The 121896-nt window shown below is 50.5% G+C and overlaps 2 protein-coding genes and 1 long non-coding RNA gene across 6 annotated transcripts; 2 read left to right on the top strand and 1 right to left on the bottom strand.

The window, feature by feature from the left end:
- The first annotated feature begins 466 nt into the window (after nucleotides 1-466).
- On the top strand, nucleotides 467-102222 carry CDC14A (cell division cycle 14A). 3 transcript variants are annotated; one of them, XM_037152957.2, is made up of 16 exons: nucleotides 467-991; nucleotides 1837-1927; nucleotides 16611-16686; nucleotides 27901-27993; nucleotides 44427-44506; nucleotides 57223-57289; nucleotides 59260-59322; nucleotides 65819-65906; nucleotides 71790-72020; nucleotides 75321-75459; nucleotides 83239-83398; nucleotides 87126-87241; nucleotides 89062-89109; nucleotides 90888-91010; nucleotides 92061-92391; nucleotides 100316-102222. In XM_037152957.2, the coding sequence occupies exons 1-16, from the start codon at nucleotides 943-945 to the stop codon at nucleotides 100370-100372; spliced, it is 1812 nt and encodes a 603-aa protein (XP_037008852.2). In that variant the 5' UTR covers nucleotides 467-942; the 3' UTR covers nucleotides 100373-102222. The 3 variants fall into 3 exon arrangements, with proteins under 3 accessions (XP_037008852.2, XP_037008853.2, XP_037008851.2); XM_037152958.2 differs by having other exon boundaries at nucleotides 100433-102221; XM_037152956.2 differs by lacking the exon at nucleotides 100316-102222 and having other exon boundaries at nucleotides 92061-96045.
- A 72-nt stretch (nucleotides 102223-102294) lies between these two features.
- Nucleotides 102295-108941, bottom strand: LOC119054908 (uncharacterized). Its single transcript, XR_008389834.1, has 4 exons — nucleotides 107569-108941; nucleotides 105242-105479; nucleotides 103043-103403; nucleotides 102295-102505 (listed from the first exon to the last, which is right to left on the bottom strand). It is a non-coding gene; the product is annotated as an uncharacterized LOC119054908 (long non-coding RNA).
- A 3522-nt stretch (nucleotides 108942-112463) lies between these two features.
- Nucleotides 112464-116043, top strand: GPR88 (G protein-coupled receptor 88). 2 transcript variants are annotated; one of them, XM_053655857.1, is made up of 3 exons: nucleotides 112464-112619; nucleotides 112979-114115; nucleotides 114421-116043. In XM_053655857.1, exons 2-3 carry the CDS (start codon nucleotides 113048-113050, stop codon nucleotides 114475-114477), a joined length of 1125 nt encoding a protein of 374 aa, XP_053511832.1. In that variant the 5' UTR covers nucleotides 112464-112619; nucleotides 112979-113047; the 3' UTR covers nucleotides 114478-116043. The 2 variants fall into 2 exon arrangements, with proteins under 2 accessions (XP_053511832.1, XP_037008979.2); XM_037153084.2 differs by having other exon boundaries at nucleotides 112979-116043.
- Nucleotides 116044-121896: the final 5853 nt, after the last annotated feature.

Genomic DNA, 121896 nt, shown 5'->3' with positions numbered 1-121896 from the left:
GTGTACACAGACGGAGATCCGTCGGAGGTGGGGATGGGGGTTGGTTGGAAGATGCGCCAGAGGTGAGGCAGGGCACGGGGAGCTGAGGTCTCTGTGTGTGGGGGTGTGTGAAAGAGTTTAGAAGAAAGTGGGTGCGTGGGTGCAGAGAGGGGGGGACGCAGCGCATTTCTGCCGCCCGCTCCCCGAGCCACCCTTTCATTCATAAGTTTTAGGACTGGAGGCCGTGCGGGGCTCCACTGGGCCCAGGGCCCCGCTTCGCTCACAGCAATTGGCGGAAGGTAACAAAGCCTTAGCAACCGGCTCTTGATGACCTGCGGGGCGCTTGGTGACGGGAGCCAGCCGCGCAGAGCCGGGAGCCGGCTGTCCCTTTAAGGGATGGCCGCGGAGCCTTGAAAGTGGAGGGGCAGAGGGAGGGCGGGGAGGAAGGTCTGGGGGCGGGCCCGGGGGGAGGAGGAGGAAGAGTTGCTGGTGAAAGGAGGCGGCGAAGGAGGAGCCCGGGCGGCCGCTGCCAGCCCCGGGCACCGGAGTCCTGCCCGCTGCCGCGCGAGTAGCCACGGGCGCGACTGGGGCCAGAAGTCGGCTGCTCCATGATCACTCTGGGAGCCGGGAGGAGACTTTGCCCGGCCGTGCGAGCGGCTCTGCGTTTCCCAGGCGAGGCAGCGGCGGAGCAGAGGCGGCAGCCGGGTCCGGGTCGGAGCGACCATAGCCCGGGGCGTGTGCACCCCGCGTGGAGAAGGCTCGGGTTCCCCACGGAATGTCCCCGGGGCGCCCGGCGCGCTGACCCCCCAGCCGCCTCCGCCTTCGGCGCTCGCCGCCTCTCGCGGTCCGGCTCACTGTTCGGGACTGCAGGCTCCGGGGCTTCTGGGCAGGGGGGAAGCCCCCGGGGGCGGGTGTCCTCAGCGGGCCACGACCCAGCCCTCCCCCGAGCGTATCTCGCTTAAGATGGCAGCGGAGTCAGGGGAACTAATCGGGGCTTGCGAGTTCATGAAAGGTGAGGAGCAGCCGCCCCGCCTTCTCCGATCCCCCTGGCCCCCACTCCTCACTTGCCACCCCTAAGTCCCAACCGCTGCCCCCGGCTTCTCCGGGGCCCCAGGGTCCTGCAGCCGACGCGCGCGCGCTCAGCCTCCCTCGCTACTGTCCTCTCCCCCAGGACCCCCTGCTTCCGGCTTCTCTGTCTTTCTTGCGTCCCTCGTTCCCTCCGCAGCTCCCTCGGATGGCTTCCCCGCGGGTCACGGGACAGCGCCGGCTTCTGCCCGGTTCCCGCACGCAGTTGTGCGGAGGCCCGGGTGGGGTCCGGTGAATGCTTTAGGTCGTCTTTATCTCAGTCTGGCTGGCCTCGGAGTTCGGGACACCCCCGCCCTCCATCACACCCCGCTGTCTCTCCTCCCTTCCTCTTCTTAAGTCCCGGGGCTGTAGGGGAAAGCTCGCCTTTCTTCCCCTTCCGCAGCGGCTGGAGATTTCTGAACCCAATTTGCATCTCCAGTTCTACTGATACCCCGGTCTCCAGACGCCCCCCCCCCGCCGACTTCCAGGCGCTCCCCCGGCTTCTTTGCGCTCCTGCTGGCTGGAACTGGGGGCGCGGGGGCGCTCTGCCCGCTGCCTAGTCAAGTCCCTCCTCACCCAGGTCCTCCGCATGCCTCTCTCACTGCTGTGCTCTCCCAGTGTCTCCGTCCCTTTCTGGATGAGATCAGGTTTCTGCAGGAATCCCACGTGTTAATGGTCTTTAAATAATGGGTAGCCCTGGTTATTTTGATCTTCTGTATATTGTCCCCACCCCCACGTCCAGCTTCCCCACTTCTCACGTGTTTTCTCCCATCTTTTAAACTTGTCTTTCAGATCGGTTATATTTTGCTACTTTAAGGAATAGACCAAAAAGCACAGTAAATACCCACTATTTCTCCATCGATGAGGAGCTGGTCTATGAAAAGTAAGTTTCTGGTTTTTTTTTTCTCTCTCTCTCAACTCTTCAGCTTGTTGACTCTTTGATGAAGAAACACTATGCACCGTTATGGCCGTTTTACCCCGTTTCCCCAAGTGGTGCAAGTAAAAGTACCAGTTCTGCAGGGCTCAGGTGCTTGGCGAGAGGTTCGGGGAACAGGACTGGAGCCTGCCCACACCTCGGACCCTCTGGACCTCTGTGTGTGTGTTCTTCCCACCACCCAGAGCAGGACCAGGCAGGGAGCCTTCTGCCCTTGCTGGACTCGGAAATGACCTGGGAATGAGTCCCCTGGTGTTTGTGGATCAGCCTCAGCATCCAGGCAGCAGGGGCCTCAGCCTCTCGGTTCACAGGTTGCTGTTGTCTTCCGGCCTGTTTTTGTCTGTGCTGCGTGTTGTTTCAGAAAGTGGGACACATGAAGCTGGGTTCAAGGGTGGCGTGTTTTTTTTTTTCCTGTAAGAAGATTTTACCTTCAAATCAATGAGGGACAGATGAGGGAACTCCAAGCCTCATGGTCTTATTTCTCTTGCCTGTGAAGAGTGGTGCAGGAATGTGGTGTCCTTTCTTTAGTTACTTTGATTCTCTGGAATTTGGATTTGAGAGAGTAAGATAAGAGTGTGGAACAGTTTTTGGCAGAGGACGCTTAGTCTGCAGGAAAAAGGTATCTTAATACTTCATAGTAAGTGTAGTACAAGTTGAGTTGGAGGCAAATCTCTATTCAATAAAAGCAACAGATAATAAGGAATAAGAAGGCTGAATTGACTTGATTATGGCCTTTTACTGAAAGAGCTGGTGCTCCAGAGTAGTCTAATGTAGTCTAACAAACATTTAATTTTACTTCCTTGTTCTGTCTAAACGTGCAATTAGATGGACATAATTAAATGAACCACAGCTTCCTAGCTTCCTAGGACCTGTCCTGTCCAAAGGGATTTGGGGAGTCCTGCCAGGCATCCCAAGGGTGCATACCCTTGACCTTCAAGAGCGTATCTTTTATTTGATGGAAAACCAACTTTGAGTGTTACTTCACCGTAGGGATTCTTGAAGCTGACGTCTCCACCCTTCCAGGTGCGGGAGCAGGGCGCCCCTGGAGTGGCTGAAGTGAAAGTGGGGATGAAAGGGCCCTTTGCTGCCGCTCTGATGCCCAGCTCTGCCCCGGGGAAGGTCTGGAGCCCAGGTGTCAGATTACAGCTCTGCCCCAGACGGAGACAGAGGGAGTAATCTGTGGCCTGTCGCCTGACCCGGTGTACCTGGATGATGTCACTGCTTGCCTGCAGTGTTGACTGCCTGCCCGCTCTCTCCGTGGTCGGGAGTGGGCCTTGCTGTGGCTTTCTTTTCTTTCAGTGGGTTCAGGGCTTGGCGAGCTCTCCTGAGTCAGAGGGGAGAGATGGTGGGTGTACCAGAGGGTGTTCACAGGAGCAAGCTCCAGCCCTTGAGGTCTGCCTGGCTGCCTTTGGATGGTGGATCCAGCAGAAAATTACTGTTAGCCTGCTGAGCACGGTGCTCACGGGGTTTTGGTTGCTTCTCGTACACGCTCCAACCTCACAACCCAGGCACATGCCCCGACTGGGAGTCGAACCGGCAGCTTTTCTCCTTGTGCAATGACAAGTGAGCTGCGTGGGTCAGGACGATGAGGACCATTTTTGGTGTGATTTTTATGTTGGCATTCAAGGACAGGGCTATAGATCACATGCCTCAAATATTTATTTCTGGTGTCTTATAAAGAAAGACCAGCTAGGAGAGTGTCAGTTTCTACTGTGAGTTTGGATGTCACTGGAATCGAGGATGAGGCCTCCGGCCTGGCAGGGCCTTTCCTTTGGCCTCGATGTGCCCAGCAGCCAAGGCACAGAAGTGGCTCTGGTCCCCCATGTTCCTGTCTTACCCAGCTACCCAGCACATTATGCCGGGCTGGGTGGTGTCAATGCAGCGATGACAAATGCGCTTGTCCCTCCAAGGAGCTCCGAGCCTGGAGGGAGAATGGCAGGACCGTGGTGAGCCCTGGGCTCCGAGGGCTTCCCGGGCCGGTGGGCGCAGGTCTGGGTGAGGGCTTCCCGGGGCAGTGAGGTTGGCTTGCAGGTGGATGCAGTCTCCCCAGGCCGAGATGTGAGAGGAGAGATCCCAGACGGGAGAGCCAGGGTGCAGAGGGTGCCCCTCGGGGTGCTCGGGGCCTGCGAAGTCCTGCAGTTCGCCTGGCGTGGGTGCAGGTCAAGTGGGGATGTGCGGTCTGAAGCTGGAGGGTCAGCTGCAGACAGATCGGGTGTCAGGGCGAGGAGACGCTGCGTCCTGGAACACCGTGGGACTCTCCCGAGGGCTCTGCGGACACGGGAAGCCTGGCTCTGTGCTCTGAATAATAGCAGACCTGTATGGGGCGTGTAGGTGCGTGCCAGAGGCTGTCTGCCCCAGGTTCATCATGGCTCTTAGTTCATTTTAGTTCCATGAGGCAGGTTACAATGATCATCCTTCATGTGCACGGGAGGAGAGGAAGGGACAGAGAGGTTAGGGGACTTGGCCAGAGCCACAGAAGAGGTAGCAAGCAGGACTGGAATGTGAAACCAAGCCCTCTGGTGCTGGGGGACTTACACCCTCTCTCAAAACATTACTACGCTAGCATCACTGAAGATGGATTCGAAGGGAGGCAGAAGCCCACTGAGAAAAATTTTAGGATGTTCGGGGTGAAGAAATCCAGGCCTGGGTTAGGACTGTGTGGCAGTGGTGGTGGCAAGGAGGGGCCTGAATCCATGGCTTGGTGGCAGATCAGCTGGGGAGGGTGAGGGGCTGAGGAAGAGGAGGGTGGAAGAAGTCCTCAAGGCTCGGGTCCTGGGGCGCCGCTGGAGCCGCTTCCTGAGCCAGGACGTTGGGCGTAAGCGTCGGCCTCTGTGCGAGGATCGGCGACATTGAATGTCGGGCAGTTCAGGGCTGTCACATAAATGTGAACTCCAGTCTGGGAGTTTTCCACAAAGTCACGACCATGCAGTGAGAGAGACGTGAAGCCTGGCGAGAGAGAGAGAGAGAGAGAGAGAGAGAGAGAGAGAGAGAAGCCACTGAGGTCTGAGTGGCACCAGGGTGACCCAGGGAAGAGGAGAGAGGGCTGAGGACAGAATCGCTGGAGTCCTTGTCATAGGCGCCACTTCTTGGGAGCAGAAAAAGAGCGAGATCGAAAAGCCCCTAGAAGGACCCGTGTCGTGGTGACCTGGGTTCTGCCGATGGAGGGTGGCGTGCGGCGAGAAAAGTCTCCACCTTCCTGTCATAGTGCCTGTCTCCCAGGAGAGGGGACACATGGTCCCACAGCCCCCGGACAGCCCCGGGCCCGTGTTCTTATCTGCCCAATGTTGAATGCAGGGCTGCCTGTCCCGATCCCGCCTGTCTGGCCTGTCCTTCTCACCCTGGAAATGCAGCTGTTATCTTTGAACCTGGAAGTAGATGCCTTAAATATTAGGCTGCGAGGATTCTGGACATAGCTGTGACTTGTGCAAATTGTCATTTAGGGTGACAGCACCCGTGATGGAGGTGGCGACCTCCTGAGAAGCTGGTGGAGAAAATTTCGCCTATGGCCTCGCGCGGGTGGGAAGGCTATTTTATTAAGCGTGACAGTTTGAATTTTCTGCCTCTTTATAAATAGAACTTACCATGTCACTATAAAGGCCTGAGCAGCTTTAGTGAAATGTGGCTGGTAAGAAAGCGTGCATTATATCTCTGGGTTATGATTTCACCGATCAGAATGAAAACTGGAGTATAGTCTAAGCCACCTGTGGGACAAACAGCCCCATGAAAAGGGAGCCTTTCAGAGGTTTATCTGTGTCTGGATCCGCTGCTGTTAAGGCTCCACTCTCCAGAAAGGCTAGTTCTGGGGTTTGGGCAAGTGGGCCCTGCAACCCACGTGAAGGCTTATTTACTCTTTATAACTTGGCTCCTGGGTTTTTGGCCGCAAAGTTAGCAAAATCCAATATGTGAATTGTCATAACCTTTGCGTACCCCTCTATGGCAATGCTGTTGATGCCCAGAATGCGGGTTTGCCGCGGAGGGGAGGGGAGGGTTGTTCGAGTCCAGTCTTGTCCCTTTTTGTTTGTCCCCTAGTCACGTGTGAGGAGGACAGGGCTGCCAAGGCGGGAGGGAGCACCCCACGGTCACGCTCGGGGGACCGATGGGACGCAGGTGCTGAAGAGGCTCGGAGAATGTCACCGATGCCGTGGCACCTGAGGAAGGACCCACCTCTGTGAGGACTCAGTAGCTCACGTGCAGAGTTAAATCATTTAAAACGTTCAGTTTTCATTTATACTTTATTAAAGCAGCCCCACACGAATGCCAGCAGGGACTTTGGATAAATAATTTATAGAAGAATGATTTCTTTTATGGAGTCCGTCGCGTAGGTTTGAGTCAACATGTGAATCTGAGCCATGCTGGGAAGGCAGAGGAATGTTCTTGCCTGGAGATTATATGTGGGAACGGAGGTAAAAGTGAGAAGAGACCTCTTTTGCTTTTTAATTTTATTTCGTTTTTATTTTTATCTATTCTATTCTATATATATTCTTTATTTAAATATATTCTATATTTTATATTCTATGTATATTCTATGTTTTTTAATTTTTTTAAAGTTGATTTTAGGGAGGGAAAGAGAGAAAGAAACATTGATTTGTTGTTCCACTTACTGCTGTGTTCATTGGCTGCTGCTTCTGTGTGCCCTGACTGGGATCGAACCTGCAACTTCGGTGCCCCAGGACCACGCTCTAAGCAACTGAGCTGATTTGACCAGGGCTTAATTGGTATTTCAAATTGAATATGTAGCAAGTAGGTTAATTTAATGGAAAGTCGACACATACACCTGTGCATGGTCTCAGGGTCCTCTTTGGCCAGCTCACCCCCTGCAGGTCGCTGTGATGTGGACAGAAGAGGTTTGGTTGAATTCACAGACACGTCGCACCTGTTAAGCCCTGTGCTAGGTGGTGTTCTCCGTGTTTTGTGCCCATGAAGTTGGTTCATCTTCAGAACAACCCTTGGAGTTGGCGGCTATTATTGTGACCGCTTTACAGATGAGGAAACTGAGGCTAGAGAGAGTGGGTAGAGCCTACAGTCATCGAGCTGGTGAGTGGCTGCGCTGGGATTCAAACCGCAGGCAGCGGGCCCGGGAGTCCACACTCTTAGGCTTCTGGCAAATTCCCAGTTGTCCCGAGCGGGAGGCCCTGCCCCTCCCTGTGCACGGGGACCTTCCCACTTGGGTCGTAATAGCTTTGCTAGCGATGTGGCCCTGACTGTGTGTCCAGGTGTATCTGGGAATGTGTGGTGGTCACTCAAGTGTCTTTTTTAAGTAGTTACACTTCTGTGGGTGTAATTTTATTTTTTCTCCTTGCAGTGGACTGCCGAGAGAGAGAATGAGAATTGAGTTAATTATCATTATATATTAATATAGGATGCATGAAAAAGAAAGAAGCCAGTTTTCTTAAGCCTCCGGAAACTGCTTTTGCAGTTTGTCTGGAGAAATGTTCGTGCTGCTTAGCTGGTATAAGATGTAATGGTTTCTGCCTAGAATTCCCCTAAAAAACTCAGAAAATTCTTTAGGTTTTTAAAGGATGCTAAGTTTCTATACTCTTTTCCCTTTCTCCTTCCTTCCACCTTAACCTTGCAAAATAGCCCAGGATTATTCAGGGCGACTTTTTCCATGCTGTTGGGAATGCCTGAGGTTCAGACATGTGCTTGTGTATGCATGTGTGTGTCCCCGTGAACCTGACTACGTGCTAGTCTAGGTGACGGGGAGGTCGCCCTATCTGTACACATTCACCAGTCACAGCTGCATTTTGTGACCCCCTGGAGTCAGATGCTTACCGTCCGGATCTTGACTTATTTAAATACTTGCTGCTTCAGCCTCTTTGGCATTGGAGGTGGGTCTCGCATCTTTGTTATCAGCTCTTAAACTTCGCTTGAGATAAACCCGGTGAAAATGCAAATTTTATCCTCCGAGGACTCAGTTCAAGAGGGTGAGTCTTTATCAGGCAGCTTGACAGAAGTCCAACTGGGCCACTGTTGGGGAGTCCAGCAGGAGCCGTCCCCGCCCATCCCTGCAGGGCCGGTCACCATCACAGGGCAGTTTGTTTTGTTTGAAGTAGGCTCCCAGGACTGGAGATGTTCTCCTTCGTAAGTTCATAAACACATTCCATAGCTAGCAGTCAGTGGCTTTTTCTCGGCCACAGCTTAATACACCTTTGTGGCAAACAAACAAACACATTGACGCTTGTATGGGAAATGAGGAAAGCATCACTGAACCCTCCTGTGTGGCTGCAAGATGCTGTAGGAGAAACGAACACTCGGTTGGGGTAGATGTCGGTCCAGAGCTCCAGGCCAGCGCTGCGGGGAGACCCAGGACAGGAGGAGGAAGCGGACGCAAATACAGGGCAATAAATAATGACCAAAGCTGCAAATGTGTTGTTAGGGGCCCGGGAAAGGAAGCGGTTATTACCGCCGGGGTGATGAAGGCTTCACAGTGACGTCTGACCAGCCTTGCGAGGGTGTGAAAGAGCAGAGAATGGACTTTAGGGTCTCGGTGAGGACAGGGGCTACCTGATTTTGCTTACTGTTAGTAGGGGCCTCCCGCCAGCCCAGTGCCGGGCAGGCGGATTTTAGCTGAATGAATGCGTGAACCAGGAAGGACCGAAGGAAAGAAAGACTCTGCAGTGTTTGGGACCAGCAGGGTTCCGTGGGGTCAGGCGAAATGTTTGAATGCCGGGAGGGCTCCGGTGAGGATGGATGCGTAATTGGGGACTGGGTTATGGGGAGGCATTTGGATTCCTGTTCTGCTGGTTTGTGGGTGGTAGAGAGACCCACCAGGGCTGTGCTTTCGGATGGTCATCCTGGGCCTGCAGGTGGGGCGTGCTGGGTGGGTCGTGGCAACGGATCAGAAAGGCCAGATGGGGGAGGAGATAGAGAAGATGGGTTGACCAGATGAACAGAGAGGAGGAGGAGGAGGAGGAGGAGGAGGAGGAGGAGGAGGAGGAATTGAAGGTAAAGTCAAGGTTTCTGGCTTAAAGTGAGAAGGACAGCCTGCCCTCTGTTGCTTTGTTTATTTGCGGAGGGGGAGACAAAATAAAAAGGGGGGTCTATTTTGAAAATAAAAGAAGATCCTCGTCCTTTGTGATCTTTACGCAGAAAATAGACAATGCCCATCCTGGATATTTAGGTATTTCCTTGTTTAAAGTCTGGGGAGAGGGAGGGACACCTGATGTCCCTCTGGCCATCCCCACACTGTTGCCTGTGTCCACGGGATACGCATCTACATTCTTTGGTGAGTCCCTTCACCTTCTTATTCTGTACCTTTCCCTTCTATACACTTCTTCTGCTATACATTTCCTTTTAAGAGAGTATGGAATTAAGAGAGCATTTTCATTAGTCCTAGTGGTCCTGTATTATTGATTGTCTGCAGCTGAATCAACCTGAAATGTTAGAGACATTATTTTTCTGCATGTGAGACAAAAAAAAAACGAGCAAGGTCTCATCTTGAAGCCGTGAATGGCGGGTTTGTAAAATAGCCCCTTTCACTGGAGCCTGAGGTGGTGCTGTTCTGTGTGTTTCACGAGCCTCCAGCTCTACAAAAAATGCACTCACACAGAGAGAAGGGGCTCCTAAGACAAAGGGGGTCGGGGGACGCATGCAGTTGGGGGCAGGCTCTTTAGATTGGGGGCTGCGTCCAGATCCGGCCTCATTTGGAGAAAGCCAGTCATCAAGGTGCAGGCTGCAGGGGGCACCATGGGTGGGTGCTCCTCCCTTCCCCTGCACGAGAGGTGGCTGATCCCGCCTGGCTCCGCAGCGTTGAGTCCAGTGCGGGGTGGAAGGCCATTAATCCAACATTCAGATGGTGGAGTATTTATTGTAAGTGCTCGGAAGGGAAGACCTAACAGTTGTTTGTAAAACTTGACAATGGAGCCTGGCCTGCGAGCTGGGGTGGGCTGGGCGGGGGTGGGAGGGGGGCAGCGGACTTAGGGGTGGGATCTGGGGGGCATCCCTGTGTGACTAGATCTGAGACCTAAGCCTAAGTGGGTGTTTTCTAGGCCAGGGAGGAGGAGGTGCAACAGGCCGGAGGCAGGAACGAAAACAAATCGCTGGGCTGGAGTGACTAGTACAAAATGCTGGAGAGGGTGCACAGGGGGGCCCCCGAGAGGTGGGTGGGGGCTGTTCCTCCCTGGGCCTCACGGGCACGTTTTAGGGTCTTGGTTTTAATTCCAGGAGCTTCAAGAGGCGGGGGGATCGTCTCCGTGGTTTAGAGCCCTTGTTTTCCGTTTCAGAGCCACAGTGGCTCTACCAGGTGCGAGGTGGGCGCATCCGTTATGTACTGGGGACATCACCCCATTGTCTTTCAGGGACACGTGGAGGTAGTGCTCCTGCCTCCCACCCCTGCCATCTACGGGTTAGTTTACTCAGCTGGAGGGTGCTTCTGTGGGAGTGGATTTAATCTCGCCAGTGCATTCCTGGAGCTCTCTTTTGTTTTCTTTAATCTGAGTCTCCAAGGCGGTTGTCATGAATTGGCTTGCTGCAAAGAGGGACGTCGCCGAGTTCCAGGCTTGATGCGGGGGGGGGGGGGGGGGGCTTCCCTGACACCCTCTAGTTGGTCGTTCAGCTTTTAAGGCCAAACCCATCTTCCAGGAGCAGCAGCTGAAGCAGTCAGTCTGTGGCCCCGGGTGACGAAACGCCCAGACCTGCAGGGATTTTTTAATAAGAATTTATTTGGGCCAAACCGAGGCCAGTTGCTGGGAAGTAAGATCTTCAGCGCCGCAGAGAAAGATGGTTCTGCGTTTGGAATGAAGGCGGGAAAAGAGTCTGAGAGGGCGGGAGGACGCAGGATAGGTCTTAAGATCATGTGCTGGCTTGAGGGTGGTTTTGCTTGTTTCAAAGGTGGGGTCCCCTAGATGCACAAAAACAGTGGGACAGGGCTGGCTTAAAACCTTTCACGAAAGGAGTCATGGGCCTGAGGGGTGACTACGCACCTTGACCTGCTCAGCTAAGAATTTACGATCAGACGGCCACCCTGCTGGGTTACCGTTCTTGGGCAGGGGTGTGCAACCTTTCGGCGTCTCTGGGCCGCACTGGAAGAGGAAGTGTTTTCTTGGACCGCACATTAAATACACAAACACTAACAAAAACTGATGGGCCAAGAAAAAAGATTTTAAGTAAATTTACGTACGATTCTGTGTTGGGCCGCATTCATAGCCATTTCTGGGCGGCAGGCGACCCGTGGGCTGCAGGTTGGACTCCCCTGCTAGAACCTTTCTCATCCACATACATTATCTCTGATAAGATATAATGGTCTATAACAGAAACAATGGCCAGAAATGGGATGCGCTATAATAATATAAGTGGCACAGACAATAAGATACAGTGTCAGAGGAGAACTTTAGACGCTGTTTAGTTGAGCAGCTTTGTTTGGTGGACGAGGACACTGAGACACCGGTCCAGCGAGGCACAGAGCGTTCCCCAGCATCTTTAGTTTTCCATCAGATTCTCTGTGGCGGATGAGAAGGTGGGAGCTGCCTACATGGCCAGTGCTCACCCTCTGTCCCCAGGAAGCCAGCGTCAGGGCAACTGACCTCCTGCCCTGTAAGGGTTTGAGCGAAAACATGGACTATACTTTGGTCTTGGATTAGTGTTTGCTGAGCAAGTTTGGACTCTTTGGAACTTAACTGTTAGGAGTTTCTGTCCCGTGTAGGAGTTTTTATCATCTGCACAGCCGGTTCCTGATAGGGAAAGTATTCGATGGCACACACACCCATCATCTCACTGTGCATTGGAGGCTCCTGCTTCTTAGCATTTATCACACTGGGTTAATATATTTTCTTGTCATCTCACTGGCTGGATGCGTTGCTGGTGGGCAAGACAGTGGCTCTCAGCAGGCTTTCAGGAAAGGACGAGTGAATGAATGAATGGACAAAAATATCAGCAGTGCTGGTAAAATGTGAAGAGGTGGTGTGCCTTAGTTTTCGTCCTGGTCCTGTTTATAATGCAATTAAACATTTGTTTTGGGCCCTGGCTGGGGTGGCTCAGTGGATTGAGTGCTGGTCTGTGAACCAAAGGGTCTCTGGTTCGATTCCCAGTCAGGACACATGCGTGGGTTGCAGGCCAGGTTCCCAGTAGGGGGCGTGTGAGAGGCAACCACACACGGATGTTTCTCTCCCTCTCTTTCTCCCTCCCTTCCTCTCTCTCTAAAAATAAGTAAAATCTTTAAAAAAACATTTGTTTTATACTGTTGGCATGCTTAGATTCATCTGTTCCCTGGCCCCCAAAACCTATGTACTTTTATTAAGCAATGTCCCCCCAATAAATTCAACTGAAAAATGTGTTAGTTGGTACTGCCTTGCTCAGAGTCAGTGGCCATCATGTTGTTGAATGAATGAATATTCCTGGGATGGAGCTTATCTTTTGGCTGAGGAGTTGGAAATTTTCAGATGCCCTTCTGATCTGTAAAGTAAGGTACCCCAGCGCTTTAAGCAATGCTTCCCCCGGGAATGGACCCTCTTAAACTAGGGTGGGTTCAAAAAAACCTACACAAACTCCAATAGGTAAGGGATGCTTGCTCATTGACTCATTCGTCTGGAGGAGCAGTGGAGGGGACTCTGAAATAAAGAAACAATGATAGAGCCATGGTTTTCTTGCTCAGATGAGATTGAATTGCCCCTCTTGGCTTCACCCAAGAAAAAGCAGAGGGTCCTTGTATGGCCGTAACCCTGGAGGCCTCTCCTGGGAATTGCTGGATGGAGGAGACACTGTCCAGTCTGGTTAATGTCACTCTGTGTCCCTCCGGGCTTTACATCGGCCATTTCTCCTCCCCTGCGCACTGTCCCCAGGTTGATGACCTTCCATTCTTCCTCTTCGTCCCTGACTGGGCCCAATCCTTTCCTTCTCCTGCCTTGGATCTGAGGACACATGTTATACTTCCTAGCTCATGTGACTGACTTCAACTGAGAGCCGTCAATTTCTGTATTTTAATATTTCTCTAACGTATAGAGGTGACCATTCCCCGTCCCCACCTCTGATGGGAAAGAGTCTTACAAAGGAGTACGTTGGTTGGAAGGCGTCTTTTACATGATATTCAGGGCGTTTTATTATGCTGGTTAGTGATGGCCCAGGGTCGGATGAGCGGGGAGGGCCATTTTTCCCCTCACGGTCTTGACACGTTCAGAAGTGTGTTTAGCTAGTTAGAAAACAGTGTAAATATGTAGTGTTCCCTCTTTTCTTCCCTCTCAATGTGCACCTTTGCTTGCTGTCTCTCTTCTGAGCTCCGAGGGCCTGTCTCCGGAACTCGTTTCCTGAGCCCCCACAGCCCAGCCCGCTCACTTCCCGCACCTCTGTGACTCTTCCACTTGTATTTGAGAAAAATAAAGGAAAAAATCATGAAAACTATATTTTTGTAAACACATACATATTCTTAGAACTATAAACGTTGTAGGAAAGGGTCTATAAAGTCACACTAAGGTAGAATTTGCTGCTTTGTATATGTGGCAATTCTAGCTTTTGAAGGCCTGTCCTGAGTAGCTCTTGGCCGTACTGAATTTCTTAGTGCAGCTCGAAGCCCGCCCGTCCTTTTGTGAAATGTAAAGGCTGGCCAGCTGAGCTTCAAGGCATCTCGAGGTGGGGAGCTCTCTGGGTTAGGGATGCTTGTGAGTCCTCTGCCCTTAACCTGGAGCCGTGGCCAAGGTGCAGGTCCAGCTTCCTCACTGTGGGGCTGTCCCATGCTCTTGGAGCAACCTGTTGCTTTGAGGGACACAAAGGAGACTCGGGGCTAGACCCTCTTCTACTTTTCTATCTATCCTCCACCCCTTCCCCCAGACTGGCTTATTGGAAATATGGCCCCCCGAACAGAAGGGGGTTAGAATTGGCAGGGCCTGATGCCCTGTGTGAGCCCCCAAGGGGGAAGGGCTTTGCCCTAAAACATTTCATCTCTACTCCCCTCGTGCTGCTTGGCAACTTCTCCAGGGTTTTTAATTTATTTTTGTTCCCATCTCATCTTTTCGTCTTGATCTGTGTTGTCTATTGGGATAGACATGTCCTGCCAGGTGGACATGGTCTATATTTATTTGTGTTGTCCAATTTGGTAGCCATTAGCCACAGGTAGCTCTTGAAGACTTGACATGGACTTAGTATGATGGGAGAAGTGACTTTTAAATTCACTTAACTTCAATTTACATTTAACTAGCCATAAGTGGCTAGTGGCTACCATATTGGAGACCGCCAACGGACGTGAGGACGAGGCCTGTATTTGGTTTACTTTTTCCTGTGTTGTTTCCGAAGGTACATGGGGCCGAGCTGACAAGATTGTCAGAAACTGTACAGCTTTGAGCTTGACATTGAATTTGGCTTGTCATGGTTATAGGAAACTGGAATTAGATGACCTTGATTCTGTCTGCTCTCCTGAAATTTGTTCAGAGCGAGTTTAAAAACCTGAGATGACCAGAACTAAAAATGCCAGATTCGCCTTAAAATTCCGCATGTCAATATTCATGTTCAAGTAGAAAAAACAAGCCCTATCAGTCCAAGCACATTGATTCCAACAACCTGAAGACGCGGAGATCTCTGCAGTCACCCTGGGTGGCCTTCGTCAGTGCCGGCAGGTGCTTACTGATGCGCTCGTTTTCACTTCGCTTCTTCCGAGTGGATTCTCGTTGACAGGTCTCGGACCCTTTAGTGGTTAGGTGTGGTTGGCACAGGGCATTTGGGATTCATGAGTCTTTTGTTCATAGTTAAAGCACAACACCACACTGGGAACTTAAGAAATAAAAAATCTTTGCTCCAAATCATCGAAAGTTTCCTTCCTTCTCTTTCTCTCTTTCTCTTCCTTTCCCTCCCTCCTTCCTTCCCTCCCTCCCTCTTCTTTCTTTCTTTCTCTTTCTTTCTTTCTTTCTTTCTTTCTTTCTTTCTTTCTTTCTTTCTTTCTTTCTTTCTTTCTTTCTTTCTTTCTTCTCTTTCTCTTTCTCTTTCTCTTTCTCTTTCTCTTTCTCTTTCTCTTTTTTTCCCCTTTTGCACCTCTGTGTTCTTACTCTCAAGAAGACTGTGGACAGGGACAGCTAATTTTAATGTTACCTGGAACATAAGTTCTAAAATATCACCAACCTGACTAACACGAGTTTCCATCCTCATGTAAGTTTGGTGTTCTTATGTAAGGCAGGTGTGTATTGGCTGATTTGATGTAGTGCAGTGACTTGTCCTTGGTGGTGTAACTTGGTTAGCAGAGAAAAAAATGAAATCAAATGACTCCCTCAGAATAAGGGTTTTTGAGAAGGGTTTTTTTTTGTTTAAGCTGGATATTTAGTAAATATATAGCGTAGGCCAGATTGAAATGGAGCATCAAAATATTCTTCATGAAAAGTAATTTATTGAAGTTTTCTGTTATGATCTGGCTGTTCTCTAAGCAGATAAGATGTGAGAACACAGCCCCTGAGTGAGGGGCTTGCTCTGTCGTTGGGCAGGTGAGATCTCACTTTAAAACATAGTTCACAGTGTGGGGTCATGCGCATAGTGGGTCGGCAGAGTGGCTTGGAAGGTGAATTCTGGGAACTCAGAGAGGAGGTCTGTCCGTGCCTTCTAAGGTTGGACTGTAGGGTAATTGGGCAGCCGGGAGAGCAAATTCAAAAAATAAGGGCGTGAGAGGAGGAGGGTCTGGACTTTTGTGGTTGAAGTAGGAATGGCAGAGGGAGGGGTAACTTAGAGCTCATCTGATGCATGAAAGTGAGGTCAACCCTGACTTGTCACCCTCCTGTGGCTGAGGGTGTCATGCCTGAGGGACGAGGAGAAGCACAGTGCCTTCATTGTGGAGGGTCTTGGGAAGGGAAGGTAGGTGGGTTTTTGGTGTTCTGAGTTCCCGGTGGCAGGAGGCCAGGACATTGTGACGCCGAGCGGGTGGTCGAAGGTGGAAAAGACGGAGGTGGGGTCTCAGGTCAGGAGCTGTCTGTTTTCCTCAGGGCTAAGGGCTGAAGTCATGGCTGGTGTCGACATACTCTGGAAGTGCCTCTGAGAGAGAGACCTGCCCATGTGTCCTGCGTGACAAAGGGTTCAAGGAGAATGACACAGAAGCCACTGGGTTTAGGACACTTGAGAACTGAGAACAAAGTTCGAGGGGAATAGTTGGAATGGGAACCCAGAGTCCACGAGCTTTATGATTCAGTAGGTGATAAAGAAATGAAACCAAAGATGGGGAGGGCGGAGGAGGGTGCAGGGAGGAGAGATAGTGATGGACGGGGACTCGACTTGGGTGGGGAACACATAACACGGTGTACGGATGATGTGTCGTGGAATTGTGCACCCGAAACCTGTGTGACTTTGTTAACCAGGGTCATCCCCGTCAGTTCAATAAAAAGGAAAAGAAAAAAACCAGGAAGTGCAGGTCACATACATGTTCTGTTCGTTTGGTTCTTCCAGTGCCTGCTTTGCAGCCCTTTCACTTAACTAAGGTCCTGGCAGGGAGGTAAAAGGAGGTGCGACTGAAAACTGTCCAGTCAGGTCCCGGTTGAGAGACTAGTTATAGTAACGGGAGGGCATGGGTAGGGGGTGAAACCATTAGTTATTTGGGTTCCTATGAATCAGTGTTAAACTGGCCCTTATTCCTGAAGATGGCTGAAGTTTGATGGCAACTTTAATGAAAAGAAAATGAGCACAGATGTTACTAAAAACGACATCTTTACTAACTACTGTTTTTTTAAACTCTCAGTTTCTATGCAGATTTCGGACCTCTGAACTTGGCAATGCTGTACAGATACTGCTGTAAACTAAACAAGAAACTGAAAGTGAGTACCGGGGCGATGTCTGTGTTCTAGCGTCCAGAACCTGACTGGGAGACCGACCAGCGGGAGTGTTGTGTGCACCCCATTTAGTTGGGTAATTCTGATCGTGGGAAATTCATGTGAGTCGTTCCCGCAGGCGTTGAAATTGATCCTCCTGGGTCCCCCACAAAGGGCATGTTAACCTCTTTCATTTTTCAGGATGAACTGACATACGAGCTGAATGAAGTCATTGCAGTAGGGATCTAAGAAAGAAAGGACAAAACCTTCCTGGTGGTCATTAATGAGTCTATCAAATTCCCTCCCAGGATGGCTTTCCTGGAACCTGCGACCTGCCTCCGGGCAGGGTTACTGGGTGGGGAAGGGCTCCCGGCCTCGCGGTGGGAGCCCCAGCTCAGACGGTTTTCTGCCCGATCAAGATTTAAAGTTGTCGCGTGTTTCTTGAATGACTTCTCTGTCGAGTTCACAGCCGAGTGAGAGGGAGGAACTGGTAGAGGCAGGGAGTGTGGACTTTACAGATTACAGCAGCATTTGGATCATACATTCAATGTTCGTCTAGATTTTTTATTTTACATGTGCTTTTTTGTTTGTTTTTCACTCTTAATTTCTAAGCATACACAAGGAAAAGTGACATCTATACTCCTAACGTTGGTAAACTTCGTTCATCGCATACAAAGAAATATTTATTTTTTTCTCCCAACTTTCTAAATGAGGATCTTAAGTAGAACGTTTCAGTTTGGAAGGTGAAATGCTACATGGCATCATCCTCGTAAGGATAGAGGCTAAATTGTACCGCTTGTATAGTTTATCCTGTCTGCTGGGTAAGACATTCCTGGTGGGGCTGTGCCTCATCCCTGAACCTGCTGATCCCCTTTCACTTTGATTTTTACTGAACTTACATATAACAGACAGTCTGTGGTGGAGAATTTCCCGTCAGATAGGTTGTGTATTTATGAATTCATGCATTTTTGCCATTGAGGTCAAAATGCCAAATGGCCATGAAACGCCACCAAAGAGATTTTCGAAGTCAGCAATTATATAACGTAAGATCTGTTGCAGTGAACTTTTTAAGGAGTTAGTTGGCAAAGTCTTGTGTGACTTGAAAAATGTGTGTAAATTCCTTTCTCTATACCGATCTTCATTTTTCAGAAAAGAAGCGGCCACCCACCGTTTAGGAAGTTGACATTTTTGTCATCACTGAAGAAGCACATGACACCCTAACACGGGTGTCCTATAAAAATATAAAATGGACTTTTAGTGGATGAATTAACGAGAAAAGGATGGTTCACAAATAATTGTTCATGATTATACCCAGTTCATTTCTTCTTTGGGGGACCCAGGGATTCCGTTGCTTTCTTGGTTAGTCCTGTTCGGATGTGCGCAGTTGGTATGAACTGGGTATTAGAAGGAATGGTTTGGGATGCTGCAGCCATGTGGAGTGACCAAAGAGAAAGGAGTCATTATCAGGAAAATAACATCCCTATCTGACTCAGTGGGCTACTTACAGCAACCACACACAGGTAGACAGACTGGATAAGCCTTTTTCTACCGCGTTCGCTCCTGAACAGTGTGGGTAAGTGGATACGGGGGCTCGTTTTGTTCTGCTTTCATTTACAGAGTTTTCTTTCAACATTATGAAAGTTTAATAAAGCCCGGAGAGTCCCCTTGGTTCATTTCGGTGCTCAGGTGATCTACTGGACGCCCGGAAGGACACTTCTGGCTTTAGTACAATTTGGGGCCACTCTGTCACTTGTTGAAGGGATGTGTTTTTCAAAACCCAAATGTCAACGAGTCATTCCTGGGTTATGGTGGTGCACACCTATCTCTGTATTAGGAGAAAAAGACGGATTTTACCAGTTAAACCTGTGATTGCTTCTACCTTGTAGAAACTGTCTCTTCCTCTAAAGAGGGATTGTAGAGCTCTCATGGAGAGAATTAGAGTAGAAAATATATGCAAGAGAGCTTTATAAATTTTAAAGTCCTACAGAAGGAAGTGACCCGTGGAGCCTTTGTGACTGCCAATGGGAAGTCCAGTAAAGGCAGTTCTTCAGCGGATGCAGAGACGCCGCTGCCGCCTCTCCGCTGCTGTGTGCACATGAGAAGGCTGTTCGATGTGACTTCAGGAATTGAAGTGACCACCTGGTCCAGGCCCCTGAGTTCGCAAGTGCAGAGGGCGGCCCAAGAGGCACGTGACGTGCCGGGGGCTGCAGGGAAGAGTCGGGGCTGGAACTCAAGGCTCTTGACTGTATTTCTCATTTGTGCCCCTTCTCTCTGCTATTGGTGGTCTGTTGCCTTCCTCGCTGTTCCATGGCGCTGCCCGGCTGACTTCACCTTGTCCCATCGTGGCCTCAAGGCTCTTCTGCCTTCTCTGCACCAGCGACTGTTGCCCCAGCCTCTTTGCTACACAGAACCCAGGCTCTGGGCTTTGCTCTTCTGAATGTGTCTTCTTGTTACACGGCCACATTCCATTTCTCAGTCCCATGACACCTGCAGACGTCAGCTCCCTGCTGATGTCCTTGCCTGCAGCCCATGGTTACCCACTGTGGTTATCTTTGGACGCCTTGCTTCTGTACCTTCCGTCATGCTCACCTTGACCACTCCCACCCAGCCTTGGCGTCTTTCCCAGTGGGTGAGGTTGTGCCCGCATCTCACTGATTCACTGACCACGGCGGTCCCTCTGCCCTGCCCTGCCCCGCCCTGCACTTTGTCCCAGACGATGGCTTGTGATGCCCGGTTGGACTGGAAGGCCCTGCTCTCTGGTGTAATAACTCTTGTTCCTTCAGACCTTGTTCGGGCCCCACTCGTTCTGGGAAGCGTCTCCTTGTCCCTTTGGACGCGGGTGGAGGCGCCTCCCTTGTTTGTGCAGGCACCGTCACTAGTCAGTCATGCCTACTGCCGGTGTGCTTCTGTGAGCGCCTCGACTAGGGAGTGGAGACGTGCCTTAGAATTTCGTGTCCCTGGTGCCTGCCCAGGGTCACCAAAGCCATGGAGACGCCTGTGGACCTTGCCTCACCTGGCCTCTCTTATCCTTTCCCCCGGGGCTGCCCTCCGCCTGCGGGCACCCTGGCTCCACAGTGATTTCTTCATGCACTGCTATCACACCTCTGTCGTCCTTACCTACTGGGACCGCTCCAGTGTCCTCCAAACACCCGAGCTGGTGGCAGCCGCTTGGTCCTCAGACCCCCCTCTTCTTCTCTGAGTAACTTGGCACTATTTTAACAACGTCTCTGAATTCTCCCGTGTGGCTTCCCAGATCCTCGGGCACATCTGATTTTCCACTTGGGAAATTTTTATTTTTCCTAGTAAACCTTTGATGACTTGCTCTCCCTTTAGAGGATGCCTTGTGTTGGCAGGTAATATTTGGCAGTGAATTCTCTTCCAAACCCAAATTTCTTATTGTTCACCTGTGCAAAGGTACTTTTCGAGCTGATGATTCGAGATGGGGACTCATGCTTTTTGTGTGTGTACCTGTCAGTAGGTATTTTCTTGCTAATAGCCTTCATTTTAATGATGCTGATTAGAATGAAAAATTCTCCATCAAACATCTGCTTAGATTTTAAAAAGCCAGAAAAATAGAATCTACCGTCACCAACTGAAAACCTGTGTCTTATTTTGAACTATTCATTAAAAAGTGTAAGTACAAGAGTTAAGGAGTAAGGGTTGTTGTTTGCTATTTTGGGTCCAAAGTTGCTGTAATGAGAGGCATAGAAGGGCAATCTGTGAAATGAGAACAATCTGTAAAACTGTAACTACTTAATGTAAGGTGTCATTAGTGATGGATAGACTAGACCAGCAGCGATTACTCTGCCATTTCAGGGGAGTCATAAACTTCTGAAATTATAAGTGGAATTCCGTGTGTTTTACATTTTTCTTCAGAGAGGATTTTTACCTTTTTAGCAGGTTATATATTTTTAAGATTTTACTTATTTATTAACAGAGAAAAAGGGAGGGGAGGGAGAGAAACATCTATGTGTGGTTGCCTTTTGTGTGCCCCCTACTGGGAACCTGGCCTGCAACCCAGGCATGTGCCCTGACTGGGAATCGAACTGGCAATTCTTTGATTCGCAGCCTGGCACTTAGTCCACTGAGCCACACCAGCCAGGGCATTAGCAGGTCCTGAAAGGGATTCTTTGGCACACCATAGAGAATGAGTTAGACTCTCAGGGCTTCTGAAAGAGAAGACTGCACTCACCAAGGACAGAGAAATAGCGCTTTAAAAAACAACACCTTCTTCTGACTCAGTCATTTAAGAAAACCTTTGCCACTAATTCAATAATCTGAAAGTTTTATAAACATATATGATTCAACCAGCTTTTTCTAAGATAGTCAATACAGTTTTTAACTGTTGATTTCACTGCCCCTCAGAGAAAAATAAAACCCTAGCCTGGGGCTGGGGCTGGGGGTGGGGGTGGTGAATCTAAGAGTTTTATTGAAAATAGGGGACATTTTCCAGGGCAATGATTTTTTTAAAATCATACCTTCTCTGATGAATCAACAGGCCAATTACAGTCCTCCTGAGGATTATTTTTAAAGGTCTGAAAGCATATTGACAGAAATGCAATTTTCAGTGTACAAAGGAGCCCATGTGGGCCTGTTCAGGGTAGAACGGGAAGGGGTGGGCCCGGTGAAACGGACGATTGTATGTGAGCACCAAGCGCCGGGCAGGCGGTGGGGGCTCGGGGGACGGCCCTGCCGCTGAGTGATCGGCGCAGTAATCCTACCCGGTAACCGGGCACCGTCCCCGGCATCGGGTCGTTGTACACAAGAACTCTTTTGATACAATGATCAGACCACTCTCTCGTTAGGACCACAACAACATGTTGAGGTTCCTGCGTGAGGTTATCTTCTGTTTGAGGGTCAGGGGCTCGGGGGGGAAACGAGGCCAGCCACCCTCTGCAGGCAGTTCCTGTCGCGTAAAGGGGTGGAATGGGTCCGAGGCAGCAATAAGTCGCGTGGGAGGGAGCGTCCACGGGGCGTGCGGGGCCTGGGGCCCTGGCGGCTCTTCAGAAATCCCCAGCTGAGAAGGACCCCCTTGGTAGAAAACCCCCTAAAGCCTGGGGTGGTAGTATCTGTGTGATCCAATGATGTTCACCAACCACTTTTCTGTGACACGTGGACTTCGATGTTAATCAAACGCGTCATTTCATGAACGCAACACGCTGTGTTTGAAACAGAATGGGCTGCACAGAGCGTCCTCCGCCCCCTTTTCATAAACGAAACTATCCCACCTGTTTCGTGGGAGCTCTGAATGAAAACGTAAACCGTATTTTGTTTTGTGTGCAGCCAAAGACAATGTTCAAGAATGTCCCTTTCCTGGGAAAGTTGGAGGTAAAAGCACGTAGAGGTCATGGCCACTCCCAGGAAGACCTGCTCGTTTTAGCGCTTTTGCACAGAGAGGGACCACTGTTGCTATGGAGACGCTGGTTGCCGCGGCCATTGCTGGGCTAGCCTGGGCACCTGTTGGAGAATGATGCTTTGGTCCCCACGGACCGCGGGCTGTAGGCTGCTTTGTGTGACCCCGTCACCCGCAGAACCTGCTGTGTTACAGTAGGGCGGGGCCCGGGCTGTGTACGTCACTAACGATCACGTGACCCAGCCCGACCTACTCCGCTTAATGGGACTCCCGGTTCTCACCCAGCTGCGGGAGAGGGCCCCGTTCAGCCCCGCACACGGAGGGCTGTGGGAACATCTCTGCCTTTACACTGGCCGTTAACTCATTTCTGGCTCTGCGCTTTACTGGGTTCAGTGGTGTGTGGTCTCCCGTCCCGAGCATGATTCGTGCATGTCACCGTGGTCCCAGGGCATCCTGGGCCCTTTGTCGTCGGCCAGCCTGTCCCCTGTTCTTCCTCCCTTCCTGGGTCACCCTGGCTTTGCCTCACAAGGAGTGAGCCCACTGGAATGCAGCCCTTCACCCAGCTGTCCCTTCCCAGACAGAAAATGGGGCCAGTTCCTTCTTCTGAATCGACGCTGTTCTGTCGGAGCAGCCTTGGTGCTTTAGTGTACAGGGACCAGTCACTGTTTCTGTGCTCCCTGCCGCACCGGTCACGGTTTACACGAGAGTGCTAAACCTGTGACTCTCACTCAGGTAAGCAATACAGACCTGGGCATTTCTCTAGGTTTGCTCATGCTAATTGATAGGTATTCAATATTAAATCTCACCTTTATCAGCTTTTTTTTAACCTTGTTTAGCAATTATCGTACCTGTAATTAAGATTATTCCATTGGTCCTTGCTGAGCTATGAATATAAGCCTGGGTTGTGAGTCTCTTTGGTGCGTAATGAGTCTTGGCCAATATTTCCCACAGGTTGAGTATCAAATATTCATTCGACTCTGAGCAGTTAGAGACCACAGACTGGGGTCCCAGGCCCCTTGTTACCATGTTGCGCAGCCCTGTGCAGGACTCACAACTGCCGCTCAGTTCGTGCTGGCGGAACCAACACCTAGAATGTTCTTCAGCCACGGTGTCCGGGCCCCCAGCTTCAGCAGCAGCCGGTCCACAGGCCTGCTTTGGGAGGTGTGAATGCTGTTGAAAGTATTTGAATTCACAGTCAACTTGGGCAATTTATAAAAGTTTCCATTAGATTCTGGGCGTCTGACTCACAGATGTTGCAGTATCCAGGTCTGAGTCCGGATCCCTGGCCGGGAACAGCAGGTTGGAGCTCGGTCTGCTGGTGCAGAGCACGCTGGTCCCCTTTGCCGCTGACTTTGGAACCTGAGGAGTGATGTGAATTCGGGCAGCTTAGTTACTGAGTTATCAGAGGAACATGTTCCAAAGGTGTCGTCACACAAGGATTTACAAATTGTAATAACGTTTTCTGAGGCATCTGGGGAAATTTTTTAAAAAAAATAGCATGCTCTTAAAAGGCATGTGGCATGATTTGGAGTTCCTCAGAGAATTTAAGTGTCTTTTGAGGCTACTCGACCAGAGGGACAGAGTTTTAGGTCCACATAGAACATTTTCAGGGGTGGGACCAGTCACATTTTCATGCCCGTTCCTCTAAAATTTAGTACTGTCTTAGCAGAGTGGATTTCAGTTTGTGGTCCTTGGGCCAGTGGCTGGCCGGCATTGCTGGGAAAATTGTTAGAGATGCTAATTCTCAGGCCCTGCCTGGCCCACTGAGTCAGAACCTCTGGGGGTGGGGCCCAGCACCCCCCCCAGGTGTCTCTGAACCAGCCTGTTAGGAGGATGAACTACAATACAAAATGTAATAATAAAATATAATTTAGATGGCCATTTAGTTTATCTTTTACTTCTGAAAAGTTTCAGAAACATTGACCAATTCAACCCAAGGGTCATGTAAATTTTGAATGCTAAAACTAGGCATGGCCTTAAAATTGACATTCACCTGATTGTCCAGCTCAGTGAGCGCGTTCAGGATTTCTCCCATCCGCCTTCCTTGCTGAGAGAGCTGGACTCTGTGACCTGCTGCGGGAGACCCTGGCCGAGGTGGTGAGCCAGGCCGTGTCTGGTTCCAGGCTTATGTTCTCTTGATAAAGAGAGAAACAGCCTGCTCATTGTATTTCAGCTGCACCCCAGCCCCTGGTTTATGAGTCACGCCGTGTCTGGTCAAACGGGACACACCTGGCCCTGGACCTACTGCCTCGGGCAATGGCTCGGACTGCAGCAGTGGCCGAGAAGTGTGGGCTGGCACTGTTCCCGCTGTTATTGCCAGGCTGCTGCTGGCTGTGTTGACACAAGTTGCTTCCGAAGGCTGCGTACTCTGGGCGCCCAGGGAAATCTGAAATGCAGCGAGGAGGTGGCTGTGGGTTCTCCTCCTCGTGAGTCATGTGCTGGCTTGTGGCAGAGCAGGCGCAATAGTCCAGAGATCTTGCTGTTCCTTCTGTTACATCCTTGTCTTTATGTGTGTTTCATGAGTTCTGAATCTGCTTGGCTGTAGTGCACAGGGTTGTCGTAATCGCTGAGCTTCTCATGGAAAGTAAAACTGTCCTCTAAGAGACCAGGTGGTTCCCTGAAAGCCGGGGTGATGGTGTAAGTTTGCAGGTGGTCTCCTTGGGGGCCTGGTTGGTGTACAAACCGCAGAGGAGACGGGGAAGAGGCTGCTGACCATTTGGGAGGTGTGAGGTCCCCTGGGGTTGGGGCAGGTTCGGAGGAAATACCTGCTGGACTCATTCATACACACGAGGACTCATCTGTAGCCTGTGCCTTTCTTTGCCTGCACGGTCAAGTTCTGTGAATGAGCTCAGAGGATGCGATGGATGTTCCTCTCAAGGCACTTGAGTTGTTGGTGGACAGTGTTATTTTTCTCACGGTGCTTTGTTTTGTAATAAGGCTTTTTCTTAAATCCTCACCTGAGGATATGTTTATGGATTAGGGGGGCAGAGAGAGAGAGAGAGAAACATTGATCTGTTGCCTCTCATACTCATCCTTACCTGGGATTGAACCTGCAACCCAGGTGTGTGCCCTGACCAGGAATCAAACCTGTAACCCTTTGGTGTGTGGGATGATGCTCCAAGCAACTGAGCCACCCAGCCAGGGCAGGGTTTTTCTTCTTTTTAAAGAGAGGGACACGTTTCATTAATATTTGAAAGGAGAAAGCAGGAACGAGTTTGTGTACATCAGCCCAATCATAGAAAGCATCAGCTAAACAATAGGCAAAAGGTCTTGTCAACCTGATATTTTTCTGCCCAGTACCAGAACGTCTTCTGCTGCCCAGCATGGCCGGTGTAAGCCTGGGGCAGGCCAGTCCACGAGGGGGAGGCTGGCTGTGGCAAGGAGGGAAATTGAGACAACCCCCTCTGTGTTGTCATTCACCTGGAACTAGTTTACGTTCAGGCTGCGCTCTGTGACCTGACCTAGGAGAGAGTGGCTAACCTTCACGGAGCAGGTCGTTTCTCAGCTGCAGTGCTACTGAGAGACACAGTTGAATTCCAGAAACAGGTACGCAAGGTAAATGCCGTGAGTTTTAAAACCGACTCCTAAAAGTCAGATGGGAAACTCTCATTAAAAAGGCCTGTTATTGTGACGTCAGCCTGGTGGCTGCAGGCGAAAGTTGCTAAGAGAGGAAGTCTGCAAAGTGTTCATCACAGGAAAGACAATTTTGTAAATACACGTGGTGACTGATGGTTGTTAGGGAAAGTCACTTATGTTTCTACCCTGAGGGCAGCTTCCAGTAGGAGGTATTTTAAGGGAGTCAAAATTTCTAGGTAGATTTTTGTGAGGATGTTTTTTAATCTGATGTAATTGCTGAAAGCTTTTGAAGTTTAAAAAATTCTTCTATGGAGTTCTTACCAGTTTAATTTGCATTATATTTACTTGAAAAAATTTTGTAGGTATACAGTGAAAAGAAAGTTTTTTTCCAGAATTCTGTCCTCCAGCTTCCTGGCTTTTGCCTGAGAAGGTCTCTGTGGTCCATATACTTCAGAATAAGAGAAAAATTAGAAACGAGCCAATGCAGGAAGTTCCAAAGCAAACAAAAAAAAGGACCGTGGATGATGGAAGGCGAGTGGTATGAGCTCGTCCCCTTTGGGGAGTGGATTCATGAAATAAATTCAATGCCATGTTGTTAAAAGATGGCCGTAGTTTTGTTGTGAAACCTAAATTCTCAGCGGAAAAGAGCATCCAAACACATGAGCCGATCTTCCAGGTGTCTGCCACCCCTAAGACCACTGTGGCCTCATGTTCGGGTTGACTTACATTTCGGGGGCCCGGCCTGTGGAAGGCAGTCTCTGGGGGGCTGGGATTCAGAGACCCGGGGAGATGCTTAGGTTTTAAGAACCTCAAGTCCCTTTCTGTAAATCACACGTAACATACTGATGGAGAACAGTAAGTGGCAAAGACGCACGAACAAATAATAGAATAAGATAAAAAAAAAACGGTCCAGTAGACAGTATTTCAGATCGGGAAGGTCAGGAGGGCAGTGACCGCCCAGTGACAGTGAGTGACTCTGAAGTCGTTAGGTAAGTTCAGGGTACTCGCCCGACTGAACTGGATCGAGTACAGTGTGCTGGTAACATTTTTATTTCATGGGGGTAATTTAATCAGCCTGTCGGGAAATAAGGGTTTCGGTAAGAATAAGCCTGCTTTGAGGCAAACGCTCGTTTTGCAAAGGTCAGCGGCAGAGAGCAGGGCTGTTTTCCAGAAATGCCCGCCCTGGGTGGTGAGGGTTTGTTTCCAGGCTGCGTTTCCCGGGGCGACACGTGAGAGCCAGGGAGTTCCCTCCGAATCCACCTCCGGGTGCACGTAAGAGCCCGGAGAGTTTCTTCCGCTCGTAGGAAGGAACAGGATGAAGAAAGGCGGGTGGTTGGTTGCGCTCTGCTGCGCTTTGCCAGGCTCTCTGAACGCAGACTCACAGACACTAGGGACATGTGCTTCTGGGCCGCATTGTGAAAGCCACTTGCCCAAATACTGTCACTTCGGGGATATGAGGAAATCGGGTTTTTTTTTTGTTGAGTTGCATCAGTGTCCTCCTTGTTTTGTGTGCCTTTGAGTTTTGATTAATAATTTGATTTCGTCTTAACAGATCTTTTTATTTGGGCCGTTCTTTTCCTGTTTAGCTTGCATACCACGCACCATGTTGCTTATTTTGGATTGAGCTGACTACTTGAGCATGTATCTATTGCCTGGCATACAGCAGGTGCTTAATAACTCTCTGAATCCACGAACTTAACCTATGGCTGTTGCATTGAGATGTTTGCTGATATAATCCTTTGGCTGGTCCATCTTTTTTCCAGGAACCATTTATTTCCAGATATTTAAGAGGGGCTTTTTATAGGACATTTTAGAAAGAAAATATTAATGTGCTCTAGTTACTATGGGCATTTAAACCTTGTAAAGAGGAAAATGGAGGATGGACACACAAAAACAAAGTCTATAAAAGAAAATAGCTTTTCTGGGCGTGCACATGGTGTGAGAATGAAAAAGGACTTGACCTACCAGATCAAGAGTATGTCTTCAAAATGGTTTAAGCTAATACAGACGCTAATTAATAACTTAATTATTTCCAATGGGTCAGCCTCCTTTCTTGGAGAGAAGGCATATTGGTTTAAATGTCGCTTCTTACATCATGACTGAGCTGCAGACGGCCGAGCTAGTGGCCCTCCACGCCCTCGGACGCTTACGTACAAGTGCCAAAGACGTCACAGTTGTTCACCTTCACTGCCTGCGACCCGTCTTGGAGAGTTGAGAGAGGGTGTTTGTCTTCTATGCTGGTCAGTATGGTCTCCGTGGCCACGCTAACGCTGTCCATTCTCTCTTTCTAGTCATACAGTTTATCAAGGAAGAAAATAGTGCACTACACCTGTTTCGATCAGCGGAAAAGAGCGAACGCAGCGTTTCTGATAGGTGCTTATGCTGTAAGTACTGTTGCCGGGGCTGTTTGCTGTGAAGGGCGCGAGCAGGACCACGCGAAATCCAGGCCAAGTTTTCAGTGGCCTTGGGCGCTTGTGGGAGAGTCTTAGCAGCATAGGGACAGCTCTGGAATGGAAAAACGTAGACATGGCACCCAGGGGCTGTCTCCTCTTGGATTTTATTTTCTGGGGCTAATGACAGAATTTTGGAACCGTGGTGCGTAGCTTTGAGTCCACGGTTGTACAAGCGTCGTAATAAAGAGAATGCCCAGAGGGGATATTTCCAGGCGGGAATATATTTATGAATGAAGATTTTGGGGGGGGGATGGAAGGAAATTCTAGATTTAATGGGAAAGATGGTTATTGTTATTTTTACCAACCCATTTATTCATGTATCAAGTGTTTGTCGTAGACAAACCAAATGGAAATCCGGCATATGTTACCACTTTCCTAATAATTAGACGAGACTTCCCCAAACTCACTTCCATTAGAAATTTTGTTCTCTGTAAGCACTAAAAGGTAGATGGGAGTTCCATGAGAATGGGCTACTGAGTTGTGACCAGTTCTAGAATTTTCTGTATATGCTGGGATGGGGCAAAATCTTGGAAGACAGAAGCTGTCAAGGCTGAAGTTCATGTGCAACCTATGATAGCTTTTTAGGAAGATGCTGGGTGAAAGGCAGGGGATGGGCGTGTTGTGTCCTCTTGTCCTTGGGGAGGTCATAGCTGCTGGAAGCAGACTGCCGAGTGACCTGCCAAGGGTCTCCGTCTGAAACCTCGACGGGGGGAGGGTCTGGCTCCTGGACAGCCCCCCGGCCACTTGGAGCCACACTGTGTGGGGAAGCTCGGTGGTGGCGTTCGAAAGACTGTCAGCCACTGCAGGTGCAGGCTGGGCGCAGTGACCAGGCGACATCCAGACTGCAGCCCAGGCCTCGTTTCCGGGACCAAGCTGCCCGACTCTGCCCCTGATGTGGCTACCGTGAAGCCCCGGGCTGTCCCCGTGGTCCCCTGCCCCTTGATCTCTGTGTGCAGCACGGTCATAGGGCACAGGGTTGAGCCTGTGAACTGGCGAGACACTGTTCCCCTGAAGTGGCTCTGGGGTCACAGGTCAGCCCCGCTATCTGCCCCAGCTTCATTCAGGTCCTGTATCTGTGAAATGAGGGGGTTGGATATGATATCTCTATGTTGGCTGCCCCCCCCCCCCAATTCGGAGGAGACAAGGATTATTTGCAGGCCCCCTAGGCTGCTGCTTTGGCTTTAAGAGCAGACCGCCCAGCAGGCTGTGGGCGGAGGGTCCAGGGAAGCGTGGGGGCTGCTTGCAGCCAGCATCCCTCCTTTTCGCATCCCCTTGCTAATCACCACTGCTCTGAAACTGGTGGTGACACTGTGCTCAAACTCTGAGCCTGGAGTACCCGCTGGACCAGGCCTCCTGGATGAGCGTGCCTTCCCAGGGTGTTTTCCCGATGCTGCACGGGCGTGTCCTCTGTCATAAGGGGCGTGTCCTCTGTCATAAGGGGCGGCCATCGGGAAGAGGCCCCCTTCAGCTCCCTCCTTTCTTCCCTCCCCGCCCTAGCCTCTTCTCTTCTCTCTCATCCTTCCTGTTCTTAGCACGGTCCTGCACGTCCACAGAACACCTCTAGCATTTGAGAGGAAGTTTAGTTGCGATGGATGCGTTGAGCTCGGGATAAAAATACGTCTTCCGATATAGAAGCTCCCCCTGCTTGGAAGCAGCCTGAGCCTGGAGAAGCAGCCCGGGTTCGGTCGCAGCACTGAGGGCATCTGTCCCAGGCTCCCTGCAGCCCCGACCCACTCTGTCCCGTCCTTATTCTTGTGTTGGTCCCTTCCCGATTGGTTTTCTTTTCTAATTTGGAACTGTGTTCCCCAGAAAGCTTTTTGACACAACGCTTAATAAACATGAAAAACAAGAATTGTAGTCTCTCCTTCCGGAGGAGGTCCTGCCTCACTTCCTGTTGTGTGTGTGCGCACTCAGTTGACACGTTTTCTCCGAAGACGGTCCACGCTGTGCACTATTTGGTCCTGCATATGCGCATGTCAAATGCGCATGTTTGATGCGTCTTAATTTCCTGGGACATCTTCTTGGATACGAAGGACCTTGATCTCCGGAGCAGCTTGTAGCCTCTGTGGGGTGAGCTGTGCGGTGTGTTTCTCCAGAGTGGAGCCCTCCCCAGTGAGGGTGTTCTTCTTTTTGCAAATGTGGAACCAGCCCTCTGCCGAGGGGCGTCAACTGATAAATATTCTGTGCTGAGACAAGCCTTTTTCTCAGAGCTTTAGTTTTCCCGTTTGTAAAATTAGGGTAACCCCAGGGTTTTCGGGTCTCCTTTATTATGAAGCTCACACGTACAGCTGCCTGCTGGGTTAGATTAGATTTCTCAGTGGCATCTCACCCTGATTGTGGCATAACAGGACTTCTCACTCCGTGTCTCCGCAAACCCGTTAGTCCCCCAGTCCTTTTCTTTTCAGTAAATCAGTGAGCGACCATCAGTGACTTGCTGAACGCTTGTCCGGGTTCCTCCGGCTTCCTCTTCCCACATCATACTCGTCAGTGCGTTGGGGCAGCTGTACCTCTGAAACAGGTGTGCAGCCGGAGTACCTGTCCGTCTCTCTTGCTCCCAGCCGGCCCGGCTGCTGGGAGACGCCGCTGGGTGACACCGCAGCTTCATAGTGTCTCCTCCTCACATTCTCCTTAATCCAGTGGTCAGCTGTCAGAGCAACCCTGTAAAAGTATAAATTAAGTCACGTCATTGGCCTGTTTCGCATCCGTCTGATGAGGCCCACTGCTCTCGGCCTAGAGTTCCACCTCTGTCCCAAAGCCCTAAGGGTCCTCCCTGCCAGGCCCGTCTGCCTCCGGGACCTCTCTGCTCAGATGGCCCTTCACACTGGCCTGGAGATCACGGGACTCCCAAGCTGGTTTCCAGCAGGAGGCCTTGATGCTTCTGGTCACTCTTCCCTCTACCTGGAAGGTTCCGACCTCAGACCTCTGCACTCCTGCCTGGTTGCTTCTCAGTTACCCCCTCAGAGAGACTTTCCCAGTTTCCACGCTCCTGCATCTCCAGCTGCCCTCGAGTCCTTTGCGGTTTTCTTTTCTCTCCTGCACTGTTTGAAGTTACCCGACTCATTTATGTAGTTACTGGGTTATCATCTCTTCCCCGGACTAGAGGGTAGGGACCTGCGTGTTTCACTCATTGCTGTGTGGAGTAGTTGATAAAATATCTAACAAAAGGTTAGGCCCTGGCATTCACGACTGGCAGCCAGCCACAAGGGAGCCTTCCTGCGGGCTGAATCCCGGGGAGGCGGAGGGTAGGGGGTGTCCCAGGAAAGAGATGGAGTGAGCCAGGGCGCAGGGGGTGAGGTGCTGCCGGCTGTGGAACTACCGCAGGATTTCAGCCTCCGAACAGTGAGCATCGGCTGAGAGCTGTGCCTGGCGTACAGCAGGCTCTGTGTAAATGCCTATTGAGCGAATGGATGATGGAATGCTAAAATAGGAAAGGAAGAAGGAAGGTTTCAGAGGAAAACTCTGAAAATGGTCAAATTGGACAGAAAGTCTAGCTAACACCCGTCACCGCTCATAGTTCCATCGTGTTTTTTCTTGTGATGCGTCCTGACCATTTCCCAGTGTACAGTTCAGTGGTGCTCGGTACATTCCTGATGCCAGACCTTGCTTTTGAGAGTGACGTCTTGTGGCAAACACTCGCCTGCAGAGTCAGGGCTTTTCTTGTGGTGCCTCCTGTTGGGTCGTGAGTTTATGTGTCACCCAAGCTTCTGTGTGTCCGTTTCCTTGTCTCAGGGCTGTTCTGAGGGTAAGTAAAAAGGAGATAAGATAGAGGACAGCCAGCTCAGCAGGAAATCCACCATCGCTTCTCTGTGGGGCAGCTGCAGAGACTGAGCACCGACCAGCGATCCGTGACACTGGGCAGATGACGGGCACATTTCAGGGGGAAGCTGGGGCGGGTGCCCCACGAGCTGGAGGGCCGAGAGGTTGAGCAGAGAGCAGCTCTGGGGGAAGGAAGGTCTTGCTCCTCAGGGATTCCGATGTCCACGGCCTCCCGAAACTCTCAGAGCGGTTCGAACAGGATGGTTGTGAAAACTCCTAAGCGTGACTTAATGAGGTCCTTGCCTGTGTTTAAAGATGAAACCCTCACTTGTGGCCGTGGTGTTTTCAGTGCACAGAACTGTGATGAAGGGGGCAAGGGGAGTGTGGGCCAGGTCGTGAGGACCGAAGGGTGGAAGATGCTGTGTTTGAGGAGCAGTTACCTGAAGTGCATTGGTTTGGCTTGAAGAATGAAGTTGAGGGTTCCAGAGCTAGGAGTTTTTCCAGATAGGCGGAGGCCGCTTAAACGGAGGTGGCAACCACGTAGGACTTTCCTTGACCCGCTTGTTCAGCCTTAAGTCCACATTGCGGAGTCAGAGGTGTGATTGTGCAGGGGCTGGGCCTGGCCTGAGCCAGGTGTCATGTCTGCATTCGGGGGACAAGGCTAGGTTTGCAGACTTTCTGAGCATGTCCGCTGAAGATACTGTAGACTAGCCGGGGGGCCTTGGTAGTTCCGTTCTACCTCTGAGTCTACTGCTAATTTTGAGGACACTGCTCCCACCGGATGTAGGGGATGGTGGGGGGCATGACTTGAGCAGAACCGTAGGCTCAACCTGGAACCCTCTGCTTAGTTGTATGTTTTGAGCAAGTCGTTTAACTCATCTGAACTCCTGTTTTGTGCCGTTTTACCCTAAAACAGAGATAACGACAGCCCGTTACCAGCTGTGGTGAGGCTGAGGGAGAGGCTGTGTTATACTGCGTCAGGCTGGCGGCTCTGGGCGGGCAGCTTGCGTGGCCTTTGGCCCCCCCCAAATGTGTTTTCAGCCATTGTCTTCTCCTGGGTCACTGAAGACTGTCCCCTGCTGTTGGTCTGCTTGTCTTTCCTCCTTCCCACGCCTTTTTACACTTGAGTCCTGCCTGGCTCAGCAGCACTCAGGTGGGTGTTGATCCCACGATTGCTCAGGACAGTTCACTAGAAGGTGTTGGGTGTGAGTTCTCCCCATTCCCCACCCCTCCTTGTATGTTATTTGCATTTAGAGGGATGATCTCGAATCCAGATGAACTTGTTTTTGAGATGCGTCTTCTGGCACTCATCAATCCAGTAAATAGTTGTTTAGCTCAGGTGAGCTCTACCTAGCACTGTAGAAAATATAAAGATAATGTCGAATTGGTGATATCTCATTGTTTTACGAGTCATTTTTTATTATCATTGAGGTTTATTATTCCTGTAAATTTACTTACTTACTTATTAACTTTTCAATTAGTTTGTGTTGTTTTAATTTGTTTCCTGTGTTCCGATCATTAAAAGTTGGAAAGTGACTATCAGTCTCTTTTTAAAGAAAATTTTCTGTGTTTAATTTGTACCAATAGATGTAAAGCCCTAGAAATCATGCCCATCAGTCCCAGTTTCTGTAAGAAATTAGGAAGTTCATGTACCTTAAACTCTGTTCCTTATTAAAATGCCATATTAATAAGTACTTCCATACACCTGAATACCAGAAGGGTTAATTGGAATTGCTGGTAGGGGACCAGCTGATTATTCACCCTGAGTGGCCTACTGAGTATGTAGAAAATTAGAGTCAGAACAGTATTTCTTAAAAGTGGTTTGTGTGTACGTGTTTAAACCATTGGAAAATGGTAAACAGCGCAACTAACCCTGAGCTTGTTTTTTTGTTTTCATTGTTTGGATCAAGCATGTCACCTTCCTCAATCTCCAACTCATCTGTCAATAGTGTCAGACTCCTTGAAAATGCCATTGTCAAACTATGGGTTAAACGACAGTTATTTAAAATGACAGAATTATCAAGTAAAGTGTTGGTTCAAGATAACAAAGGCATTTACCTCACATATTTGTGGAGACAGGGACCAAGCGGGCGTCAGCTGCCAGCGTGCTCAGAGCCTCTCAGGCCCCAGGGTACCTTCTGCCTGTGGTCGGGGAGGGGCACCTGGCCGGGCAGGCGACTTCTGGTTTCCGGTTCCTTCCTTTGATGGCTTCATGGGCAAGAAGGCTTTCCTGGTAATTGTCTGCACCTGGGCCAGACGGGCCCTGATCCTGGTCTGCTTGTACTTTCGGTGTCTTTGAAATAAGTCAGGCTCCCTAAAATTACAGAGCAGTTTAATTTCAAACTCTGTGAATTAGGAAGTTCTCTCGGTCTCCTGCAGATGGGTGGACTGATACTGTCTTATTCAGTGTAGCTGTGGGCTAGGAAAACCAGCTGTTTGCTCTTCATCTGGGGGAGGGTTGCTTCTCAAGTTTAACTGACTATCTTTTCAGGATTTTTTAAAATTTTCCTTTTGGCATCCAGATAACAAGCTTCCTCTGTGCTGTAAATAAACCCTCAGATTTGCACGCACACACAGACACACGCACTGTATTCAGTACTATACATATAGTTAAGTGTGAGGCACGTAAGTGTTTCTATAGCCACTTACACATTCTCTGAGTCTTATTAGACAGTTACTTGCTGTGTGAAAAAGCTTCTGTCCACTTGTTTTATTGATACACGGAATTGAGAAGAATGTACTTTTTGCACGTGCTCTGGAGGTCATGATGGGAATTCCCGGCGGCCACGGGGCAGCCGGATGGACTTCCCGTCCCTCCCACGTAGTGGGTCTGTGTGCGGGACCCCTGAGGCTTGCATCTAAGTCACGTCTACTTAAGTTGAAGTCGCCTTTACTTGTTTCAGTTCTACTGTGTGTGACATCAGTAAACTACTGAGGGGACATGGTTGTTGCTTAAGAAATGAACAGACCCCGCAGAACGATGAATTCTGCTGTGTTCTTGAAGGGCACTTCAGGCCCGCGGCCATGTGTGAGCGGGCGGGGCTGGTGCCCGGCACAACGGCTGCAGAGGCCTTTCCGCAGACACCGACTGATGCCCGAAGCTCCTGTTTCTCCTGCTTTCTCTAAGCAACGACTCTGTAAATGCTCGAGGAGAACAACCAGTTCCTTGTTTCGTGTTCATTGTTAGTGTTCCATTCTTCAGTTGACTCAGAGACTAGTAGCCTGCAAGCTACAATGAGATTCAGGATCTGAGATTTTAGTCCCCAAGCTTTGTCTTAGAAGTTTGGATAACATCTCACTTACCCAACTTCTTCAGTTTGAAAAGAATAAGGTGGCCCTTTTTTCTTTTTGGGTCCCTTAGGTCCATGCTCTAGTTAGTGAGAAGAATACAATGGATTGTCGGGCCCACCTCCTCCCCCTCTGGGAGATGTTCATAGGCCGTGAGTTGTCCTAGGTCGTGGGGCACCAGCCACACTTTGGTCTCACTGTGGTCCTTGCGCTTGGGGTCCTGCTGGGCGAGTCTGGAGGTCTTCCTCCTGGGTCCCTCCAGACCGTTTTTGATTTTCTCCTCCACTGTTCTTTCCAATTATTTTCCTCTGGTTACATCAGGAAACTCTTGCTCCTCTCACATTTCAGGCCTCAGATGCGGGATCAGCCCTAAACATTTTGAAGGGGTTGGAGATACCGGAAAGTATCAGTCCAAACATTTGAAGTAAGTCAGGGTTCACTTTAGAGGCATTATTAAATGTTCAATGATATCTTTTAAAAAATTAGCTTCATTGGGGTGGCTGGTTAATAAAATTATACAGGTTTCAGGTGTACAGTTCTGTATATTGTGTTGTGTGTTCACCACCCAAAGTTAAATCTTATTCCACCCAACTCATGTTTTTTTTTTTAAGATTTTATTTATTTATTTTTAGAGAGAGGGGAAGGGAAGGAGAAAGAGAGGGAGAGAAACATCAATGTGTGGTTGCCTCTCAACGTGTCCCCTACAGGGGACCTGGTCTGCAACCCAGGCCTGTGTCTTAACTGGGACCTGAACTGGCAACCCTTTAGTTCACAGGCCTGTGCTCAATCCTCTGAGCTGCACCAGCCAGATCCCAACCCATGTTTTTTTTTAATCTAGCCTTTCCTCAGATATTAACATTAAGGGAAGATGGTTTTGTTTGGAAGGTCGGGTGGAGCTGTGCTTATATTTTCTTTTCTCAATTAAATTCATTGGGTGACGCAGGTAAGTAATATTCCGTAAGTTTCAAGTGTAGAATTCTCTAATACATCGTCTGTATGTTGCATTATGTGCCCACCACCCCAGGTCTGGACTCCTTCTGTGATCATATATTTGACCCCCCTTATTCTCTTCATCCTTCCTCAACCCTCTTCAGATAAGATAAGGTGCAAACGCTTATTGAATTACTTCATTTTAGGTTTTTGAAGTGTTTTCTACTACATTTTGTATTAAATATATGATAATGTAGAATGTAGGATCAATTTTGGACTGCTCTAGGAAACTAACCGCTATACACTTTTACCTTTGGGAAATTATTTCCAGAGATCTAGATGTTAGCCTTTACAAAATAAGCTTTTGGGATACGATTACTTTGCAAGTTAAGGACTGTCTGTAATTGGTTGCAGGTGTTAAGGAGATTTAAACACCGATTCCTTGGTCTATGACGGTTGGCTATATCGTCTACATCTTTGTCATAAGTGAAGCTTGTCATAAGTGAAGGTTCTTTGCTTCCTAAGCTTGGTCAAATTCGGTCCTTGGTTTAAAGAACCCACTCTTTTCTTTTCCCCCCACTTGTCTTTCCTCATTTGAAAGGTTTTCTACAATAAAACTCCTACTATGACCATAAGTGGGCAGTGAAACTCAGCCCAAGAGGTTTGTAGCTGAAACCATGCCGTTGGAGAGTAGTATCATTCCAGCAATGTTCCGGAGCGAGTCCGGTTTTGGGTTTTGTCTGGGGTCTGCTTTCTGACCGTGACACGCAGGGCCTTGTCTACCTGGGTATTGCAACGCAACAGCCTTGGACTTGGTGTCTGTGAGACCAGAGACTCGGGCTTTCTCGGGATCACATATTTCTCCTTTTCCTTATTCACGGGGCCCTTTTAGACTTTGTGTGTGGGGAACATGGGCTCAGCCCTGGGTAAGGGGCTGGGCCGGTTCCTTGAGATGCGCCCAGCTCAGGGGTGCCTGTGATGGAACCCGAGCCCTGTTCAGCCAGGACAAGCCCATGTCCCGAAAACCCTGCTAGCAAGCAATGTGTGTCTGTCCCTCTGGTAGCTGTCAGCTCTGGAGGGACGTCTCTTCAGGCTGATGATAGGAATGCTGATCCCGCCAAATTAGATAGGAACACACCCATGGCAGAGGCTGCCTGTAGGTCTCCACTGTGGGCGTCCGAGGGCTCCCAGGGCTTGGCTGGAATTCCGCCCACGGGAGTGGTGGGGAGAGCACTTCTATTCTAAACCAACCCTCCAACACATAGAACCCCGTCCACTGTGTATCCAGTCCCAAATTCAAGTTAATATGGAAAGAGACGTCACCTGAGAGTATTTGGGAGCAGACGTCCCATTTCCAGACCTTGTTCTTGTAGGGACGCCAGGTGACGGTTAAGTATTTTTAGGGCAGAAATAAGCCAGGGGGAGGAGGGTGGGCACCAGGCCCGCCTCACTCTGTAATGAGCGTGGCCTCCATATTTATTAAGCAGAGGCACTGTTGTGGACTTCGCAGGCCTGGTAACCTGTGATTTACAATAGACTCCAAACTTGAAGAGCAGGAAGAATGACTTGCCTTCTTTGACAGTGAGTTACGGACTCCCGGAGACAGGATGCATTCATTCTTGTTCTAGTTTAATTAATTAGTCTGTTTAGTACAAGCGATTTAAAATAGACCGAATAAAATATAGGCTGTTTTCAACATTCGTTGCCTTTCTGGTTTGTAATGTGACTTAGCTCTCCAAGTCGCAAGTGATTGCTTAACATTGCACATTTTATTTTATTTCCACAAGCAATTGGAACAAAAGTAGACTCATTTGAAGAAACGTGGGCTTGGAAATTGTTTGCCTTTTTCCAAAAAAATTTTTAAAGCTTTTAAGTTGAATACAGAATTGTTTTTGCAGTCACTGGTTATAATGGGAGGGAATGATTAAGAGGGAAAATGTTGCTAAAAATAATAAAGTTAAACGTTTTGTTGGTGCTTGTGCATGACAATGGAGACTTAATGCTGCCTTCAGGAAAAAGCGGTTTATAAATTAAGTGCCCTGACATTTAAGAAGTCTGAGAACCAAAGTCTTGGGAGCTACGGAAGAGACTTTAAATTTTTTTGTTTTAATTCTTGGCGGAGTATCTTATCTCATAGTGTTTTTTTATAGATGGTTGTTGTGCGGGCTTCTGTGGCTCACTGTCCTGTCCTGAAGGCAGACCCGGCCAGGTCACCTTTCTCTTCTGTTTATGAGACGTTCATGGAAGGAAAAATGGGCAGGGCGTCGGCTGTCTGCTGAGTACACGTGCTTTGTTGCAGGGAGACCCGGGCCTCTTCCCCCGGCTGGTATCTGCACAATCAATGTGACAAATGGGCCTGAGCCTGGATTTTATGGTTGTTGAGGCTCGGGCACCAGGCAACTCAGGGGACTGTTTGAAGAGGCAGAGTGGAGAGTAAGATCGGCATCTGTACTTTAAAATGAGAAGGTTGGGGAGAAGGGGAGGGAGGAAGACAGTATGAGGGGGACAAATGGAAATGGAAAAACACAATAAAAACGAAGGTAAAGGAATAAAGTAAAAAATAAATAAAAAGAAGGTTGCCAGAGAATGGGTGGAGAGGTCGATATTTCCCTCTCTTCCTCTCTCTCCCCTCCTTCCTCCCTCTCCCTAAAAATCATTGTAAAAAATAGAATGAGAAGGCTGAGCTACATGATGGTCCATGAGTTGGCAGGTAAGCATAGGGATGTTTACCATCTCGTGTTTTGATGTTTGTACACACAGCCAGTGTTGAGGGCTAAGGCGTCAGAAATACTGACAGGGTCCAGACTCACAATGACACAGGGTGACAAGGAGGCAGAAACATGTGGGGACCCAAGTTTATTTCCTTTCTGTGGTCCCTGGCTGTAGAAGAGTAATGTGCTAGGTACAAGTCTGAGCACTTTACGTATATTGTTAACTATTTTAATCTCCCTGACAGGCGGCCTTAGGAGCCGGTTAGAAATATCGTCCCCTCTTCACAGTAAGGAAGTGGAAACAGAGTTAATGTCATTCAGCCCATACATAAAAGGAGGAGGCTGGACTTGAACCTGGGCATCTTGGCTGTGGACTCTGGTGTTCCCTACAGATAGGTGGTCCCTGTCAAGCTTGTCACACATGATGCTCCTCTTTTCTCCCTGTTCACACAACCGTCCGTTTTGGGGGTATATGCTATGGCCCCGGCACAGTGCAGAGTCCCGTGACACAGAAGACAGAAGTCCTGCGCTCAGACTTGCAGCCTAGTCGGGCAGACTGACCGCAGTAGCCACAGAAACGTGGCGACAGACCCAGGGAAGAGTTGCAAAAAGAGCAGGAGGAGCCTGGTCTCAGCAGGTTGCCAAAGAGGGCTGGCCTGCCAGAGTGACGGAGGGAGGTGGCCCTCTAACGCTACCAGGGTTCCAGGAAGGCTCGGGTCCCGTCTGGTCCTTCATGGCCCATCCAGTCTCCAGCCCCCGTAGGAGACCTGGCTGGCACTGAGTGTAAGCTTCCTGTCGAGGCTGCAGACTTTGCCCTCGTTAAGTACTTGCCCGGTGATCTTTAGGGACTTTTGCTCCACCTCCAGCTTCCTGCCTCTTAGCAGGGGCTGGGAGTGGCCGAGTGCAGCTGCAGGACAGGCCTGGGGAGGTGGGCGGGTGAGAGTCTGGGCCAGCCGCGCACCTGCGCTGGGAACCCTTGCTATCGGAGGATGCAGATCTCTTGCTTACAGCCTTTCAGCACATCATGGAAGAATCGACTACGCCCAGTGATGTGCTCAGACCACTGGCTCAGGAAGTTGATTTCATTAGCTGCCCCGGGCATTTTCACTACGGCTGGGACAGGATTTAAAAATAATGAAACGGAATTCACCCTCCAGGGTGGACGCACACTTGGTCCCCTGCAAGTGTCCGCAGTCACTTGTGACGCCTCTGTGTCCCGAGCGTCTCCCTGGCTGGAGGCCTTGGGAAACGCATGAGGGTTTGCAGGTCTCGGTCGCTGCCCTCCCAGGAGCTTTCTGCCTGAGGGTGAAGGAAGATAATCCCAGGAGGGCTGTGTGGCCCGGTCAGGAAGTGGCTGGGGGTGTGTCTGGGAGCCAGGCTGCCTGACTCCGGGTGACCTTGAGCAACTGATTTGAACATTTGGTGTGTCAGACGGAAACTGGGAGAATAATGGAAACTCAGGGTGGCCCTGAGGACATCCGAGCCAGATTATGTGAAGTGCTTAGAATAGTCCCTGGCACCTGGTGTGTGCTATGTCCCTTTTTGTTTTTTTACTGTCATTGTCATGGTCATGGTCACTCCTAAAGTCAATGAGTGAGGGGAGGGGTTTCTGAGCTGGAGAAGAAAGGCATTATGGGGGCAATGCTTGGGTTAGGGCAAATGAAGTAGGAAGGATTTTCACAGTGGCGGTAACAGTATGGAGAATGGTCCAGAAGGGCCCTCAGATGCCAGAAGGCGTTGAGCACTTACAGGGAATGGTGAGGAGTCCAGGCTAGTGGCTGGGGTTTACTTAAGGCACAAGGACAAACTCACTGGAAATTAGGCTGGCGCCTTGTCTTGGTGAAGGGTTGGCCCCCTGGCCGGGCTTTCTGGGGAGGATTTGATTGGAAAGAGTTTGCCCATTAATTCTAAGAGGATGGCATTTAGTTTACCAGATCGATCTGCTGTCTGGAAAACCAGTCCACACTTGGTCACATGGCTTCACCGTGTGTGGTGAGCACAAACATTTTTGCATTTTGAAGAGTTATGTAGTTCTCTTAAAAATTGTAACACTCACTTATGTGTGGACACTATGATACTGGCAAGTGATACTGGTTTCCCAGTGATTGCAATGATATGAAACACTTCAGAATACACGAAATTAAGAGAGATTGTCTATTTAAAGAGAAATGTCAGCAGACGGTCCTCCATGGGGCTGACGTGGGAGCTGATAGATGGTGAATTCAGTGAAGGGAACATACATTCTGCTGGCTGGTTAGCTTGTAGTACTGTAATTTTATTATGCTATCAAAGAAAACATTCGTAATTGCCATATGTGTGTATGAGGATGCTGGCCCTTTAAGAGTTATTTGGGTCCTTGGTAGCTGGCATCAAAGTTGAGCAAAAAGGACTCACTTTGATTGGTTGACTCCCAGTCGGTTAAACATATGACAGTGTATGCCAAGTGCTGTTCTCTGGGGAGAGTATCTAGGACTCCCTGTGGGCGAGAAGTTAAAGGGGTGCCTATGCTCACTGTCTCGGGGACCAGTTGGCCTGGCACCACCCAGCCCTGTGCAAAGGGCCATGGTTATGTCCATTAGTTATGAGTCCGGGAAGATTCTACCCGTTTGGGTTTGTTGATGCTAATCTCGGGACCAGGGAAGACGGCACATCACTCCTTTTTTTCCTTCTGAGAAGCAGAGAAGGAAAATTGGGATATTTAAAAGATGCTTTGAAATCAATGTTCTTGAGAAAATATTCTTTGAAATATTAGACTGGTAACAATTTTTTAAAAGAGTAGTTCTTTCTAAAGATTTTATTTATTTATCTTTAGAGAGGAAAGGAAGGAGAGAGGGAGAGAAACATCAATGTGTAGTTGCCTCTCATGCGTCCCCTGCTGGGAATTGGCCTGCAACTCAGACATGTGTCCTGACTGGGAATTGAACCTCAATCCTTTGGTTTGCAGGCCCGCACTCAATCCCCTGAGCTACAGCAGCCAGGGCTCTGGTAATACATTTTTGAGTGTTAAGTAAATATAGATTTTATGTTTAGAAAGAGTATACATTAACATTTCATAACAGATTCAGTTCCTCCACATGTAAAAAACAAATTACTCTGCATCTGTACAGAATCCAAGGAATGTGGGGATGATGGAAATGGGAAGAAGAGACTCTTCCTCCCCCTCCGGCCCCTCCTCCCCACCAGCCCCTGTTGCTCAGACATGGCTGCTGTCGACAGTTGGAAGTCACCTAATTTTCAAAGTCAGGTGGCACATAGGGGTTTGGAAGAGTGGGGTTCTTTATTTCCAGGTTTGGTGCTTCTAATGTCTCTGAATCTTCAAGCCGACGTGACGCGGGGGATTTCCGTGGCTTCGGAGTCACATGTGTGTTGGGGTTCTGATGCCCTCCTAGTGCAGCAGGGCGGCCTGGAAGGTCCCTTACCTTCCTGAGCTGCAGATTCTGCTGCAGCGAGGCTTCAGGGTGGCCTTCCTTCTGAGCGCTCACCTGGCCTCATCGGCCTCGTCCCTTCCTCTTTTCAATAGCAGACAGATCTAAGAAGGTCTGGCCCAAGCCTCCACGAGGCATTTCTCCTGGACGCGTGGGGTCTGGTGCTTCGAAGACCCCGGTGTGCATGCCCTCAGCCGTGTCCTCATTTACGGGGGCACATCCCCAGCCTTCGCCCACGCGCCCGTCCTCAGGTTGTGAAAGGTCGTTGCACTCACCTGCCCCCTGGAGTCCTCCTGGAATCTGCATGGCCTCTGTGGGGTTTCACTTTGCACCTATGAATCATTTAGCACCGGGATAAAAATAAAAACAAAGGCTCTCCTCTTACAGTGTGAGAACACGGGTCATGCGTGCTCAGTCATGCAGGTAAGCACAGGAGCGGAGCCCCGTGGGGAGCCCCTGGGAAGCAGCATTTCACCTGGGCGGCCGCCCGCCTCCCTGCAGGAGGGCTTCCTCCTGACACACGGGTGTCCGTGCCGTTGCTCCCGAGGTGGGAAGTGACCTTCCGCTTCGCAGACTTTGGGGTGTAAGCTTTAATGATGCAAACCAAGCACAGAAGCTTTCTCCATGCCGCTGTCCCTGTAGCAGGCGCCGCCAGCTTCCCGACACTGCACATCTGTAGCCTGGAAATACGACTGCGTGACAACCAGCTGCACTTACGTTATGTAACCTGCCCATTGGGGCCCAACGAAACCCTCTTTCAATGTTGGGCCCTGAAAATGATGTTCGCAGCTAGGGTTGGTGTAACGGATCTTGGGGAATTATCTGAGCTGCAGCTCCAGCTAGGAGGTTGCCTCTGCTGAGTCTGGGCCTCTTCTGTGCTGTCTCTGCTTCCTGTGACAGTCGCCTGGGTGGCGTTTCCTTGATCAGACCTTCATGGTTATGTGTCAGACAGAGGTGGAGCAGTCGCGGGCAAGGCAGATGCATTTTTCACATGTTCCATTTAGTTTTCTCTCTTTAGAGAATTCAAAATTGAGGTGTTTGCTAGTCCCGACGTTACTAATCATTAAATACGTGTAACACGTTGCTAGTGGAGTAGCTTGAAGCTCAGAGGAACTGGATGCAGGGAAGCCCTGCCTCGTAAGGACTGGTCTCTGCCATTCTCGCCGTGGAAACTCGCGTGGCTCTGTGGTCGGGCCTGAGAGGGAAGGAATGCTGAGAAGTCTCGGGGCAGGCGGTTCTGGGAGTCATGTTTGATTCAGACTGGAGAGGAGAAGGACTGATGGCCGGGGCCAGAATTAAGCAGGAAATGGCACTGGCGATGACAGCAGGGTCTCCCACCATTGCTGTTGCTCGTCACCGTGGGCAGCCAACCGTCTCCCCCCGCCCTGCGCATTTTACCCCCGTGTCTCAAAGAGACCCTCCCAACTCCCAACCTCAAGCAGCTCCTTCCGACTCTCATTTCAGGACGCTGTTTGCTTCCTTCTCAGCACTTAACGCAGACTGTTGATCTTTGTGAATCGCTGTTTTTGCCCCGCAAGAACGTAAATTCCGTTGAGGGGTGCCAGGCCCCGAGACAGCCCGAGAGCCAGCGTGCTGATCCCATGGAAGCCACAGGCCGGTGGGGCGGGCCCCTTCTGTTGACTCCAGGATTGGCGTGTCCCGCTGGACCCTGGGGATTCGAGTCTCCTTGCTGTCAAGAGCTGAGGGAATCTGTCCGGCGGTGCCCTCCGCTGTGTGCCTTTGCACCGTTTCATTGTGATTTTATTGAGCGTTCAGAGAGCAGCCGGGCAGTCCTCAGCGCAGGTGGAGAACTCAGGAGGCCTCCCGTGGCGGCTGTGCCCACCCCCAGACAGACGTCTTCCAGTGCTCACCGAGCCCTGCCTTGCCTCACGGTGGGCTGCCTGTGAAGGACAGGGTGGCGGGACCACGTTGGTCTTCAGCGAGCACACAGGGCCACCGTGGGGGTGCAGCCGTGCAGTCCCCAGATGGGAAGGCCCTGCAGGGGCGCCTGCGCCTGCGCCTGGAACACAGCCCTGGGCGGCCTCTGTGTGCCTGCCTTCGGTCTCAGAGCTCTCACCTGTCCAAAGGCCAAGAGGGAAGCTTGGGCAGCGTGGTCGCCGTCTTAAAGATTCACATTTATCGCCGGTGACAGTTGCCCCTCAGAGAGGAAGGGGTGACATGCAAATTTGGTGAGTCGTACAGCCTCCTGTCTTTCACTGGTGGTGTTCTAAGTGTTGCTGTTTATCTGTCGCAGGTCATCTATTTGAAGAAGACGCCAGAAGAAGCCTACCGAGCTCTGCTGTCTGGCTCCAACCCCCCCTACCTTCCATTCAGGTACAGCTGGCTGCTCTCGAGCCGGGGCTGCAGCTCCTGGCCAGATGGCGGGCTGCTTTACAGTGGGGCCATTGTGTTTTTTCATTGTTTTATGTTCTATGGCGTGAAATGAGGTGGAAGTTTTTATTATTTCCTTTTTTTTTTTTGCAGAGTTTTTTTCCTCTCCCTATCCAGTAAGAGTAAAACAACTTTTCTCTTTTTAGGAATTAATTTCTCCCTTGAGTCCTCTCTATATCTTGACAGCTGAAGCACAAAGGGTGCCTGAAGTAGGAGCTAATAACCATGTCCGGATTTGTTAGCTTTTTGTAATCTACATCGCTGATTTGTCCATTCATTCCCTCCTCTCCGGAGCTGTGGGTGGGCTCTGACCGAATGTCAGGGGCTGGGGATGTAGAACAAGACCCTCTGAGTGTCTTCCCAGAAGCAGACACTGGGTGGGAGCCCCGAGTCCCCTGTTTGGCCCACACATCTAGCTTTCGTCTTGAGGGAGGAAGGCTGTCTTTTCATTCCTCTCTTGGGAAAGAAGGTGTTGTAAATGTCACCTGAAGATCTTTTAAAACTTTGGGTAAATTTGAGGCTGTTTAAAAAGTAGAAGGGAACATAATACATTGAAGCCTGCATGATAGTCATCTCTGATAGAGCTGTGAAGGATCACAGTGTTTTTGCCTTTTTGGCTTATTTGTGCGTCCAGACGGACACGCACATGGACTGCTAATTGTTTCCGATGGTCATAGTTCCCAGCAACAGTGGAAGGAGGGAGCAGAGGGATCCAGGGGCCCCTTTGCTGGTCCGTCCCCCTTACTGTCCTGCCAGCTCAGAGCGTGCACCTCAGTGCCTGCCACTTAAAAGTGTTTTTAGTAAATATTTCAATGAATGAATTAAGATGGAACCCCTCAGGGTTCCAGGGATTCTTACCTCTGTTTCTCAGACCACAGGAGGGGGTATTATTAGGCATGGGGTGGGGGATGGTACCAGGGTGGGGAGGGGGGATGGATGTGACTGCACCCCCTTTACTTGATCTCTGCAAAATCAGGGGGTAAAGCAATGAGAGGAAGTATCCCCCCAAAATCTGGAGTATGAGCTAATTAGCTATTGAAGGGCAGGCAAAAAAAAATGACAGGTTATTAAGCAAGATTATATTTTTAGCTTATCTATGCTAAGTAATTTGTTTCCTGAGTTTCTGGATAATTAAGAAAATCAGAATGAAAAGAAGATAGTACAAAAGTTATTACTACTTAATATAGAATTAAATCATAATTATTACAGGTGTAGTCTGTGTTTCCAAATTGTTTTTATGTAGATGTTTGAAAGTGTAAACGCATTAACAAAGTTTAAAAATTTCAAGAAGTATAAGAAGGTTTGCAGTGAACATGCTTCCTCTCACCCTTGATTCTCGCCTGTCCAGTCCTTCCTTGAACTTCTGCGTTGGTTTATTTCCTCTCTGGTCTCTGGAGTTTCTGTATGTGCATATAAGCAAATAAAGCCATGCATTCTTAGTCTCCCCATTTGTACCACAGAATGCAGCACACCGCGTATACTGTTCTGCACCCTGATTTTTCTCACATAACTCCTCTTGGCTGTCTTTTTGTATTCGTGAATAGACAGCTTCCTTCCTCATTCCGTCTTATTTCTGTACCGTGTTCAGGAATACATGTAACCCGTCTCTGACAGGTAGAGCTTCAGGTAGTTTGCTATCGTTTTAATTGTCGTTGTTTAATTCCCATGGTCTCAGGTGTATTTTAGAAGAAAGACACTCAGACAGTATTATAAAGAAAATGACAGGATTGTTGTTAGACATAAGGAGAGTTTTGTAATCTGTTTGGTAAAGCTACTCATATGAAAAAAGCATGTCCAATGTAAATATGAGGCGTTTGTGCTTGGCGTATGCACCTATTTCCTGTTGATAGGTTGACCTTGAACATAGCTCTGTGTCTTTCAAGACCCCAGGAGTTGTGTCTATATTTAGCTGCATTTCTACATCTAGACTCTTCACAAGCCACACGTGGGAGGCAGAATATACGGCAATGTGTTTATGATTTAGTGGGAAAGATAATACTGCGAGTTTGCCGGGATTTGATGAAAGAAACTTAAGTTTCTCTAGTATTAAGATGTGAGTTGGTGTTAGTTAGTCTGTGGCTCAGGCCAGGGCAGTGGCCTCAGGAATCATCTTCAGAAAAAGGTGAGGGACTTGAGCAAAAACGAAGACACAACAACCTCATAGACACAGACAACAGTGTGGTGACGACCAGAGGGAGAGGGGCTGGGGGGGTAGGGGAGGGAAAAGGAGAGATGACACCTGTCACATGTGCTCCTTCTGCCACCGAAGCAAATGTCTGTGTTGCGATGACTCGTTGGAGTGGCTGACTCTCCACCACGCATGGCTAACTCTTCTCTTGAGGGCCGCATCGGGCTCTTCTCATCGTGTGCCAGAGAATAGTGTGTGTGTTCATTTATTTATTGCTTCCTCTGCGCCAGTCACTGTGACAGTCTCCTGGGTCCCGAGATGAGTAGGATGACGAGGTGGCCGCCCCAGGGAGCTCAGTGCATGGTTTGTAAGTGTGTAGGTTGGTGAGTGATCATGGTGCTTGATTAGAGCGAGGAGGTAAATGCGACGGGAACATGGAGGGTGGAGGTTTCGCCCTGGAACTGGGGACTGGAGGATATGTTAGGGCTGAGATCCCGAATGCTTTCCCTGTGAGGATGAAGCGGGAGAAGCCGTGCAGGTGCCAGTTTTGGGTGCTGCGGTTTTTTATTTGCACAGCACAGGTCGTCTGCCTGAAGGCAGCAGGCCAGGTAGAGGCACACGAGGGCACCATGACGTTTGCGGTGTAGGTGCATCGTTAGAACCGAAAGGACTCTCTGGTTGAGTTTTTCTATTTAGATTTATCCTTAAAAATTTTAAATTAGAGAAAGCAAGCCGGACTTCCAGCCAAGGTGGAGGCGTAGGTAGACACACTGTGCCTCCTCACACAACCAAAAGAAGGATGACAACAAATGTAAAAACAAAAAAACAACGAGAATTCGAGCCGTATGGAAATCTGACAACCAAGGAATTAAAGAAGAAGAACCCAGACCAGCAGGAGGGGCGGAGATGGGCAGCCAGGTGGAGAGATGCGTGGTGAGGCTGTGGCTGGAGGACCAGGTGGTCCCACATTCATGTGCAGATGAACCAGGAGGAACAACCAGGGAGCGAGACAGACCCACAAGCCAGGGTTCCAGGGGGGAAATAAAGCCTCAAACCTCTGACAGAAAACACCTGTGGGGGGTTGCGGCGGTCGGAGAAACTCCCAGCCTCACAGGAGAGTTCGTTGGAGATACCCGCAGGGTCCTAGAACGTACACAAGCCCACCGTCCAGGAATCAGCACCAGAAAGGCCCGGTTTAATTGTGGGAAGTGGGTGAAGTGACTGAAAGTCCGAGGAGAGCGGAGCAAGAGGCACTGTTCCCTCTGGGACCCTCCCCCACATACTGGGTCACAACACAGCCACGAGATTGCCCCGTCCTGATGAACACCTATGGCTCCGCCCCTTATATATAACAGGTGCGCCAAGACAAAAAAAAATGGCCCAAATGAAAGAACAGATCAAAGCTCCAGAAGAAATACAACTAAGCGATGAAGAGAGAGCTAACCTATCAGATGCACAGTTCAAAACACTGGTAATCAGGATACTCACAGAAATGGTTGAATATGGTCACAAAATAGAGGAAAAAATGAAGGCTATGCTAAGTGAAATAAAGGAAAATGTACAGGGAACCCAACAGTGATGGGAAGGAAACTGGGACTCAAATCACCAGTGTGGACCAGAAAGAAGAAAGAAACATTCAACCAGAACAGAATGAAAAAACAAGAATTCAAAAAAATGAGGAGAGGCTTAGGAACCTCCAGGACATCTTTAAATGTTCCAAGATCTGAATCATAGGGGTACCAGAAGGAGAAGAGGAAGAGCAAGAAATTGAAAACTTATTTCAACAAATAATGAAGGAGAACTTCCCCAATCTGGCAAAGGAAATAGACTTCCTAGAAGTTCAGGAAGCTCAGAGAGTCCCAAAGAAGTTGGACCCAAGGAAGCACACACCAAGACACATCGTAATTACATTAGGCAAGATTAAAGATGAGGAGAGAATCTTAAAAGCAGCAAGAGAAGAGACAATTACCTACAAAGGAGTTCCTGTAAGACTCAGCTGATTTCTCAAAAGAAACCTTGCAGGCGATAGGGGTTATAAAGAAGTGTTCGAAGTCATGAAAGGCAAGGACCTCCATCCAAGATGACTCTATCCAGCAAAGCTATCATTTACGATGGAAGGGCAGATAAAGTGCTTCCTAGATAAGGTCAAATGAAAGGAGTTCATCATCACCAAGCCCTTATTATATGAAATGTTAAAGGGACCTATCTAAGGAAAAGAAGATAAAAAAATATGAACAGTAAAATGACAACAAACAGTTATTAACAACCACACCTAAAGCAAAAACAAAAACAAAGCAAACAACTAGAACAGAAACAGAATCACAGAAATGGAGATCACGTGGAGGGTTATCAGTGGAGAGGAGGTGGGCGGAGAGAGGGGAAAAGGTACAGGGAATAAGTAGCATAAATGGTAGGTACAAAATAGATGGGGAGGTTGAGAATATTATAGAAAATGGAGAAGCCAAAGAACTTACATGTATGACCCATGGACATGAACTAAAGGGGGGGAATGCGGGTGGGAGGGGTATGCAGGGTGGAGGGGAATAAAGGGGGAGAAATGGGACAACTGTAATAGCATAATCAATCAATAAAATATATTTTAAAAAAGTAAACTATAGCTTTCTGTGAACTTAGTTAAAAAGCACTTCAAAATGGGGCGAATTAAAGAAAAGATTTGGGTGACTCGACTGCCTATTCTTTCCCAGTTTTCCTGAGATAGAATCGATATAGGATGCTGTATACGTTTCAGGTGTACACACAGGGTGTCTGGCCTTTTGGCATCTCTGGGCCACACATTAAATACACAAACACTAATGAAAGCCGACGAGCTAAAGAAAAAGGTTTTAAGTACGTTTTCGATTCTGTGTCGGGCTGCATGCATAGCCTTCCAGGGCGGAGACCCTGGGGAGAGCATAGCTAGTTGTCATACCTGCATAGATCACCACCACAAGGTTCACAAACACCCGCCACCTCATAGAGCGGCAAACAGCGGTCTCCCTTCTGATGAGTGCTTTGGGGGGCTAGTCCCTCAGCAGCTGTCGGGTGTCCCAGATGGCAGCGTTCACTGCGGCCACCATGCTGTGTTTTGTGCCTCTAGTCCTTGTTTATCTTGTAACTGGAAGTTTGTGCCTTTTAACCCCTTTTGCCCATCCCCCCCATTTATTGTGTACTTGTGATTCCATTAAGTACTGTGGGCTTCAGAGAAGGTTTAAGTTCTGGCTCGGTGTGACACCCAGTAGGGTGTGGTTCCATGTCAGTATCAGGGTGTCCCATTTAATTATAAAGTAGTTGTGTTGACAACTGTACTAAGCTAGACAATGTACTTATCAAGAGTCACTTCAGCTGAAAACGAGAGGAACTGGGCGCTGTTCACCTCTTTGCTTCTTTGACTCCCTCTATCTCTAGCACGGACTTGGCAGTTGACCTTCGAGGGAACGTGGGCCTCTCAGTCCTGGGGTCCGAGCCAGCAGAGTCTGGATGGGCGGGCCCGGCAGGCATCACGTCAGGTCCTCTCCCTTTGATGCACGCCCAACTTCTAGCCTTCCGCAAGGCCACGCGAACCGCAGCCTGTCTGACGTCCCCAGAGACCAGGTGGCTGTCCTGGCCGCTGCTGGCAGTGGTGTTCACATCTGCATTCTTGGGTGTTTATAAAACGGTGTTTGTGAAAATGCTTCCGTCGCACAAGAACGTGGGCGAGGTAGCTGGTCTAAACCACACCGGTTTTCTTTTAGGTCTTGTGGTGCTTTTGAATTCATTAGCACTCTCGGTTTATTGGCCCCTATGTGGCAGCTTGGTACATTGTTTTGGGATCGATGGTGATTCATCAATGTGCCGAAACCCAATATCCCTGTGATGTATAAAATTAAATGGGAACTAAAGCTCCGCAGACAAGAAATAACCCAGGCTCCTAGGTGTGCATACAAAGGCGGAGAGGGTGGTAGGAAGCGTAGTGGCTGGGGGCCGAGGCGCGGTGGACAGGGGGGCGGCTCCGGCATCGAGTGGAAGAAGCCTGGTTGAAGGTTGGCTGTTGTCTCTCCAATTGTTAGTTTAGTGGTTCGGTTTTTATTGGGTCGCTGGAGCAGGGTGGGGTGAGGGGCCGACCTCTTCCTGGGTGGGCCCAGGAATGCATTTTTGTTCTGGCTGTTTTATTTTGGCTGGGAGAAGATGGCAGAATTTACATAGGCCCATGTTTCCCCAAAGATCTGTTAGTTCCCGTCCTTGGTTTTCAAAAGTCTGGGAAGCTTTAAAAAAATGTCATTGCCTGGGTTCTCTTCCCAGAAATTCTGATAGAATTGGGTGTTGTGAAAACCGTCTACGTGAGTGCAGTTTGTCACCAGGGCTGAGCATGGCAGCTCTCTATGATCTATTGTGCTCCGCTTCCCCAACAGTCAGGGATCAAATAAGTTGGGAGCTCTGTCTTGGAGATGTACAAAACACACTCCTATTTTTAAGATTCTGAGTGTTTTTGACTGGTAAAGCGACCAGTCTAATTTTGCTCGACTTGGAATTTTCCAAAGTGCTTCATCCTGAGCCCCCCCCCATCCCCCGAGTTTCTGTTAAACACCTGGCAGAACTCTGCCTCCGAAACACCCTAGAACACCTGTCCACATCGCTTGGGATTAGAGTAAACATGCTGGCGTTTGTGGAACTGTTTCTGTGCTTTTTCCTGAGAGCCTTGGAAATGGATGGTTGATCAAGGGGTGGTATTTTATTTGCCATGAGCCGGGCGACCTCCAACAGACCCCCCGCCAGCAGCCCCTTCCTGGCATTTGCCACCGAAATGGACCCAGACCTTTGTGTGAGGGAGGGTTTGTTGTGTGTACGGACAACCCTTGGTGACCTTTGTTGCCGAGCTCCGTCTCACACCGGGGCTGACTCTCAGCCGGGAAGTCTCCTCCTCGGTGACCTTGGTCCTCTGGGCAAGCCTGAACTTGTGAGTCCCTGACAAAGGCACAGAGGGGTCTACCACTCACAGCTCGGCTTCGAGCTGCTCCCTGATTCTTCCACAGCGGAGTAAACATGGGCTGGTAGATGTCACAAGAAGACAGATCTCTTTCCGGAAAGCGCTGAACAAGGTGTTTGTTCGCTGACATGTGATGCTATGAATTTTGGCAGTTTATTTAGCAAATAACTTTGCACTTCAGAGGGAAGGTTCTCCTTGCCACGTTTTTCTCTTGAGTATCAAAAATGCAGAAGTGAAATTTATGTTATGCCCTCTGAAGGCTTTCCTTTCCTTCCCAACTTCTCTCTGTGACGGTCGGCTGCCTCTCGGCTTCTTGGTGTTCATCTTTGGGGTCCTGTGCCTGTGAATCTTCCCTAAATCTTTGCTTTTAATGCTCGTTACATTGGGGGGGGGAAAGTCTGCATGAGTTTTGAATAGTGGGAGGTGCCAGGTTCCTGAGGGGTGGCCACAGGTGGCTTATCCAGTCCAAACTGTTGAGCCCATTCTCAATGGTGGGTCGGATTGGCTAACTTGAATCACCGGGAAGAGCAGACTCTTCATCAGAATTTGCTTGTGAAACTGGTGAGCAAGCAGCTGCTCACCACCTTATATAAAATTTCATAACAGGAACAACTGTTCCGGTCCCCATGACCCAGTAAATCCACGTAGCTTGAGTTGTGAAAACTGGCTCAGATTGTTCTCTCTGGTCCTGTGTTCACGGTCCCTGTGTCACCGAGCCCTCTGGGGAGGCCGGTGCCAGGCTGTTTGTGCTTGTTAGGGTGAGTGCAGGAGCCGGCCTCGGTGGGAAAGGCGGTTTGGAGCAAGACTGTACTCATTGACATTAATGAACGTAGGCATTTCATTGAATGCCTCTTATTCGATGCTCTTAAGTATGACTTTTATCTTTGCAAAGGATTTGGCCAGAGCCTGGGAGCCAGTTGTACTTCGGACAATTGGGGAAAGTACTTTGGGGCAGGGCTCGGTCCCCAGTGTCCATACAGTATACACAGTCCCGGGCTTAACTGTCTAGTACTAGTGAAATGGCTATTGAGCCCCTTGGAGTTGGTTTAGCCAAAACTCAAACAGACTGCAACTTTAAATGCACATTGGATTTTAAAGACTCAATATAAAAATTTTATTTATAATTATGTTGATTACATGCTGAAGTGGTACTATTACAGATATATTGGACTATATGAAACACATTACAGTGAATATAATTGGTTTCTTTTTATTTTAACATGGTTATGAAAATATTTTAAAATGACGTGCAGCTTTCTGTTGCGGCTGACATTCTAGTTCCTTTGGTCAGCAGTTATTCAGATTATGTTTTTGTTGTTATTCACTGTTTATGATGAAAGATTGTTTTATGTAATTTTGGCTTTGAAAGGTCACTGGTTCCCAGCCACCAGAGTTGTTCAGGCGTAAATTGAATGATCTCCTGGTGATGACCATTCATTCATTTATCCATTTGTTCATTCATTCATTCAGCATCTACAGACTAGAAGTGTGCCCAGCTCTGTACTAGCCTCTGGGCACCCAGACTTCAAGGTCACGTTCCTTGTCCTTCAGAAGCTCATGGTGCCGTGGTGGTGGGGTGGATGGGATTTAGCTCACTGCTTGGGAGGATGCTAAAGATGCCTTCTGAGACCCTTCCCACCCTGTGGCTGTGCAGGTGTTTGCAAATATCCTAACAGTTGCCACCCAGATAAGTTACAGAGAATCACAGCATCAGGACCACTGTGGACCACTGTCACCCCCGCTCTCTGTCATTGGCTCTTTTGGACTCTTCAGTGTGGTCTTCACATTGTAAGCACCTTGCCTCTGTTCTTCTTTCCAAACAGGCTCATTACCAGCAATGTTTTCTTACTGTTTTGTGTAAACATGTCCTTTCCTCTCTGGTTTCATCTCCTTATTACCACGGACAAGGTTGCTAGGTGCCGAGTGGCCTCTTAGGCTCTTAGCAGCGGCGTGTTGGTCACCCGGCGAGGGAAAGAAAGAGCGTTTGCTGGCGCCCATGGCGTGAGCACCGTCCTGCCGGTGCTGCTGTGGACTCGGGATTTCTGAAGATTCCGCCGTCGACTCTCACTCAGCTCTGGGGCAAGATGACTCGAACCCTTTCCCTTTGTTCCTTAAGTGTAATTTCTCTTTGACGTCTTTGCAGCAAAATATATGCAAAACATAAAACTAAACGTAAAATTCCAGCGACCTCATCTGCCCAAGTCGTCCTGCGTGCCGTTGCTCCCTCAACGGCGTTAGCGACAGCCCCGCCCGTCGCCACAGTCACGTCCCGCTTCCGGAGGAGCCCAGCGCGGCCCTTCCTGAGCCTTCGGAGAATTATCTCGTGTTAATTGGGTCGATTCTGCGGTTTTCACCTTGGGTTTCAGTTTCTTGGCCTTCTTAGGCCACTCACCTGGTTTCTGGGCTTCAGACTTTTATCACTATGGTATACACTCTCATTCTCTCTGACCTTGTTGAATTCCATTAAAAAAAAGCTTTTAAAAATATTTTATTTATTTTTTTGGAGAAAGAGTGGGAGAGAAACATCAATGTGTGGTTGTTTCTCATGGGTCCCCTACCAGGAACCTGGCCTGCAAGCCAGGCATGTGCCCTGACTGGGAACCGAACTGGTGACCCTTTGCTTCACAGGCCTGTGCTCAATCCATTGAGCTACATCAGCTAGGGCAAAAAAAGAAAGGCTTTTAAAAACAAAATATTTTATTTATTTATTTTTAGAGAGGAGGGAAGAGAGGGAGAAAGAGAGGGAGAGAAACATCAATGTGTGGTTGCCTCTCACTTGCCCCCTACTGGGAACATGGCCTGCAACCCAGGCGTGTGTCCTGACTGAGAATCGAACCGGCGACCCCTTAATTTGCAGCCCGTGCTCAATCCACTGAGCTATACCAGCCAGGGCAAAGAAAGGCTTTTTAAAATTATTTTTTTAAGTGAGGTTCTGGTAAATACCTGGGTTCATCTGCCACCTGTACTTTCTCTTCCCCCCAAAAGTATGTCACAGGTGTTTGCGGCCCTTCACTTTCCAGTTCCTGTCCTTTGACGATGTTGAGCCGGAGGCCACCAGTGAGCCATTTCTCTCTCCCCTGCCCAGCCTGGGGCAGGTGTCGGGACCTGCTGGCCTCACGACTGTCTTGAGGATTAAATGTGTTGACGCCTCTGAATGACCCAGCAGTGCAGGTGTTTGAAAAAGGTGTCTCACCTTTTTTCCTGGTCCCGAGAGTGTGACTGAATGGGTTTCGCTCGCCTTACCACATATTCCGGTCTGTGAGCGTGGGCCCATCTGACCAGCCGGCCTGACTGCGTCAGGGCCCCAGTTCAGCCAGGTGCCATATTAACTCCCAGATCTGCTCCCTCGGGCCACCAGCTCCCTTTTTAGTCCCTAGTGAGTGTGTGGCTTTGCTTGGACAAGAGATAGCGCGCAGTCTTCCCGTGCTTTGCAGACAGTCTGAAGGCTGGGCCTGGGGTTTTCTGACAACTGCCATCTGTGAGTTTGTGTAGCTGCGTCTGGGCGTGGGGAGGTAGGCTGGGGGAAATGGAGAACACCTGCTAATCTTAGAGTATTTTCTTTTTAAATGCAAAAGTTTTATTCCCTTTTCTTTCCTGAAGGAGTAGTTTTTAATCTAGTGTCTGTGGAGCTAATATAAGCGAGTTAGTCATTTGGGGTGACAAAATAGGATTATCTTTATTTTCACAAACCTTGTGGGATGACAGTCAGTCGTAAATGTTGGACATGAACTACAGCAGCATTAGCAGCACCCACGACTTTGTCCCGGCAGAACACTGTGACTTTGTCGTAGACACTTGTAATTCCACCACAGCTGTTGCTTGTATCTTTAGATACTATTTACGTTTCTTTCTTCTTTGTGGCCCTTGTCAGACCTATCCCTACGCCTTGCTGTGTAGCACAGTAATACAAAAGTACATATTGTTGTAGCACAAGCTTTTTCTTAATACTTTCTTAACTTTAAATTTAATCGAGTGAATCTTCTGCTATTCCTTTGTATTTTATTTCGTGCATTTGAAACTTATGCTGAGAAAAGGGTCCCTCAGATTGCTGACGGGTCCTTGGTACAGATAAGACCTTGACCCTGAACCCCCACCCCACGGGAGCAAGTGCCCACAAGCGACTGTGCAGTGATTCACACACACTGGTGTCTTGTCTTAGGCCCTCAGATACTCTCTCTTTGGTGTGGTCCATTCGTATTTGCTTCTTGATAGATGTTTAATGTCTTTACAAGGTATATGAAGAAGGGGTTATTTTGCTTTTCACTGACTCATGCATCCCAATGGCTTTAAACGGATGAATTCTGGCCATCGGACAGGGGTCTAGAGCAACCCTGCTGTTTATCTGGGTTAACTTTGAAGTTTCAGGGCTTAGGAGACATTTCTGTCAAGCTGCTTTGCGGACTTAATGTTTGCACACGAGGCCATCGATCGGGATGCTGAAACTCGAGGATGCTGAAGTTGCGTTTTAATTCATGGCTTAGCAGCCCTGGGTTCAAGTTACCTGGGCTGGTTGTGATGTAACACTCAGTTTTATATTATTATGTTAAAGCCCTCAGAGGTCATTTCCTCCCCGCGGGACACCGCCAGCCCCACCCCCCTGCTGCCCTGGGACCGGCTTGTCATCTCTGGTCCCTGACAGCTCTGTCCCTTCGGGTCAGCAGTGGGGGCTGGGCAGGGAGACTGAGAGCTTCGAGGTCAAGTTTCTTGCTGTGGACACCTTGGCACGGTGCTAGTGTTAAAGCTCCGGTGCCAGTTCTTGCTTAACTGACCTGAACTTGATACTTCAGTGTTACGTTGCCCAAAGCAGGTCTGCTGAGTTGCTCTGAAAACTTAAATAAAGGATGAAGCCCTGGGCTTTGGGGGCAGCAGGTCCCCACCCCTTTGGAGAGAACCCCTCATGGTGCGCTGGGAACTCTCGGGTGGGAGGGGTCCCAGGGGAGGCCGTCCGGAAGCACAACCACTGTGTCCTTGTTTTGGGGGGGGGAGGGTTGGGGAGATGCCCTTTAATCCATGAAAATAGCTGCGAGGTTCTGTTGACCTGCACCCCCTTCGAATTTTCAGAGTTGTATTTGGCACCTCTGTCTTACTTAATCAAAGAGTCCAGTGCTGTTGGTTACGAGGAACAATAATAATAGTGGCCATCGTGCTCATTGAGTGCTTCCTCTGCTGGGCACTGCGTGAAGGACGTCCTACTTCATAAATGCGAGCGGCACCGGTCCCGTGAACGGCTGCTGCTCTCTGTGTCTTCATGTCACAGAGGACGACACTGGGACTCAGAGGTCACGTCACTTGCCCGAGGCCCCAGCCGGTCGGACTTGCAACAGAGACAGTCTGGCCCCAGAGTGTGAGCTCTTCCACGTGCTTCCTGATGAATTCCGCCCACCGGGGCACAGCCGCTGCAGGGGAGTTCGGTGCACTTAGCTCGCAGGTCCTCATGTGTCCCATGGTCTACCGTGTCCCTGGCTGAGAGGCCACACGAGCATTTGTGCAGCCGACTTGGGTATTTGCGTCTTTTAATGTGGAAATACCCGTGTTTAACCGTAACCTTCTGTGTGTGTGTGTTTGCAGGGATGCTTCCTTCGGAAACTGCACTTACAACCTCACCATCCTCGACTGCCTGCAGGGAATCAGAAAGGTAATGAGTGACAACTGTCCCTGCTGTGGGTGACGCGGGGTGTTACAAACAGGAAAAGGAATGACGCCACTGTCTTTGCGTGCTGCTGGTGGGACTTCAGTGCTATTGTCTCAGCTTTCAAAAAGTGAATTTGAACTTTGTAAAGCTATAAAGTACTTCTCAAACACTTTTCTTCCAATTTAAAAACTATTAAGGCCCTCTGGTCCACCCCTTGCAAATAATACCACCAACACATGCTTCCTGAAACATCAGTTAAGAGGCTTTATGGAGATAGTACCCAACACATAACCCACAATCATAGCATTTAAAAATATGCCTGGGGGAACAGGTAATTCTGTTTTTATCATCATCATCGTCGTCATCATTGTTGTCATCGTTGTTTTGCCTCTCCCGCCATCTGGCCCAGCCCATTTCTCGTATGACACCTGTGAAATTTAGAAAGTGCTCCCCCTGTGGTCATGGTAACTGCCGACTTGACGTGGAAATCCGTGGCATCCGTCCTGCTGTAGAGGGAAGGCACTTGGTCTTGGGTAAATTTCTTGTTTCATCGGCCGTTGGGGTTTATTTTGCCTGAGTGTAGATGAGGTTTCAGAGGACCCTCTAGGTCGCCCAACCTGTCTCTAAGCAGCTGACGCACAATTCCCTCAAATGCCTCTTCTGTGGGGTGCGCGCCCCGTGATCTTTGTGGCAGGGAGCGCCAAACCTCCTGAGGACTGAGACGGGCGCGGCCGCTGCTCTGCATCTCCAGGAAGCTCGTCTTTCTGGTCGCTCTGCACTGGCGGCGTCAGAAGCGTGGTCACGTGTGTGCGGGGCCTACCCACAGAGACCTGCACAAGCGCAGACTCTGAAAGCGGTCGCCCAGCAGTCGCCCATTCCTCACCGATGTCTCTGGAATGGGACGGACGGAGGAGTGGAGTCGTTCCGCCTGTTCTGGGAGAGTTGTCTGCACCCGTCTGGCAGCGGTTAGCACTCAGGAGAACCCCCCTAAGACAGCAGGTTAAAAATGCCGGTCTGCTGCCCCCACCCTCCCCACCTGCGGCCTCTGGTGCAGGGATGAGGCCTAGACACCTGTATGCTGCTTATAACCGTCAGTGCTTCTGCTGCAGCTGGTCCGTGATCGGCACTTTGGAGAACGCTGGTCTCTAAAGTATTTCAAAGACGGCTGTCTGGGAGCCTGGCTTAACAGTTTCTTCCATTTTTAGTGACTTTCTCATGTCGCTTTTCAAAGTAACTGTGCTTTTTGCATTCTTTGTAACCTGTATGATTTATAAAGGACCCTGCTTCTTTTAGAAATAGCATATCTGAGTAGGCCAGGTAGTTTTTAAAAGTTCTAAGTCATTCGTTACAAAAAGGAGTGTCAACTTTCTCTTTGCATTGTTGGGCGTATCGGTTCTTCCCTCTAAACCGTGAGACCATCAAGTACAGCTTTACTCTGTTGGAAGCTCTCACCTTACGTCTTTCCACGTAGAGTTTTAGGGACAAATAAGGGCCTGTTAAGTAAAAAAAAAAAGCCTTTTTTTCTAAATATCTCATTAATGACAAAAGGAAGATGAACCATCCTAAGAATTTTTGATTTTCTTCTATCTGAAAAGCAAATCGCTATTATGTATTCTGTTATGGTCAGGTATGAATTAATTAATTGTATGGCCTCAAGAGGTCTGAACTATAAATTTGCTAGTATGTTGCACTTTGTAGACATAAATTAATTTTACACAAAATAATGTAAATTAATTCGAGATGTATTTTGTGGGGCATATTTTCATAGTTTGCTAAGTGTTTCGTCCCCCCTGTAAGAAAGCCACAAAGCAAAACAACTGATGTTAGAAGCTGATTTTTAGAAACATTTACAAACCGAAGGTCCCCCATGTTCTCCATGCAGTCAGTGAGCACCATTTACGAGTGGGAGTTTGGGGAATGGCAGAACCCTTGCCAGTTGAGTGTGCAAACACTAACTCAAACTCTGCTTTCAGGGATTACAGCATGGGTTTTTCGACTTTGAGACGTTTGATGTGGATGAATACGAACACTATGAGGTTTGTACAATTTAATTTTTTATAAGAGATAATCATATGTTGATTAAATTGTTCCCCCCCCCCCACTGTCTGCTAACACTCAGGTGTTGCACCTGAGCAGCTGGTAGAAGCGATCATTCTGGAATTTTCTATATTCGTTTTTCTGCTTTGACCAGGAGCCTTCATTTGAGTTTCGGAAAATGCTGTATATCTGTGTATATTCTTTCATCAAATCTTTATGGACAGTTACCTTCCACTGTCATGAGAAAAACAATTTTAAAGTGCAGTTTGGCAGTGCAATTGTAAGTTACTCTTGCTTTCAAGTTCGGGTTCCGTTGAAGACAAAAGCGGACTCGCGCCTTGTAATATTTTGGCGGCGCGAAGTTTATTGGAAACTTGGCTGCGTTTGCCGAGCTGTAAGAGGTGGCCCGGCTTTTTCCCACAACGCCGTCCCACAGCTTCTGTGCGGCATCTCGCCCGTGTGGCTGTGCAGGGTTTCGGCAAAGGCCATCCGGTACGGGGATGTTGCGGACCTCCGAGGCCCTGCTCTGTGTGGAAGGCTTGGGCTAAGGTCTCCCAGGCCGGTGCTCGGTGTTCAGGTGACTCACCAAGGGCACATTGTGTTACGAATTGATAACCAAAGGCATCTTCCCGAGTTCGGTCTCAGTCTCCATGTTTGCACTGATCTCATTCTGGCCAATAGGCTGGGGAGGACCCGGAAACTGTTTCCTAGGTGATGGTCCAGAAGACTCTGCAAAGAGTCCGTATCTAAACAGTCATACATTTCCAACAGGTTTTTTTAAGGGATTCTCAAAGAACTTGAGAACTAAGAGCAGCCATTCCTGTGAAATCTAACTGCTGATGCGTTCACTTAAAAAAATAAAAATGGACCTTTTGCTCCAGGGAAAACCAGGGAAGATTTTGGTTGTTCACAAAACAACACAACACAGAATGAGGCTTTCCGCTGTTCCCCAGAAGGCTTGCCTTTTTGGAGCCGCTCCTGGGTTGGCTGTACACAGGCGAGCTCACAGCAGAACCTGGAGGCCAGCCGTCCTGTCTGGGCCAGCGCCCCACTCCTGGCGGGGGCGGGAGCCGGAGAGGAAGGCAAAGAAGCGGCTCCGGGGCAGCACGTGGGGGGGGCGTTGCCTGCTCACGGCGGCTTCCAGGTGTGGACCGTCATCCATGGAAGGATGACGAATACGAGAGACAACAACGACTAATTGAGGACGATAGCCCATTTTCAGATATTTATGTAATGTGTTAAAAGTAACTACTTTTCAACAGAAAGAGGCCGAGGCGTGTTAATTAAGAACCTGTTCTGATTTTGCGCTGACACCCCAGGGAAAAACCGACTGCGGTGGACAACTTTTTGAAATGACATTTCTTTCATTACCACCCATACATCTCTGTGAGGGTGAGGCGTTTTTCTTCTTCTTTCCTAAACCAGCGATTGGCAACCTGGATGGCTAGATACTGTCACCTTCAACCGGGGCTTGCCCGCGACGCCAGTTTAGTTTAACGTATGGACAGAGTCTGTCTCCAGGTGGACGAGCCATCCTGGGGACATCGGCGACGCAGTCAGTCAGCGCGTTGTCAGCCTGACCAGGTGGGGTGGACTCCACAGGTTGCCCCTTCACAGGGACCTTGAGAACGACAAGGTCTCCTCTCAGTGTGCTGCCCGAGGCCAGCACCAGGGGCCATTGGCGTTGAACCCCAGGGCATGGCATTTCAAGGCTTCGCTTTGGATCAGGGCTTGTACAGCAAACTGGAATGTAATCTGGATGCTGTTCGGTCGGCTCTCTCATTTGTTCAGGGACTGCGGAATTAGAAAAATGCGAGTTTCTGCCCCAGGACTGGGGTCAAGCACCTTCTAGAAGGCAGGCATGTGGCCTTGCCCGAGCACCTGGAGGGCCTGTGGAGGTGTGTCTCCCGTGTGACTTGACTCTTCTGGGAACTATTAGAAGCGTGTCCCTGGGGCGATCCTGTGCCGTGGGCCCCACCACTGCAAGGCCCCGCAGGGGAGGAAGCCGGGTTCCTTCCGGGCTGCAGCTGCCATGTGGACAGACGGACCGCGCTCCCACAGCCGTTGCTGGGGCAGCAGTCACATCGGTTCAACCCGGGGAATGTTTCCTGAGAAGTGTCCCACGGGGCTTTCTTCCTCCTGAAGTGTCGTTGGGTCTCTGGCCCTCCAGACGTCTTCAGACCAGCAGCCTCGCCTCTGTCCTCTGACCCTGGTGGGGCGTTCCCCTTGGCGACTCTCCTGAAACTGTTCTTGCTGATACAGGAGCTCCCAGCCAGCCAACCGGGTGTCTCCGGTCTCCCCCTCCTTGATCGGCACCGTGGGCGCTGGCTGAGTCTAGAAACTCTGCCCCACCGGCCAGCTCCTATGGCTCGGTCTTGGTCTCTCTGCTCCTCCTGTCCTCTTGCTTCCTCCACCAGCCTGCAAAGTGACTGCTGGCTGGGGCCCCGGGACGTTGGGTCAACTACATGCTCCTGAGTGGGGGCCCTGCTTCCGAGTTTCAGCCTCTGTGGGAGCGCTAATGGCCACAGGTCTGTACGTCTTGAGCCCTGGAGCAGCCCCTGCAAACGGGGCAGCAGCCGCACCCGGGCAGAGCTGGCCGCGCCCTCCCTCCCAGTCCCCAGCCACCAGCGCCTCCCTGTCCCCACTGCTGCCAGCAGAGGTGTGGCCGCCACCCCTCCTCCTCCCCTCTGCCACACTGTCTCTCTGCAAGTCAAGCCGAATTTAATAATCTAGAGTGTACTGTTTAAAGCCAAATGTGCGGTGACTTCATTTAACCCCAAAGCTCAAATGTTTACTTTGCTTTAAACCAAATCAGTGCCAATTCTTCGGCATATTTGCGTTTAGGTAACCCAGCAGTGCCACGAACCCTGTTCTATTGTTCCAGACATTAGGGGACTGTGAAGAAGGCGCCCCCCCATTATTTTATTTGATTTAAAGTGCATTTTCCAATGATAGTTGACGTTCAGTATCGCTTTGTCTTAGGGTCAGGTGCACAGCCCAATGGTTAGACCTCCGTACGGGTTACAAAGTGTGCCCTGTAATAAAGGGCACTTTTTCATGAATGAAAAAGGACTTTGTAGGTCTTCCTGTCTTTCAGATTTCCAGCACAGCCCGGGTGCCGCAGTTAACCCCTTGTGCACGTCAGCCACAGCTCTCAAAGTTCAACCCAGCATTCTCTTCGGCACGTGCCCTAGTTTGCACTCCAGTGACAGAAATGCCACAGATTGAGGGGCTTGACCAGCAGACACTTACTGTCTCTGGTCTGCAGGCTGCAAGGCCGAGATGAGGCCCCGGAGGAGTGGGTTCTGAGACGCAGTCTTCTCCCCAGTCCTCACTGGTGGGAGGGGCAAGGCCGCTCTCGAGGCCTCTCTGGGAAGGGCACTAACCCCATTCATGGGGGCTCTGTCCTCACCACCTAATCTCCGCCTAAGGGCCCCGCCTCCTAACCCAATCACGCTGGGGATTAGGTTCTCACACGTGAGCTCCAGAGACACAACCTTCAGCCTGTGGCTCCGCCTAGAACAGCGAGAACCACAGCACCTGCCTGCCAGGGTCGCGCAGGGTTAGATTGGCCGTGAGACCCAACAGTGCCTCTCGCTGGGTCGAGTCAGGTGTGTGTTGCTGTGATTGTCACTGAGACTTGTTATCCCCACTAGCTCTCAGACTCCTTCAGACCACAAAAGGAACACTCTGTCTTATCTCACGGTGACACCGAGTTAGAGTCCTTGATGCGTAATAAAGGCTCGGCCAGTGTTGGAATGAAGGTGGAATCATGCGTGAACACTGATTCCCCAAAATGTTGCCTGAGAGAAGACATCGTTCATTAAAGGAGCCCATCCTGGTGTCAAGGTCAAGGCCTCCCTTCTCTGTCTCACCGTCTGTTACGATCATGTAGAGGCCGAATGTTTCTCAGAGTTACAGCTGAGCCGTTATTTGTGGCCATTACAGCCAGTGCCTCACGGGCACAGATGCTGTTTTTAAAAGTTGTAACAATTCAGGTTTTCACACCCAGTGTTATGGCCAATGAAACCAGAAGAGTTAGCTATTCCAAAGAACCCTGGTGAATCTTTTGTAGTCCAAGAATTCTATAGTCAAGTGAATTAGTAACACCTGAATGCATCAGTTTTAGCAATTCAAACTTTTTTATTTCATTTTTTTAAATAGTAAGAACATCTGTGATTTTTCTATATAGTGCCAGCAGGTGGTAGGCTTGGGGTGGGAAGAAATAGCATCCCCCCTCTTGCCTCATCTTGGGGAGCTGCTGGTTTGCAGAGTGTGGTTGGCTGGGAATGCATCTCACCTCCAGTTCCTGCCCGAGCCAGATCTCTCTGAAGTGTGTGTGTCTGTTTCATTAGAAACACCAGTGTGTGTTATTGGACATTGGTGTAATAATTCACTATGAAGAAGGCACAGGCATTAATGTCGGAGGCTTATCAAAGTCAGCTTAAGTTATAGCAGTCAGTTAAAAGCCGTAACTTTCTTATTACTGTATTTTTTTGACTTGGATCTAAGACCTCAATCTCTTTGTTTACTCTGTGCGCCTCTCCAGGCTACGGAGCACGGTTCCCTGTTCTCTCCTCCCGTGGGCGGGTTTGCAAACACTCGGTTCTGTGGGCGAATGCATCTCACTGAGCCCATTGTCTCTGCCCCCGTGATTGATTATGAAAGGTTACTATTTAACCAACGGGCGCCTGCAACCCAGACAAACAGAGGGGGTGCAGCACATCTGTCGAGGCCGCTTAGTGCCCACAGAGACCGGAAGATGGAGCACGGAAAGCTATTTGCTTCCACGCTTCAGTCAAAGAATTGGTTTCTGCCGCTGGAGCGTCAGAGCATATCTTTATTTTTGAATTTTTAAATAACGTTTTAAGCTTAACACTTACTCGAGAGGGGTAGCAGACCATGAATTGGGGTCTGTTTTATTGAAGAAAGAAAATGAAAGTTTATCCTGAAGAGCTGTATGTTAGAGGCTCCGTTCGAGTGGCTGCAAATAGGTAGCTGTGCTCGAGAATGAATGTGGTGTGCGCACTCACAGGGACCCTGAGATCTACTCGGGGCGTTGGAGAGACACTCTGTTACAATTACATTAACGCAGTGCAGACATTTATAAGGCCGCGCGTAGCGTTTCTCTTCTCACTGGAGAGACACATCTGCGTCTGAATCAGGAGAACTGTGCAGCCCAGGGGGGATTTTCATGGGAATGGCCAGGGGCGGTGCAAGGAGTTACCGTCTGGGTTCCCTATTTCCTTGAGGTCCGCATGCAATGTAACATTTAACAAACAAGCTCCTACGAGCCCTGTCGGGTGTGGGAGGTGTTTGACCCAGCGCCCAGGTCTGCTCCGTCCGCCGGGAAGGAGAGAAGCTCTTCTGTGGGGGCGTGGGGACTTGGGGGCTTGGGGACCCACTGACTGGCAGTGGGGCTGGGGCTGAGGCTGGGGTGGAGTGGGCTGGGGGGCTCAGGATGCTCACGTGAAGAGGCAATGAATGACCGGCCTTAGGATGCCTGGAGCAAGCCTGTCCAGTCACCTGCCGGATATCAACCGCCAGCCCCGCCCCAGTCAGTGACCCCTGGTTCACCGGCACCCGGGGAAGGCGCGGAGGTGGAGGGAGGGTGGGGCGGTGGGGGGATTCTGGGCCCTTCCCTGCTCTCCCGGCCTCTGCTCGGGCTCCCTCTGCAGACGTAGGCTGGAGGCTGACACCTGCTGATCCAAGCTGGCCCACAGGTGTGTTTTATTTGGCCGCGTGGTATCAGTATGGAAAGATGTCACCCAAAATGGCAAATTCCAAACGCAGAGAGATTTCCCGTGAAAATCCAAATGGAAGACGGGCCACGTTGCTAAGGAGCACCTGCCTTTATTTCTCTCCTGCGGACCTTGAACTGAGTGGTTTATGGCCTTGGCCGACTCTAGACTGTGGTATAACCTTGGACGAGGGTCTGTCCCTCACTCCCGCCTCCGTCCATTTCCAAGTCTATAATCAGTGCTGGCAACAGACTTCTACCAGTAAAAACAGGGAAAAAAAGCCCAAGAAAGTGTGTTCATCATAACCCTGATGTATAGAGGTTTTTATTGTTTAATGTATGTACCCTGTGTTCGTGGAAAGTGCTTATATTTTCTCTCAATTTTCCTTTATTGCTGGGACAAGTAATGCTCATTTGCATTTCCAGGGCTGAGTGGCCCGGAGACGAGCTGGAGACAAAGTTTGCCGGAGACAAACTTGTTTCAAGCAAAGTACCTCCACTTAGAGTTCTGAAGAATTTTTATAGTCCAGATAAAAACTTGTCCGGAGTGGATCGAACTCATAAATACCCTTTTGAGCATCGACGCCGTTGTTAATTGGAGCCGAGTCACTTCGCCTCCCTGGGTGCCCGGTCTGTCTTGGACCCACAGGGCACCCACAGGACGGAAGCAGCTTTGTCTGTAAGGGGGTCCTAAGTGGTATAAGAATCACGAAATCTTTTTCTTCTCTTTCCACACGTCACTGTCACTCCGCCAGCGAGTTGAGAACGGCGACTTCAACTGGATTGTCCCCGGGAAATTTTTAGCATTCAGTGGACCACATTCAAAAAGCAAGATTGAAAATGGTAGGTTTTCCTTTCTTTTCTTTGACCCCCCCCCAAATTTATCACACTTCATTTTCAATGTCTTTCTTTCCTCAGAAAATTCAAAGAATATTCACAAGTTGAAAATCGGAATGATAGTAATCGGTGTGTTCAATATTGTACTTTAGTGAGTGGAGGTGAGATCACTGTGTTAGAAGTAGCCAATTTTTAGGCTGTCTAGAACAGGACTCCCTCTTTACCTGGCCCAGGTGTCACAGAAGAATCTGAGAATCTAGTCAGACCTCATAAGAAGATGACCGAGTTCCTGTGGCGGTTCTGATTTGTCAGGGGGTTGGGGGCGTGGAGTGCTGAGCATCAGAGTGTTCTTTGGGGAACACCATGTTGAATAATGATGATGAGGGCGACAACCGTAGTCCTTTACTGAGCACATACTACGTTCTAGATGCTAGCTCACGAAAGCATTGTCTCATTCAGCGCGCGCACAACCTCCAGGAGGAGTGGGTACTGTTATCTTCATTTCCTGCAGGAGGAAATTCTGGGTGGGAATTTGCCCGAGGTCACTGGCAGTCACTCCGTTACTTATTTGCTGTCCGTGTGTGGCTGGGACGTTCCTCTTCAGGGAAAGAAAGACAAACAAAAATAATAATAATAAACCTCTCGAAATGAAATGATCAGCTAGTTGAGTTTTCCCTTTAGTACGTAGTGTCTACTTTCTTTTTTCATCTGCTAACATTCCCTAGAAGAAATGAGAGTCTCCAAAGGTTGAAGAGTAATTTAGGGGAGAAGTACATAAAATTTACGAAGTCACCTGTGAACATGACAGCCCCTTCCCTTCGCTCTCCGTCTGCTCGGAGACCTGGACCGCCTGTCTGTCCTGCGAGGGGACAGGACTTGAAACCTGGTCTAGATTTAGTCTTACTTTATCGTTATTATAAGTGTTTATTCTAAAATCTACTTTCGTCACACGTTGTTATTCACACATTTAGATTTGACCATTTCTTGGCGTTTCCACACACGTGCCCATCATTTCATACCCGTGACATCACGCAACGGAGAAACTCTGCCTGGGACAGTTTCCCTGTGGGGACGGGACCCCGGAGGGTTCAGCCCACGGGCCTCCAGGAGGCCAGAACCACACCCTTTGGAGGGGTTCGCTCACCAGCCTCCTCTGCCCCAGACGTTGATGCGCGGACGCCTGTTCTGCGAGGTTGTTAGGAATAACAGGCTGAGTGCCTGACAAACTGCTCTCTGACCGGTGGCCTCTCGAGGCAGCGCCGATGAGCCTGCCCTTGGCCTTGTGTGCGAAAGGGTCTGACTCAGCCCAGAACACCTGTGCAGGCCTGTGGTTTGGTGGCGCCTCTGTTTGGCATTTACCGGTGAAGCGGAAGGAAATTTGTCACTTAGGATTCACGTGTCTTATGAAATTAGAGAGGAGATGAGGTATCATTTAAAAAATCATTTAAAATATTTTTACAGAGATACTCCTTGCTTATTTTTTTTAGAGGAAGCAAGTGCAGGAGAACCAATAAAAAGAGCATAGAAATGACTTCTGATTCTACCCAGGTTTTTCTAGGGTTACTAGTTAGTGGTGGGATTATTTGGGGATTTTAATTTTCCTTCCATGTGCTTCTCTTTATTTTTTACCTGTGCACATTTTCTCTCTCTCAATGAACACACACAGATCCTTATAAAAATATTCCTTTTTTTTACAAGCGTGGAATCACGATGTAATTATGGTCTTTTAGTATCTTTTTTCACGTAACATGCACAGATGTCTTCCCGTGGGCAGGAAATGTGCGCCTTCGTTATACGTTTCCATGGCTGCCTTCTCTGTCATTCAGTGACTATCAGTCAATCGACCAATCAATCGTTTTTGGACGAGGACTAACTTTTTAAAAGCTTGTGGTGGGCAGACACGTTCATGCATCTTTTTTGAAGCTCTATTTTCTTCTCTAAAGTCGTGAAAGTAGACTCACTAGCTAAAAGGATACAAACGTTTTGTGTGCTCATTCTCAATTGTCAGAAATCTTTCAGACATTCTTTTTGGTCCCGAATTGCGAGGTAGGGGTATAATCACAGCCACCGTTTGCTTCCACGGCAGGGATGAAGCCCAGCCTTTTGTGCACTGCCTACTCCACAGTCGGAACCTCCTCCGGAGCAGGCGGGACCTACTTTAGGGGGAGCATTGCAGGCTCAGGGGGCCGGCCTGACTGGGGGGTCCCACAGCTGGATAGCAGCTGCATGTGGATTCAAACACAGGTCTATCCGAGTCCAAATTCCAGGTTGTTGTAAATTTTATTACGGAGGAAGAACATGTCCACGATAGGAAATGTAAGCAGGGTAGTTAGAAAGTCACCTGTGATATATAAAATGCTGCTCTGCACACACCTCCCCCACGCATTTATTCTGCCCTCTCACTGGGAGAGGGAGAGAAAGGCCCAGCAGAGCTGCTTTCCTCGGGTTTGTCCTTTTTACGTCTGGGACGACTGCACTAAAGCTGCCATTGCTAAAGTGTCGCCCTGTTACCGGAATGCTCTTCTTTAAAAAAAATTTTTTCTTTTAAAAAATTTATTTAATTATTGTTCAAGTACAGTTTTCTGTCTTTTACTCCCAGCCCACCCCCCAGTGCTCCCCTTTCCACCCCCCTTAGCTGTTGTCCATGTGTCCTTTATACTAGTTCCTGTAATGGAATGCCCTTTTTAACACCTGGCAGTCACTAGATGCTTCATCCTGCTTTTTGTAAAGGGCTTCCCCTTTTAGACATCCTTTTTGAACTTAATGTTGTGATGGAATTAATAAACTCGATCCAGTTACAGTGAAATCTTGCCACTTTTTTTGTTGTTTTTCCGCATTGAGAAACCCTGGTTTCCTTGGGAGGCTGACAGTCATGTTGGGGGTTTGATAGTGGAGAAGGTGGGTCATCAGGGAGTTCACACTCGGAGAGCTGTTGCCAGGACGCAGCCGAGGCAGGCAGGCAGGACACACTGCGAGAGGCTTGTGTGTGTGTTGTATCGACAGACAGTCGCTTTTGACCACGGGCAAGAGGAGAGCCCCGCTGGGTTTTGGTTAAACATATTTTGGATTTCAAGTTTTCTAAAAAAAAAACCACCCCAAATAACCCCCACAGGACTCTCAGGTGCAATGTCCTTCCTATCTTGATTTAAAAGGAAAGGAAAAGGAAAGGAAAATGAGAGAGAAAGAGAAAACAGCACAGAGAAAGACAGCTGGAGGTGGGGAATCCCGACATTTGAGGCCAGCCTGCTCTTCCTGTGGGAGACCCCTTCCCCCGTGGGCAGAGCCTGGGCAGGTGGAGGCCAGGCTCCTCTCCCGCCCATCCCGCCCCGTGAACTGGCATGAGCCCTGCACCCTCTCTGAGCTCTGGTTTCCTCCCCTATCGAAGGGCGGAGCAGAGTGCACCTGGCGGGCATTAGTGCGGGTTGGTGGTGTTGTGTAAAGTGCTTTGCACGCTGTCTGGCCCATCAGAGGTGCTCATCCGGTAGCAGGTATTCTGACGACATTTTTACCATGAATGAGCCCGATATTTCATTTGCTCCATTTGCCTGCCTCTCTTGCAGGGGGATGAGTCCTCCCACTGCTGTTTGTTCCGATTCCTGACCTCGAAGGGGCTGGGAGGAGATGGGTTTTTAAAGGGCCCTCTGCTGTGGGATTTTGTTTCGGGGCTTGGTTGGCGTCTGGCCCTGCCGGTGCTTTTTACTGAGGTCAGGGCACCACCTAGTGGCGGGACGGAGAAGGGCTGGGCGAGCGCCCCGTCAGCCACAGGGCCCAGTGCACGGACAACCCCCGCAAACAACTGTTCCAAATCCCTAGGATATTGGCATTGTTTTTGGCTGTAACTCAGTTGAAGCACTTTTGGGGGTCTTGAAGAAACCTGCTCACCAACGCTATTCATGTGATGTCCCCAGTTTTTTCGGAGACCTAGCGGTTAGCCCCCGGTGGCTGTTCCTGAAATCAGCCCCAGCCCAGGCCCTGGACTCTGGGCTCCAGGCTCCAAAGGGGTCCTGCCTCTCCCAGCAGCAGAGTGCGCGCCTGGGCCAGCTCCCTCTCTGGGCACCCGCACCGGTGAATGCAGGGTTGAGAGTCTGGTGCATAGTAAGTGCTCAGTAAACGCTAGGTGGCGTTATTATCATTATTGCTCTTATCTCAGAGTCCTGCTGCCATACTTGGTAACTGCTCAGTGTGCAGTTATTGTTAAAAGAACAATAATTTGGGCAACGAACCAACTAGGAGTGCAGATGGGATTTTTCCAAGTTGAAAAGCATTCGTTTTCCCTGTTTCTATGCGTCAGTGTTTCTAATGCGGAAGATTGTGAACACGCTCTATCACCCGTGTGCCTGAAGTGGAAATCGTGGATCTGGCCTGTGGGTTAGCCAGCCCTGCCTTCCAGTTCCACCGTGTTCGTGGCATGACCTTGGCCGAGTGTACCCTTCTCGGACTCTCAGTTGCAGGCAGAACCAGCTCAGGGAAATGAAGTCCAGGAGGCACTGGTTGGAGTCAGGCTGGGGAGTCGCAGCCTCCAGGCGACAGTTGGAGAACGAGGCTTAGACTATGAGCAGCACCGAAGGGAGACAGTGGGCCAGTGGGGTCTGGGCAGGGATGAAACTGCCCTGTTTCGACAGAGGGGCTTCGGCGGGGGGCAGCTGTTCCCTAGAAGGTCAAAGAGCCAGAGGGCAGCACTGAAGAAACCAGAATATTCTGGAGGAAAGAGCTACTACTGCCTTTCAGGCCAGGGGACAGAGAGGGGGGTGGGGTCACCAGGAGGCGGGAGCTCGGAGGAGGAGCCAGGCTGGTGCCAGGGTCCTGGAGGGCCTGCCCCGGGGTGGAGGCCTGCATTTGGGGGCCGAGGAGCGGAGGGCACGAGGCTGGGCTGCAGGCTGGCGCCGGGGAAGCCGAGCTGCCCTCAGCTCCATGCAGGCCGGACCACTGTGCTCGTCCCCTCCCCTGGCTCTGGCCTCCAGTCACCTTTGGGTGCCTCCCGGTTGCAGAACTGACAGGAAGTCAGCTCAGAGCAAGTTGTGAGAGAGCGGGCTTGCTGCTGAGACAGAGGAAGAAGTGGCCGCTTGTGCAGGGTTGGAGGCGGCAGGAAATGTCCCCACGGTCCCCTCGACCAGCCGTGTGTGGAGTCCAGTATAACGGACGGGCTCTGAGTGAGGGCGTCTCACCTGGTGCGCCTGCCGAGAGCCAGTAATGGGGTTCAGCGGCGCTGAGCAAGGTGCTGGGAGCCCAGGCCCCTCACCCCTGGGGCTGCTGGGTGAGGCCTGCCAAGCCCCCAGGGGTCCCCTCAGTTGACTGTAGCTCCCCGGGAACACTCACGTGAGGCCAGATACACTCAAAATAGTGGGGGGTTTAGAGGCTGAACGCCTGACCTCCCACCAAAAGAAAATGTCTACGAAAGCATCACTCAACCTCTTTGAGTTTCTGAATCTGCTAAGTGGACTGAACTGTTCTTGACAGGTCGGTGTGAGAATTAAGAGTGTAAACGAGAGTGTAATCGTGGCTGGCACAGGACAGGAGCTTAATTCTCAGTCTCTTTGGTGGGGGGCTGCTCTGCCGACTGAGGCTGTCCGGCCGGCAGAGGGGCCTCAACTGCCTTTGAGAGGCTTCTGTCACTGAAGTGCCCCAGTAAAGGCCAGCTCCAGGCACGCTTGCTCAGGACTTGGCAGGCGGTGCTCCTGGGACTGAGACTGGCCATTGGAAGGGAGCTGTCTGCAGCGCTCAGGGAAGGGTTTCTCCACTTCCTCGGACTGCTGCTTGGAGGCTGGGGCCTCTGGCCGTGTCCTGAGCTGCGCTGTCCCCCAGGGTGCTGCCGCATGTTATAAGTGTTACCACAGGTGTGGGTGTCCCCAGGTGCCCTGCTGAGCTGACCGCAGGTCCTTCTCCCCCTAGGTTACCCTCTGCATGCCCCCGAAGCCTATTTCCCTTACTTCAAAAAGCACAACGTGACCGCCATCGTGCGGCTGAACAAAAAGATTTACGAGGCCAAGCGCTTCACGGACGCCGGCTTTGAGCACTACGACCTCTTCTTCATTGACGGCAGCACGCCCAGCGACCACATCGTGCGGCGGTTCCTGAACATCTGCGAGAACACGGAGGGGGCCATCGCCGTCCACTGCAAAGGTGCGTGCCAGCCGGGGGTCCCTGGGAGGGGACGGACCAGCGAGTCACGTCCAGCAAAACCAGCTGGTGTCTTAGAGGAAAAAAGAGATCTTTTTTGGTTTCAGAAAAGTGGGACACACACCTGTTGAAATAATCCCTTTCCAAGAAAAGGGTCGCTTGGATGTGGCCTGTCTGGGGTCAGGGTCACTGACGCCGAGCCCTGCAGGAGAGGGGGACAGTGTCTGGTGGAGGGGCGTGGGGTTGTTGCCTCCTTGTTCTCTTTTCCTTCGGATTTGGCCGTCTCCTTTCCGCCCTCCTCCACCCGCCCGATAGTTAATGCTCTCGTTTCCTGACCGGCAGCCCTGTGGGTCCACCCCCCTCTGCTCCCCAGTTTCCCTGCTGGTCTTTGGCCTCGTGGAGCGGCTTCCTTGCCTATTCCCAGGGGACAGCAGCATCTTGGGACCACCGGCCAGTTTGCTTGTGTCTTTGAATGAACTGCAAGACTTGGTTTTGTAAAGGAATCTCTGATCTCAAGAGGTGGACACTATAGAAGGCATAAGGTTGTCAGAGATGCAAGTAAAAATGCGGTTTTAAACAAGGAGTCCTTTTTGGTGTGGCTCAGACAGGGCACAGGACGTACCTTCATGGTGTTTTCTCTGGCAGCCTCGTGTGAGCGGACCTCTGGTCCAAGCCTTAGCTGCGGAGGAGGCTAGGTCACTGCTGGGAGACTCCCCCGTGTGGTGGGAGGCCTTTTACAGGGGTCTTTGATTTCAAAGAGAAGAGGAAGGAATCCCTTTGGCCTCCCTGGCGTGCGCTCCCCTCATGCAGCTTTTCAGAGTGCCTCTGGGTGGTGCTGTTCGTGCGTCTGTGGAGTTTTCTGCTTCTTGATCCAATAGGTGTTGGGGATCCTACTGTTCTGTGCACGTGCCAGGTGCCGCTGTAACTGACTTATTCAGACGAGCTCAGCTTGGGTTCTGACAGTAATTAAAACACCATTTTATAGGCCCCTGTTTCTATGTTTAAGATTTGAGTAGGTGGAGGAGGTACTTTGCCGAACATGTGAGAGCGAGGGAAAGCTGCATTTGCCTGAGGCCCAGGGAAGTGAGCTGTGCGTGGCCCGGATTTCGGGGGGGCTCCTGGGGTGGGGCTCTTCACCCTGACGCAGCCCCCTCCCTGTGTCTGAGCAGGATGGGGCCCTGGCTCGGGACTCCCCACACCTCCTAGGTGGGTGTGTTTGTCACTCATTGCAGATTGCTGTTTCCAGTTCTGAGTAGGTCACAGCCGGGGGCTGGCGAGCAGGCTTGCCCCCGGGGCAGTCCGTTTGCACCCCAACTTTGCCTTTCTGTCTCACTTTGGGAAGGATGGCCCAGGCCCAAGAAAAAGCCTGCCTTTCACGTATTTCAAATATCAGTGGAATTTGAGAGCTAATGGGAACACAGCTACTGCCAGCATGTGAGGAGATACTCACATGCTCTCTTTCAAAGTTTATTTTTGTGTCATGAAAGTCAGTATTTTTCCTGGGATCAGTTTGGCCTGATTTCTGAGTCGGTTCGTTTTGCAATGACCACGTCCTGTGTTTTATCTGTGTGTCATGTCTCTGGTCGACAAGTTCAAGGGGGAAGAAATGCGAAGCTTTTCTTAAAGCTCAGCACCTCTCCCCCCGTGGCCTTCCTCACTCACAAATGGTGGGAAAACAAAGTTTCTGGGGCTAAACATCCTCGTTACAGGTCTTCCTCTCCATTATACCCTGAATTGGTGCATTGACACTTCATTTTTAAATTCTTTATGTAAAACCAGAGCCTTGTTGTTTGTCCCTTTTTAGCATTAAAGCTATTTCCGTGTTGATATGTTGCAGTCTCGACGTGGCTTCTTTTTGGGTATGGGACTTCTGTGCAGGTGGTTCTCAGCGTGGTCATCCCATAATTTAGTTGTGATTTTCATGTGGTCGGGGGCGCTGGCGAGCACAGCATAGACTTACTCCTCCATCTTGACTGGAAGTCCCAAACTCAGACCCTTCAGCACTGAGTCCAGTTCTTGCATGGGAAGGTCACATTTACCTGTGGAGACATCTTTTTGAGTGCACTTCATTCGCTGGCTCCTGTGCACACACTTAGGATTCTTTTATAAGGAGCATACCTTTGGTTTAATTACAGCTGTATTACTTTTAATAGAGTAGTTGTCTGCTATAGGCTCGTTAATTATTTTGACACTTGCCCTAATTAAGTCAGCTTAATTTTCTGGGAATTCAAACAGCCTGGAGCATTTTAATCGCCCTACAAGGAGGGGGCAGAGGGAGTCTTATTGCATGTCAAATGCACTTTGATGTCTGTCAGGAAGAGAGCGGCTGTGTCCTGTCTCGACATAAAGTACTACGTAGAGTCAGACAAGAAACGGATCCGCTGGGAATGGGTGAGGGGTATGACAATTCAGCGTCTCCAGCCCACCTTCTGGTTAATAAAACAGATGGCTATGGACTCTTGAAATTTTCTAGCACAAATAATCTTAAGAAGCGGCAACACCGTGATGTTCTGGTGTGCAGTTGTTGGCGTTCGACAGGGATTTCAGAGAGTGCCGGGAACGGTGAGGCAGCCGGCGTTGACCGAGGCATAAACAGAAACCGTTCCCACCTCTTGTCCTGCTGTGCCAAGGAGACCGTGGATGATGAATGTTCTAACAAACTTGTTCAAGGTTTTTATGACAACTTCGTGGAACATTCCCGTTCTGCTCGATTGTGATTAGAGCGCAAAGTACGTTCTTTTTATAGATGAAATTATAGACTCTTTTTGAAGAGGGGAAGCAACCTGAGTTTCAGAGAAATTTGAACATTGCTGTGCCGCTTTTTCTTTTCATTGTGAGTGTGTGTGATGAGGAGCCTGAGAGGGACCCTAAAGGCCCCCCCACAGGGAGGGGCGCATGGGAGCAACTGCCGCCCCCACAAAGGCCACCTGAGGGGCCCTGGACACCGGCCGAGCCCTGGACTCTGCCCCAGGACCCTGCCCGGCTGTGTCTGGCCACCAGGGTCACCTGCGGCCCCTGCAGATGCCCGGGCAGTGGACCCTCTAGAGGAACAAAGACGGGATTCTCACGACTCTTACGTTGAAAGGGGAGCCCCGCTGAGGCTGAGGTCACACCTGACTCTTTTCCAAGCACGTAGGTGTTGGATCGGAGGCAAAAGGTGCTTCACAGGCAAACAGGCCGCCTGCCCCCTAAAGCCCTCATTTAATAAAACAGGGGGAGGAGCAGAATGTTCGACCGGGAGGGGCTCACAGGAGGGGCCCGTGGGTGGTGGTCTGCATGTCCACCTGTCCCCCTCTCTTGCAGCTGGCCTTGGGAGGACGGGCACCTTGATAGCCTGCTACGTCATGAAGCACTACAGGTTCACGCACGCCGAGATCATCTCCTGGATCCGGATCTGCCGCCCGGGCTCTATCATCGGGCCCCAGCAGCACTTCTTGGAAGAGTAAGTCTGTCGCCACCACCCCCTGCCCACCCCCGCTCCCCACATCAGGTCCCACCCAGGTTCCTGGTCACCCCTGCCTCAGTTTCCCTGGGCCGTGTCAGCACCTCCTGAGGAGTCTTCTCCACGGACAGCTCAGGCATTCTCACCCCGCCCTGTCTCTCCCTTCACTGGGGGACAGCCACCTCCTCCAACCTTGTCCCTGCCGTCTCCCCTGTGTGGCGTGGCCACAGCGCAGTTTTCTGATGACGTCGTCCCACTGGTCCCTTTCAATCTTCCGTTTGCATGTCTGAGAGCAGAATGGAGAACAAAAGGAAGCCCGGCTGAGGCCCATCGGTGACTTCGGGGAGGTTGTCGCCCTCCCGAAAGCTAACTGGGCCGCTCCGTGGCCGCCGCTGAGGAGGCGTCCAGGAAGGGAAGGAGGGCTGGCTCCGTCCGGCCTGCCCGTGCTCAGGGGAAAGCTTCGAAATCGCGCCTCCCTTCCTGCACTCAGGCGCTAGCTTTCTGTCAAACCCCGGTGCACGGAGGGGCAGGTAAAGCCCGCATGGGCACAACCCTTCCCGATCCCCCTCAAAACGTCTCAGGAGTCACCATCAATCTGTGCGTAAAACAAGGAGGTGAAATCAGCACCAGCCGGTCTAGGTCCAGCTCTAAGTTGCTGTCGGAGTGATCTCTGGTACTGAAATTTCACTTTGCTCTCTCAGTGCTGGAGTGGCTTTGTTTGGGATAGCAGCCTTTTCCATATAATTCATTCCTTTCCCTTTAAATCCTTTTATGTCCGTGAGAAACACACCCTCGTAAATTTCACGGAAAGATGCTGTAAGGGAGCGATTCGCGCCAGAAACGGTGCCGGGGCTCCGAGCCGGCTGAGGAATCACTGTGGTTACCAGTCCCCGAGGGGTAACCGATCAGCACAGGAGGGTGGAGACATGTTCACTTACATTGTAGTCTAAACGAGTGAGGCAGGACGGCACTGAATGCACAGGAAAGCAGTACCCAAGAACAGGAGCCGCAGGAAGACGAAGTTCCTGGGTTATTGGCTTCTGAGATACAAGTAAAATAATTGCATTATTTAAGGGTTTCACCCTTGATTGGGTTCTCTGCCCGCGGTTTCCACTATTTTACACGCGTGTCCTGGCCTATGAGCCAGGGGCTCATTGTCCATTCTCCTGCTGCAGTTGAATAAAGAGCCTTGGGAGGAGAAAACAAAACTGTCCGTAAGCTTGGCTCTCTAAGCATCTATTAAAATTGTTGTTTGGAAGAGTTTGCATTTGTTGGGTTCCCACCGAGGACTCACCAGGCACTTGGCGCTCTGCTGAGAACACCGCCGGTCAAGTTCACCCAGCTTCTCTCGGGGCATCCGGCACCCCAGCCCTCCGGGTTCACACCTGCACGACCCTCCTCCTCCTCCTCCTCCTCCTCACCCCCTCGCATCTCCTCTCCCTGCCACAGCGCCAAACAGTAGCCAAGAAAGTAGGTTGGGAGGCAAAGACGCCCTGAGTTGTAAAGGAAGGTGTTTTCCGTGTGTAGACACGTAAGCAGAAACATTTGGGATATTTCCTCAGGTGTGAATCCAACCTGTAGCGCCAGGTGTTTGTCTGTGAAAGCCGAGGTGCAGGGACGTCTCCGTGTGCAGGTGAAGTGTTGAAGTCAGTGGTGACCGGCCCCCGGGCAGGCCTTCTGCAGGCAGGCTGTGTGTCTGAGGCAGGACCTCATGGGCGGGTGGGATGAAGGGTCAGCAGCAGGTTGTGAGCCGAGGGGTGTTGTGATCTGACTGTCAGATGTGCACACACACGCACTTTTTTTTAAATAAGAATTTTGAGCTAATGGTAGATTTACAGGTGGTTGTAAGGAACAATAGAAAGGTTCCTGTGTACCTCTTCCCTCCTTTCCCCTAAGGCAAACATCTAGCAAAACTACAGTGTAACATCAAAGGCAGGGCCCTGACCAGAGATACGATGTTTCTGTCACCCCAGGAAGCCCTCCAATCGCCTTCTGCCTTTTTATAGCCACACCCCCTTCCTGCCTTTACTCCTCTTCCACTCCCGAGGGCGGCCGATCTGTTTTCCCTTCATAGATTTTTGTCATTTCGAGAGTGCTATGTGTTTATGTACATGGAGTCCGAGAGTCTAGAACCTCTCGGCCCGGTTCCTGTCACTGGTCCGCCTTTGTGTTGGCTCTGCACCTACGCGTGGAACCATCAGCTGTGGCAGGCGCTACTAAAGAGCGTTCTAGAACAGGCACGCTGGTCCACGTTCCCATCCTCAGTGTGGGCGAGTTCCAGTTTTTCACGGACTCACCAACACCTGAGAGCGTTGGTCTTTTAAAGTCAAGCCTCGGTTTTGTTTGGAGTGGAGCTCTACCCCGGAGCCCGTGTTGGACTTCCGACCCCAAAGCTGTGCGAAAGTGACGTGTCCTGCCCAGCTGCTCAGTGTGTGGGACCTTGTCACAGCAGCTCTGGGCAGGTGGGGGACCAGTCCGTCTGGTAGACATCGTGCCTCTGAGTGGAGAGCCAGCAGATAGTCCAGTTGGAGCTACAGGTCCTCGTGGGGACGTGGGCGTTCTGCGCTGCTCTGGCTCATTGGACCCCTACCGTGGAGTCGTGGGAGTGGGGGCACCTGCGATCCCCGTGGTATTTAAGGCAGACGGGGCTGCAGCAGTCAGTCACGTGGATTCGGGGGCAGAGGACGAGCCAGAGAGGCTAAAAGAGAGAACACTGGACTGTCCCCCAAAGCGGGCAGGGACTTGTCCAAGGGCCAGAAGTCAGACTGAGCAGTTGGAGGTGGGCATCAGGGACATTGCAGATCAGTCCCAGGCTGTGAAGACCTGCTAATGGTGGACGAAGAGCTGCGTCAGCGGTGACGCGGAGGCGCGAACAGGTGCCACGTTCTTCGAGTGTTTGGTGATGGGTTTCCATCCGTCAGACGCGGCCGCAGAGTGAGGGGGAGTGTCCCAGGTGGACGGTTGGCGCTCGTAGGGACTGTCAATTCCGACCCCGTGACTTCGGGAAGGCTGCCTGTCACATCCTGCTGGTCCTCGAACCCCAGAACAGCGTTGTCTGGTGTCTGCGCCTGGAAGACACCTTCCCCCGCAAGCTCGCCAGCAGTCAGAGGTGCTCATTCGCGTCCTAGTGAGTTGGTGAGTTTGGGTCGTCGACAGAACACCGCCTCTCCTTGGGACTGTCTGAAATTTCGTGTTGAACGTTTTTCCTGGGCTATAAAGAAAGCTGTTTGCAAAACAAACATCGAGCGTTTTTTAAAATTCTACCTAAAGCTGATGTTCTTAAGCTACCAACATAACAGCCCTGATACGTCTCCTACCAAACGCCCTCCACATTCTCACAATGATGCCCAGACCGCTTTTTGCTTTCAGAGCCGGGTCTTGGCATCTCCCCCAGTTCCTCCCAGGACGCCCCCACCTGGGGCCTGGCCGCCTGGACGGTTTGTTTGGTTTTGTTCACTGGGTGCTCTGCCGCCCCCCCTTCCTCCCGAGCATGGCCCATTAACGCTTTCATTCCCTAGAAAGGGTGTCTTGTCTTGGGGGCCTGGCGGTGGGTGCCCAGGGGGCCTTCTCTTCACAGGGATGTTTTACTTACGGGGCCCATGTCAAGCTCTCGTCTTTATTTTTAAGTCTCCTGCTGAGAAACCTCATTAAACATCCGCCCGGGCCCTGCACGAAGCTGTGCCTTCACGGAGCAGAACTTCCATGTTGGAGGAAGTCACCTTCGAGGAGGTGACCGTGTTGTGGTTCAACTTTTTCATTTCTAAATCCGGGAATCGGAAGTTTCCCTGTTCTGCTGATTTCTGTCAGCGGCCAGTCCGTGGGATATTTTTGAACGTTCTCATTTCGTTGTCAGTCTGTGGCGCTTCTCAGAACTGGGGTGCCAGAGGGAACTCAGTTTCCGATCGGGAGGTCGGGGCAGGGTCGGGGGCGGAACCGGAGGCTTTGCACTTGTCACCCACCACCCACCTCGTCTTACACGGGCCTGCGGCTCCGGCTCACCCTGCACATGTCAGCCTAACGTCACATTCGGTTTGGGGCCTGGAGCATTTGGTAAATTTCGCCATCGAATTGAGTGACATCAGAAATTAATCGTTCTGCCAGTGTGTTATTTCAGGAAGTTACCGAACATAAGATGAAGAAAACCTGTTCACGAAGTGGAAAAATGCTTGAAAATGCCTCAGGAACAGCTTGAGTTTTTCATTGTAATGGATTCGTACTGTTTCCTTACCTTTTTTTTTTAAGATACATGCATGAGGTCAAGGAAAGTGCATTAAATTTTTTAAATCATCTATTTGAAAACTTTAAGAAATTGCTATTTCTAAAATAGAAAAAATTTGAAGTCTAAAATATTAGAAGCAGAAGAATTTAAAATAATACTAGACCGTGTTGTGGTTTATTTGTTAGAATAACAAACACGCTCATTGTGAAGGCTGGAGTTTGAGCGACACTGGACAGTTACCTTTTGGCAGCGACACTCAGTTATTAAAAAATTAGGAACTGCTATTCAGTTCCTGTGGAAGATGGAGGGACACCGACTTGGTTCCCTGTGTGACACGGGCTGGAGGTGTAATGATGCGCTGGGTTTAGTTGTGAAGTGTGTACTTTGTCGCGATTCCAGGGACCTCCGGGGTTCAGATTGAGGGGGTGCTCTCCCTGAATTAGATTCAGCTAGTGGTCGATTCTGGGAACTTCCCAAATCGGTTCTTTCCCTTCTGGCTGCATTTTCCTGTGCGCTTCAGCGTCAGGAGCTGAATCCTTTCTAAACCTCTTCCTATTAAATTTTCCATTTGTGCAAATAATGAGTAGTTCTCCTTGAACACCTGTCTCCCTCTGACCCCTGAGACTTGCGTCCTGCTTTCTGGTCCACCTTCCTTGGAAATCAAGTCACACTGTATCATCATTAGCGCACGTCTCCAGCCCAGTAGCTGCCTGTGTTTCCACAGCAGCCCTGGGTGCTGGGCTAGGAGATACCCAGGCAGTTGGTTCTCAAGTCTCAGTAGAGGAGGCTCAGGTGGAGCTAAAAGTGGGTTGGGTTTCTCCACAAAAAGTGACCAAATGGTGGCTGTAGATGGACCCCTGGGGCAGGGTTGGGTCATACGGGAAATGTGCGTGACCCAGAAGGAAGGAGGTGAGGAAGGCAGAGCTGGGGTGCTGTGGGGATGGGGTTAATTGGGCTCGGGAAGGGAGGGAGTGGAGGTCGCCTGCGAACAGGAGGAGGTGCACAGTGGCCGCCTCTGCCCCGAGTGCAAAACCAGCAACGTCTGTAACCAGGCAACGACTTGTCTTTCTCTAGGGGAATTCCAAAAGCAGATTTCGAGAAATGCTTGTGAAGGCGCAACATTAGATGTAGCTGTGACTTGGCTCGTGGGGAGGCCAAATTCATTATTTACATCCCAGGCCTGGGACTTGGCCAAGAACAGTGACCCTAGCCAGCACCAGCGCTTAGCTCTGCAAGGCTCGCTTTGCATGGAGACTGGTGTCTCCCTGTCATTTCCAAGGGTGGAGGGGTGCACCCCTGGAAAACGTACCACATCCCCGGAGGATTTACTTCCAGCTGGTGTGTTCTTGTGAGGGCACCTGATTTTCAAATGCTAAATACTTAAAAATGGGCGATTCACCTCTGTTTGAGAGGAGGCTCTTGAGGAGCAACAGACACCACAGTAAAAGCCAGTGCGGTTTTTCCCCAGTCAGGGGAAAGGGTTTTCGGGAGGAGCCGCTGTTTTCTAAGCACCAACGCGCCGCATCTCTCAGCCGCAGGAAGCCAGCTTTGACCCCCAGTCGTTAACATCCAGGTCCAGATCAAGTCTCCCCAGTGATGGGACAGGAGACCTGTAAACTGAGCGTGTGGACGGTGTCACTGTGTCATTTCCACCGTTAGGTCGGCTGCGCTGTCGGAGTTTTCAGTTTACAACATTTACAGTTGGGTTTTGTTTCCGCTTTAAGCCTCAAACTCCTCTGCCTCTGTTTCCACATCATGGTTCTCCCCTCCCCCATCCCCCCAAAATCCTTAGACGGTCTTCCCTTCAATTTTTTCAATTTCAATTTTCTATTACCATTTACCCTCTTCCACCTCCACCCCCCGCCCCCGTGACCACACTGCTGTCTGTGTCTAAAATTCTTCCTCTTTTTTCCTTTTTGGCCCGATCCCTGCACCCCCAGCCTCCCATCCCCCACAAGCTGCCAGCCTGCTCTCCATCTATGAGTCTGTCTTTGTTTTGCTCGTGAGTTCATTTGGTTCATTAGATTCCACGTGTGAGTGAGATCGTCTGGTGTTTGTCTTTCTCGACTGGCTTATTTCACTTAGCATAATGCTCTCCAGGTGCGTCCGTGCTGCGGCAAAGGGTACAATTTTTTTTTTATGGCCAACTAGTAAAGCAGAATAGAGTTACCTCAAGAAAAATCATGACCCAGCGATTTCACTTCTGGGGATTTATCCTAAGAAACCCAAAACACTAATTCGAGAGAACACGGGCACCCATGTGTTCAGTGCAGTGGTATTTACGATGGCCAGGATTTGGGAGCAGCCCCTGGGTAGAGGAGTGGACAAAACAGCTAGGGTACATTTCCCTTCGATTTCGAGATACATCCAGACTCCCCGGCGTGGCGTGCGGGCCAAAGCCAAAAGCCTTCTTTCCAGAACATGCCGAGTTCTCTCATCCCCCTTTTTCTTCCACAGCCTCAGCTTCCCAAACACGCGGCACTTTTGATCTGTTTTTTTAAGCTTGCATTGTTTTCTTTGCTTTGCGAATGCCCCGTGCTGGCTCAGCCCTGCTCACCCCTGCAGGTGCACTGGATCCCAGACTTTTTCTCTGATTCCTTCACATTGAGTTAATAGCCCCCTCCTTGCGTCTTCGGTGTTGGATTTCAGATTTTTTTTTCTCATACTAAATAGGGAACTTCCTGGCAGGAATTCTGTCTTATCTGAATATCCCTGTCTTGTCTCTGTGTTTCACTTATCTAACTTTTTCCCTGTCTTTGACACAACTGAGTTTTCTCTCCCTATGAAATCGTAGTTCTTTATTCCCGGGAGTTTTGACCAGAGGCCCAAGAGATTCATTGATAAATTTAACAGTTTTTGAACTGCTCCTACCTTGTCAAAGACTCTGCTAATGAAAATAAGAGTCAAGCATCAGAGAAGGTGTTATGCTAGGTACAACATTGAATGGAAATAATCTAGAAGGACAGAATTAAAGCAAGATTTTTTTGAGGGTCCAGGAGTCTCAGGGAGAGGCTATTCCATGGTTTTATGAAGATTTCCAGAAAGGAAGAAAAAGTTGAGAAGAGTTTGTTTTGAATCCATGCATTTACAGCCGGAATAGAAAAAGTTAGATGTGATGGAGTTGCTTATCCTAATCACAGAAATCTTCCTCGGTGGTTTGCTTCCAAAAAGCAAAACCGTCGGCCACTATGGAAAAGTGCCGTCTCTACACTCCCACTCTGTGTGCACCCAGGACATCGTACAGACTTTAAATTTGCCTTTAAAAGACAAAGGGGCTCCCAGTCTTTGCTGCGGTGTGTTCTAAGCATCCGAGAACCTTCCATGGTCAACCTGTGTGGGGATGTCTGGGCCCATAGTGGAAGACGGTTGTTTGTGATTTTTATAGAACTTTAACTTATTGTGGCAACAGAAAGGGACTTTTCTTTTTCTTCTAAAACTTCAAAATCTTCCTGTTCTGATTTGTAAATGTTCCTCTGCAAGTCTTGTTTATAAGACCTCATACTTCCGAGATGACAGTAACTCGTTTTACAGGTCACTTTGTTTTCTCTCCTTCTTTACAGAAAGCAGGCATCGTTGTGGGTTCAAGGAGACATTTTCCGATCCAAACTGAAAAACAGACCGTCCAGTGAAGGAAGCATTAATAAAATTCTTTCTAGCTTGGACGACATGTCTATTGGCGGAAACTTTTCCAAACTACAAAACCCGGAGAGATTTGGAGAGGTGAGTTTCCCCTGGGGAGATGCGTGCGCCTTCCTAAGACTCGTGCTCTGCGTGTGAACGCGTGTAACGTAGCTGCATCCCTCCTCTGAGTGGTGGGGAGCGCCAGAATTTGGGGCGTGGAGTCTCCTGCCTCTAAAGCAAGCGTCAGAGCGAGGGGAAAGCAATTATCCTTAAAAAGCAGAAAGCTGTAATTTAAGGAACACAATTATACAGGAGGCCATCTGGTTTGGAGGATATTTACAAAACAAAGGAAATGAAAGAAACAGACTATGTGAACATGGAAATAGCTGTCGAGAAGAAATATTTTAATGTGACAGTGGAAGAAACAGTTCATGCCAGGAGTGGTTCTAGAAAGCCTGGGCTTCCTGTTGACTTCTAAAGCAAGCCCTGAGTTGAAAACACCTGGGGGGGCAATGATTAAAAAAACACGGAGACCCTGTGATAAGCCAACCTCTTGCAGCTGCTGGCAAGGTCTGATTTCACCTTCATCACCAGGTGATTCAGGCAATGCCACCTGTTTCATGGTAAAGAAACTAAAGAGCAGAGTTCTCACCTCAGTGGTCGAGACATGATTTACTCCACGTGTATCTTTTTTTTTCCCCTAAATCCATGTTATTTTCCTAACTACTGTCTGTTACCTCCGAAAGAGAATGAAAGTGACTTACTCAGAATTAGGGACAGGGACCTTTTTGGAGCTGGAAGCCACCTTGAAATCGTTTGTTCCAGTCCCCTCGTGTGTGGCTCGAAAATCGGGGTCCCACAGAATCTGTGACTTGCCCGAGGTCCCAGAGGTGTCCAGGAGTTGGGCCACCTGGAGAGCTGGGGGTCTGACTCCCTCGTTTAGGTTTTGCTGTTAGAATGTGCCCGATGTGAGGCTAAGCTCCTGGTTTACATAGGTAGTTTCATATCTGATACGTCCTTGTCCTCCACGGGCCTTCCCTGCCGGGGGCGTGCTCTGTGGAGGTGCGGACTCCAGGAGTCTGTTCTGAGCCCACTGGGCCTGTGTCAGCCGTGCGTGAATGGGCGAAGGTGGCTTCCAGTTTCGTAGAAAAGACAAGCAGAGGTGACATTGCTAATGATCCAAGCTATCCTAATAACACCAGCAAGAAGTGCGAATTTTGGCCAGGGGCCGAAAGGTTCATTGTGTCTTGGGGTTATAAAAAAAATGGGAGGCAGAATTAAAACATTTAAGGTACAGATATTTAAGGAATTAACTGAAGAGCTTAGAGGGCAACAAGAACAAACCAAAGAGCACCTACTCTGTGCCTGCTGGGCACTGGTCTGGCCCTGGGCGTGGGTGACTCGTTCGGTCCCTACAACAGCTGTGTGGACTGGGTACAGAACTGGGGGCGAGATCATGGAGCCACCAGCAGGGCGGCCATCCCCACCCAGGTGCCCTGGCTCTGGAGCCAAACTCAGCCACCACCTGGGAACCTTCTGCCTCACCTGCTGCCTCCCTCCCTCCCCGAGGTCCCCACGTGGCTCTGGTCCCTCACCTGCAGTGGCTTTGCACCTGAGCTTAGCCAGCCTGTCCTAACACGTTCCTCCTGGAACTGTGGTGGTTCTACCTTTTCTTTCCCTACTCCAGGGCAGCCGTCCACTCTTAGCCCACCGACCCGTAGATGCCCTTGACTTAGAGATGTTAGTGAGATGCAGGGGCTGCCCACGGGCCCCATAAACCCACGTCGGGTAAATACGGACGTGGCTTTGCAGCCGCATCTCGGAGACACTGCGGCCCCCGAAACCTCCCCACTGAATTCGACTTATCCTGCCCGTGCTCATGAGCAGGCAGCCTCCTGGAAGGAAAGTCTGTGAGGTCGAAATGAAACCGCCAAAGGCCCTTCTTGCCAGCACATCCCTTTCCGCTCTCAGGACCATGCTGAGTGCTGCTGGGCCCTGGCAGAGACTGTGGGACGGCAGTGGCAGTGCAGAGAGACCGGCGTGGGGAGGTCACCCTGGTGGGGGTGTGGGGGAGGAGACGCCTGTGTGTGGCTGGGTGGGTGGAAGGCTCGGGAGCTGGTGACGGGGAGCAGGCAGAGGTCTGCACGGTGACAGCGAGGAGGGACAGCGGGCGGACCTGGGGGCTCTGTTGAACCCAGACTTGTCACCGCTTGGGAGCAGCTGACCGTGGAGAGGACCCCTTTGCCTTTCCACAGTGTGCGCACCTGACCGACCCCAACCCCGGAGCTGGGGGGGCTCGAGAGGTGACTCATGCACCCTTCCGAGCCTGATCCCCGAAACCTGCTAAAAATTCCATTTTCATCTTCTCCCAGTCCTTTCACTTCTACTTTTGCGCCTCCCTGTTTCAGACCCCCCCCCTCCCGTCCTGTTTCCACCATCGCTCCTCCCTCTTCCTCGCCCTGCTGCATTTTATCCCGTCTGTGGGGCGCACAGCCCCTCCCTCCCCGGGCGCCGCTCGTGTCCTTGCAGTAACCAGCTCATCAGCCCTCACTTCCGCCACCTGCGTTCCTGGGCCCCGTTGAGGGATCGCACTTGGGTTTTCCCGTTGCGTGTAGAGACAGAACGACTGGAGGAGTAAAATGCATCTGCATGCTCTGTCCAGTTACTTGTTCTTTACGAGACTGTCACCTGTACCTGAGTCGCACGATCCTGGGACGCTGAGCTGGGGGCCGAGGCCGGCAGGACGCCCGCTGTGGCCTTGGCCTGTGTTACTCAGGTTCCTTCTTGAAGACCCAGCTGAAGTACTGCCTCTGGTAGGAAGCTCTCATCGTCGCTGCTGCTTCCGTCCCGCCGGCTGCCTGTGTCCTAGGTCTTTTCTCTCCCTGCACCTCAGACAGACGGTGGTCTCCTTACCCAGGTGTGCCCGAGGAGCCCCGGGTGCACCCACGGACCCCAACGCAGGGGCAGGAAACGAAGAGGTCTTTTCATCCCGGAGATGAACTAGTGGGTGACGGAGGAGGTCTACCTTTGTGTGTCCTTTGTCGAGCAGGAGTTCGATCCACAAAGACAGGATGAGTCTTTACAGGAGAAAGTACACCTCCCCCCTCCAGTAAGCTTGGGTTCTTCTGGAAAGCTCTTGAGGGCTCCGACTGGCGTTCAGCGGTGTTGACAAGCGACTGTGTGGGCATTCTATGTGGTCTCAGCTTTCACTCTCGTAAGCAAGTTATGGAATGTGCTCGGGTGGGCCCTGCTAGTTTCTGGAAGTGTACTTGTGCCCAGCCAGCCTGTGTCTACGCCGTCTTCCAAAGCCTGGTTTTGTCCGCACAAGAGTCTCTTTGGTTGCGGTTCATTGTAACTACAGCTCCCCACAAATTCTTCCACATCCACAACCATGCTTCCCCCGACTGGGAATTTGACCAGGATAGCTCATTGCTAAATAGTTGAGCATTCTTTAAAAGATTTAATTAGAGTTGATCTACAGTGCTATATTAATTTCAGGTATACAATGTAGGAATTAGACGTTCATGTAAGTACGAAGTGATCACCCACCTGCACCATATATGGTGGTCACGGTGCTGGTGACTCTACACTGACTGTATTCCCCACGCTGTACTTTACATCTTACATCCTGTTACATCCTTTACATCCTTGTCAGTTGTACATTCTTTAGTATCTATGTGAGTGAGGCTGAACTCATGGTGCGTTAAAGCGACTTATGATAATACATATAAAATATATACTGAGAGGACCTATAATCTAGTAGGAAATCTATATAAAACCAAATCATTCGTAACGATTTTTCTGTGGAATGTGCTCTTTTTTCCAGAATTCTTTAGAAGAAGAAGAAGACGTGGAGATGAAGAACAGCATAACCCAGGGAGACAAACTACGTGCCTTAAAGAGCCAGAGGCAGCCCCGCTCCTTGCCCACCTGCGCATTTAGGTGGGTCCATTTCTCACCTGCACGTGTACGGAGTGGCTCCACCTGTGGACAGAGTAGTTAATCCTCTGTTTCGGGTGTTGTTATTCAAGTAGTGCTTCACCTCTCGTGTTTTGGTTTATGACTAGTTTGTGTTGTGTGTTTCTTATTTTACCACTGTGGGGAGGAGCTAAATTTTAGAAGCTTCTGGAAGGCAACTTGTGCTGGCAGGCTTGAGAGCTCCGCCTTGAACTGCTAATCGGTCCGGGTCTGTGGGGCTCCGCTCCGAACTCCTTGTGGAATTCCACGCCCCCTCCCACGAGGGGGTTTTCCGTGGCAGAGCCTCATAGGCTTTGGAGTGAATCTTGACCGTGCAGAAGGTAGTGTGCGCCAAGCGTGGGCAGGCCTCACCTCTTGGCCTTCCCTCTGTTTCCGAGAGTTGAGGAAGCCGTTCCCAGCTGTGCCTGGAAAGCCCATAAACCGTCTTGATGTCGCCGAGACCGCTCCTCGGGTCGGTTGACGGGACTTGCCTTCGAACTCCGGCACTTGAACTCCTGCTGGCAGTTGAGCTGAGGTTGCACCAAAGGCTTCAAGGTCTGGGCAGGTGCAAACTCCGAGCATCATCAGTACTCCTTCTCGACTGTGGGGGGCAGTGTGTCCACAAAGAGGTCTGATGGGAAATGCTTGCCTTTCTCTGGCTTTGGAGCGAGAGACACGCACGGCAGGAAGCGGTTTTGTCAGGGTGATACCTGTGCAGCAGACTCCCAGGCCCTTCAGTTCTCACCTGCTCCCTGGGGGGACTCCCACTGCAGTCAGAGGGGGGCTGATCACACCACGGCCTCCGCTTGGAGCGCTGGTGCCCACAGCTGAGCGATAGAGGCTTGTGCAGCTCAGAGCTGAGTGATCGGTCTCCACAGTGAGATGACAAGCCGGGTGCTTTGTAACCACCAGCAGCCGCCTCCACAAGGCTGGGGAGGTGTGGCCTTCACAGAGCAGCTGGTCTGGGTCCGGGGCCCGCGGCAGGTGCTGGGCTCGGATGTGAGGCTTCGCTGAGCTAACCTGAGAGGCAGGCCTCCCCGCCCACACCTGGTTCGGATGCTGGTGGTGAGGGAGGTTCGATCGCTCCTCAGCCTGGAAGGATGGGAGCGGAGCTGGTGTGCAGCCCGGGACTTGCCAGTCGGCGTTCTCTCCCCCTTACGGAGGGGCTCGGGATCATTAATATCTTTTATTCACCGTTTTTCCCCTTCAAACGCTAAGAAAGGGCTTTCTGTTGGTTAAAATCCATTTCCAACCTCTATGTTTTGTTCTTAAGAAATCATAAGGACGAGGAAGGGAGAAGTTGGAATATAACTTGGCAAGTGAATTGGGAAAACAAAGAGAGAGTTCCCACTACACAGGTTTTAGAAGGCTCACTCTGGTATGATTTTTTTCTATTTTTTTTATTCCCAGAAATTTTCTCATATTTTTGGAATTTAGTGTTTTGTTTTTTTTTTGTAACGACATTGTAATACCATCATCCAACCAACGATTTTACCCTCAGTGGATGCAGTGCCACCTGCTGGTTTAAAAAGCAATTGCAATACAAGAAAGTCCGGATGAAACAGAATGACTGCCATAGACTTCCTGCTGGTTTTAGGACCTGTTTTATGAAAGTGCACGAAGGGTAATGCCCACCTGCAAGGCCCTCCCTTCCGCCAGTTGAGTGTTTTCACTGCCCCGACGCCACAAGTTTGCCGTCTGGTCTTTGCCGGGTTCACTGCCCGGGTGCCGCGCATGTGTTGTCTGGTCTTTGCTGGGCCATGTGAGCCCGGTGACGCCTGAACATCTGTCTTTGATTTTCGCAGGTCGGACGACGTCAAAGGGCACCCGAGGGCCATGTCCCAGCCGTTCAGGTACTGTGACCAAGGTTCCACAGCTCCTAGTGCCTTGTAAACGATGATGCTTTTGAGAGACACGCCCCAGCCCTCGGAGCCAATGACGACGCACTGCAAACGGCGTCTCCCTTCCGAATTGCGGGCCTTCCCCTCCAGGGGGCGTCCTGTGCTGCGCTCCCCGGGAGGAGCTTGGTTTTCCCAAGCTGCACGCAGGGCTGTGAGGCTATGACGGAGACCCCCAGCTCCCTCACATACAGGGTCCCCGACAAATGACATTTGCTTGCACAGCCCTTTCAGTCTCGTGGTGGAGTTTGCCTTGAATTTGTCATATTTCTGTTTTTCCTCCTTCCTATTTTTGCATGTGAGTGCTGCCCTCATTTATTTTCTAGTGTGTTTTTTTCCCCTTCTCTGCCCTCCATTTGGAGAGGAGACGTTACTGTTTTTTCTCTGGGGAATGTCCCCTGAACATGCCCTGGTCCAACGAGGCCCCCAGGGGCCCAGGATCCAGTGGAGGGTTTGGTGAGGCTGGTTCACGCCTCACCTCTCCCTGAGCCCCAGGCTTAGGGGTGTTTAGGGGGAGTTCTGGGAGGGCCCCGACTTCTGCAGAAGGTGGAGCTTCCTCTTTGCACAACATTCCTCAGGGTTCTCGTCTCAGAGGCCGGCCAGTTTGTAGCTGCTGTTGGGGCTGGGGGTGGGGAAGGAAGGTCTACGGGAAAATAAGCTTTTCTGCCACGCCTGGGCCCAGGCTGTCCAACGTGAGTCCCTTTCCCATTTCTTGTTCCCTCTGCAAACATTCACGAAACACCTGACTTGAGTCTGGCCACTGGGAATTGGAATGAGAGAGAGTTCTCTGCTCCTGACCAACCTTATGTCAAGGGAGGTAGACACACAGCAGACAGTGAAATGAGACATAAAAGCTAGATTTACTATGGAAAGATAGGATGAGACAGGATGCTTCCCCCACCTGGGAATTCAGTGAAGACCCTCTGTAAGGGGTCCCAGCGGGCTGCACCATGAAAGAAGCGGTAGGTGTGCGTCAGGTGGGGGAGGAAGGGATGAGACAAGTGGCGGGGGCAGGGCACCTGGCCCGACAAACTGGATGAGGTGAGAGTGCAGGCGGGCAGGGTGCCCGGGCGTTTTGTCCAGAGGTCAAGCGTGGGTACGTGGACCTGTGCGATGTGGTGACGCTAGACGTACCAGGGCGTCGTAAGCCAAGCCAAGGCTGTTAGGGCAGTCTGGGCCCGGAGGGAAGAGGAATGGGTTTGAGTGACTCCCTTGGGTGTTGGAGGTTTTGCTGGACGCTATTCAGAGCTGACGCTTTAGGGGAGATGGAAGGTGCCCCCAGCAGTCGAAGATCAGATACAACAATGCCCTCACCTGGGGCAGTTGCTGGGTGGAAAGGAGAGGGTGGATGAAGAATAAAGGACACGGGCAGGAATGCCAGTGGCAAGGAAGGGGAGTGACCACAGATGGCAGGATTGTCGTGAGGGGCAGGGCTTGGGGGCCCAGGCACCACCCCAGCTCTGCCACTTGCTCCGAGTGACTTTGAGCAAGGCGCTCGTCTGCCGTGACTCTGTTTCCTCCGCACGTGGCGGGGCTGAGCCCAGTTAACATCCGCCAGGTCCTCAGACGCCCGTGGGGCCGAGCCACAGCCTCAGTGTGGCTGCTGTGGGCGCCGTGACTAGGACCTGCTGGGACCTCTTCAGTGCTTCCCAGTGTATCTTGTCCGAGGCGCTTGTCGAATGTCAAGGTGACGCAGCGTCTGAGTGACACTTGGCCCGTGTTTCTCCCCAAAGGTTGCCTTCTTCCCTACAAGGGTCTGCGTCCACTCTGAAGCCCTCGAAAGTGGCTTCGTCTCCTTCAGCCACGGCCAAGCGGATAAACAGAGGCTCCCTGTCCTCGGGCGCCAATGTTAGAAGGTAACTCTTGTCCCTCTTCGAGGTCCGGGTGGGAGGTGGGAGAGGCCAGCAGCAGTGAGTTTGCCTGGGGATGGTCAGAGAGGGGCCGGGGCCAGGGGGGAGACCGGAGAAGGCTCTGTGACCTCCGGGCTTCTGTCCCTGTCTTGAATTTCAGGGACAGGGCTGTGGATGGCCACCGACGGGTGTCCAGTCCACGGCCCACTGGCCACCTGCAGCCCAGGGTGGCTGTGACTGCGGCCCCACGCACAATTATAAGTTCAAACCTTTCGTCTGCTCACCAGTCCTCATTAGTGTCTGTGTATTTAGTGTGTGGCCCAAGACAACTCTTCCGGTGTGGGCCAGAGACCGTACACTGTTCCCTTCCACAGGCTGCTAACTCAGAAATGGAGTTGAGCTGTATGTGGTAATAAGGGCACTTCTTTAAGTTTTTTAAAAAATATTTTATTTATTTACTTTTAGAGAGAGGGAAAAAGAGGGAGAGAAACATCAGTGTGTGGTTGCCTCTCACACGCCCCCACTGGGGACCTGGCCTGCAACCCAGGCATGTACCCTGACTGGGAATCGAACCAGCGACCCTTTGGTTCACAGCCCACACTCAGTCCACTGAGCTACACCAGCCAGTGCATAAGGGCACTCCTGATTGTCATGTCTCGCCTGGGCGCTGGGCAGAGCCATTGGTGGGCAGGGACGATCTGTGTGGTCATGTGATCAAATACGTGTGAGTCGGATCTCATACTCTTCCCTCCCTGTGTATGCCTGTCCCTCCTTCCGCCTCAGGGCCAACAGCACCTCCACAGTCAAGTTCAAAATCTCTGGTCTCAGGGTTTCAGGCAGCTTCTTGGGTCTCAATGAACGGCTTTGGACAGAGGAATTTAACATGTCTAACTCAAGGCTGCGTATTACTACATCACCCAGGGCAATGTCAGGGACCCTTGGTTCCTGTTTGCCTGGGTCAGAACTGTGCTCATCACCCCCTGGGGGTGGGGGGGCTGTGTGTGGGGGGGAGGGCATGTACCCTGGTGCCCATCGCGGTCTGTGTTCCCCATCCAGCTTCTCCATAAACTCCCGACTGGCCAGCTCTCTGGGGAACTTGAACGCCGCCGCAGACGACCCGGACAACAGGAGGATTTCATTCTCCAAGGCAGCCCTCCTGGCCACCCCCTTCACCAACCTCCTCAACGGCAGCTCCCAGATGCCTGACCCGAATTACCCCGAGCTCAACAACAACCAGTACAGCAGGAGCACCCCGAGCAGCCAGCCGGGCCCCCAGGGCGCCAAGACCGAGGAGCAGGCCGCCGTCACCGCCGCGGCCGCCATCCTCCGACCCTCCTACCCGGGCCTGTCCTCCTCCTCGGCCCGGTTCCTGAGCCGCTCCATCCCCGTAAGTTCCCAGACACCACCTCGGGGCCCTCCGAGCCCCGGTCGCAACTTCTGCGCCTCGCGGTCCTCGCCCAGGCTGCTGCCCAAGAAGTTCAACAGCACCAAGGAGGCCTTCTGAGCCCTCTGTGCTGTGACACCGTCTAGGCACGTCCCCGCCGCCGGCTCCTCGCCAAGTAAACGCCCAGTTTCCACCGGGGCTCTTCTTCCTCTTGTTTCTCCTCCGCCCCCTGCTTGTCTGGTGGCTTCCCTGAGCAGGAAATCGCTTCTGTCCCCTTGGTCAGGTGTGCGAGTGACCCAGGCGGGTTCTCGTCAGGTTTCCCATCCCTCTGCCCACCCGCCACGGTGGCTGCGAGTGTGGAGGGTGGGACGATGGCTTCTCAGAACCAGCCGCTATGCCCGGGAGTCGGTGGCCTCTGCAGGGAGCTGACCCAGAATTAATTCGGGGCCAGGAAGGCTCACGGGGGTGGAGGGGCAGGGAAGGCAAGTGTCCGGAGGGTGGTTCGGGTGAGCCGCCCTCTTCCTAGAGACGGGACGCGAGCTCTCCCAACAGCCCCGGCCCACGGGCTCTTCTGCTGGCCGCCGGCCCCCGCTTCATGCCCAGCGAGCCCATCGGGCGAGTCTGTTGGTCCACACCCTGCTGTCAATCACTCTCAGCAAAGGGAGTGGAGGTCTCTGGGCATGTGAGCTCTGATCTGAGTGGACAAGGACAGGGAAGGCAGGAGACAGAGCTCGCACAGACTGGGGGGCTGCAGACCCACGGGAGGGGTCCCCCTAGTTCCCCACGAGGCTCAGCACAGCTCCGGGGTCACCTTCGTGCCCGCTGCTCTTCTCCTCCAGATTATCCAGGGGGAGGCTGGTTTCTGTGGGCGGGGAGGGGCCTCGCTGGGGCAGCGTGCCTGCCCCCCCACACTGGGCGAAGCGGTAACCCCGTGGGTGACCGTGAGTGGGACCCACTTTCCTCAGATGGCAGATTAGAAGCTACTTTTTTCTAACACGACGATGCCGTGTGAATGGTGTGCATGTGTGTGTGCACACGTATATGAGTGTGTGAGAGTGTGTGCATACACGTTTGGTGGTGGAACTGAAGAACATGCCCACGTGTCTCCGGCCTCTTTCAAGTCCCTCCCTGGGCAGGTCCACACACAGTCCCTCTTCTGGCTCATGTAATTTTCCCATCTGATTTTTTCCTAAGGATGTTTCTAAACATTACCCCACGGCGTTAGGGCTGTGCGTGCGTCAGTGAACCCTGACTCCTAGTGGCTGTGGCTTAGCTGGGAAACGACGGTGTATTTAGGTTTTCATAACCAGGTCCGGAGGCCACGGACTCTGCAGCAGAAATTGCGTCCTGTCCGCATTTTCATGCACTGAGTGAGGGCCACTCTCCTTTTAGACCCAAGCGTAGTCTTTCCCCTTTTAGAGGAAGCGTTAGACGCAGAGAAACTTAGCCGCACAAACACCCGGCGGGGGTTTTGGGCAGCCGGCATTGTTCAGGGCGGGACACCAGGGCCCGGCGGCCGGGCGGGCTGGACGGGAGTGGCGGTCTGTCTTCTGGACCCCTGGTCCCCTCCCTGCCCGTGGAATTCTGTATCTGGACAGTCGTTGGTTCCCTCGCCCCTCCATGTTTCTATGACGTGAGTTTGGTCTCGGTCTGTGTTTTCTCATTTTTCTCCTCCTCCTCCCCCTTTCTGGCCTGAGTAATTTTCCAGTAATTAAATTTAAAGTTAATTGGCTGCGTGGGCGGCTGCTGCTGGTTCCCTCTTCTCCCTCTTGAATTTGTCATTTGATTGTGAGGGACGAGCATTTCTAAATTCGGGAAGGGGGGGGGGTCAGCACAGTGGTGTTTTTCTTTCTCTGACCTTCCCAGGAAACAGAGAGCTGGCTCTCCCTCCTTTATCTTTGCCTAAAAACAAACAAAGGAAAAACAAACAAACCCCCCTGTCTTTTTGGAGAGGGAAGCCGCCAAGCCCTACCCCTGCTGGCTCTCGGGCAGAAAGTGTCCGAGTTAGGACGCAAACCCCCGTCCGCTGTGGCAGAAAGGAGGCCGTGAGGCTCCTGTCCTGCTGGTTCAGTGCAAGCTCTTCTGACAGCTGAGGGCTTCTGGTCTAAACAATGGCGTCCTTCTCTCTAATGCTTCTGAAGACGCTCGGCCTGCGGCCCTCAAAGCCGCAGGAGGAAGTCACTCAGCAGTGTTGTCAAGTCCCTCGGCAGCACAGGGAGGCTCTGGGGCAGCACCTTCGAGAACCTCCTAGGGGTGGGGGTGGCAGGTGTTCTGGGGGAGCTGCCTAATGGTTTAAAAGCTGTAATTAGCGTCTCTTTTGAAAGCTGCGCTTTCTCCCTCGTTCTTTGCAGCAACTCAGCCCCCAGAAAAAATGGAGAAATGATTTCCTCGGTCTGTCGTGAACTGCTATCATGCAGAAAACAAGAGCGAATGTTGAGGAACCCTTCTGGCCAGGTTGGGGTGCTGAGACACAGATCCCGTTTTTATTTTTCCGGCCTCCTCGGCTGGCCTCGAGGTCGGTCCTTGCAGAGCGAGGGGCCGGGTGTGATCTGCACGCCCCGACCCCGTGAGAACTCAGTGCCCCTTCTCTGAACCCAGAGGAGGCGGCTGCAAATGCTTTGGAACAAGGGCCTTGTGACGATGCAGTGGGTGGGGGGAAGTATCTTATTAAGCTGAGGTCACTTGAGGTATCTGTCTTGGGTATAGGACCTGTTTTACTTTGAAGAGACCGCCCACCGAGGTGGACGCGCGTCTGCACTGCCCTCCCCTGACCCGTGAGCCCAGGTCGGCCCCGGGGCTTCCCCGCAGCCTTGGTCTTGGGTCTCCTCACTGTGCGTTGCAGTCATCTGTTCGCTTGGCTGCAGCCCCGGCCAGGCCGTCGGCTGCGGGCGGGCAGGGCCGGGGCCTCTGGTTTGTACAGTTGTGAGCTCTGAGCCTAGCACATAGCTGGCACTCGTCAAGTATTTCCTGAATGGCTGTCGGGATGGGTGGGTGTGTTTACCTGAGTGAAAGGGGGTAAGGACTGTGCTCCCATTTCGGAGATTGATCACTTGGGGGTTTGAGGGGTTAAATGTTGCGCCCAAGATCGAGCCAGAAATACACTGTAGCAGAGCTATGATTTGAACGTAGGTCCGTTTGACTCCAAAAAGCACGTGTCGTTGATGATGTGGTCACGTCTGTGTGCTGTGTTAGGTGTTGAAACAGGAGGGGGGAGCTGCAGGAGGCATTGTTTTGCCAAGAAGGGTCAGGGACAGCTGTGGGGAAGGGGTGACAGGAGGAGCCTGCTAGGAACCCAGTGACTGCGGGAGGAAGAGGAGGGGAGGCTGCCTCAGCAGCAGCAGGAGCAGGAGCAGATGCAGCCTCTGTTCCGTGGTGAAGGGCTTGGGTTCTGGGGGCAGGCGGACCTCGGTTCGAAGCCTGCCTCTGCCACTTCCTGTGGAGCATCCTCTGCAAATCCCTTAACCAGGGGGATAACAGTGGGAGTGATGATAATAACTAAGGGCGGTCCGAGGTTTTGTGCACCCTGCGCAGTTCCGCAGGGCCTATTTAAGATGAAGAGGGCAGCACACTTGTTTTGTGAATGTGCCACAGACATCTGAGGGTGTACTTTGAGGGGGTCCCTGTGACTGTGGTGACAGTATCTTGGTGACGGGGTGGCGGTGATGACTGGGCACACGGGCAGTGCTCACACTGTTTGCTGTTACGGGGTGGGGGGGGGCAGAGCTGGGAGTATTCCAGGGCTGCCACGGGGGGAGGGGGGCACTAAAGATGCAGAACGAAGGTTAGGCCTCCCCCTGACCTTGTCCAGTTTAGTTTCGGATGGCCCCCGACCGTGTGGCTTTCCAAAACCCAACTAGACCGCCTTCGAGAAAGGTCAACGTGACCTTGGTGTCCAGCTGAACTGCAAACACCCACGCGACGCTGGCCAAGCGAAGGAACGTGTCAACAATCGGCCACTGAGCAGTCGAGCTCTTGTGACTGTTCACAAGCGCAGATCTAGTTCCCCCGGGGGAGAAAGGGACTCTGTTAAGAGTTCTGTAGGAAGGTGAGCGGGTATTTTATGTGGCATTTCTGTTAACGCAAACCGGCTTGTTCTTGGGGTCCTTGAAATGCTTGGGGAACACTGTGGAAAAGCGTGCGCATCTCTTTCTAGCCAGTTTTATTATTTGGTCGTGTCTCCCCTGGCTTGACCAGAGACACGCGGCTGTGCCAGCCAAGGTGGAGCCTTTTGGTTTTTTCCAAACCACGTTCGTTCGTGGAGATACTAGCAACTCGCGCATTTTGTGTGTCGTTAACTGAGAAGCGATTAAAACGCTGCAAACCGCCCACAGAGCCCGAAAGAGTCAGGGACTGCAGAGGCAGTTACAGATAAACCTTTTTCCCCCGGCATTCCTCTCTCCCGTCCCTGCTCATTAAAACATAAAACACCGGAGTGTAAGGTATCCTAGTGCCAAACGTGTGCTTCCCCCACCTTTACTTACCTATGCCATTAAAACAAAACACTTTTTAAGGTGCTTTCTGCCTCTGTAGATAGAACTCAAATCAAGGGTAACAAGCGAACTATTTTTTTTCTCCCTTAAGGGACTTGGAAAAAGGGGGAAATGCAGGAAAAAAGGGTGTGGCAAAAGCACATGGTGATTCTGAATCAGGATGTTGACCTATTATGAAACTAATTCCGGGTCACGCGGCCCTTTGGTTCAAGGTCATTGCACGTGCAGAGAGCATTTCATTGATTTGCTGACGAAGACTTCAGTCTTTCAGCATTCCTTACAGTTTTGTGTTTTAGATAGCCATCTTGTAATTTTACTGATTAACCATCCGTCGGTATTTATATCTATCATTATTAGATGTTTTTCTACCATGATTAGCTAAATGGGCTGTTTCAAAAAGAAACACCCCCGGAAGAGCTGCGTTTTTAAAGTCACTGCCCACGTCTGCCAACGCAGATTAGCGGCTTCCTTCCAGAACAGAACCACTTGTCTTGATCTCCTCACCTGAGGCTTGGTTTTGTGTCAAATTGAACCGCTCTCCGGGAACAAGACTTCTTGCTGGAAGCTGATGTTTTGACATAACAGTTTTGGGGGCTGCAAGTGTGAGCTAATTTCACTCTTAATTTTTCGGGTTGCATATTGCTGTATTATGGCGTGCATACCATAAAAATGCCATATACTCACGGTGAACTTGAACTGCTGCTCACTCACTATCACCCCATTGAACTTCCTGGTCACCTGAAATTGAATATTGTATTTGAGTAATTAAAATCTCTGGATTATATAAATAAGGGCTGCCTTGTAAAATATTTATGCCTCAAGTCTCACTGCCTTCGTTTTCATTGTCATTGCTGGTCCACACCCCCATTTTTTTTTTAGTATTTAAGATGCGTTGGGTATTCATTCTTATGGCAATAATAAAAAAATTGGCAAAGCACAATGAAAACTTTAATCACAATACTTAATCATGCCTGTTTTTATAAAGACAGTTTATTTTCAGAATACTCCTGAAAATAATGTTGGATTTGGTTTTCTTGGACATAATTTTAATTGTATATTAGCTCCTCTACAGCAATAAATATTACATTACTTTTGGTAATGTAATGTTTCCTCGCTCACTCAGGATCATGCCTCGGGTTATTATTATTCTGCCGCCAGGCTGACAGAATGCACAGTGGACTGTGAGCGAGCCTGGGACAGGCGGTGTCCGTGTCCCAAGGCTTTATGCTGGGGTGGCGAGAGTGGGGGCACAGACTGCGAGTTCACACCCCAGCTCTGCAACAGCCTGGCTGCAAGACCTTGGGCAAGTTATATACTTTAATTGGTCTGTGCCTCAGTTGACTCATCTGTAAAATGAGTCGTCTGGGGCGCCAGATGAGTTAACACATCTAAAATGTTCCGAACTATGCCTGGTGTATTGACGGTACTAAGTATGTATCTATACCAGAATAATTGACCTGTTAAGTAATATATCTAGTTGATTAAGAATTCCAGAGTTCTACTTCAGTCAGTGACTTTTTGAATAATACGGTCAACAGCAGAAATGATAGAGCATTTGGAGTGCCAAATACCTGTGCATTTTTACTATAAAAGGTTCAGAATGCTAAGAACTGGCTCCTGTGTTTCCTGGGATGTTGGTCACCTGAGGGTACAGGTGCATTGGAAAGTAAACCAAGCAGGGGCCCTCAGTACAGCGCCTCACGTAAGCTCGTGGTGCCTGAAATCTAAATATCGCAGTCAAAATACTTCTATTGCTTCCTCAGCGACAAGGCCTGGTAGGTCTTAACAATTCTTTCTTCCCTAAGGCCATTTGCTAGGATTTTTGTTTTAGATTGAAAATGAAAGAAAGCTCATTTGTTTCAACAATACTGATGTCAGAAAGATGGGCTGGCCTTTTTACTGACCTCTCACGTCTTTTGACATTCTCTATGCCAGGCAAAGAAACCATGGGGTGTTTTTTTTTGCTCCCAGAACTTTGGGGGTCGCACTTTCATCCACGCGTGCCCGATGCACACTGTCGGTGCTCAGTAACTGTTTGTGGAGTGGATTAGGTAGCTCGCCAGGAGAAGGTCCCTCCTTCGGCCAAGTCTCGTCTCCCTTTGTTCACGGAGGGAGGCCTGCACGCCAGCCGGGGGCCCTGGACCAGTTTCATGGGCTTCCCCGGAGTCTTTCCTCCTTGACTCTCTGTGGTCGGGGCTGTTTGCACTGCAACGCCCTCATCCTGGCCGTCTCTCCTGTTCTGAAGCTGTGGCATAAACCACGTCCCGTGGGGGAGGCTTGCCACCCCCTTTCCATTCTTTTTTAGGAGCTCTTAACGCGTCACCTCTGCTCTTGAAAAGGGCAGCCTTGAGAGCCACACCCCCCAGAACTGTCCCCAACAAGTCCTCGCCTAAACGTTTGCTTGTGCACAGTGTGGCTCTCACCTGTGCCTATTATTATCTCTCATTGACACCCGTGTCCATTTTACGTCTGTCTGAGACATGTTTTGTCCGGGGTGGGCACCAGGACCATATACCTTTCGACTCATGGGGTGGAGAGACTCACTGAGTCGGTGGCCGATGACAGGACATAAAGCTCTGGGATTCTGAAGCTGAACAAAGGTAGTTCAGATCCTTTTGTAAATTATTTGCCACGTGGACAGATTCCTTTGTACGGATCCCCGAGGCATCAACAAAACAGACCAGTCTCAGAAATGATAAGCCCAAGTCACAAAATGCTGCCGACCAAAGTGAAAAATAAATATTGGGGGAGGAGCAAAGGGCCGGTGGGAGCGAATCCAGTTCTCAGGAATCCGATTAGAGGGATCGTGCAGGTCATTTTGTCGCCATCGGACGGACTTGCGTTTCTTCTAACTGCGGTTTCTGCCCAGAAATAACCGTTCGGGCGATTCTCTCTTCCTCGGTCTATGTCCCCGCACGGGCCTTTCATAGGTTATTATCTAAGATGGTAAGGGTGGGCCTCGCATTGTTGACTTGTTTGGAAACTGGCCCACTGTTTTATGGGACTGCCAGACTCTGCGGCGCAAATGCTTTGGGGTCTGAAGGTCAGATTTCAAAGCAAGGGATTTGTAAGCTGTTTATTTATTCAATGCACCTATTCTGCAGAAGTTTATTTAAATGACTCCTGATGCTACGGCATTAGAAGCATTAGCATTCTGATGATATGTATTCAATTACACTCAAAAGTATAATAAATTCTTGTAGTGTGATCTTCAGTTTAGTTACTGGTGCCATTAAATGCTTTTGAGTAAAATTCCACAGTAGTTCACGAAAGCATGGAAACACATTTAGTGTTACCAGTTTTCAAGTAATGCTTACTCTTTCATCACTGCTAATAAATCGGTAAGCCCTTTAAAAGGTAAATTTCTTGCAATGACTTTTGTCATTGAGTATCTCATTCTTAGCCAGCGTTTTATTTCCCTCATTTTTTCCCCTTAGTTTATCTTTTATCAAATCGACCCAGACTGCCTGGTGTGGAAGGAGGAAGATGTGTGATGTGCTAGGAGTGTGATGCGGGATGGAATGTAACCTCACTTTGTGTGTCTTCCTGCACAGTCCCTTCAGTCCGAATATGTTCATTACTAAGACCTCACCACTCCGGTGGGAGCCGCTCTTACACGCGCCTGGACGAGCACTGCAGAGAGAGCGCCCCCTGCGGGCCGGAGGACTCACTCCGCCTTCTTCCCTAAACTCCCGCCAGCACTAAAACCCCGCGAGAGACTTGAGACCGGCTGCCCCGGTCCACGACCACTGTCCGTGCACTGAGACTCTGTTCATCCACACTTTTTAAGACAGTTTTCATGCTGACTTTGGTATTTTGAAAGGTTATTTTTAATGTATTGCGGTAATACACCTGTTATTACATTTACGTGTACAGTGTTACATTATGTATGTATGGTGAACTTCAAAAGCCTATTTTGATAAATTTATAAATATATAAAATTACGACAAAGACTATATTTTGACTTAGATTTTCTTGCTGTTTGCTACCAAAAATTTGTATTTTGGATTTGGTTAGGATGGTTTTGTCTACAATGAATAATACATAAATTCCTCTCTATTAAGAAAAAGCAAGGGAGAGTTTTGAGAAAGTGGTTTTGACATCCCCACTCCGAAGGTGGCGGGGCAGTTTGTTCCTTCAGGAACTCAGTCTGACGCATGGAGTTTCTCCCAGTTTACCTCGAGCAAGAGTAGCGTCGCTGGATCCGGCTCCTGGAGACCATTTTCCTCCCCCTTTGCTTTCCTGGCTGAGCCCATTCAGCTTTGCACCTTTGGGGGCCTTAGCACCATTTAACATCGCATGGAAGATGAGGAGTCACTGAACGTCTCTCCCGAAAGTGTCCTCCACGAAATGACTCAACATTCCAGATGCTTTTGTTTCTTCCCTGCTCTCTAAAGGGCTCTTCAGCCCCTAGGAGTTTTCTGCTTGTGGTACGAGCCTGTGGCTGCCGGTGATCTCACGTGGGCAGGCGCTGGTTTTCACTCCACGAGGGGAAAAAACTGAAAAGGCTGCTGCTAAGTGGTTCTGTGTATTAAAGGAGGCATGCTTCCAAGGGATGAGAAACCTTGGCACAGAGCTAGCCTATCAGAAACCCAGCGTGGAAATGAAGGGACTCCTCTGTGGCACTTGTATGGAAGCGTGGTCTTACATTCAGGCCTCTGCAAGCCTAGAGGCTTCCTTTCTGTGGGGAGCTGGGGAGCCCTAAACCCCGATTCTCCACGTCGCTTAATGGATTCACATGAAGTGCTTCACTCTCACCCGTTGGGTTATTTATAATGTATTTATTAGGAGAGAGTACCTCGAGACTCACACAGCCTTCTGGATGTTTTACATGTTTAAACAGGCCTTTGAATGAATGTTTGACTCAGGTTGGTTGACTGAACCTTCAAGCACAACGGCACCAAATAATTGCACTAAGTTCATAAAAAGATGTACGTTTTAGGGATCAAAACTTGTGGAATTAAATTGTCTACCTTTTTAGAAGCTGAGATAGTGAAATATTTTATTATGAGTTATTGTAAAAAAAAAGTTGGTGAATTATGTAGGCCGATGATAGTATTTTTTAAAAAATGATCATTGACAAGTAATTTACATGACATTTGAGAAGTGGAAAGGGAACCACAGAGATTTTAGTTCTGTGAACACTAATATGTGTGCAGCTATTGAAATGATTGTGAAATTGACTACTGTAAATTTGGCCTCCTGGTATGTGTGTGTTGGTCATATGTATCTACGTGTGTATGTCTTAAAGTTTTATACACATGTGCATACATAGACCAACCAAGAAGTGTATGTATATAATATAGAAAGTATATAGAAAAGTCATTCTACTGCAATAATAAAAATTGTTTGACATGTATTTTGTTATGAATAGTTTAACTTTCCAAAAGATATTTTGTTCTATTTTAAAGTGTAGAAGAATACACTGCTAATAAATAATAAAAGTTTTATGCAATTCACATTTCCCTGGTTTTGATCATTTGGGCTTTGAAGTACTAGGGTACTTACTGAAGTCTATGATTTTATATTTGACCCAATATGGTCGGTGCCTTCCATCAAGTTCCTCAAGGTTGCCGTTCCGGATTTTCGGTTCATCTTTCATTGGCTTTCCAGGGCGAGGTCATTTCCTACAATCCACAACAATGAGCCCTAAGAAATCGTATACTGTGAATTTCAGATGGTGTCATTTTCCTTTCTGTTACTAAAGCAATGGTCACGGGTCAGCATTTGGGGTTCTACTTGGTCATTTACTCTAAGACACATTGGAAAGAAGCCAGTTTGGGAAGAAGAATCACGGGAGATATTGTATGTATTGAACTGGATCTCTTTGGGTTGTGATAGCTTGGAGGTTCATCCTTTCTCTTTTGTCTCAAACTTTTTTGGAACACATGAGAAAGGTCGTGGGTGGCGAGATAGCTTCATCTCCGGAGTTGGGAATCTGCCAATTAGCTGTCCTCACACACTGCCTGGGACAGTTGGGTCCTGAGGTTGTCATCTGACTACATCCTAAGGAGATTTCCTGTGAATTCATGAACCTGTCTAAAAGGGCAGAAAGTCTTTTTCAACAGATTTAGTTCTTAGCAAAAAAAAAAAAAAAAAAAAAAATCAACTAGGACCAATGAATTTCTCACCTACTGGCCATTGAGTTGACAAGGTTTTCTTACCTGTAGACGTCAAAACACTTGAAGAGGCGAAGGAATACATGGATTTAGCTGTGATTCAAGCAGCAGCAGGAACACAAATTCACCAACACTAAGCTCTACAAACGCATTTTCAAAATTGATCTTCTTGTATGCTTTCCTCGGTGACATGCTGAGTCACATGTTCAAGTTCCTTCACAGACCAGTGGTTGGCTCATAAGCTGAGCAGGACTCAGGTGTTTTGGGTCCTAGGAGGGTGTGTTCTTCCCCCGAGGTGCCCTTGTGGGTAGAGCTCACGATGCTGCATCTTGCAGTCTTCCTGACCTTGCTCAGCAAAGCTGGTCACTGAATGTCTCCTCCAAAGACGAATTAGGGAGATTTCCAACTACGGCGAGATGTAATTTGCACTGTGAGATGAAAGTCCTTTACTTACCCACAGGTTTCAAGGAAAGCAGAAAATGGTATGAAGTTATTTTGAGCTGAATTGAAAGAATAATATATTCCCACTCAGTTGCTTCTCTATGGATCAAATTATGATAATCATATTGAGGAGAAGAATAGCTTTGCTAGAGAAATTTCAACTTTTTTTTTGCTGGGTGCAAGTAGGAACTTATATTGAAAGCCTACTTCTAATGCAGATCACATGATTTTGAGCTGGTACATGTAAGTGCACAGACCTTTTCGCTCACCAGGTCTTGCGTTAACCTGCCCATCCCCAAAGCAGAGATGAGTTACACCCCCACCTGGCTCCTCCTTCTCCTCTGGTCTGATGCAAGTTGACCAGAGGCTTCTTAAAAAGTCGATTGCAAACAGGACAAGGGAGTGGCTATAGAAAGGAGACCAGCTGCCACGTTTCGCTTATATTCAACTTTAGATTGAGGGTAAGGGTCCAGCAAATATATATATATTTTCCTTTTAGTTCATTTTTAATTTTGGCTGCAGTTTGCATTCAACACTTTAAAATTAGTTTCAGGTCACACTACAGTACATACACACTCATATTGGCGACCAAGTGATCCCTCCCTTAATTTGAGTCCCCACCCAGCACCTCACATCCTTATGGCAATGTTATTGACTATATGCTGTGCTTACATCCTCATGACTCTTTGGCAACAATTAATTTGTACTTCTTCATCTCCCTTCACCCCCCACACCTCCTTTTTCTCTCTTTCTACAAATGTATCTTTATTTATTTATATGATGGCCCTCTTTCCAAAGGACTTAGATGGCTTCCAAGAATGCAGTAAAAGGGGGCCTTTGGCACAATTTTTTTTGCCTTTTTTCAAAATTTTAAGTACAATTTTCTGCCTTTTCCTCCCAGCCCAGCCCCACCCCTGGGCACAAATTTCGAGGCAACTGATTCTGGGACTTAAAAGCCGAGGTAAAAAGGCCTCTCGGAGGAGGGTGGCTGTCCCTTCCATCCGGGCAAACTCACACGAAGTACACACCTCAGTCACAGCTCTGGGACTCTTTGTTGGGGCTGTTGCTGCCCAGACGCTTAAGAATAAAGCAGTACGTTGCCGTGAGCTCCAGGCGCCACGCGCGCCGTAGAGTAGCCTGTGCGTGCCTGAAACTGTGCCCTCCGCCTAATTTGCTAAGAGGGTGGGCACCAAGAACCCCCCGAAGGGTTCTTACCACAAAATAATAGCAACACTAACAGTAATAATGAATAAGCGCCCTCCCAGCTGAGACTGCTCACGGCGAAAGGGTACAACAGCAAAACGAGTCCCGGGAAGGAAGGGGTTATGGGGTGAGGTTTGCAGGGCCCAGGCTCCGGCTGCCCAGCGTCCTCTCCCGAGGGGTCATGGAGGGGTCCCTCCTTCAGCAACTGGTGGTGACAGTCCATGTGACCTGCTGTCCACCAGTGAAGCTCATTAGACAACGAAGCACCCAAACTTAATTATTTTTTTTTAAGTTGCGGGTGGTCCTAGCAGCGCCCTCTACCGGTCGTACACCGCAACCCGACTCCAGGTGGGAAAGCAGGTGTTGTACCTAAACCTGCACGTGTTCTCGGACGCGGGGCGGCGCAGCTGAACTGAATTGTCATTAGGGGCAGTCGGGTACCTGCGTGGGAGCTTGTACCGGCCAAGCTCCCAGGGGTGAGCCAAGGGCGACCTCGCATGCAGGCCTTTCCAAGGATACCCATCTTTTTGGGGCACTCTGTATCTCAGCCAGCTGATTCTGTAGGAACAAAAGCCCATTCGAATGGACTCCCAGCTTTACCTTATGAAGTGGACTCCGGTCCCTGCCATCAGGAGACTGCCGCGTGGAGAGGAGGAGTTGTGAGCGGGAGACAGGAGCTCTGGGCCGCCAGGCGCCGCGTGCGCCAGGGCTCCGGCTTCTGTTGTTTTTCACGGGTAAACTCGGAAGTGGTACAGCTTCTGGTCCCAAACACGATACTCGTCACAGGGAACGTGCCACTAGCGGGAGCCGCCAATCTGCCAATCGCTTCCAGGGCCACCTGGAAGAGGAAAAGATCCTTGAATCTTCTTCGCTTTAATAGATGACCTTGTCCTACCATTTTGTTAGTATAGGTTCATATAATTTTTAGAAATTGCAATTTCAAAAATATATAAGGGAAGAAGTATGGAGAAATTAAAGCTAAAACATAATGAATGCAATAAAAATGAAGGCATCATGGAGGCTTTAAAAAGGATGTACTTAAACTATATATGAAATAAAATAATAAAATATATGCACTATAAATTGATGAACTGCTTAACATAAAGTAGAAGGCAAATCAAAAGAATAAAAGCCCTGGCTGGATAGCTCAGTTGGTTGGAACATTGTCCTGATACCACAAGGTCATGTGCTCAATCTCTGGTCACAGCCCATACGAGAATCAACCAGTGAATGCATCAATAAGTGGGCCAACAAATCGATGTCTCTCTCTCCCTCCCTCCCTCTTTCTAAAATCAATTTATAAGAAGAATAAAATACAACAAAATAATACTATTCATGAATGGCGGTTTTCAAACAATGAGTTAGAATAATCTAAAATGAGAGCAAATAAAAATTTAAAAATCAAGACGTTTCAAACACTCTTAAGAAAGCGGCAGGGTTGCCTGTGCAGTGAGGGTCACAGAGGTCACGGCCCATTCACGGACCCCAAGGTCGAGCTGCCCTGGACGGGGCTCCCAGACAGAATGTTCTCAGGAAAAGACCCGTGAGCCAGACATTTCAGCAGCTCACGTGACCTCAGATTAGCAGCCCGGTATCTGCAGACCTCGGGGGAATGTTAGAAATACTTTTTTTTTCCTTTTGAGTGATTACCCTAAGCCAGACAATGCACAAAGTACTGTGAATCCACGAGGAAAACCTACTCGCTGCCTTACTACCTAGCCCTGCGATGGGAAGTTCTAGGGGAAGAAGCAGATGTGGAGCACGGAGCTTTGCCCAAGGTCATACAGCCAGCAAGTGGGACGGCCCGGGTTTAAACACACGGATGGCCAAGGCCATGGCCCATTTCCTACTCTCTCCGCTGCATTTCACGTAGCCGAACAGCCTCCGTCACATACGGCCTGGCTGCTGTGAGGGACACCCAGCGAGACTAAGTGCGGGAGCACCCCAAGCAGGACATACTCAGCATTTTATTTTATGTAAAATTTTTTTTCTATTACCAACGAGTCCCCTTACACCCCCTGCCCCCCTGTAATCACCACCCAAGTACATGTTTATTGGATTTTTTAGACAGAGGAAGGGGCAGAGAGAAAAACATCACTGTGAGGAAGAAATATTGATCAGTTGCTTCTTCTGTGTATATCTGGACTGGGGATCTAACCCGCAACCTGGGCAAGTTGTTCCCTGACTGGGAATCGAACCCACAACTTTTTGTCCTATGGGACGACACTCCAACCAACCGAGCCACCTGGCCGGGAGGGTACTCAGCACTTTAAAGCTTGGGGTTGAAGCACACGTGGGTAGGCCTAGAAAAAAATGTGGTTAAAATGCTTAATTGCTTTGAAAATAGAGCATGTTTCAAGGCAGGAAATCTTAGAGACATGTCTGTGCATTAATAATCTCTTGCTATTCTCGGCTAGCGTGGAACATCTCTAAAAAGCGAAGAATGCACATGCTGTGACCTGATGGGAAAAAATTAAATTCTTGAAATTAAAAAAAAAAGTTGTTATAGTGCCATGTTGAAGACATGTTGGCCAAACAGCGGGGAGGTTTGATGTTTCCACAGCAACCTGCCTGCGCCCCTTCCACTGGGCAAGGCTTCTCTTCCTGCATGCACACAACACTGCGCAGCCTCTAATAAGCCGGCGATTTAGGGAAGTTTTCATATACATTTCAGCGTTATCCTAATAATGAACTCTGAGCAGTTCTTTTCCAAATGTTACTGTCCTCTTGGTTTTATTGGGCTCAGATTCTGGCAGGAAGATACCTGACTTAGCGTTAGGATCCGATTTAATGACACATTTTACTTAAAGCATATCCTGTTGTAAGTCTGCATTTTGTTTTTCCTTTGAAGGGAATATAATTCTTATAGAAATCAGAGCTGTCTAGAGCAAAAGGCCCAAATCCTCCTCCCCCTCAAATCTACTCACCTGAAGGAGATGCGAAAACAGATTCGACTTGTGGATTCTTTTTGTCCGAAGCATGTTCTGTACTTAAGACTCTGAACATCTTAAATGCTGGGTGTTTTCTTGTTTTTGTACAAGTGTTCTCAGTGCTCCAAGAGTTGGGCCGGCCGGGTGAAAACATCTCGTGGGGTAGCTATTAAGGCTCCTTTTACACCCGTCAGGGCCACCTGCAGCCAATCCTTTTCTCGCTCAGCTGGCTTCCCACCTTTTTCGGTGAGCCTCTCTCGGCTTTTGGGTTTGGTGAAGCGTAACCCTTCCTCCTGCAGAGCTTCGACTTCCTCCCGTGAGGTCGCATGCCTTCTGTACCCTATCCTGGGTCCCCGACTCGGGCACAGGTTGGGCCCTTTGATTGCACTCCACTTTTATTATTCTTTTTTATTTCCTCTGAGTATTGCAGAAATGAAACGCTCCACAGGTTTCATTTTCATGGCAAGACCCTTAGCCGTCAGGTCTGGAATCGAACTGAAGTCTGGGGCCAACACAGGGCTGGAAGCAGAACTTGGAAGAAGCTTTAGCAGACAGGGGTGCGGGACGTTGGTGGGCTGCTCTCGGGGTCTTTGCCTGTCTAGCAAGAATGGACACGACGAGAAAGGAAAAAATAACTCCCACTGACCCACAGAGCTCACAAAGCTGTTGGATTGATAGCCATTCATTCAGCAGAGTGCGAGGAGCTGCTAGGAGCTGCAGATAGGAAGTTAAGACCGTCAAGTTCACGGTCTTCCGAGGGACACAGACACGGAAACGATGGCCGTCCAGCCCGGTGCCACGCTTTTCCTGGAGAATGCAGACGGTCGCAGGAGAGAGCCCGGAAGCGCTGGAGGAAGGGGTGTGGCCGAGGGAGCAGCAGGTGTTGGTGGGAGAGGCGGCTTTGAAGGCGGCAGGAGGTGCGGGAGGTGTGGGAATCCCGTGCTCATTAAAGACCTGACCGCGTTCACCTGGCCAGGAATGGAAGCGACCACCTTCAGACCCGCAGGGCCAGTGCTGACTCCCACTCCGGCAGGATCCAAACTTGCTAAACTTTAAGGAGGACCCAGGAGGAAGAGAGCATGTAGTTTTCTAAGCAGGCGTCATTTTGCTTCGAGGAGTGGCTCTGGGTTGTTTCCCAATCAATTTAATTTAGTCTTGAAAATTACACAGTTTCTTAGATTTTTTTCCCTTGTATTTTGTTTGGGATCCTGTCAGCTCTACTTAACTCTAATTAAAGACAAGTGCCCAAAGGTGTACGATGTTTTTTCTCCATCAATGATACGTGGACAGTCAATATACACTCACAGAGCTCTCAAAATTAATTTGATTTCTTCGTTTAAACGACTAAAAATAATTCCTGACTGCTTCAAAACACGAAATGATCTCTTTAGCAAGTTCCTATCCCTGACAGAAAAAAAATTTTTAAGCAGATTGAAAAAAAATAAATGATATTAAACCTCTTACTGGAAAAAAGGTCCCTTCTGGGCAGAGACCATGCCAAAGCAATTTAGCTCAAATTGCTTTTCCTGGAAAAGTTGAAAATGCAGTTCAGAAAAGACAAGCCTTGGCAACAGCACAAATTGACACTCGGAAGCCAAGGGCAGTCTGCACACCCCCCGCCTGTGCGTCTCCAGTACTGGCGTAGAGAGGTCCGCTCCTCAGGGGCTGGTAAAATGCAGATTCCCGGGCCCTGACAGCAGCCCCGGTCCAGACCCAGGTAGTTGTCTTGCAGGAGATCGAAGATCACAGTTTAATAAATGCTGGAAAGACAAATGTGGAGGCTTACAATTTAGTAGGCCCAGAATGAGGAAGGGTGTTTATTACATTATTTTGTTATGAAGTGGACATTAGGGGCCACCTGTGTCAGTGCCATGGGTCACCCTAGCCCAAGGCACAGGTCCATCACTATGTGTGTGAGTTGGGGTAAGTCGTCGACTGTCTTTGGGTTTTGATGTTCTTTTCTGCAAAATGAGAAGCCTGGATGGCACCCCCCCGGCCCCAGCTGAGAGCCACAATCATAGGACCCTCCCTGGCGGGCATCACCCAGTGGGCCACCGTCACTGGGGTGGTGGGGTCAGGGGGAGGCCAGAGATTCTCTGATGGGGCAGGAGCAAAGCTGGGAGCCGTCACTCCCGCAGCTCACGCACCCCAGGTAAAGGGCTTCGGGACGGAACAGACTGCAGGTCATTTCCAGCTTCCTGCTTCTCTCAAGTCATCACTTCTCAAAGCTCTTTGGAAGGCAGCTGCTCTCACAGCCTTGAATTGCTCCTACGTTTGGTTCTGACACAAGACAGAGCCGGTCGTGTTCCTGAAAACCTCTCCTACCATCTAAGCAGGCGCGTGCCAACATGAACTCGGCTGTGTTAGCCCCGAGGGACTGAGCCGAGGAACTGCAGCTGCATCCGACGGGAGGTTGCTAACACCCCAGGCTGTGCTCAGGCAGGCTGGTGGCTCGGCTGCAGGAGGCGGGTTTGGGTGATTCACCAGACCCTGCCGCCAGTGCCCCTCACTGTCCCCGAGAGTGGGAGCCAGTTGCTGCCCCGTATTTTGGTGGATTATGAAATCATGTACTAGGAAAGTCCGCACTGGCTCTTGCAAGGGAGGGCGAGGGAAATGAATCCAGTGGGCGTTGTTAACAAAAGCTGTTTAACAATAATTCAGTGTCGTGCAGCATAAAGATGTGGTTACATGAAGCTTTTAGAGCATTTTATCAATTCGTTTTTTAAAGTTTTAAAAAAGATGATTTGTTTTTAAATAAAGAGAGGGAAAGGGAGGGAGAAAGAGGGAGAGAAACATCACTGTGTGGTTGCCTCTCATGTGCCCTCTACTGGGGACCAGACCTGCAACTCAGGCATGTGCCCTGACTGGGAATCGAACCAGTGACGCTTTCCTGCGCAGTCTGGCGCTCAATCCACTGAGCCACACCAGCCATGGCTATTAATTTATTCTTAATCCTCACCCGAAGATATGGTTGTTGATTTTTTTTTGTTTGGGAGAGAGAGAAAGAGAGACATCGATTGGTTGCCTCCCCCAGGTGCCATAAGGAGGGATCAAACCCATGACCTAGGGATGTGCCCTGACCTGCAAGAGAACCATAACCTTTTGTGCACAGGATCATGCTCCAACCAACTGAGCCACTGGGCCAGGGCTTAGCGGACATTGGAAAAGGCAGTAATAGGGCTCTGTGGGATGACTCTGTCGCTGGCTGTTCCTCTCGAGAGTTCACTGTGTGCCAGGCACTCCGATGCAAAGGGGAGCCTTGCCCTGGACCCGCTTACCACGTGGGGAGGAAAAACCTCACGTGGAAAGTTGGCGGTGGCAGGGGTACCCTCAGGTGTTCTGGGGACACACGGGCTGGACAACCCACCCTGGGGATCGAGAGCCCCCGTGCGGGAGGTGGTGTCTGAGCCCAGTCCTGGAAGATGAGGAGCACTTGGCTGGGGGCAGGTCATGGAGGGGCAGCCAGGGAACGGCATGCTCTGACCCCCCCCCACGGAGGTGCCTGCACGGGAGGGAGAGGAGAGACCGCGCACAAGCCAGGACGGCAGGTCCCCAGAGCACCTGGAGCGGACGTGGGGCAGCGAGGTGGGTGGACAGGAAAGGATGGGGTAAGATGCGGCAATGGAGAAACAGCGTCGGCCCAGACACCAAGGATGGCAGCCTGCGGCGGTGGCCGGCAAACCTCAACGCCTACGGGAGCCGCCTGGAGGGCTCGCCAAAACTCGGCGCTCCGGGCCCATCATCAGCAACTCTGACTCACTGGGTCCCAATCCTTTCTATCGAGTTTCCTAGCAACCCTGGTGCTGCCGGTCAGGGTCACTGAGTGGGAACTTCGCATTTGACAGGATGAAAGTGACCCATCACAGCTCAGAACCAGGGTGTCCTGACACCCGGCCCAGCAATGTTTCTATAATGCCACCCTACCTTAGTCCATATTGAGCTAAATTGTCAAAGTAATGATTTTCCCGGTGAAAAATGACTCCCTGGGGGGTGCATTTCCCACTTGGAATGGTTCACCACAGGCACCAGACCGTGGACCTGAGGACCTGGACCACCAGCCACTGGGGAACGGCCCCGAGGAGGGGCTGCTGTGTGCGCCCCACAGGTTCCCCGGGCTCCTGGGTTCCCCTGCTCCTCCTGGTTCTCACCCTCCAACCCTTTCCTGGCTGAAACAAACACTAGGCAGACTCTGAAAGGAGCTTGGCAATGAGAAAAATAAAAATGGATTGAACCTGAGACTTGAAGGTTTTCTGAGGATCATCACCCATGTCCCACCACAGCAAAGAAAAAAAATAAATTTCGATTTGGGTATAAAGTAATTCTCTCTGAAAATGTGGTATGGAGGGGCCAGCCCTGGTCCTGGGAGTGGATTATGCCCAAGAAAAAACTCGACCCCAGAGTGCATCCCACTGGAACGGACCACTGGGGTTAGTGAGTTTTATTCCAGCATCCACGGGGCGGGGGCGTGGTGGGGGGACAAAGACAAATGAAGCAGGGTGGGAAATAAGGTGGTTGAGAGAGAGAGAGAGAAGGCAGAGAAACTTGTTAATTACAGGACTGGGGAGCAAGATATTCCTTTTCCTTTCACAAGTTGGAAGCTGCTGAATAATTCATGCTGCGTGGAAAGGCTGCCTTCTCCCCAGGTGATGGATAACTAAGCAGGCGAGAGCTTCGAGTGGGTTCACCCTGTCAGCCACCCCTCTCGCTTCTGAGCTCAGGGTGGGTGCTGCTCTCGGGAGCTCAGCCTCTGCCTGCTGTGCAGACGAGCATCCTGGCTGCCGCCTGGCTCCTGCCCACCAGCCGGGCTCGCAGCCCGAGGGATCTCCCGGGCGCCTGCAGGCTGCCGAGGCTCCCAGCGGCTGGCTGCTGCTGCTGTCTGCCGGGGACCATGTGCCTGGAAGCTGCTTGGGAGACATGGGCACTTGCTTTTGGCACTGATCCCCCGCTGAGTTTGTCCTGCTGATTTCGGGACCACAGATGCTGCTTAACGAACAAGGAGGTACTTCCTGGCATCTCTCCACCACTGCCAGCTGAGGACCAGCCCCAAAGTAAGGTACCCCCAGCTCCTTTCCCCTTGCTGAGCTACCACTACTTTCTCCTGGAAACGCCGGGCTCCACCTGGCAGTGCTCCCCAGCATGCGTGTGAGTGTGAGTGTGTGAGTGTGTGAGCATGGACTTGTGGGGCAGAAGGAGGCTCTTTTCAGCACTGCTCTGTCCCAGGGCTCCGCTGGTGCCTGCCAAGTGCAGAGGCCTTTCCCTGGGGCGGGAGACACTCCCCAGGCGCATACCTGTCATCTGCCACCCCCGTCTCCTCTGGCTGCCTCTCCCCCTCCCCCAGCCCATGTTCCCGCTGCAGCCTTTTGTGTCGCTGGCAGAAGGCTGAAGAGCGTCTTTGCCCTCCCTGCAGGCGGGCGTCGGCATGGGCCGCGCCGCCAGGAGCCCGCGCTAGCCGGCGAGGTGTGAAGCGCTGGCCACGATGACCAACTCCTCCTCCGAGTCCGCGTCCTCCACGGCCGGGGGGTCGCTGCTGCTGCTCTGCGAGGAAGAGGGGTCGTGGGCGGGCCGGCGCATCCCGGTGTCCCTCCTGTACTCCGGCCTGGCCATCGGGGGCACTCTGGCCAACGGCATGGTCATCTACCTCGTGTCGTCCTTCCGCAAGCTGCAGACCACCAGCAACGCCTTCATCGTCAACGGGTGCGCCGCCGACCTCAGCGTCTGCGCCCTCTGGATGCCGCAGGAGGCGGTGCTGGGGCTGCTGCCGGCCAGCGCGGCCGGGCCCCCCGGGGGCTGGGACGGCGCGGGGGGCAGCTACCGCCTGCTGCGGGGCGCGCTGCTGGGCCTGGGCCTCACCGTGTCCCTGCTGTCTCACTGCCTCGTGGCGCTGAACCGCTACCTGCTCATCACCCGGGCGCCCGCCACCTACCAGGCGCTGTACCAGCGGCGCCACACGGCGGGGATGCTGGCGCTGTCCTGGGCCCTGGCGCTGGGCCTCGTGCTGGCGCTGCCGCCCTGGGCGCCGCGCCCCGGCCCCGCGGCCCCGGGCGTGCACTACCCCGCGCTGCTGGCGGCCGCGGCGCTGCTGGCGCAGACGGCTCTCCTGCTGCACTGCTACCTGGGCATCGTGCGCCGCGTGCGCGTCAGCGTCAAGCGGGTCAGCGTGCTCAACTTCCACCTGCTGCACCAGCTGCCCGGCTGCGCGGCCGCCGCCGCCGCGCTCCCCACGGCCCCGCGCGCGCCCGGCCCCGGCGCCCCCGCGCTCCCCGCGCTCTCCGCGTCCACACCGCCCCTGCCGGCCCCGCTGCAGCCCCGCCGCGTCCAACGACGGCTCAGCGGCCTGTCGGTGCTGCTGCTGTGCTGCGTCTTCCTGCTGGCCACGCAGCCGCTCGTGTGGGTCAGCCTGGCCAGCGGCCTTGCGCTGCCCGTGCCCTGGGGCGTGCAGGCGGCCAGCTGGCTCCTGTGCTGCGCGCTGTCTGCGCTCAACCCGCTGCTCTACACCTGGAGGAACGAGGAGTTCCGCCGCTCCGTGCGCTCCGTGCTGCCCGGCGTGAGTGAGGCGCCCGCCGTGCCCGCAGTGTCCCAGGCGCCGTTGGGCCCCCGCGCCGCGGGCCAGCAGTGGTGACCCGGGGAGGCGGAGAGTCTCGGTTCCCAGTGTCCTGGCTCCCCCTTCGCCTCCCGCTCTCGGAAAGGGTCCCTTGACCCGAGGCTCCTGCGTGAAGCCCAGAAAACTGGTGCGAAGATCTCTCCTTCCACCCCCAGGGGGGATACGCGAACCAAGGTCTCTCCCTGAATGGGGTCCCGAAGTCATTTTGGGCGGCCACCTGATTTTTACCCCTTGTTTCTGTGGTTTAGAGACTCCCAACGTCAAAACACCAGAGAAAGCGAGAGCGAGAGAGACAGAGACACTGACTTTGAGAACTTGCAAACTGACATTTAAAAAGAAGCAGTTAATGCATTTCAACAGTTTTGGGAAAAAGAGCTGGGATAACGCGTTACCCTTTCACCTTCGTCGTCTTAAGAAATGCGTGAAGCGCCCTGAATCAGCATGAGCCGCAGGGAATACTGTGGATAAAGGGATGCATACTTCACGTGTATCTCAGAAAGCACCCCATCCTCAAGGGTTCACCCGGAGAATGAAGCGGCAGGTGTGCACCCCAGTATGACTGGCCATGAAGACCTCACCCCCTTTATTCTTAAAAAAGGGTTTTTTTTTTATAAAGCAAAACCATCCCCGAATGAGCTAGAATCATAGCCAGTGAGGAAAAAAATAACCCCAGATATATTGTTTTACAGTCCTTTCCTCACTTCTAAGTGGCGTTGAATGTTAGAGTGAGGCGTTTGCATTGTGCTGATTGATGCTCTGCGCCAGCGATGGGATTTTGAGGACACGGGAGGCTTTTCCTGTTTTGGGTGCCCGGCTCGCGTTTTCTGTACAAGCATGCACACTTGTTGCAACCCTCTCCTGCAATCCACTTACTTGCCTTAGGGGTGTGATTGCAGTTCTGAACTCTGTGCCTAGCAGCTGCAAAGGAGAGCGAGTTCTGCTTTTCTCTTCACCATTAAGAACATCGCTGTGCACACTAATTACACCCTAATAGTTCCTTGACTGCGTAGCTAATTCCAGCTGCTGTTTGCATGCTCCTAGATGCTAGAACTTATCGGGCATGTGGTCTACTCAAGCAATACTCACGAGACAAGGACACTTCCCTTCTTCCAGACACCAAGAGGAGCAACCTTGGGTTATTTGAAAAGGGACACAGAGACACACACCTCTGGCTCCCCAGTGTCTTTCTCCTCTTGACCCAGTTTACGGGACAACGCACAGCTGGGACTTTATCTTGCAAATGGAGCCAGTCCAGATGGGTCAACGGTATGGTTTGCACAGCCACCTGTGCTCTTGCAGGGTGGTGCTAAGCCACCCGTTAGAAGGGCAGTACTGTTTCTCATGCAGTTTGTGGACATTACCATGACATTTACATGAACACCATGTCTGTTAAAGGAAGTGTCACCAACTCGGTTATAGGCAATGGACGTTCAAATGGGTCCACTCTACAATGTCCGCTGTGAGGCTTGCCATTTTCATCTCTGGTTTACTAAGTTTATTTAGAAACTTTGGAAAGGCACCCTCGTGGAAAATCACTTTATCACATGAACATGGGAAGAAATTTACAATAAACAGGTGTCAGCAATCCGACCGGGGCGAACAGTCTGTCACCTGGGTGACTGCTTTGTCTCTCTCCTAGACATTTTGAGCCTGGGGACTGAGATACTTGTGCATTTGAATAATCGTGGGAGGGGCAGGACACTTGGACGCATCTGTGCTAAAGCAAAGCCGAACAAGTATGCTCACCACCAACTACAGGTCAGCAGCTGTTTTACCAGTCCAGCCCTCAGTGCATGCACCTTTCTGTCGCACTAAGGTTTCCTCTGTTCTCATTTTCCTCGATTCAGATCATTAAAGTGGAGACAACCATCCCTCCGAGTTTTCTCCCATCTCTGGTCTCGAATCCCTCCTTGTCACCATGTCAGGTGACGCCGTGTTCTGAAGCACCAGTGGAGAAAGCACGTTTTTGTGTGTGTGTGTGTGTGTGTTCTGGCTTTAATTTTATTTTTGGTTTCTAAAATTATTCCCACTTATGTAACAAAAGAGGGTACATATACCAGCATTGCAAAGAAGCTGGTATGGTTTCTACTTTGGGGAATAGGTTGCAGTGTCTGAGGAGCGGAGGACTTTCCTCTCGGGGAGGCTGGGGACCCTTTTGCCACAGTGGAGACAGAGAATAGACTGACAGCTGGTAGGGTGGGGGTGGGGTCGGGTGGGGCTGGGGGAGATGGGTGAAGGGATTAGACAAAGAATAGAAAGAAAATAGACACAGAGAACAGTACGGCGGTTACTGGAGGGAAGTCAGGGGCGGGGGTGGCAGAAGATGGTAATGAAGGGATAAACGGGGACGACCTCCGGCGGTGAACACACCACACAGTATCCAGATGATGCATCATAGAACTGTTCCCCTGAAACCCATACAATGTGATTAACCAATGTCACCCCAATAAACTCAATGTTTTAAAAAAGCTGTTCTTTGAATTAGGCCTTTCTCCTCATTTCTCACTGTGGATGCTGCAAATGATTTCTCTTGATGTTTCCATCAATATGTCCCACACATGGCAACTTAGCTTTTTATGTACCTGACGTCTGCAAAGTTTCTCACCAACACTGAGAACCATCTCTGGCTGGCTCAGGCCCACGTGGAAGACACACTTTAGGTTGTTTCCCGGTAATTAACGCTGCAGGACTGACTCACTTTTAACTTCCAAGCTGTGAGGATGTGTCTGAAAGTGCCTTTCTAGGGCGCTGGCCAGGACGGTTACTGCATTTACAAATTACCTTAATGGAGATTGTGTTCCGATTCCAATGAAACCCCATTATTATCTGCTCAGGGGTACAAAAGGCTTATTGCTGTGGTGGGCTGCCCTTCTCTGCCTTTTCTACTTGTTGAGGTGCCCTTGCACTTCAACGGCTGAGTTCTATATTGTAAGGGATACATACTACTCTTGGCATTCCCTTCCTTCCAAAGTGAAGTGTGCACCTAAGCAAGAATTCGGTTCCATACAGAGGTGTCCACAGGTGGCTTCTGCTTTAACCACGAAGGGGAGATTTCCAAGGTCAGACACGTCTGCCCATCACAGGAGGGGAAAGCTTCCTACAATGGAGGTGTTTTTTCAGGCGTATGGGGGGGGTGAAGAGCCGAGGTGGGGGGACTCTCTTTAACTCTAGAGCAGTGAGAGCCTTAGAAAGCTCTGCTTTGTCTCTGAGGTTCAGTGCCACCCTGCTGCTCTGCTGACAATTGCAGGCGTCCTCACTGTTTCAGTGCCGCCCGTGTGCCTTTTCCCAGGGACTCCACGGCTCACGGGGCCCTTTGTCTCGTGAGCTGAGTGGATGAGGCATCAGTACCTAATCTACATTCAAGAACACCGAGAAACACTGTAGATGTCCCTTACTTTCAGATACTTAAGAATATTTGTGGGCTGTGAGCCAAGAGTGGGGCCCCAGATGGAGGTCTTGGTCGGCAGGAACTAGGAGGGTCCTTTCTTTCCACCTCTCCTCTCTCATTCAGTACTTCCAGGGACCCCACACCTGTGTGTGTGTGGCCTCACCCCGGGTCCAAGCTCTGCCCACAGCCACCTCTCCAGCAGCCACTTTGCCCATGGCGACCATGCAGCAGGGCCCACGCAGGGCTCAGAGCACGCCCAGTGGGGCCTGGAGCCAGGGGCAAGGATTTCTGGGCTCCAGGTACCAGTGTCTGCTGATGGGCCACAGGCTCCTGATGGGCACCTTTCCTTGGCCCTCCCTTCTCCACCCCAGGGGGGAAGGGCGTGGCCAGGGGAGGACAGGCGCAGGCCCTTGGCGGGCAGTCTCCTAGCTCCTCCCACCTGCAGGTCCGCGGTCCTTAATAAAGCCGGGCCTAACGCGCAGCAGGTGAGGACGAAGGTGGGAGGAGGAGGGTTCAGGTGAGACAAGGTGGGTCGGTTGTGCAAGGGGATGATGGGAACGTGGGGTACACTGCAGTCTTCTTCACTTGTGGGTTTTTGAAATTTTTCATAATGAAACGTTTAAAAGAGTGAAGCCAAAATTCGGCGGGGGCGGGGGGAGGAGAAAGAAAGAAGAAAAGAAGGAACAGAAAGCAAAGCAAGAAAAGGAACAGACCTGCCTAAGGCCAGGCAGCAATGCATCGGAGGAGCTGGAATTCAAACCTTCCGTCTGACTCCGAAGCACAAGATGGTAACGACTGTGCTGGCGGAGGAAAATTAGACTTTTACAGCCAGGTGTGGTGGACTCCCCTCCATGCTGGGACCGCCCCTGACTTGCCCAGTCTGTCTCCTCCCTGCCATCCTTCCTTACTTCCCCGGGTCTGTGCGCGCTGCCTCCTACACAGCGCCCCTCCCTCGGGCGGGGCCCCGGCTGGTTCAGGCACCTCCCCAGAGGGCCCCTGGTCTCCCGGCTTTCCCAGCCCCCACCCCAACCCCCCAAGGCTGACTGAGCTTCTACCTGTTCATTAGAGGCCCCGCCCACAACCAGTTGGTTCTTACCACTGGTAAGAACGCTTTCCCTTCTTCTCCCTGCCTTGCGGTGAGTGTCATCTTCCAAACGAGACAGGAAAGGTTACTGGTACTTTTTACTCCTTTGATTATTTTTCAAAGGATGCTGTCTTCATCTTTCAGTAACCAGTTACCTGAAATATCCTTAATAAGTAACATCGGTTGACAGTCGAAGACGTTCGTTTCAAAAGAAGAAAGACTTGGGCCTTTCCCTTGTGAGTTTATTTTCCTCCTAATGAAATAGACCCCCAAATGAATTCCATCTCACACCCCAGAATAATAAGGTATGGGATTCTGAGCCAGGTGTCTACATCACAGGCTGCTGGGGCTACCATTTGGGGACATTTATATTCCTGTCATCCGAGCTCTGGTCCCACTAACCAAGGCAACAATTAGAAATTTCAGTCCTAATTACTATTTTACCCTCAAGGTCACATGACAGAACACGTGTGCTTATTTCTCAGGGCCTTGCACAGAAGAGCTGGGTCTCCGGTCCGTAAAAGCCCCCATGTTACTGCTCAGACAGCCGTGCGGTTTTGTCCGGAGCCTTGTCCATTTTCCTGGGGACAGGCCTGGGGACCGTGCGGTCCAGCTCCCTGCTTATTTTAATTAGACAGAAGTGCTTAATTTTTAATTTTTCCCAGTATAAATTAGGCCCATGCCCATTTTTCTATTCTTAGGCAGTAGAAAAGTATGCGGCAGCCTGTGCGTGGTGAGTGGTGACATGTGCTGTGTGCCTTTTGCCCAGTGGGCCTTCTATGAAGCGTCGGCCTGGCTGAATTCCTCCATTGCTGCAAAAATGCACCCTCAGGGAAGTTTTATTTCTTACAAAGAAAGTTAATTTTTTCCATCTGGAGATTAATGTCTGGTTTCATAGCACATGTGTGACATACAGAGACATAGAAGAAATTGTACCATCCATGGTTTTATCCCTAAGATTTCCATTCTTACCCTTTTACTATCCCAATCCGCTTTTATCTCTTTTTCTATGTATACTTTCCGTATTTTCCTACGTATATTTAATTGCTCACAATTATAGGCAGGAAGTACAGCGACGTATTGTATGTGCGTGTGTATATAGTCAGCTCTCACCCGTCTTTAGAATGTGTAAGCAGGAGAAAGGAGAGACCTAGTGTTATAAGGAGAGACCTAGTGATGGGTAGTGTTTGCCCTTGGTGCTTTCGGGGTGTGTCCACCTACAAGGAGCAGGCTGCTACTTAACTGAAAATGGCTTCTACAGTGAGGACATTGGACCAGCACGCCAATGAGAAGTCTGCAGGTGGGTGCCCCCAGAATTTGCTCAGCAGCACCACAGGGTCATCAATGGCCTCCTGCTTTGCCCCCTTACTGCCACCAACCTCAACATTGTTGCTTCATGGACCCGAGATGACTGCCGTGACTCTGAGAGACACTGTCACAGGGCAGCACCCAAAAGAGAGGGGAGGGAAAAGCCACTCTGTGCTTGTCTCTGTTTTCTTATAAGAGAGGAAACTCTTGGAAGTACCTCCTTGTCCAGTAGGTGCATTGTCATGCACCTGATATATGACACCTTATCTGATTGTCACAGCAACTCTACAAGGCGGGTGTCATGATTCCTGTTGAAAATGCTGATTCTGTGACAGGTGCACCTGCCCGAGCTCACACAGCTGGTGAGGGGATGAGCTGACCTTGGAGGTCAAGGCCACCTGACCCCAAATCCCAGGCTCGTAAACACAGCACCCAACTGCAGGGGAGGGGATCAATGTGTGGTGTGAGCTTCTTAAAACAAAATTTGGCTCAGTGGGTGGGAGTCAGATTTCAGCTTCATATGAGAAAGAACTTCGTCTCAATTATAGGTGCTCCCAGCAGGAAATTGTTGGGACTGTCCTGATGCCGGCGGAATTGAAGTGAGGCGTAGAGGACAGGCTCTGGAGAGGATGTCTGACTTACGTGGGAAGGTTTATGCGATCAACTCGGAGGTGCCTTTCTGACAGAATTCCTAGCATTATATAATATGTCTTCTGCTTGGAAGTGACAAAGTCTTCCTTGCCCTGGGCTTAGAACATTGCAAATGATTGGTCGGAAGGAATGTGTTCAATAAACACCTGACTCACACCAGCCAATCAGGAAGCCTAGGCGACCGGGGCTGTCCCTCTGTGGGCACAGGGACACAAACATGCCACATTCTTGTGACTTGGCCCGGTTTCTTCTGCTGTCTGCCTCCTTTTTGTTCCCATTTCATTCCCAAACATTTTAATGGACTATAGGTTTAAAGAAGGAATACACAGTATTTAAAATTTCTCAGGCTCACTATCAAGGCTTAAACATACTACCACCTCATTCACTTGAGAACTTTTATAAGCACAACCCTTTTGAAAAACGTGTTGGGAGTCAAACAGATTTCAGAGAACACTATTTGGATGTGAAACCAGCAGCTGGTGGCTTCCACATAAAAGCCATCTTTGCTGACAATTCCTGGATGGGTTGTTCTCAAGTGACAATGTCCCAAGCAGACCTTGACCAAAGTCTACCTGCAAACTCAGAAAGGCCCAGACAAAAGGGCTCTCCCCAGTGTTTTGACACAGTGAGATAATTTGAAATGCTGAGTTAGCAATATAAAAGCTTAGGCTAGTGCTATTTTGGTTTTGTTAGAGATCAACAATAGACTGTGGCATGTGAAAACCTAAAATCTGCAGTCACTGTACTTGCCAATTTACTTGAGCAAAAACTTGAAACTCAGCTCAGAAGCACTGAAATTTCCTGGGATTGGCACATGGAAATGGTGTTCCCTGCCTCCCGGTTTACTTAGGAGTGAATGAAGCTTTATTATCTTTATCCCCATCATCATCCTGAGCATCCAAAATATTATTCACCCTGCACACTCGACACCATTACAAAAATAACACAAAAGCAAACTGTCATTGAAAAATAAGTGAAAAAGTATATCAACGAAGTTTGTCATATACACAAATAATACTCACCAACAGCCCAACGCAGAGCACTGTTTTTGGTATATGTTAGCTTTGGCTATTCAGCAAACTACCCTGAAGCAGTGACTTAAAGAAGTATTCACCCATGAGCTCTGGTCTCTGTGGGTGAGCAGCCTGGATGGGGTCACTCAATGGTTCTGTGGGTCTCAGCCAAACCTGCTCTTCAGTCTGTATTCAGCCAATGTCTGCGGCCCACACACCTGTCTGGCCAGACAGGCTGTTGGCTGGCTTAGCATCTGGCTGATGGGGCTCAAGATTTTTC

Source organism: Artibeus jamaicensis, unplaced genomic scaffold, assembly GCF_021234435.1.
Source record: "Artibeus jamaicensis isolate MK-2021 breed Jamaican fruit bat unplaced genomic scaffold, CSHL_Jam_final scaffold_1689, whole genome shotgun sequence".
Lineage (NCBI taxonomy): Eukaryota > Metazoa > Chordata > Mammalia > Chiroptera > Phyllostomidae > Artibeus > Artibeus jamaicensis.
Note: the sequence above shows the minus strand (reverse complement) of the source record. Positions and strands in the feature narration are given on the sequence as shown.

Excerpts from the sequence above, each read along its gene's own strand:
- CDC14A (XM_037152956.2), top strand. The coding sequence starts at position 943 with ATGGCAGCGGAGTCAGGGGAACTAATCGGGGCTTGCGAGTTCATGAAA. Across the intron at positions 992-1,836 it reads GGCTTGCGAGTTCATGAAAG|ATCGGTTATATTTTGCTACT; the intron begins GTGAGGAGCAGC and ends CTTGTCTTTCAG. Across the intron at positions 91,011-92,060 it reads TCGGGCGCCAATGTTAGAAG|CTTCTCCATAAACTCCCGAC; the intron begins GTAACTCTTGTC and ends TTCCCCATCCAG.
- GPR88 (XM_037153084.2), top strand. The coding sequence starts at position 113,048 with ATGACCAACTCCTCCTCCGAGTCCGCGTCCTCCACGGCCGGGGGGTCG.